At 46.4% G+C, this 144,179-nt stretch overlaps 1 protein-coding gene across 1 annotated transcript; it reads left to right on the forward strand.

The window, feature by feature from the left end:
* Nucleotides 1-6,432: 6,432 nt before the first annotated feature.
* LOC144163768 (uncharacterized) lies at nt 6,433-119,313 on the forward strand. Its single transcript, XM_077694492.1, has 5 exons — nt 6,433-6,752; nt 100,931-100,997; nt 108,483-108,867; nt 109,522-109,709; nt 111,083-119,313. Exons 1-5 carry the CDS (start codon nt 6,433-6,435, stop codon nt 111,230-111,232), a joined length of 1,110 nt encoding a protein of 369 aa, XP_077550618.1. The 3' UTR covers nt 111,233-119,313.
* Nucleotides 119,314-144,179: the final 24,866 nt, after the last annotated feature.

Raw genomic sequence — 144,179 nt, forward strand, 5'->3', positions numbered from 1 at the left:
AAAGGAGCCCGCCGTTTGGGCGGCGTGCCGTCGCGGCGGAGTTGTAGGAACCGGTTCTTACGGCTTGTGTTCTTGCCGTAGCGAGAACCTCCTTGGTAGTGAGTGTCCGTTTCAATTTGTATGTCCCTAGTTGTTCTAAACACAATTCTAGACGATGTTTTGTAGCGTAAGCTACACAACGTTACCGCGGGCGGTATTCGCGAGGGATCCACTTTTGATCATGAGTGCTAGAGGTCTACCCACACCCTATTCCGCAGGCGTGGGCATGGAGCACCGTCCGGATGGCGGGGAGAAATAGTCGAGGAAGTAAAGGAGATATGCGCGGGGCCGCCGCCGCCGCGATGAGCGCACACCATTAAGGAAGGACGCGAGACCACCTGCGGATCAGATCAGTGTTCGGTAGAGGAAGGCGAACATCCAGCTTTGGTCTCTCGTAGAGCGGCGAGGCTTAAACAACGCCGTGAGGCGAAACATTAAAAAAAACACGCTGCTGTTACATACAGCTTCGCTAAATTCAAGTCTTACGCATTATTGTGAGCTACCTTTATATTTCTGTTAATAATAGTGATTGAATATGCTTTAGATCACTTTTTTGGAGGCGCAGCCAATCGCCACGTTAAAGTAACGTTCTAAATCGCACGAAGAGATATGTCACGTGTAGCGATGTGCAGCGAAGCGTTAGAAATACGCGCATGGGATCAAACTACTGTCCTTGGGATCAACAGCACAGCCCCACAGCCAAGGAGCCACCGCGACGGTTCGGAGAAACATATATGAAAGGCTGTAGCTCAAGTCTATGAATTCATCTTTGCCGTTCATGCTATAAGTTTTGTGGCATTATAGATTTTAAGTACTTAGAAAAATTTAGAAAATCCGCTGTAAAAAACCGTAGAACCAGTACCGAAAAATGAAGATTTTATATAAAAGTTTCTAGTAAGGGACCCGCAGCTCCTGCAAGTTTTGAAGTTTAGAAATTTAAGGAACTTCAAATAAAGACAGTTAGTATTGTTTTAAAAGTATCGTCGGTGTATGTAGGAATTTTCAGGATGTTTTTTTTTTTGAACGCCAACACGTGTTTTGTGTGGGAAGGTAGGGAGGTAGGCCTTCTCTCCGTTTTTTTTTCTCCGCCACGATGGTGGTGACTTCCGGAGCCAACTTACCCTCTTCTGCTCTGCTGAACAAAAAAGCGAAAGAGCATTCTTGTTGTCCGATGAGGAAGCAATTTGTCACCAAATGCAAACGTGAGATATGTTTTCTTAGGCGAAGCAGTATACCACTAATCAGTCGAGGAAATGTTTGTGTCCGTGTCAGTAGACAACTCCTAGGCCACTACTGGCTACACAAACATACATCCGAGGATACTGCCGGCTACTGGATAAACCCTGGCTACAGACATAAGCTGATGGCCACGCCAGGGTTCGAACCTTGGCCGGCGTACAGAAGAGGAGCGAGAGCCCGTCGTCTTGCCGATTAAGCTGCGCCCAGATGTGTAGAGGGAGGAGATAGACTGCTGTTTGTATTCATCTTCTGGTAGGGGAAGGGCGCTCTTTGGCGATGAAGCATGAAGCAAGATTGAGGGGGATGCAGTGAGAGAGATGACGCCAAAGACTCGGTGTCGCCCTCCTCGCCACCCTTAGAAAGACGCTTTCGGCACGGTAAGATGGCGGCACGGGCGACATGAAAGCAAGCAGAAATAGAACAAAATTCCAGCTCGGTGCTGTTCAGGCAGGGTGAGCACGAGCACTGCGATGGCGGGAAATTAGAATTGCATTGGAGAAACCTCCGTTCAATTCACCAAGAATGGCGTGACACGGAGGCAAAGAGCATTGGTTAAAGTGTCAAAGATGCCTACCGGTACCATTTAAGTACAACCGGTTACAAAAAAAAAAGGAGAGACAGGAAGGAAAGAAGCAAAGGAATTAGGACTTAATAAAAAGAAAATTAACCGAAGCAGTTGCTACCCAAAAACTTAAAAAAGAAAAAAACAAACAGAAAAACGAATTAACGAGCGTCTTGCGAATTCTAGCCTAATAACCGAAGCGAGGAAATGGGAAGGGAGCATTCCACTCAAAGAAGAAAGAAGAAGAAAAAAAGTCTACTATCGCGAACCACAGCCCCAGGAAGGGTGCACGACAAAAAGCGGCATTTATTGAAAAGCCAATGGGGGTGTGTCGGTGCATTAATTAAACATTACTCGTCAATTACGTTTCTGCACTCCAATGTGTGGTGGGGAACTAGCGCATCCCCGGGGGGGTTGAAAAACGATGCCTCCCTCTCCTGGCTGGGCTAAAAAACACCCCCCGTGGTGATGAGTTTGGCCTCGTCCTCTCCTGACCAAGATTTAAAAGATGCCGATGCCTTCAAGCCTTGCTCCAATCCAGGAAATTGTTGAGAGGGCTTCTTGTTGCATTCACTGGTGGACGGGCATTCCGAAGGTGAAAGGAAAACTGGCAGCTTCCACCTCCTTTTCTGCCGTCTCTGCACCTGCACTGTTTCCTTAAAAAGACTGGATTATGAACCCCCGCCCCCCATATTTTCCCCCTAGCCCTTAAAGGGACAACCGCGCGAGCGCGGCAAGCCAAGCAAAGGTATTAAAAGGCAAGTATTGGGTGGCATCACGTTGGGGGGCCCTCCTTCTTCGCTAAGGCGCGCCTCGTCGGTAGTGGTTTCAGAGCTAGCCCACATGCCATGCGATTCAGTAGAGCAGCGCCTGGACCATCGTAGTCGGTGAGGCTGGCGCCCTTGAAGAGCCAGCAGAGCAGTCAACGAACGAATCCGTGGACTCCAGCAGGCGAAGTAGGTCTTCCTAAACCAGTCCCACTGTGGGCGGATTGCAGCATCCTTCTAAGCAGGTACCAGATTGAGGGGGGCCCGCCCTCGAGACTCCTTCCGAGCCTGGCGAGAAGGGAAACCCCAGCCAATGCGAGAAAAGCCCGTTCTACATGGAGCGAATTTCGCCAGCGAATCCGCTGGAACGAACATTCGCACTTGCGAAGTTCGCAATGCCTGGAATTGTCGTCTACATGGGGCCTGCGAACGCCGCGATTTTCGCATTTCAGATGCGCCTTGTTTGCAGACTGAATTAAGTTTGCCACCAGCAAATGTTGTTGTGATTTTAACAGGGTGGTTTTATTTTACTTTCTTGGCAAGTTGTTTCTGCCTGGTTTGCGGTAAATATAAGTTTATTTGCGGTTTTATATAAAAATCGCCAATTCTTCATCAATATACGCACACACAGCAGAAAAGACAAACGTTTTGGTGTGCCCGTGCTTTTGTCGCGCTCATACAAGCAACGCCATCTGGTTTCCAAGCGTGCAAGTGGTGCCCAGATGTGCTCCTATTGGCCGCAGGTCCGGCCCCTCTACGCCGCACACGCCGCACGAGCGGCGTTTGCTCGACCTCTTCAAATGTTTGTCACTTTGCCGCAGCAACGAAAAAAGGTGGTTTTGCCGCACGAGCGGCGCCGCATCAGCGAATTCGCAAGCGAAATCGCCCCATGTAGTACGCGCTTAAGTCGGCCTCTGCCCCCCCAACGCTGCGGCGACACCATCCCCTCGCCCGCCTTGAGCTAGTCTTAATTCCACGCTCTAACAACCATTTCGGCACTCCGTTTTGTTTTTTTCCTTTCCCTTTTTTTTTCCTTCTTTTATTCCCTTTTTTAAGCGTCATTACGAGTACATGGTATGACACTGGTTATGCCGGTGATGGGGATTATACTCCAATGTAGGCTAAAACTTGAAGCGTTACCAACCCACCTTGCCCATAATAATGTGCAGAAGCATGTGAGCCCGGTTATATTGCGAACCTGTTATTCCCCCCCCACACAAAAATGGGGGAAATGCGGTCCTCAGAGAGCGATTCTAAATTGACAGTGTGTTTGCAACTTTAATCATCTCATCTGGTGTCAGCATTGAGCCCTTGTGATTTACTATTTTGGTTTGGCCTGTACTACTTTCCCCTGGTGTCGCTTGACCAGGTCTTCTCTGAGCTGCTTTGACAAGTTACATTCTTTTAAGTAGTGATCAATATCTCCTGCAACATTCGCGCACTTACAATCATTATCCTGGCGTATCCCGAATCGTAAAAGGTAGAAAGGGAACTTACCATGGCCTGTTAATATCTGGGTTCTGAAATGATTTATTGGAAGGTTATCAGGAATACGTTTGACATTTCGTATCCATTGACACAGTGGTAACCCGCTGTTACCTGCTGACCACATTGCCTTCAATTTTTCATACACTGTCTTCGTAATTCATTATTTATAAAGTTTTTTTGAAATCAAAACTCCAAGATACGTTCCACTTTTGACTGCTTCTTTTGCAGTTCATCAGCAATTTCATTTCCATAAATATCACTCTCTGCATTACCATATGTAAAATAAACTGTGACTCGTTCTCTAACTATCCTGTATTTCTCCTTAATCAGGTTGATAAGCTCATTTTGATTCCCTGGGTTTCCCAGCGCCCTTAGCGAGGACAAACTCTCAGTCAGAATTTCTATCCATTGATCTTTTCGCAGAGTTTGTATATACTCCATTGCCTTAAAATTACCACTCCTTCTGCCTCAAAGTTGTTGCTATATTTTGGTAGCTTTATTTTCCTGGCCCTAATTTGAATTCCTGCCTTGTTGAAAACCGCAACTGCTGCCCCAACACCTTCCTCATTCTCAGACCCGTCTGTGTAGATGCTTAGGTCTATGTCTCTATCGCACTGCACATCAAAGGGTATGCTGATCACTTCGCTCGGATGCTGTTTGCAACAATCAAATTTTGTGTAGATGTTTTCCTTCTTGAAGTGCATCCCCTCGAAATTGAAATATTTTTCTTCCTGTGAAATTCCAAACAGTGCCACGTCTTTTTCTATAGTGAGGTGCACTGGCGCGACATCCGTTAGAACATTTAATGATTTTCCTATTGAAAATGTGAAGTTCATGGAATCCATCAAACATCAACATGCTGGATTATGGTAATGGAATTAATGATGGCATGACGGCAGATGACTGCATGCTGTCAGGATGATGGATGACGGCAGATGACTGCATGCTGGCAGGGTGATGGATGACGGCATGCGTCGGTAGCTGACGGCAATAGTAGCGTCGATGCTGGCAGGTTGAGTGACGGTATGACGGCAGATATGCGAAATTGCACAAAAATGATGACGACATGAAAAGGAAAGGTACTATGCAATGCTAATTAAAAACTGGTTTCATTTCTTGCGAATAAAATTATAAAATAAGATTTGCAGCAAATACGTAAGCTTGCGTATGCGTTTTGCTCTGTCCATTCATGTCGTGATCATTTTTCTGCTATCCTGCTACAATGCTCTGAAAACTTAACAATTTTATGAGAGCTTAGAGGTGTGTGCTGGGGTGCTTAAGAATATTACACAAAACAAACTTGGTTTTCACGTTGAATATATTATCATTAAATATCAAATATGGTGACTATCTTCGAACAGGTGGGCAGCTGAAAAGAAAAAAAAAACTGAGTTACACACTAAAGCTTATACAATCCAGATCAACTCAAAACAAATGTATTGTCGCGAAGAGGAGATCCCTTGATGTTTTCTGGTTGTTTTTTAAGTTCTGCCCACAGCCAGGGCTCTTCCTCCAAAATGTTGTGTGCGAAAGCGCTTCGGACGCGGCTGGGCGGTGGCCCCCTATTTTTCTGAGAAACGGCTCCGGCACGTGTGTCGGCCCGTCGGCCGACCGGGAGACGACGGCTGTTGGGGGAAGCGAACCCTCGCCTCGGCCTCTGTTACCGCACGCCCTGGCGTCTCCGACCCCCCGTTGCGCGCCTACGCGGGCCGCTGTGTACTTCCGACGACCTTCCCTTTTCCCCTGTTTACTTTAGTGCGTTTTGTCTAACTACTTGCTCTACGCCCGCAATTCTCCAAGCGCGCGTTTTCGACTCGAAACCTTGTGTCTGTGTTTTTGGTCCTTTTCACTTTGGCGGGGACATGTCTGATTGGAGCTTAGAAGCGTCTTCCTGATTGGCTGCGGGTGTGCCTTAGCCTTTTCCCACCCGGTCCGCACACGCTAGGATGCGCTTTTTCCCCCAATGCGTCCCCCCAAAGCAAATATAACGCGGCCCCTCTGGGGAGCGGGGGCGAGCAACACCAGGAGAGCCGCACTCTGCCGCTCGTCGTCGTGCCCTCCCGCCGGGAGCCATTCGCCCGCCAACTATGTCCCGTTAAGTACTCTGAATCTTTGACTGTCTTTTTCATCTATGTAATAAGTGTAATTGTTTCAAGTTCGTATGTGCCAAATTTCATCAATGTCATCTGTAAAGTAAAAAAGTTAACCTTAAAACTTCTTCGACGTCTCGACTTTTCCTTCCGATCTTCATGCTACAGTAGCGGCAGTATGTAACCAAAATACTACGTTACAAAAGTGGTGATAGGTGCGGGGTATCGACCACCCCGCTCTACCATCATGAGCTCCTCATCCCCCCCTTCATCGCTGATCCTCCTGCTGCTCATCGTCAAGCTTTCCATCCAGCCGACCGAGCAAGCTTCACCTGACTTCAAGTCCTTCGTCCGCACACCGTGGACGAAAAACGCAAGCGACGACATGTGCCCCGGCAGAAAAGACTTTCCGGCTTCACGGCCGTCACCGTGCTACCAGCCCGAGGCAAGCCGGGCCCGTCAGGCTCGCCACCGGCTCCTGCGAGGAAGACCCCCCAGCCCCGACGCGGACCGAGCCTCGCCGCGACCTCCACCCTCCATTGGGGCGGCGAGCTTCCCGCGCACGCAGTAAGGTGAGAGATTTTTGCCTCTCGGCGCACCGCATGACTGTAGGCCTGTAGGCTTTCCTTCTCCGTGCGTCCGGGGCGCCCACTGATTGGTTGTCTTTGGTTAATTTGCTTTGCCAGCACCAGCCTGCTTATGTAACTAGCCGCTGTCGATGCTGAGGCAAAAAATTTATGAGCGTGCAGCCGTTTTTCGTGGGGTATGTGGGCTCTTCGCGCGGGAGTTGGACAGCTTTGTAGTCAGAATCTTAACGGCACAAGCGTTCGGCTCTCCCGGCGAAGGAGCCCCGAAGAATAAGCCCCCACGCGCCTATGAATAGGCTGATTTTTGCGCAGATCTCGCTATATTAGAGACTGCTGATATCCGTTTCCTCGGCTCCTTTCCACCGGAGTTAGGTTTTGTCTTGAATCAAATACGGCAGCCACTTCGGGGTTGGGGGTCTGAGGGAAACGAGGAGTTGAGAGATGTTTCCGCTGCACGACGCTACTCGAAGTTTAAACAAAGACACCAGCAGGGGTGCCCGGGATGCCGCGGACGGGGAGAGCTAGCGGGCGTGCAGTTCTGCGAATGCGTCGGGTTGGCGGAAGTTTCTCACCGCTGCTTAGATTCGACAATCTTTTCTTCATTTGTAAGCATGAACACTAATTGTAATGTAGCTTTAACGTCTTCTTTGTTATTTTATCATGTTCTACCTATATCGTTTCCGCTCGTGTTCATGAAAAAGTATGTATGAATGTTGTTTTCGGTTTTATTGTTTGTGTCTGAGTATTCAGCGGGAAGGAGCGTCTGAACTGTTCTTAAAGGCCTCGTCGGGGGCGAACCTTTATTTTGTATCATACTTCATATGCGCGACCGCGAAGTTTTGACTTTTGTAGCTTTTATGTTTAGATGGTTGACAGTTTTTCTCGGAAGTCGTTTTCTTAGCCGTTTTTGTTGTGTTGGTTTCTAGTAGTTTCTTTGTCACTCGTTTTCGTAAGAGTTGCTTCGAGTTGTTTAGAGTGTTTGGACGATCGCGTGGATCGATCTTTGAGTGCGTGTTTGTCATATCACGCGAGTAGAGCTGTTTAGAACGAGTTGGGCTGAATATAGAAATGTTGTTTCGAGTGAAGTGCCCAACAGTGGCTGAAGTGCGTCGGTTTCCACTTATGCGTGAGTTTCATACAGTGAGCCCTTGAGTATAATTTTATTTCAGTTTTCTAGTGCCTTCTTATAAACTATTTGTACTCCTATCTTTAAGGCACTGAGTATTTTCTTGAGTGACGATGGCCGAGAATGCGCCTGCTTTTATTTTTATTTGCGGGTTACTTGAAGTTGGCTAGAGGATAGCTTCAGTGTTATGTTTATGCGACCTGTTGTCCAAGGACACATTTAGTTTCGCGTCGAGTTCCCCCGAACTGAGTGTGCGGACCGGCTAGCGGAGCTGGTTTTTCGATCTTTTTTAGTGTATGAGTTTTAGAATGCGCATGTTATTTTGATGTTATTCATGGTGTCCTTGTTATTTTCTTGTTGTGTCGTGTAAAAGAAGTGTTTCGCCTGTGTTTGACAAGAGACTATGCGTGTGTGAAGTGAAGAGCGGAACTCCACTAAGTGATCGCGTGTGCATTGACTGATTCAGCGGAGACAGTTTGTCGACTCCTGTGTTTGAGTCTGTGTTTCTTCTTCTTGAGTTCGTATGCCATGTCATTTCAGTATCTCTGTGAATTGGCGAAAATGTTTTCTTATGTTTTAAACTTTGTGCAAGAGTGAGGGCACTCTTTTTTCCGTCGGGGAAGGTGTCGCGAAGAGGAGATACCTTGATGTTTTCTGGTTGTTTTTTAAGTTCTGCCCACAGCCAGGGCTCTTCCTCCAAAATGTTGTGTGCGAAAGCGCTTCGGACGCGGCTGGGCGGTGGCCCCCTATTTTTCTGAGAAACGGCTCCGGCACGTGTGTCGGCCCGTCGGCCGACCGGGAGACGACGGCTGTTGGGGGAAGCGAACCCTCGCCTCGGCCTCTGTTACCGCACGCCCTGGCGTCTCCGACCCCCCGTTGCGCGCCTACGCGGGCCGCTGTGTACTTCCGACGACCTTCCCTTTTCCCCTGTTTACTTTAGTGCGTTTTGTCTAACTACTTGCTCTACGCCCGCAATTCTCCAAGCGCGCGTTTTCGAGTCGAAACCTTGTGTCTGTGTTTTTGGTCCTTTTCACTTTGGCGGGGACATGTCTGATTGGAGCTTAGAAGCGTCTTCCTGATTGGCTGCGGGTGTGCCTTAGCCTTTTCCCACCCGGTCCGCACACGCTAGGATGCGCTTTTTCCCCCAATGCGTCCCCCCAAAGCAAATATAACGCGGCCCCTCTGGGGAGCGGGGGCGAGCAACACCAGGAGAGCCGCACTCTGCTGCTCGTCGTCGTGCCCTCCCGCCGGGAGCCATTCGCCCGCCAACTATGTCCCTTTAAGTACTCTGAATCTTGGACTGTCTTTTTCATCTATGTAATAAGTGTAATTGTTTCAAGTTCGTATGTGCCAAATTTCATCAATGTCATCTGTAAAGTAAAGAAGTTAACCTTAAAACTTCTTCGACGTCTCGACTTTTCCTTCCGATCTTCATGCTACAGTAGCGGCAGTATGTAACCAAAATACTACGTTACAGTATATTCACATTTCACATACCTCCTTAAACATTCTGAGATGGATACTCCGATGTGGTCCCTTGCTTCTGCCATTCCTCTTTGCCATAAAAACCGAAAGCCTGCAGAAAAAGAACATTTTCACCAAATTAAGTGGAAACCACCCTGCTAGGACTCCCTTCAGGTCATGGAAGGGTGCTCTTGACCGGCACTGCTCTAAAAGCCACCGCGTGGTGGCAATGCGTGGTGGCAAGATGCAAGCGTGCATGCATGCAAGCGAGAATTTCAAGAGAACATGCGTTAGCAGCAGGTGGGAAAGAAGCAAAACACCCTCGTCTAGAAGAATTGTACGCTCAAAGTGCAGCCAGCGAATACCAGGCGCAAGAAAATGTAGCTGCAGGCGAGTGTTTTGAAGGTTAGGAACACGTTAAATTGAAAGGTGAAGAATGCCAGATGACATTTAACCAGGCTGGATGCATTGAAGCGACAAAAAGAAACGCACACAGTCTTGAGATGAAAGTGCAGACTAAACGAACGCTTGCAAAAACTTCAGCAAACTTATGATGAATTTAGAGAAAGTTCAACACTATGAGGACAACCGAGCTGTGCGAGCACTAAAGACCTTTTCGGAAGCCGCACAAGAAGGAGAACGGGTGTGCCAAATTTGCCATGGAACAGATTATCAATAGCGATAAGGCGTGCTGACTAGGCAGGAACCCACGTTGCGGCAAAGTGTTGTGGAAGGTGACTTCTTGTAAAGGATACGAGCATGATGAGATACGAAAACTGCTGAAGCTGCCGTGTCAAAGCACACTAAAAATCTTGTCGGACCTTCTGCAAGAGACTCGAGTAACAAACCTAATAAAGGAACGGCTTCAAGTGGAGGGACAAAGCTTGCGGTCACTAAAAGAACCATACTGCAGCCTGATTACTGACGAAATGTCAATGCAGGAAAAAGTAATTTATGGCTGCCAAGTCGACAAATTTTCGGCCTTGATATAAGCTGTGAACCTTGAACCGGTGGTGCCACTGAAATAGCCTGCAGGCTCCTTTGGTTTGTCATGCGGGGGTTTTTCCACGGCTGACGTTATCCCCTTAGGGTATTTTTTTACCGGGAACATGAAGCATGACCTGCTCCGTAACCTGAATTTTAGTGTGCTCAACTCTGTGTAGGAGGTGGGGTTCTTCATTATCCACATCACCGATAGCGTGGACCACAGGCGACGCGGCGGAGGGAAAGAGAGCTATCGTTCTCACAGGCGGAGAGGAGCATTCGGCGGGCTGCACCAAAAGGGGGATATCAAGCGGCTGTGTCACTTCTAAATGTTGCATCATGTGCATCCTAGTTCTCTTTTTTACTAAGAACTCTCACCTTCATGCTTGTGTTTCAGCAGTCCAATGTACAATGGCAGCAAAGGTTCATGTTAAACAATACATTAAGACGTTAAACACAATACATCCAAATTCACTGATTCCAAACTCGGAGAGCAATGGAGCCGACATGCATATATATACAGTGCTCTAGGCACCGGTCACTGCTCAGAGGGCGCGACGAATAAAGTACACCCAGCGCCGCCCCACAGAAGCATGAGCTAACTTTGGGTCGGTGAGAGGCAGACGGCGGCCGCGCGTTCATATATTCGGCACCTCTCGGTTTGTTTTTGCGATGCTGCAATTGTTTTTGAAAGGTGTCTAGACTTTGAAAACTGTTCTGGCATATAGTTTCCCCGTGTCTCAAGTGCATCTGTGCGATTTCCGGACAATTACGGGGCTGACCTAGTACTGTCGGCCTCGCGTGCGCGAAAAGTTAGAGATTGCACGTTCCCGCGCGCGTGTGCGCAGTCAAAGAAATTGACGGGACGGACATCGTTGCTTAGTCCCATTCTCAGCAAGTGTCAGCCGTCTCCGAAGCATCGGATAATTATCGCGCCGAGAGGCGAAAACGAAAGCAGACACCGGCGGCCTGCCGAGGGGACTGGGCTCGGATCACGAAGCACTCGAAACCACCACTGCCGCAGCGACCGCGGCCAGATGTTTACACCACCGAGCGTGTATGGTGCGAGCTTTGGACTCTCGCGTGGTGCGTGTGTGTGCTGTTCGCCCAAGGGAGTCGCCCCACGCCCTAGCAGCGCGTCAGACGTCTTCTTTGAGTGCTCCTCCGTCTATATATGTAATCCCAGTTTTTTCAGTTAATAAAACATCTTTTTAAATTCTCAAACCCCAGTGTTTTCCAACTCAATATGAGCCATGATCAAGATGACACAAGGGAAGGTTATTTACAGCGCCAATTCAGGTCAATAGCCAGCGTATACAACGGCGCTCCACGACAGAACCGTGTTTGTGTTATTGTTCCCTCTGTTCGCGCAACCACACTACGGTTACTTTTTCGGTTGCCCTTCTTCAGCTCGGTTGGTGTTTTCACTAATTAACAACGCATTTCAAACGTTATTAGCTGTTGACAAAAGTAAACGCAGTTCCACACAGTTCGAAATCTTCTGCGGAGTGGCGGTTGTCTTTACGAAGATTCCGTTTAATTTCGGCTTCTATCTCGTGAGTAATGTTAGAGTCGTCTTAGCGGCTAATTGGGATACAGTTTGTTCAGGCCGTTCGGAATTCTCCAAGAAAGCATTTCCTCCTCCTCCCTATCCTCTGCTTAAACAATAATAACCTCAACTTTCAGAGTACGAAAATCGCATTAAAGAATTCTCCTCCCTATCCTCTGCTTAAACAATTATAACCTCAGCTTTCAGAGTACGCAAAATGTATTAAGGAAGTCAGTGCGAGTGAATGTAACCTTGCTTTTAATAGCTTTCCACGCTCTCGCTTGGAATGCGTGGCCGAACTATGTACACTTCGGGGAACTAGGGCAGTAAGCGGGATGCGTATTGACCGTCTTGACATTGCTTTTGGCATCACCCGCGAAGTGCTGCGAATGCATATTCTTGTGTCGCCTTTTGGTATCCATTCGGTGCCGTGAATGTTGCTACAAAAAGGTTACTGCTGATAAAGCAATAGTGGCGGAAGTGGTAATACCTTGTGTTATGCAACTACTACGACGGCATGCGATTCATCGCAGCGCGTGATGTATATGAACACTGAAAGCAAACGTTTTAGTTTTACGGCCCTTCCTGTCTGCGCAAAAACGGTAATCGTACTCATAAGTTTACTCCTTCCACTGACAGAAAATGTCATGACTTTCTTACTTCCTTGACTTTTCTTACTGCTAAAATCATTTCTTGCGACGCTTATTCTCCCACGGCTGCCCAAGCACGAAACCTGTACAGAACGATGGCAGGCTGCCTTTCGCAATTGTGGCTGTCCTTCGCGCAGCAGTAGCGGTGCTACCACTACTTCTTTCCTGTAGCCTTTTGATCCTTTCGGACCCTGCAACTTGCAATTATACACAACGTCGAACCGCACGCAGCGCGTGTGTTTTTACTTGCGCTGAACGGCAGGTCGCGACATCCACCGACCCGGAGTTGCTATGCGGGGGCGAGAGGCGGCGCTGGAGTCGCGCGCAAACTGCAGTGTCCGGTGCCTATTGGAAGACCAGAGCACTGCACTCTCGGTCAAATTAGGCAAGTTCTGGTAACTGAATTTCACAGTGCACGTCATAGCATTGCATACAATTGTATAGAACTAGGCGCTAACCTATTGTAACCAACCTGAAAAACAGCCAGTGACATCTGATGAGAGGTCCATCCAGATCACCAAGTAGGGCATGCCAGCTGATCTCCACTGCAAGGTGTAACAGTCAGTAGCCTGCAAGGTAGAAGTGAGTGGCAAACAACAAGCAAGTTGCATTAGCCTTAATCCTTCAAAGTTCTAAATGCGATATTAAGGTGTCGAGCAAGGTGTTCTTCACACTCCAAGCGAGAATATAAGAACGTTAAAACACCACATTAACTGGATGTAAGGATGGCCGAAGTGACTATCACAGCATAGTGACAATGTCAACGATCAAGTTTCTAACTCAATTCTCTCTTTGGAAGTAGATGCCGTTCATTATGACCAGTTCATGTATGTGTAAAAAGGTGCCGAGATGAGCTGTCTCATTGCTACTACGGCAAATTGCCTCCACGATTCTGTGACAAAGCGCAGACCTAAATGATGATAACGTTGCCTTAACAAATATGGAGTGCCTAGCGTTCCTTCCAGACGAAATACTAAAAACTGCTAAAGTTCCGTCCAGACTGAACGCCAAATCAAAACCAGCCGATTAGCCGCCATTTCTCATTCTGGGATTTGGTGTTTTGGTGTAGTGGTTCCGCGGCTGACTACGGACGTTGTAGTCCCTGGTTCGATTCTCGCACCGTTTTTTTTGTGTGTGTGGCCGTGGTTAGCATTTTGTAATAGCAAAACTTCACGCCCGCTTTACAATTCACGCGATGAGAGCAGTCGGCCTTGGTTTTTTACTCAAGCGGCCGAGCCGCTCCCGCTCGCTGGAGCCAAGGCCGACGTAGCCATCGCCAGTTACGCCCGATCTCCTCAAATTATTACCAGTGATTAATAATTAACAGTGACTCTGGCTAGTCAGTGAGCGGAAGCGGCTTGGCCGGTTAGGTAAAAATCAAGACCGACCGTTTAGGCGGCTTGGAGATCCGTCCAGATTGAGCTAGAGTTAGTCCGATCATCTGTAATTATTAATAATTATTAGTGATTCTTGCTAGTCAGTGAGCGGTAGCGGTTTGGCCGGATGGGTAAAAATCAAGAGAGACTGCTCTCAACGCGAGTTGTGTTTCCTCTGGACAGAACTTTAATGACAGTTGCTGTTCCGTCTGGACGGAACGCTAGACACAGCCTAACAATGCTGCCAAAGGAGGCTGGAAAGGCTGTGATGAACTGCTGAACAAAAATACAAGTGAAGCAATTTTTTTTGTTTCCGAAGTCTCTTCTAGGTGATTGCAGCTTAAATCAGGTTCAATTCTCCTTCCCACGCAGTGCTCGAAGCCCACATGATGTGTCGGTGCATGTTTTCAACTGGTACCGTCAATATCATGACAACAATTTTTTTCCTTCAAAACATGAATCTAATTAGTCCTTAATAATGGCTGCGATGTCTTAGGGAAGCATAGGGAACGAGATTTAAGGTTGTGCTCACATTGACATCAAACCCATTGAAACGATTTTCAAAAATTTGAAACATGACAATAATGCATTACTGCCAGTAATGACAATAGCCAGTGCTTAAAAAATTATTGCGACGAGAAAGAGGTTATCCTCTTCTGAAAAATTAAAAAAAAATTTTTTCAGGGTGATATAACCATCTAGAAAAGGCTGTTCTCCCATCTATTCTCTAGCGGTATATTTTCTAGAACTATATTTATTTACATCAAGTAATGTGTTTTTAACAAAGAGTGTATTCTTTGCTGTGCAATTATGTACACAAGCTACTAGAAAGAGACTTTCGGCCTTAACCAGTCCAGAGGAGACCCACTTTTTTTTTAAGCATTTGCTCTTGTGCGGGGTGCACTCATCCACAGAATGAGAGCTCAATACAAAATTTAACTGAGCAACACGCGTGGCCGCGAATTATTCGGAGACGGTAGTGAATGTTGCAGTGCTTAAACGCTCCCCATGCGCGGCCAGCATTGCTTATGCCTCTGCACCAGAGGCACGATACGCATGTAGTTTCGACGTGGTAGCAAATTCGGGTTGAATGAACGTTTTTGGTGCTACTGATACACATGCACAATAATATATGCGATTATCGAACGATTGGAACACTCAAGCATTCACTGCACATGCGGGGCTTGCGAGTGTGACGCCAATTTCAGCCATCGTAACCTCAATCTGAACGCAGAGAGCCTTGTTTATACTAGTGCACTTTACTGAGTGACCGCTTTGAAAAATGACAATCCCTGCAGTGTAGTGTAGACTGCTATGTGCCTCGGCTAAAAGTTACCTGAAGCGTACCACTCCAGCCCAGGTGCGAAAAATGATGCGAAGAAGTAAAATATTGCAATTTCTTAAAAAGAACTACCCCCCCCCCCAAAAAAAAAAAAAAAAAACTTGCGAACTTAACCTGGAGTGGTCGACCGCGCGTATTGGCGATCGGTCGTTGCGAGCAACAAACCGTTTAGCCAACGTAGCAGTATGATCCTACTTCGCTCAACAAAAAGCCTACAAACTGCACAAACACAGGGCTCTTCCATTTACAGACTCGAATTCACCGCGGATATTCCGTGGGAGTCCGAGGATTCCCCGAAGCCATAAGGATACACAAGAAATCGAATGCCTGACTGCTTTCAGGGAATCGGCGGTGAGTTCGGGACTGTAAATCGAACAGCCCTACTGTTGCTACTCCCGCACGCAATATCCGCGGTCGAAAGACAGATCTACGTAACGACGTAACCCTCAAAATCCGTCGCTGTCAAAAAACATTAGGGCTAACCGACGACGCAGACGTCTAACACGGAACGGAAGAGCCCTGCCCTGTTAAATACACAAGCAAAGTGCGAAAAGTTGTCTAGTCACTTACCTTAAATCACAGGTAACATATCTTCGTCGAAACAGTAATCCAATGTCTTCAAAACAACCACAACAAAGCTTATGTGATCACTGGCAGTAGGTTGGTCAGGGACTGTTCGTTCCTGTTCCTCTCGTATCAGGTGCGGAGTTATTAATATGACACCTATCCAGCCACTACCGTTTACTGCCTCGAAGGTTGGGAGAGAATTCGCGTCATTTTGAATGTACAGATTTCTTGAGATTATACACTCTGATAGGCTTTTCCCTCGATCAACTTTCTTAGTGCCTCCCAAAACTGTGCTTATTGCATAAAAGCACCTATTATTAGTATTTTCTCGTGGCTGACCATTTCCAAAACCTCTTCGATTGCTCCTATTGTCGTTTATGTCATCTCGTGGAGGGGGGGGGGGTGCGTAGCAATTAATAATTAAAATTTCCTCTTTCCGCCACGTGATACCTATGGCTATCATGGTTTGTCGGACCCGAATGGGAAGTGCTTGTATCCTGGAATCATGAATTATGGTGGCCACTTTAGCCCCTGCCGAAGCAGAAATTATGCGACGTTTTATTGAGAATCCAATCTGTTTTGAAATAGGTATGGTTCTTGAATGAGTGTAATTTGATTGAAATTTTTCTGCTGAAAAACGTTAAGGTGTTCATTCCCTTTATAGAAGCGCACTAGGTTGGCCTGGATCAAGCTCAGCGATTCCATCTTTCAAGCCCAATACCTGGTGGCCTTTGCCACCATCTCCCTGTACACAGGGCATTACACTGACCACCTCGAATGTCGCAGCCGCCCTGAAGCCCATGGCTCCGGCAGGCGGGGCAGTTTGACCGTTCCGCTTTACACTGCTCTGTGGTATGCTGCCCCGAGCATTTCTTGCAAGTGAGAAATTTATCCCGACACTCTACTTTAGGATGCCCGTAGCGTGCGCAGTTGGCGCACCTCGCTAAGTTGGGGCTAACATACACCGCACACACTGACCAACCCAGGTGTACTTTCTTCTTTAGCAGCAGGTCCGGCTCACTTCTTATGGGACGGAGACGATCACTATTCGTTCCCCCTTTCTACCCACGTAGTCCTTCAGGATGCCGCATTCCTCACCTCACCCTGAAAGTCGTTTTGTTCAAGTATCTGTGAGATGAGGGCATCGGAACCCACCTCAGGGTCCACCCCCACCAGCTTGCAGGCCTCCCTCCTGCTGCTCCCCTTCCTTACTGTTAGTGCCTGTGATGCTGACGTCTCCTGGATAGCTGCCGCCAGCCTCTCCAGGCCAGCCGTGTCACGAGACATGACTGCCGTCTGTCAAGAGACATGACCGTCATGAGACCGTCATAAGACTTGACGGGACATGAGACATGACTTCGCGGTCGCTCGTAGCGTAACTTGTTTCAGACCAAGTTTTTCTGGCTGGAAGGACTTCTTGAGCAAAGCTCCCACCTTCCCCGGGTTTATCGCTTGCGGGTCGGTCGACTCAACCAAGAGTACCGCGGATTCCTTTTCCTTTTTTTCTTGGCAAATCCGCCGTCTTCTGGGGGAAGCTTGCTGCAGGCGCTGCTGCCTGGCTGTATGTCGCAGCCCCCCCCCGGCCGTCTGCATCGTGGGTTGCAGGCTACCACGCCCCCCCCCCCCCCCCCCACGCAACTCTCCCTCTAGGCGTGCCACCTCTAACGCCTGCCTCACTGCCAACTCCTTCATCTGCTGGAAGGCGGACAGAAGCACTTGTGCTGTGAGCGGACGCCACGTGTGTGAATTCCATTAGCGCCGCATGGGTAATCGTTGTGGCAGTTATTTAGAGCTTTGTAGCCCCACCGCCTGCGCAGCGGGGATTGGAGACATTTTTTATACTTAGACCTGTTTACGCACTGAGTTCGCAAGTGAAAGGGAAGAACAAACTGCTCTATTATCAAGATGCAAAGTGTTTCCCTCGCTTTGTCTGAAAGCCGGTATCATTTCTTGGGCTTAAGACTCAGGCTTCCAGACTTCCTCACAGCTAACACTAGTTCGAGCGCCGTGACTTGGGTGCAATGCTTGCGGCCGGTACATCTTCAGCCCTTACAATTGATGTTTAATCCCAACCGCAAAAATGTGGCCCTTTATGGGCAATCCTCCAAATCCAAAGAATAGTTTCTGTTTTTAAAGCATAGAGAGGTATCCAAATGTGCATTTGACGACACTCCATGCGTCACAAAATCGGCTGGCTTTTCATTCTAGAAGAAGCAGGAATATTGCTCTTACAATTCTGCAATCTCAGTAAAATCTCTCCGTTGCCTTACTTTACACAAACAAATAGATGGAATGTTTTTTACACCAGCCTGAAACCGTTGCTTTAACGTAGAATATTCTTAAAATGAAAGTAAATTTGACTACGAAAGTTCCGAGATTGGAAATGCACTCTGAAAGAAGCGGAATAAACTCACGGCCGTTTGTCTGGTGTTTATGGGACATGTAGGTGGGGCGCCTTCCTGGTTGTGCCGAGTACGTCCCGTTTAGCATCACGGGAACTAGATTGTGCACGAGTCCATTGATGGACATAATAGGTTCTTGTTTCTCTGTTATTTGGAATGATGCTTTCCACTGGGTGCACCGAGAGAATTTTAATTTGGTAGCAATCGGAATTATATTCATGTGGATAATGGTTTGGACATTTTTAAGCTGCGTAATGTAAGCAATATCACTGCTCACCGGAATAGCATTTTCACCGTAGACGACTTCTTGTTGTGTTTTTGTTTTCCAACAATAGGAAATAATAAGCGTCCTGGAACTAAGATTGGTGATGCAGAAATTGTTATGCGTCACATTGTCAACAAGGTGAACTTTGGCACGACTGCCTCGCTGATTTTAGAATCGCGGAGCCAGACAGAGTTGGACACGGCATCGACAGGGACATTCATCAAGGCCAAGCCTGGAAAAGCTCCGCTGTTAAAAAAAATTCTACAAATCTTGGAGATTGCGTGATTTTGTGTCCCAAATATCAAGATACGAAGGAATTTATTTCGACGTATATGACAGCCCTTTTGGTCCTAGATTCTTTATTCACCATTGCCTCTTTCTTGCTTCATTTTAAGGCCACGGCCACTTGGATCTGCACTAATTATTATTATTATCAGCTATTCGTGCGTCGAAGTAACTCATTGTCGGGAAGAATTAGGAGCACGTTAAAATACATTCGAATAGACGAAAAGAGGACAGCTGAGTTCATACTCGGTTCTCAGATATAACATTTTGGTGAGGACGCATTCGACAGCGTTATGGCCATCCGGAAAATGTATTGGTAACGTTTTCTGGCGTGTGGGATAGCAATCGCGGTGCTTCCTTGACGCCAATGGAGGAAGAAAAAAACTATAAAGTCAGAACACTGGGGCTTCCATTTATCGTAGCCGGTGGCTTCCGATATCACGAGGCCACTATGCACATGAACGACGGCTAAACAGTGAACCGTGTAATAAGGGATTGTGTTGGCGCTGTGATCATTGCATTTACGGCGACATAGCGTCCGGTTTTTGACGCCCCATCCAAAGCTTTTGCCGCAGCGAGTTCATCTGCTGAGCGAGCATATAATGAGATCGCGGGTCGATACTTCTCAACGATGACAGAGCCATCACAGAGACGTATCGATCCGCGTCCCGTGCGCTCCCCTTCAGAGGCGGCGAAGGGAGCCTGATTACGTCCTCGGTTGGTTCCACGGGGTGGCAAAGGTTCCGAGAAGGAACATGATGAGAACCAGGGGTTTCGAAGGAGAAGGAAACTGGTCAGAACAGAGCCCATAAGATAGCTGTGGCACTCGGGTGTAAACAACGGGAAAGCAATGGTTCTGCACGTTTTACGCTGTTTCGTGTGACCTTGTAAACTATTTGAGCGTCCTATATTTTTTTTCCATGTTAATTTGAATGATTTTTGCTAGTATCGTTGTTTATAGCTGCAAACAATAAAAGCGTAAGTATTGTGAGGGAATGAAGTCAACAGAACCATAATCACTGGGGCGTGTATCATCGCAGAAGAAAAAGTGGCTGCGGCTTTGGTGAGCGAACCATGGATATGCAAAGCGAAAGCTCGTCTTTGCCCGGTTACATGTTATTTATACTTGGTTAACCTTTGATTTAGCTGTATTTGTAATACATTTCGCTGTGGGCCTGCCTTTATTTACATTCGTGGTCCCACTTCCGGCATTTTTCGAGCCAAACGGCTCGCTTAAAGATAACCGCAGGGCGGTTAGCAGCCACTTGCCGCCGACGGCTCAAAGCCTTCAGCTCCCGTGCGGGGCTCAGTGAAGAGGACAGAGCCTAGCTCTCATACTCGGCCAGACTCGCATGCACGTGGCGAGTCACGTGCGCATGCGCAAACCAGCTGCGGAGAGCGCATACACTAAGCCGTCAGCGGACTCTTGCAGGGGCGGATGGGGCCATTGGCGGCTCTATGATTGGCGGAGACCGAGATCGGCATGGCGATTCACGTGATGTGTTGCCAGGGTTACGACGCAGCAGCGACCAAGTGAAGGTGACTATTACTGCGACGGTGAATCCGCTGGACGAGAATCGTAAAGCTTTACTTTAAAAGCTGCGGCTGGCGCGTAGCTTACCCAGGCTCTCGCTCACAACCAACACCGTGTAAATATTGTAAATATATCGCTTGTTATCCCCCACAGTTCCTGTAGCCTTTACGCTGCTGTGAAGTGACAAAATGTTTGTAGTGACATGAAGCGGCTATCACAATTTATTCCAGGGAAAATGCGTATGTGAACACGTGCGATCAACGCCCGCGCTGCACAGTATAAGTCACAAGCGATCCTCAAAATACATTATACTCAAACGCGCGCAAAGACCGTCTTCAAAAAACCATATCGTTGCACAAGCAGGTGCCCCCTCCAAAGGTACGTGCCCACTAAGGTCGAACCCGCCCTGCCGCCCTGCTTAAAGCCGCCAGGGGCGTCGCCTCGCGCTGTGGGTGAAGGCTGCGGCAAGACGATGCTGGCCGACCTTGGCCCGGTGGCACGGCAAGTTCGACGCTATTGTGCAAGTTGCTTAAAGAACTTAGAGTGGGAAGAACACAAACACAACGAAAAAGCGATAAGACAATCGCTTCTTCCGTCGCCTGTCCCTTTACGTTGAGTTCTTGGCTTGTAAATTTATTACCGTTTCCATACTTTCTCACTACCGGCGACTGTAGTTACTGTGCAATCGCAGACGGGAAGTACGAGTAATACAGTCCATAAATGACGTATTTAGGCGAAGTGCCTGGTGATTTTCAAAATCACTTACCTAAAATAATGAAAGACAGCGTTATCGTAATATATTTTATGTTGATGGGGGGAATTTCTGACCCCGTGCTACGGCCTAATTAGTCAAAGTGTGGACGTAGCAAATATGCACAACTAAACTTCAAGCTGTCGGTTTTACTTTTCGTTTGGAATAGATGACTTTAAAAACTTTTAAAGTGCATCCATGTGGCCTCGCGTTTTTCAGCTGATACCAAAGTCCTTTGTAAAGTATAACACGCTCAAATCAGAACCAGAGAATCCCGAGTCAAGAGATCTGTTCTCGAACGCACGGCTCGGAGTTCACTTGTGCGACGATCCTCGCAGGCCAATATACGAGCCGTAGAGTAGAAGGAGCAAAGAAACAACGTTTTCTGCGCTACAAGTTGAAAGCACCGCGTTTAAAAATGCTGCCGCTGGATCTTAGGCGTGCATTCGAGTTTTGCGAAGAAGTATTACTTTGTAGCTTAGGGGACAATGACGTGAAGCAAAATTCTTCTCTCGTGAAGCCGGCGGAGAGCGACTTGCTATACTTGCTAGGATTCGCATCATGGCTCCATTCGCAAATTTGGGTAAAGAGTGGTAAAAAAGTAATTCAAATAGCATTTTTCGAACCCTCCATACCTTTGCTTGAGCGATGTGAGCCTAGCAGGCTTTGAAGGCCAGAACACCGTAAAACCTTTCCTTATTTACAGCTGAGCGGATTTGGGTCAGTTTCTGTGGATGTTTATATACATGAATAAACGTTGGACTGGAAAGGCAACACCGGCATGAATGATGATTGGGAGATTAGATGCAACTCTCGATAGGAAAAAGCTTTTTTAAAGACTATTAGATGACCATAGGCCTCAAAGACGCCTCCATCAAAACAACGAGTTACATTCTCTTGTCATAATTAGTTCACAGCAGTTGCAAACGTTGAAGAACTGTAATCTTCTGACAATACTTGGGATTCTACGCGAGGGAGTCGAACAGCTTCTTATTTGTCTGTTAGGCTGAAGCACGAGCCCTTCAACTTTTCATTGTGCAATCCCGCTCCTTTAGGGCCTATAACTACCAATTGGTGAAAAAATGTTTCCCCCATTCTGTAACTATGCGTGGGATTTGAATGTTGTACAGTTTTGCTCTTTATTCACCTTAACATTCTCACACTCTAGGGAGCGATCTGAGGCTGCGAAGCTGCCGTGGTTTCGCCGCTAAAAATCACCCTGCCTTGTCACAGGTTCGTCACTGGCTGGCATTCCTGCTGCTCTTTCACCGCCCCCTGCGCACACGCCTGGAAATCTGCAACCAGCCGCTTCACCCCCTCCCCCTGGATGCCCTCACCGCAGTCCTAATCTGCCCGCTGTCGCTGCCATCGCATCAAGCTGCTGGGCGTTTAAAAGCGACGTAGTCTGCGTGCTGGCCACACTCTAGGGAGCGATCTGAGGCTGCGAAGCTGCCGTGGTTTCGCCGCTAAAAATCACCCTGCCTTGTCACAGGTAAAGACCAATTCCTTTGTTTATTGCCTGGATGGTCATTGCTAACGCTGCCTCGGATCGCTCCTGGTGTTATGGCGCCTACTGTTGCCTCCTTAGCTAAAGATTTTGAAGAGTTTAAGAATGCTATGGAAAAACAACTCCGTGGTCTTACTGATGAGTTGAAGGCTTTAAAAGCTGTCACTGTGTGCGATCCAGCTGATTTGAAAAAGCTACAAGGTGATTTTTCTGAACTCGAAAAATCAGTTCAATTCATGAGCGACGCACTTGATGCAGCTAAAGCCGAAAATTCGAGCCTGGTTGGGAAGAACCATGAACTAATCGCAAAAAATGAAGCTCTCGAACGCAAGGTTGCTCAACTCGAGCAGTACTCACGCGCGAACAACCTTGAAATCAGAGGTGTTCCAGTTACTAAAGATGAGGATTGCCACGGGATATTAGACCGGCTCGGCAACGAGATCGAGTGCCCGCTGAGGAAAGAGGACATTGACACTGCCCACAGAGTACCAACCCGAAAGCCGAATGAAATGAATATAGTTGTCAGATTCTGCTCCCGTGACAAGCGATCAGAATTCCTCGCCAAAGCACGGAAGACCCGCCCAACTACAACTTGTCTCGGATTCCCTGTAACACAGCAGAAGCCGGTTTATGTCAATGAGCATATAACGGTGGAAAACAAGCTTCTTTTTTCTAAGGCACTTGCTCTGAAAAGGCAGTATAACTGGCTTTATCTGTGGACCGAAAATGGCGTCATCAAGGCAAGGAAATCTACCGTGGGCCGCGTTTTTCGCATCATTCGCGAAAATGACCTCAATGTCTTTTCGTCATAATCTTTAATCAGTCAACTCTGTTGCCTCCTTCATGTCTTATCTTAGTCCTAAAGAAGCTGAATCAAATTTAACTTACGCTAACGGATTTTCTGCTGTCCACTTTAATGCTCGCAGCTTACGTAAAAACTATGAAGATATCGCGGCTTTTCTTCAATCCTTAAATCATTCCTTCTCGGCAGTTTGCTTCTCTGAAACGTGGCTCAGCCCGGCTGATAAGAATTTGTATGACATCCCAGGGTACTCATGCGAATACGGTTACCGGTCTGACGCCCCTTTTGGTGGCTCCGCTGTTTGTGTACGTAACGATATTAGTTACCGTAGACGTCACGATCTAACCATTAATGTCGCCAATTGTGAATGCGTATGGGTTGAACTTGATTCCATCTATTCATCTCGTAATGATAAGAAGACTGTTTTGGGGTGTATTTATCGGTCCCCTTCTTCTGACGTTTCACAATTCTGCGGTGCTTTCTCTATCATTCTTGATAAATTATCGTTCGAAAAAAAAGACGTAGTCATTTTAGGTGATTTAAACGTCAACCTTCTTGATTGTAGTAGTTCTAGCACTTTGGAATACATAAGCTCTTTTTGTAGTTACGGACTACAGTCATTGCTTTCTGTTCCCACCCGCTGTCCTAGTCACGGCCCCCATACGTTACTGGACCACATTCTTTCAAATGTACCAATTTCCCCTACTGTTGGTGTAATTCAAACGTCCCTTACAGATCATTACCCGATATTTCTGTTCTTCAAGCTGTCAAATCATTTCATATCAAACCATAAATCCAAACCCGTTTTTTCGAAGGAAACATTCATTGACATTATTTCTAGTAGGGACTGGTCTCGGATTCTTAGTTTATCTAATCCTGAAGACGCTCTGGATGAGTTATCGAACGTTGTGATTGCGGCAGTTAATGAAAGTACTACCCTCTGTTCTTCTAAAAGAAAATATAGCTTTTCCCGTTCCCCTTGGCTTACTGATTCTCTCCGGTGCTCATTACGTAAAAAAGACAACTTGTATAAGAAATCTAAACGCCAACCTTTCAATGAAAGACTAAAAAATCGATACAGAATATATTCTAATATACTTTCTTCAGTACTAAAAAAAGCAAAACGCATTTATTTTGAAAAACAACTGCAACAGGCTAACAACAACACGAAAAAAAAGTGGCAGCTGCTCAATGATTTTCTGAACGCGGGGAACCGTCCAAATAACGTATTGTCCTTGTATTATAACAACTCTGTTATTACAGACTCTGCTGACATCTCGAATGCATTTAGTGACCATTTTTCAAAAATTTCCTGCAACTCTGATCCATCTCATGATATCCCACGTTATGAGAGATGCGCACAATCATTCTTTCTTCGTCCAACCTGCGCCAGAGAAATCGAATCGATCATTTCCTCGTTAAAAACTACAGGTCCTGGCCTTGATGGCATTTATTGCAAGCACATTAAGTTGGTTAGCGCTATTTTGTCACCAGTCCTCAGTCATATTTTCAACCTGGTCTTTAAAACTTCCATTTTTCCTACGCAATTAAAGATTACTAAGGTTATCCCTATATTTAAAAAAGGTGACCCTTCACTCCCCGAAAATTACAGACCCATTGCAATTCTACCGTTTTTGGATAAAATTTTAGAAAAATTAATTGAAGTTCGACTGACTAATTATTTTAACAAATTTAGTATCTTGTCCCCTTGTCAATTTGGCTTCAGGCAAGGACTGTCTACTGACATTGCCATCGCTTGCTTCACTGATATGGTAAAGTCTGTGGTCGATCGCGGGGACATAGCTGGGGCTGTTTTCATCGACTTTAGCAAAGCCTTCGACACCATTGATCATAACATTTTGTTCTTGAAATTAGAATCTTATGGTATTTCGGGACCCCCTTTATCACTCCTAAAGAGTTTCTTGAGTAATAGATCCCAAGTCGTATATGTCAATGACTCGAATTCTGACCCTTTTATTGTTAATAAAGGTGTACCCCAAGGCTCCATCTTAGGCCCCTTGTTATTTTTAGTTTTTATTAATGATCTCCCTTCTTGCCTTCATCACTCCAGTTGCTTTCTCTATGCAGATGATACCACTATTGTGTCATCCCATCGTAATCAACATACTTTGATGTGCAATTTGCAGAATGACCTGTTAGCCATCCAACAATGGTGCTTTTGTAACCGGCTCGTTATTAATGTTAAGAAAACTGTTTTTGTTCCGTTTCACTCCCCTCAAAAACACCTATTTCCCGTCCCTAATTTATACATCAACGCAGATTGTATTCCGTCTACTGATCGCGTGTGTTTTCTTGGTGTTATTGTGGATAGCCATCTCAAATTTCATTACCATATAAATTCAATTTGTACAAAGCTTTCATATGGAATACGTGCCCTGCTCAGGGCTCGATCCTACTTTGATATAAAAACATTAGTAACTTTGTAATATGCCTTTATACATAGCCATTTGAATTATTGCATATCGTCTTGGGGCAGCGCATATTGTAATCATCTCTGGCCTCTTCAAAAACTCCAAAAACAAGCTTTAAGAATCATTACTTTTTCTTCCCGTCTATCTTCTTCTACTCCTCTGTTCATTGAACTTGCGATTTTGCCCCTTCCATGTCTTTACCAGCTAAATATTGGCACTTTGTTCTTCAAAGTATTGCGTTGTGGACTCCTGATATCTATTTTCCCTCCTAGCACTATCTCTAACCCAAACTCTACTCGGTTCTCCTCTCGCAACAACTTTCTACTTCCGAAAGTAAGAACTAACTTCGGCAAACAAACTATTCTGTTCTCTTGCTTGCACTTGTGGAATACCTTAAACCAGGACATTAAATCTTCTCATTCTGTCATACCCTTCAAAAAAAAACTGAAACTCTACCTATTGTCTTCATTACAGTGATGTGACGCGTCTTATTGTAGTTTTCTTCCTATTGTCAAAGCTGATTTTTTGAATATTTGTTCAGTACTCTTTTCTATTATGTTTACTAGTGTTGTCATTATAATTTTATAGTCATTTTGTTAATTTGTATAGGAGGTCCCGCTTGCGGTTTTTATAACCATGGGACCTCCTCCTGTATATACTGTGTACCCATATCATGTTTGTTTAATAAAACTTATTTTCAATTCAATTCAATTCAACATTGTGGAGTGCCTTCAAATATTTTCTTAATATATTCTTACGCGGCGGCAGGACAAAAAAAACCAACCATGGGTTATGGTGACGCGATGTATTTCTAAGGTGTCGCTGAAAAGAGCTCCCAAGCTGGCTAGACCCCCCCCCCCCTGCAGCTTTTTCTCAATGAACCTTCGGATAATAGCACTATGTGTTAATCCCGAAATCATGTTTTTTTGGAGAAAAGCTAGGAATTAAAACAGCCAAATTAAAGATGTGGTATATGTAGGTTTTTACTCTGCAGTTTCTTGCTAATAACTTTCGAGCTTCGAAAGAAGGCTTCCTTCCTTATGCCGGATAAATTTTAGAATTGTGTGTTTGCAAACATGTCCATGGCCTCACAGCTTCCAAAACCAGGGTATGATGAAGGGAGTAGTCCATGCCTTAGGTCTACCCATAAGGCACTCAGAGGAAAAGAGGGCTGTGTATCTAAACGTACTGAAGCCATGAGAGCACGCGGGTCAAAGGGGTGGTTCTCATTGGGAAGGCAGCGGTCAGCGGAAGGCTTGAGAGAGAATACCGTAGCGAAGCCCAAACTTACTTTGCGATGTTCCCCTTTTATTGACAAACAACCTAAGTTGGCACGACCACTTCCGTGTATTATACTTCGATATTTCTTGAAGTTAAAACGCTGGTCGCATTTAAAGCTAGTCGGTTCAATCCGAGGTACCCACAAAAGTGGATGGTGATCTCCTTTCCACGAAATACACGAGGATTCAGTCATCGGCATTGGGAAGGAGGAGGGTGGGCATGTTCGCCCTCTTTGGCACTCTTTTAGCGAAGTTGCATATCTTCTATCTATAAGAAGGCTGTTTGAGGTTGTCTATATGTTAAAGTTATCCCTTCTCGGCAGTCGGAGGTTTTTAAGTCGTTTTACGAATCTCGGCTCTATGTCCTCCTCGCCGTAGCGCAAGATTACGTTTCCCGGCTTTGTATGAATTATTATTGCCAACTAAAAAAAAATTCAAGAGGTGTCCACCAGTGGCCACGTCTCCCTTCTTTTTCGTTGAATCTTTCCGCTCTCCAAACATAACCAGCGCATATCCATTGTTCGCGCCGATGAGGACGCGCCGAAGCTTCGCATGCTCCTTGTCTGTAAAATTACATCGCTAAGGGAAGAAAGCCGCACTCCGCTGGTCCCACTGAAGATGGAGGCGAAAAAAAAGCGTCTTTCCCACGAAACTGGCTCCTAACGCATTCTTTGTCTCTCCGACCCTTCTTTTTTCGCTCACAGCGTACCGACTGGGAAAAGCAGTGAACAGTGAAAAGATTTCCATGGGCAGGCAGTTTTAGGCACTGAATATACAATCGCAATGACTACGTAACCAAACTGATGATAATCCATGGCATAAATGCTATAGGATTATAGAGAAAGTCCTGTCGCCTATAGGCCTAGGACATAATTACTGAACAATAAAATAACCAATACGCAATCTATACACAACTCACGCGCCCTATTAGGTATACAAATCCGCTTTCAAGTAGGAAAACTCATCACACACGTCACCGGTATTTGAAACCCTTTCTGGTAGGAATAATATTTTAGAGGTTTCATTTTTCTTGCTAAGTTCTGAAGAATTTAATTTATCATCCGATATCGCCCTGTACCGTGCGGAAACATTTACGGCTAGGTTTAAATGAAGTGCCACTGGAAAAGCTCAGGTGTTCTTGGATGCATTCGCGGCTCCTTGGGTAGCACTTTCGTCCTTTTTGTAAGCCTTGATGTTTCGGTAAATCCATGTGCGTCTCTGTTTATGCCTTATATTGCATTATTAGAAGAAATTGCAGTTCGTATTGGAGGCTTGTGTTGAGTTGTACTATGTGCGTTTTGTGCAATTCGTGCTTTTGTGCCAATTTATAGTACAATAATCAATAAATATATTATTCCTCAATAGCTAGACATTTTCGTCATAACTTTGTCGTCATTGATCACTCAATCTAGCAGATTGTGCTATAAGCACTAGAGCTTTGAAATCTCGCGATGCTTGCAACAACGTCGAAACAATGCATGTGATAATAATATAAAGGAATACACGGGTGAGGAATCGTGATAACTAAACCACAGTATGCTGGTGCAATATGCCTTGTAGATGACGATAATTTGCCATTGACTGAAAACTTCCCGCTGTGGTCAAATATAATTACATTTGTCGTGGAAACCCCTAAAGCAGTAAAGAAATCCGAAGGAATGTTTTCAATGTTTTAACACAATTCGGCATGTTATATTAGGACATACCGAATTGAGGGGAGTTCAGAGACTTTGCGGCAGATTTCGAAAATTCTTTTGATTGGATGTTTTATTACTTTCTGACCGTACTCTGTAGCTAATTAAAAGATTCAAAATAATTTTTCCGGCTAAATGCAGATAGCATGCGGTAACGGTGCAGGTATAAATAAACCAAATTGTGCAGTAAGAAAACTGAAGAAACATTTGATGAAGAACGGCTTGGCCTGGCATCGACTTCATTATTGAACCAAGGTTAACCCTAATCTTGAATTCATAAGGAAAAAATGCAAAGTAGGCAAGCTTAGCGTAAGAGGCATAGGGCTTTCGGTTGTAAGAAGGGCACCCTATGAGAACGGGGATTGGGATTATAATGCACCAACTGCCTTCGCCTTACTCGTCCGCGTACCTTGCATGGGAAAAAGTTGGACAAAAAGGTTCCATGCCAATGGCGTGAAAGTTGCATCGCATAATCGAATTCCCTGTTGAACGGCCTCCGCTGGCTAACCGACCAGTCCCCCTCTTTCGGTCTTCTTACAGCTCTAATAAAGAAGAGACACTTGGCGTAGGAGCTCAAACCCTGTGGCATGCCACGACGACGTGGACAGAGCTGTAGAAAGAACGAGCCTCAGATGATTACTCAGAGGATTACAGGGACGTAAAGGTAAACAGTGGCGCTGTGGACCACAACGACACCCTGCACCTAGCGCGGCGGGCACATCAATCGCGCCCTGCAAAAAGTGAGAATTCGGGGTGATAACGGTAGTAATATTTCTTCAAATATCTTTATTTCCTCTTTTGAAGGTCAACTTGAAGGTCACATACTTGCGACAACGTAAAAATATTGCCATGTTATGGTACACATAAAAGTGAGCTAAATCCTTAGTTTCAAATATGAACGCTGGCGACGCAAACCACTGGTGAAGATTGACGTATTCGGAAACGAAACTGAAAAAAGAGGGCCGCAGTTACCGGCGACCGCACGTAACGTCCTTGATGAAAGTCAAGCAGACAAGCCAGCACAGGTTGCCGCTAACATCAGAATGCAAGTGCGCGTTGTAGCGTCGCGTTTCGCATTGTTATTCAACAGAAGAATTTCCACCAAAGTTTTTCAGGCTCTTCAAGGTACGCGCAATTCCAGCATTGCGTTACTATCAATTCAGATGAAGTAGATGCCACGGCAGGAATTTAGCATTTTAATAACTGCAAGACTTGCAATCGTTGCCGTTGCGAACAAAAAGCGTGCCAAAATTACAACAGTACGGTATTTTCCTCGCATGATATCGAAATCCAGCTTTGGCTAGCCGCCGCCTCCTCTCTCATATCGCTCTCTTTGAAGGAAAAAACCACGCACACAAGATCAAGCACTAACATCTATAATATGTCATTACGTGCAAACAGCTTGGTCAATACCGCCCAAGCGAATGTTGTTTATTCGCTGCACATGGACAATCGCATTGTGAAATTCGTATGAAACCGTATGTTAGCTTACGCAGCCAGATGATGTACTAAAACACAAAAACGTTACGCATCTACCGCGGTTTTGAGCACTGACTGCAGCGACAATCCCCCTTCTCTTATACACCTAAATTATTAAAACGGGAAAATTACACGCCCTCATGCATCCCTGTTATCACAAAAACATTGCCGCAATGTAAGACAACATAATTGAGCATTATAACAGAGAGGAGTACCAATATCGGTACGGTACCCGGTAGGCAACCGGCCCTACGGCGAGTGTGGATATGTTGAAAAAAAAAATGTTGTGTCCATGTGCACGTGTACTGGGTGCCGTACCGGGACCGGTTGTACGCTCTTCTATAAATGTGTGATCATGACGGCCTTACCAATTAAACGCAGACTATTGCACAGCCTAAAATAACATGTAATTCGTTTGCATTGTTACGCGTAAGAAGTCTTGGTGTCGGAAGTTTTATTTCCTTTTTGTTTGCTTCCCCCCAAAAATGTGACATGATGACGGCAGATCTACCACGTTAGTATGGAAGATCGGCCAGCTTAAAATATAATATTCTTCAGCGCATCCTCACAACTAACCAGTGTACACCTTCGCTTGTTGTGCTACCATTCGCACACACAAAACAAATTCTAAGCGTACGTTTTGAAAATACACACCATTGCCGCCATTTTTCAACGATGTCCAACCGTCTCCAGAGGGTGTTGTAGCTTAGAATGTATTTGCCTGTGTACGAACAATAGCACAACAAGCGAAACTGTACACAGGTTAGTGGTGAGGATGCGCTGAAGAATAATATAACACCCTCTGGAGAAGGTTGACCACCTACGCTGAAAAATGGTGGCAATTGTGTGCATCTTGAAAACGTAAGCTAGTCACCCTTCTCGACATGCATACCCGGGTCCACCTCACTTAGGTATAATAGCTGCCGCCGTATAGCGCATGCTTCAAACAGCCAAGGGCTTAACGGCGCGTTCGTAGGGAACGGAACGCTGAGAAAAAAACGAAACAAAAGCAATGCAGGAGCAAAGAACAAGGACCAGCGGTGGGTGAACAATGCAAATGCACGTTACGTAGTCTTTCAGCTTTCGTCACCCTATACCTGAAATGTTTTGCGCATAGGCGGTAGGCCCCGAAAGAATCGCATTAACTCTTTTTTCATGTCGAGCGATACACGCCGTCGTGGCTCAGCGGGTAAGGCGTTGCGCTGCTGAGCACGAGGTCGCGGGTTCGATTCCTGGCCGCGGCGACTGCTTTCCTGATGGAGGCGAAAAGCAAAAACGCCCTTGTGTACGAGATTTCTGCGCACGGTAAATTTCCCGATGTGGTCAAAATGAATCCGGAGCCCTCCACTACGGCGCGCCTCATCGCCTGCGTTGCGCGGCGCGTTAAACCCTACAATCAATCAATCAATCATGTCGAATGACCTTTGACCTCTAGCGTTTAAGTCGATCGTGCAAGTGCTTGCTACAATTCCTTTCGATTCAACGGTCACTCAGAAGAAAAGACCGACAATGTCGAGTTATACTGGCTGAAAACGTCTGTGCACGCACCTCAAGGAAGCGGTATTTCTCCACAGAGCACATAAGCTCCTTTTCGCGGACTGAAAGCTGCGCGGATGTTCAGAATGGCAGGGCCGCATGCTGGCCCCGTGGTGAACTTTTCGTTTGTGTTCATATTGCGAGAACAGTTTGCTATGTCTAAGGAGACGTCTAAGGAGATTCGCATGTCAAAGGAGATCTGCAATCTAAACTTGGATATCCCAGTACGCTTTTCTGTACGCATACACGTACGTTGTATCATTCGGTTATACATGTAGTTTCCTATTTGATGCTTTCTGGTGTGGTGGATATTATCAGGGTAATAATGTTGTGATCGTTGTTAAGGTACTCTTGCGTATGTTGCCATGGTATGTGGACGTGCTTGGAGCAGAACGTGAGGTTCTGGGATTGTATACCTTCCCACAGAGTTTCTATTCTTTCAGGTAAGTATAGAGAATATACTGCGAGTCTCGAATCACCGTCAGAACTTGGGGACCTTTTCTGCTGTTCTTTGTGTACCACCAAGCGGTTTTGGGCACACTAAATTTGCGTTTTTGTTTCGAGTTGAAGAGGTGAAGGCAGACAAATCAGTCTCAGGTATTCTACCGGGTGACTATAGAGATTAGTAATGAATAAACGCCTGTCCTTTTCCTACCTTTATGGTAATTGTGAGGATTGGCCATATTTCTTGGAAAAAAGTGGACCACGCGCTCGCGCACGAAGACTGGAAGGAGGAAGAAAAGGGCTGGAGGTGGAACGCGGTTCGGACGGCAGCGGAGACTCGAAGCTGACGAGCGGGCAAGGACCGGGGGCGGACCCGCAGTTCCTGTGATCCCGCTCGAGTAGTTCGAGGCGTGTGAGTCGGGGCCCGCCAACCCGTGTGGGACCAGCAGACGACCGGGGCGTGATCGTGCGACTGGCCGAGGCTCGGGATCACGGCCCAGGGCGGAACCAGCGCTGCACCCGCCACGTAGGACGTGGTGCATCTTCTTCCGTCTTGCTTGGGCAGAGCTGGCGACAGACGGCCAGCGCTCGACCGTGTCTCGAACCGGCGACGACCCGCCATCGACGTCGCCGAACATCCACCGTCGAGGCGGCTGTGAGAACGTTTTTTTACCTCTATTGAACGCTGGTTAGGGGTACCGGACTCGTGTGTTTTTGCTGTTGTGCTTCGCAACTGTACCGCTTTTCCGCTGTCTCGTTTTCTGGTGGCGCTGTTAATATACTTTCTTTTCTCTTACCCTCTCGGGTACCGTTCTTACGCGTCGTACACCCACAAGGCCAAACGAGTCCATCACAGTAATGTTGATATCCGTCAGGTTAGTTTGTGTCCCCAGGAGGTTTTTTCGGGTGAGAAAGGTGTGCTGTGGGGTTAACTTGATGTGTAATGTAGCTATACATGTTCGGGTTCTTGAGTGGTTCTTGAAGGCTGATTATGTCTGGCAAATAAAGAATAAGATAGAACGTAGCACACGATCTCTCTTCATTGTCATCAACATTGGTGCTGTAATATGTTTCGCAGTTGAGTATCAAGTTGCCAAACAACGTAATATTTTGCAAACAATAAATTCTATATTTTTATTTTGCTTTCATAAAACAATGTTTGACCCGAACAACATTTTTATAATATGTATGAAATTTGCAACAAAGAAAATACCTGTACCTGAAACAGACGCTATTAGGTTGGTATCTTTTAAGATATACAGCGGTTTCTCTCAAAGAAAACTTTTCGATATATGCTTTCGGGCAGGTTTCCGTCTAGCACAACAAGCGGACGCTTTAAAAAAAAGGTCTGCCATTTTATACAAAATATACTCGTCGAACAGCCTTACTTGTAAGATCCGTTGTCGACTTCTCTGCAAACCCGCACCGTGATTGTAGTAGAAAGCAAAGCCGTGAGGGGTTATTAATAACAGCAGTTGCCTGTCAAGGCGGCAGAACTGACAGAGCAAGCTACTGAAAGAAAAATGCACGTACCGATCCCGAACAATAGCAACAGATAGGCTGAGACGCCCCCCCCCCCCCCCCCCTCCTCGTCAAATCCGAAATCAATTACCAGAGAGCGTTGGGCCATGCGTGCGTCTTCCGTCGAGGATCCGCAAGGCCTCCCCATGTCCCTACCAGCAGTGGCACGAGTCGAGGAGGAAAACCTGATTTCCTGCATGGTTGTCCTCCTATTCATGCAACCTGGTAATTGTCCCCGCGTTCCGGAAGCCGACCTGAAAGAAGGTTCGGCTTCTTGTTGCGCCAAGTTTGCGATTGCTGATCTGCACTTTGTTACCATCCGTACATCATCGAAGCCATTAGTACCGCAAGGGCCAAGATCGCGAAGGGTGACGGATGCAGGTTTTCCCCTGTCGAAGCCAGGTCAAATACTTGCGCCTTCCCTGCATTGTGTTCTATGCAATATTTTTTCGCGAAAGCTAATAGAGTGGTTCTTGTCAGGCTGTACTGAACGAAAATGTTTGTAAGCTCGTGGACTGGTGCGATAAGAGGGGAATGGAAATTAATTTTTCAAAATCAGTTTCGATGGTATTTACAACAAAAAAGAATCCGTTTATTAACGCTTATGTTATTAAAAACCATGATCTCGAAGTTGTAACGTGAGTGAAATACTTGGGCTTAACAATTACTAATAATCTGAAATGGAATGCGCATATTGATAATATTTGCAACAAAGCCTTTCAAAAGCTATGCTTTTTGAGAAGAAAACTGAAAGAATGTCCTTCTAATATTAAATTAGAAGCTTATCGCACCTTGGTTCGCCCAGTCCTCGAGTACTCATCAATAGTTTGGGATCCGTTTCATGCCAAGAATATTACCAAGATTGAACGTATCCAGCGTCTTGCTGTACGGTTGATTTTGTGAGACTACAGAACATCGTCATCAGTAACAAATATGATAAGAAAACTCGCCTTGCCGCCACTTCAACTGCGCCGCCAGGTCGCCCGCCTCAAATTTTTTTATCTACTGTACGACAACAAAACCGGCCTGTTACGCGAAGATTATCTGCTTCCCGCACCACAAAGGTCATCGAGGATCAATCACAGCAAGACCATACGTCCGTACTTCGCCCGCACTAAAATATTTCAGAAGTCTTTTTTTCCTAACACCATAGAACAATGGAACTGTTTGTCCCTATCGATTGTGGAATGTACAAGTGTTGGTGCATTTGAACATGCATTGTATAATCACCTTTTGTAACCCTGCCCTGCTTGGGAAGCGATGCTGCCTGCAGTGTTTCTAAATAAATAAATAAATAAATAAATAAATAAATAAATAAATAAATAAATAAATAAATAAATAACAGTTTGATTATTTAGTGTCCATATTACAATCCCCGATTTACCAAACAAAACATTACCATCCCCAGGCTTCCAGCGAGCAACATCTGTCCTGAGAAAACAACTTACGAAATCCGAACCCTTCGAAGTTACGGACAAGCACAAAACTTCAAGCGAGTAAAATTACATAGCATTTAGGAGTAGAGCTGATAGCCTCACATTGGTGGGGATATTTCGTGCAACGATGTGTTAAAAAGCGGTGGAATCAATAGGAATATACGCGAAAATTAGCATCTTGCAGCCCAGGAGAAAAAAAAGCACCAAGAAAAAAGCAAAGCAAATGATGGATATCGCGAAACCTCACCTCACTCCTTCTAATTGGTCTGAACGGACAAGGCCTGTAAAACAGCCTGTAGAAAGCAAGGGCGGCTGGATAATGCTTTCTCTTTACCGAATCCTAGTGTAAGCGATGGGAAAAAAAAAGATGATGGCGTGCTTTGTGAAAAGGCGCAGGTATCAAGTGGCAAAGATGGAAAATGTAATCGAGCCAACGCATAAATCAAGCGTATATTTATGGGCAAAAGTTTTGACAAATGTAATCATTTGTAGTTAGCGAGTGGTTTCTTCTAAATCTCTGGTTCATAAGCACGCTAACAAATGAGGCTGCGTTGCGAGAAGTTCGGGACGGTTTCCAGAGGAGGATATTGCAAACACGTGAGTGTACAGTGCATGCCGAGATTCTGTGCTCATTTGTTCGTTCCAACCTCATTTCAAGATCTTTAAGGCCTTGTGTGGTCTTGTAAGGTATCTCGAGAGGCCGACTCACCTGCAGAAATTCAATATCATAAAACAGCGGCTGGTCGCCCGTTGACGTAATTTTATGAAGAGGTGCCCCTTCATGCACGCTTTTGTTAGAATCGAAGGGCAAAAATTAACCCGCCAGTGAACTTTAAACGCACGGAGAAGATGTTTTCAGTTCTGATTGGTCATGACACCGCACTTGAAGTGGTATATGTGAACCAACGTCAGGGCTTGGCCTTGGGAAAAAAAAGTCACTCGGCATTACTTCACTGTGTTAAGAGAGGACCAGCGAAGCCTTCTGGCCCACCACATTGAGGTGACACTAAATTAGGAGGCAGAAAAAATAAGGAGTACACTTCCTTAAATAGGTTTTCTCTCCTTAACATGCAACGTGTCCGCTGCAAGTTGGAAGTTAATAGAATGCCATTATCACCAAAGTGCTCGTCATCAACTGAAACACTCTTGCAATCACAGTTATAACAATCAGCTTCCAACCAGTTCAGTGTCCTTTCCACTTCTTACTATGCTCAGCGCCTGTCAGCAGACAAAAATGCTATTCCCTTTCATTTGTGCTTCTGCTCCTGGAATGGCTGCTCGACGACACCCGATCTAGGCATTGTCGAGCTCATGACGCCTGCCGGTTACTTTGTACACAAGGCACAAGCACATGGCTTTAGACTAATGCAACAGGGATGGTGTTGTGGAAGAACCACGCAAAGCGGACCGATGCCATGACGGACCAAAATGGAGCTGAAAGCTTTAATTGCGCAGCAGCAACCTGTGTGGGGATAGTGATGGTAAATAAAAAGCTTTAGGGAATAGTAAAGACGTTAGCCCCACAAATTGTGTTGCTTGCTTTGTCACATGGGGGTGAGCACAGTGAGTTAAGAAAAAAAACGTGGAATGAGTACGTAGAAACAATTATTGAGAGGGAGAATAAAATAAATCAGGAAAATCGAAAAAATGGCAGTAGCGGGGGAAAAAATCTGAGGATCTCAAAGCTATAGAACCTCGACCAATACAAAGTGAGACAAACAAAGACAAAGGAGCCTTTGTCTATGGCGCCGTAGCAGCGTGACTCTGCCACAGTTCAGGAAAGTGATTCACTTCAGAGAAGTTTTTTTCGTAGCAATCGCTTGAGTTTTTTCCCCTGTTTCGTGTTGGCTTGCATGCTACACGCAGTAGCACAAAGGTGACACATGTTCTCTATTCATGGAGTATTGGTGGACTGTATTATGCAGTCCGCCCAGCCGCTGCGCAGCGTTTTGTAAGAAGCTGTTTGTTTTGTGGAGTGATTTTTTTAGTTTATTTTCTAATGTTTCCGTATTAAACGAGCCTAGAGCCTCAAAGAGGTGGACAAAAGACGGAAACATGGTACACGTAAAATATGAGTGGAAGATAAATGGGAATTTGGCAAATGGTGTGCCTGGAAAACCTTGATGGCCTTAGCGATCGTCTTAAGCCCCACAGCTTTTGACACTGATGAAGCCTCTACTACGGTTGGTATACACTTGTTCATTTATTTTTGAGTATGATAGTATGACCACGTGTGCAGCTTTTTTGCACACCTTCGAAGTCATGCAAAAAGTCAGCCAAAGGCGCCATGCCATGCAGCGAGCCGAAAAAGTTTGAAGGTCATGCAGTAGAGCGAACTTTTACTACTTTATTGTTTCCTAATTGTACGAAAACCTTGAGCACTTTGAATGATATAATTGCCCTGCAAATCGAATAGCAAATAGTATTCGCAAAGTGCTAAACATTCCAAAAATTTCCACACCTCTATTTTATTTTCCTGTGTGTTGTGGGCAGATGAACAATATCTCTAACACCCAGCCAAAGACTTCGGTCAGCTTTCAATAAAATGAAAGTACAGAAAAAATGTTTGGCCAGAGTACGTATCATCTACACAGTGGGGGGGCAGAAATGTTCTTCCAAGGTAACCGAACCTAGGCCGTTTTTTTAGCCCGCCACCGTTGAATTTCATGGCGAGTTAAAAGCGTTCATTGGACGACTTTATTGAGAGCTGCGTGGCATCAACTGGGCTCATGCAGCTTGGGAAATGAACTATCATTAACATGCTTTCACGTGAACCCTACACCCGTTATGATAGTAGCAGTCATGTAGAGTCCGCACAGGTGAGTCCAAAGTTTGTCAACACTAGTGTTGTTAGATACTAAACGGGATGATTGGTTAACGGAAGGAATGTGGTTAGAGGAAACAGGTTTTAAGTTCAGTGATGTACAACAACCAGGTTATGCAGAATAGTATGTCATATTTCTCTGGACCTCCAGGCTAATGTTGAAATCAATGTGGCGTTCCTATGGTGCATGCAGTGCAAGAAATATTTTATTTAGGACTGCTCCAACTGGCAGAGAGCAGTAGCATTGGCATTGAGAGGACTAGCCTTGTCTAGGGGAAGTGCTGCCAAAATGCTTACGCTGTTGATAATGGACGGAACTCGCAAGGCGTCCTACCCTTCTGCGTTAGGAATGAGAGCAGCAAGTTTGCGTTGCAGGTCGTGGTGCATTACAGTGCATGAGACCCTCTATATGAGTGACACTACCTTGCATGCAACACGGCATTCTAGGCAGCCTCACACAATGAATCGAGAGCGCTGCATGCACGATTGACATCTATACGGACGGAACTGAACGTTTTCAACAGCCAGATTGAGCACCCCATTTGCGAGGATAACTTGGAGGAAGAGTATACCAAAGTACTGCAGTACATTGACCGCATCATGGAATGCTTGCACGGCTGCAGCAGTAGATGGATGGTGACCGAGATCAAGACTCTCCAGATTATACAGCAGCCATTAAAGTAATTGAACGAACGAACGGTGATGGACCTCAAACGATGACGTAAAAATGAATGAATGTAAAATTACCAAGAATTGAGCTGTGGAGAATCAGCGCACTACGCTATCAGTGGAACCCCTTCTGGGAAATGCGCATTGCACGAAAACGCTCGTGCTGCAAACGTCTGTGATGGAAAGAAATGCGGATGAAATGCTGACGAAGTTCTGGACTCTGGAATCAACTGGAGTGAAGGACATCGAGAAAACAAACAGCCCAAATTGCACCCTTAGATTGTTCTAGAAAATACGTTAAAAAAAGGAATAGGGATTAGGAAGTGGCGCTTCCTTGGAAGCCAATGTCCCCACACCACAATAAGGTGACTGCTGTGAGCGCCTACACCGCCTGATGAGGCAATTTTTACTATCCCCAGGCTTGTGTCAGGACTACCAACGCTGTGATCAGAAACTGTGATCGGAATGCAGACCTTATTATGGAGAGTACGAGCGAAGCCGATGCCATTTAATATACGCTGGACTAGGCTATTGAACGCGACTCGCACAAGCTTCGGGTGGTTCCTGACGCCTCATCGCACATTAACTCACCAAAATTATTAAACAACTTTGCAAGGGCACTGAACGTGACTTGCGATTTAGTCAGTCTATAGGAGGGGTTTTCGAACGTGCGGCGCCGCTATTTGCTTGGCTGCACTGATGCCATCTCTGCGGTTGCATTCTGCCACACGATCACTGACGTGAAACGCCGTTTCTAGTGTGGTGTTGGTAAGAACGTTCGTGTGGAGTGTTTTTTCTGCGTGACTCATGTGTTTGCGAATGCCTTGTCACAAATAGTAGTTAGCATTGTTTTCGCATAGAAATTCCGGACTGTGCTGTACATGCTTTCTACGACCGCAGACCCGAAACAGGCCACACGACGATAGCAAACTTTTAGCTTTTTTGGTGTTTCAACGAAAAGGGTACAGCAGTGCTTGATGACGGTCTGACTTCTTGCGACGAATTCGAAAAAAATTCCCCGCATTTCCCCGAGGGGAAGAATGTGAAAGTGCGAATGCACGAGTTGAATTTGCGCGGTTCGTTAATGTTCGCGAAAGAGAGATCACACACACACACACACACAACTACAAAGAAAGAAAGATGCATTTATTCACAGACCCCTATTTGTGTTGTCGTTGTACTTGATTGCTAGAGCGGATCTCAGTTTTGAAATTTCGTGTCAGTACTCCTTTAAGCGGGTGCATTGGCCCTTCTCACGCCCGATTCCTGGCCAATCCCCCACGTGGGTATGTGCCATGTCAGCGGCCAGGCAGCGCGCGCCCATCTCCCGCCGTTGCTAGGGAAGACGAGGAGCGCGCGCACCCGCAGCTGTTGCTATGCGGACTACAGCGGCGGACGATTCAGGCTCGCTTAAGAAGTGCATTCGCACTTAAAAACAACTTGTTTATAATGGACTCATCAGTGCTAATTCTGTTGCACCCGTTTTGTTTCAGGTGGGAACGACGGGCCTCCAAGCTTTCACCTAACACTCGTTCACATGCTTGAAACATTATGCAGTGGTCTCTGCGCCGCTGCATGTGCATGTCCAACCGTAGGATTGGCGCAGATAACGCAGTCTGCTTTCTCCGTGCGCTGATTTCTTTATTTTCGGGTTGCTTCAAACGACCTTAACTCGAGTTAGGAAAATTTCTCCACCCAAGGCTGCGACGATATTTGATGTGGTCGAAGCGTGTGAGACGAGGCACTGGCATTAGGGAGCCACCAAAGCATGCTTCCCGCTTCTGGGGGAGTATGAGAGACGGTGAGGTGCTCTGGTAACAGTGTTCTGGTGTGGTGAACGCATGACTACCCTCTATCTAAGCTCCGAACCAAGGTGAGTAATAATGCAAAAGTTTTTGGTAGAAGCGATCGCGAGATATGTATATAAATGAGGTGCGGCCGCGTCGACAAAGATTCTACTGACAATTTTCAAGTGCTTTTTTGCACAGCAGACGAGGTGGAAATTATAAGCAGAACAAAATAATGGAACATGGTTTGAATACTTCAAATACAGCACAGATAAAAGCGATAAACAAGGCAGGCCTAGTTTGCCCATAAATACGTCTTCATCTCAGCGCTGTTTTTGGAGTAGCCAAAGTTAATTGCCAACACCAAGCTTTACTGCATTATCAAATAACTCGCTTGGTCAATATAGAGTATTCGAGCGTGACAAAGGAGTAGGATGCCCACAATTACCTAACAAATGGCATTTCATGTACACGTTTTCACCTCAAAGCACTCGAAGTAGACCAGGCTGCAGCTGGGTTCCCAATCGGGTTTACTTCATTGATAACATACGCTGGGTACCTTAACACATCCTGTTACAAGCACGTGCAAGGTATGAGGTGAAAGCTTTGGCGCCCATCGTCTCCTCCTGAAATAAAATAGGTGTGCCAGATTTTGCACTGATTATCCCAACCATCGATAGCTTTGACAGTTCGTTGTATGAAATCAGACCATCTTCAAGCATTGCTATAGCTTCTGCTTCAAATGTGAAAGAAAAAGCGACACGATTGCTTTTATGTGCGGCCTGCTTCGGGTCTGTGGTTGTGGATGGGTTAACAGCACCGTCCGAAATTTCGAAACAAAAATAGGCTGAATACTCTTTATGACAAGGCATTTGCAAACCCATAAATCACGCAGAAAAAAACACTGCCCACTTGATCTTTCTTTCCGACACCATTACACAAACCACGTTTTGCATCGGGAAACGGGCTCCTTGCACAGCAGAATGCAACCGTCGATATGATGTCGGTGCCATCGTGTAGGTAGCATGACGCAGGGTCAAAATTCCAGTGCATACACCCTATTGCTAAACTTCCGAAGACACCAACTGGCCCTGGTGGCGGATATCAAACAAACATTTTAAATGTTGGCATAAGACTGGTGGACAGAGATGCATTGCATTGGCTGTGGTTTCAAGCAACACCATAAACGGGTGTACCAATTCCGCCAGATTCGACTACCTGCATAACGCAGATCCCTTTCCGAACGACGGCTAATTCATTTCCACATTCCGCAATGCTTCGACACCACATGAAGAAACATGAAGAGCACTACCCTCAAACTGTGAGACATACACGAATGACGTGCTCACAAGAGCTGGAAGTGAGAAAGCTGCTGTGCAGCTCTACAACAATGCAACCAAATGTTTGAAGCAGTAAAAATGAAACTGGACAAATTGTCATCCAGCAGAAAAATGCCAAGTCAGCGACTTCAGCGTGACTCCCGGGCTACCATACATTTCGGTTATTTCATGGGAGTGCTGAAGGTCTTCTGACTTACGTGGGACTCTTGTGCTGACCAGCTAAAATTCTCTTGCCTTGGATTGCCTTCATGGCAGTAAACATTTTTTCTTGGATTGCCTTCATGGCATATAACCATTCACATGTTGGCCGATGAAACAAAAAACGGCGTGGATATGTGACCCACTAGTGTGCAAGGTGAAAACTTGGGTGAATTCGTGATGTATGTTGAACCATACCGCAAACGGCAAGACACAGCAGCGCTGGTATGTCCTGCTTGCACTGTGGTTCACCATGAACCACTGGGGTGGCTTTCTCCCTTCATCGTCCATGCCAAGGTCCTGTTCCACGAACTGTGGCGCAAAAAAATCGACTTGGGCAGGCTACCTTATATCACGGTGTCCTAGAAGGTGTGAATCACAATATCTCTAAGAGGTTCAAGTACAGCGGTACTACAGGTCGCAGACAAATGGAGGCAAGGCTGCCCTCACATTTTTGCCGATGCCGGTACACTGGCATGTGGAGCAGTTGCCTACCTTACCCTGGGAGGTGGAAACGGTACAAGTTCGACAATTCTGGTAAGCAAATAAAGGGTGGCACCCATACCTCGGCATAGTTGGGGCGGCTCACTGAAACTCACTCCCAATTTTTTTTTCGTATCACCACTCACTCAAACTCAGACTCAGTGCTGAGGAGCAGCACATCTGCGCTCACTCAAACTCCAACTCACATTGAGCGCGAAACTCAGAACTCACTGGGACTCAAAACTCAAACGGTACTCAGAACTCAAAATGTACTCAAACTCAAAATGTACTCAAAACTCAAAATGTACTCAAACTCAAAATGTACTCAAAACTCAAAATGTACTCAAACTCAAATTGAACTTAAAACTTAAAATGTACTAAAAACTCAAAATGTACTCAAACTCAAAATGTACTCAAAACTCAAAATGTACTCAAAACTCAAAATGTACTCAAACTCAAAATGGACTCAAAACTCAAAATGTACTGAAAACTCAAAATGAACTCAGAACTCAAAATGGCTGAGAACTCAAAATGATTTCAGAACTCAAATGGCCTGACAACTCTCTCAGTAGCAGTCAGTGTTTTCAAATTCACGCGTGGTAAAAATATTACGGGTGCAAATTCATGAGCTCAAACTCTTGCATTCGCCACGACATGACACCGTAGCTCCTTGAGGTCGGAAACAATTTTCGTTGCAGATTTAATACAGCTATACCTGCTGCCCATGAAGAGTAGCGCTGGCAACGTTTTTAGATACTTTTTCAGTTCCGCATCTCCCCGCCGCGGCCATGGAGAGAAGGCGGCCGGCCGCGACTCTCGCCACCGCGGCGCTGCGGTTGCGAGTTGCGCTAGGAGAGCGAGCGTCGTCTGCTAGCGGGGAGCGTTCCGCTCGGCGTCTCCGGTCCTCGCCGCTTCTGGCTGCGTACTGCAAAAGAAATAACTGTTCTTGGACGTTGCTCATCATTTTGCTTTGGCCGTTGCAGTTCGAGATCTATTTGAAACGGACGGTATTATGCAAGGAGTCGTGTACGTATGCCCAGGGATTTGAAGCGGTGGCTCAGCTGCAACAATATCAAGAACGACAGCGTTTTACATGAACGTTCGCGTAGCAGTGGCTGTCAAGCGTGCGCACAAATTCTCTTGCCATGCCAATTGCGCAAATTTATTGCATCCCGAATGATATTTTTTCACACGACTGTTGGAGCAGCTTCCCGTTTCGTAGACAACATATGTGATATCGTGTCAAGCAACAACGCTCTTCAGGATTGTATAGCGTGCGCATGCTCCGCGCGCGCTTTCTTTCGGGCCGAGTAAAAAAGTTTGCCGACGCTGCTCCGGTTCTTCTTTGAGTGCTGCCGTTCTCCAGTTGGCTGGGAGCCGTATTGCCGCACTATTCTCGACTATCTGCGCAAAATCGGTGCATTGCTAGGGAACAGGCGCCTTGGAGAGCTCCTCTTGTCGCTCCTTGGGAAAGTGCTCTCCTTTCGTAATCACCTAGCTCGTGCGCAGACCCTACTTTTCTCTTTTTCGGAGACCGCCGCCGAGTCTGCTTGCTCAACAAGTTGCTGGGAAGGTTGGGAAAGTTAACGGGAACTGCACTTTCCTTCAGTGCCCAGTAAGCCCGGCCGATCTCGACGACTTTACGTTAATGATCGCAATATCCTCTTCGAGAAAATGAAGCCCACATACCTTGCGCGTTTTGCTTATCTCTTTGTCCGCGCGGGGAATCGCTCTCTTCTATTGAGTGAGAAGCTATGGATCCGATGACGGCGCTAAAAAGTGACACTTCTGAGTGTTGCTTCTGTATCTGCTCGTACAGCCAGGTGCGGAGTACGTTGGCATTGCGGTGAGCCAGGCTCATCAAAGAAAACAGCGTCTTGACGGAGTCACAAAATCCTCGATGAAATCGGCACTGTTCAATAGTGTCACAAACTGAACGCACTGAAGGGGCAAGGTTCGCGCACAAGGGTCAAAAACAAACGCAAACGAAAGGAAGAAACTTGTAGAGACACGCAACTACGCCGAAACTTTGAGCATGCATATACGCATGCGCGTATATCCATGCTCTTTTGCAAAAGTGACCTCGGAAGAACCACACAAGTGGCAAACAATTTCGTTGTCTTCTTTTTATTTTAGCTGTTTGCTTTCAAGAATGTACACAATTACCGGATGTGTGCGCCCACCCACGCGCGCACACCAAACATGTGGAGCGCTTAACTAAGTGGTTTTCGCCTTCCTGCTCCAGTCGGAAGGAAACCATAACGTTAACCGCATGTGAGCGCTGGGATGTCAGCGCGCAAGAAAAGCTCTGTGCGCTTGAACCTAGAACAGGCACAGAGAAGAATAATCGGCACCACATGAGAACGTCGACTTGCCGGAGAGCTCGTGCAACGCCTTGCAAACGCAGCGCGCGCGCGAAAAAAAAAAAAAAAAAAGAATGGCAGAAAAATATAACATACCCCCAGGGAAAAAAAACTACGTGGCGTAACACGTTACGTAGGGTTGCTGGTCACGTGATTTTTTATCGCTCTTGGATTCCTTCGCCCTCGCGCAAATGCCGGCCCATCCGTAGCGTTCCGCTTCGGCATCTCGGGTTGTGATCTGGCTGCGTACTCGAAAAGAAATAACTGTTCTCGGAAGTTGATGAACATTTTCTTGCCGCGCGCGCGCTATTCCAGTTCGCGATTTATTTGAAACGGGTCGATTATGCAAGGAGATGTATACGTAGGCCCACTGATTTTTAGCGGGGGCTAAAATACCAAGAACGAAAGCCTTTTAAAAATTTTAGCGTAGCAGTAGCTGTCAAGTGCGCACACAATTTCGCTTGGCATGCCAATCGCGCAAGTTCGTTGCAGCACGAATGATATTTACCATGCGCAGCAACTGCATGCTTTCTTTATGAAAGGCATCCGCGTATCCTTCGTAGTTTCAAAGAAATCAAATTGCGCGGGTAAAGCTAACCCAAAATCCTTGACATTTAGATTGTATGTTTTCTAGTTATATTGTGTAAGCATTAAGAATTTTTATTTTTGTTCATTTGTCTGTTTTGTTTCACTATTTTTTTTAGCATGAGACTATATTCCGTCCTCCTCTTGTACATTTTGTAAAGATCATAAGCATGTGCCTCATGCACGACGCATGTGCCCAGTCTCCTCACACGCATCACTGCTAAAGTGGGCTGGAAAATCCCGTACAGCCGACTGCGAGTTAAATTAGTCGGCATTGCACCAAGCCCAGCACAAGAAGGAAAACACAGCACGTTGACGGAGTCACGAAATGCTTTCACCCGCGGCCGCACTGTTCAATAGCATCCCAAACCGACTACACTGAAAACGGCAAGTTTCTCGCACAAGGGCAAAGACAAACGCAAGCGAGAAGAAGAAACTCGTAGAGCAGACACGCAACTAACCGCGGCCGCAACTTTGAGCCCAGCGGACCGGCCGCGCACGCCGTCAACGCTGCCGCCGGAGCCGCCGCCGCAGCCGCCGACACAGCGCAACTCGCGACCGGAGCGCCCTCTCAGCGCCTAGGGTAAAGTCGCGCCCGCTGTGGGAGGCGCAGTTCCGAAACTGAAAAAGTATCTATAAACGTTGGCGCTGGTTGGCAGCAATTGTACGTATATATTGGATACCAAACTCTTGATGTAGGCTCCGTGTTCGTGTTCATGACAGAGGCGGTCCAGGCTCGATGGTGTGCTCGGTCCCCAGGTCGAAACAAGCAATATTGGGTGAGGGGACGTGCGCTCACTGCTCCGTTCATTTATGTCAAAGCTGTTTAGCGTTACGGTTACGTGCATTGTTGGTCTGCATCCTGAAAAAACGCCTTGTGTCAAAGCGAACTGTCCCCGCGAATCTCTGAAGCGCGAGGCGTTCATGGATATACCTTTGCTGTTTTATTGCGTAGCATTCTTTGCCGAGTACGCCCCTCCCCCTTTCCCCGCCATGACATTGTAACGCCCTGCATATACACAAAAATGCAGATATCACAGAAGTTCAACCTGTAATCATTATAAAAGCGTAAATGTAGAGAATGAATAAATCTAAATGTTAAAAATCTAAAAAGAAACAAGAAAAATATCGAAAATGGCGAACCGTGTAACACGGGAGTCATAGATCGTCTCAGATTGGGTGAAAATGCAGAGAGGTGTGGCGCTAAACAATGTGGGGTATCAAATTGAGGGTCTCGAGGAGGGAAATCACGTGGGACAAATAAAAAAGTGCCTCGTTGTTTCCTGAGGCACTTGTATTAGTTTTTATTAGCATTTGCTATGTGGGATGAGCTCTCGTAGCTCGGAAAAACACCACGCTGTCGTTGTAAGCAATGACCGCCACCGTACCCAGCTGTTAACTTCCAGCATGCAGGCGTGTGTGAGTGTGTGTGTGTTTGAGAGGGTGTGTGAGTGAGAGAGTGTGTAATAAGGAGAAAGTGAGTGAGAGAGAGTGAGAGAGTGAGAGAGGGCGAGAGTGAGAGAGTGTGAGAGTGAGAGAGAGAGTGAGAGTGAGCGTGATAGAGTGAGTGAGAGACTGAGAGTGAGTGAGAGAGTAAGAGTGAGGCTGAGAGTGAGAGAGAGTGTGAGAGTGGGAGTGTGAGAGTGAGAATGTGAGAGTATCAGAGTGAGAGTGTGAGTGTGATAGTGTGAGAGTGTGAGATTCAGAGAGGGAGAGAGTGAGAGTGTGAGTGAGAGATTGAGACAGTGAGAGAGTGAGAGTGAGAGTGTGAGAGTGAGAGTGAGAGTGAGTGTGAGTGTGAGTGTGAGAGCGTGAGTGAGAGTGAGAGTGTGAGGGAAAGTGAGTGTGAGTGTGAGAGAGTGAGAGTGAGAGTGTGAGTGAGAGTGAGAGTGTGAGTGTGAGTGACAGCGAGAGTGAGAATGTGAGTGACAGTGAGAGTGACAGTGAGAGTGAGAGTGTGAGTGTGAGTGAGAGTGAGAGTGGCAGTGGGAGTGGGAGTGAGAGTGATAGTGAGAGTGAGAGTGAGAGTGAGAGTCTGGGTGTGAGTGTGACGGAGAGTGAGAGTGAGAGGTAGAGTGTGAGTGAGAATGAGAGTGAGAGTGTGAGTGTGAGTGAGAGTGAGTGTGAGTGTGAGTTTGAGAGTGTGAGAGTGAGAGTGAGAGTGAGAGTGAGATTGAGAGTGTGAGTGTAAGTTTGAGTGTGAGGTTGAGTGTGAATGTGAGTGAGAGTGAGAGTGTGAGTGCGAGTGTGAGTGAAAGTGTGAATGTGAGAGTGAGTGAGAGTGAGAGTGAGAGTGTGAGTCAGAGTGTGAGTGTGAGTGTGAGAGTGTGAGAGTGTGAGTGTGAGAGTGAGAGTGAGAGTGTGAGTGTGAGTGTGAGTGTGAGAGTGAGAGTAAGAGTGTGAGTGAGAGTGAGAGTGTGAGTGAGAGTGAGAGTGTGAGTGTGAGTGAGAGTGAGAGTGTGAGTGTGAGTGTGAGTGAGAGTGAGAGTGCGAGTGTGAGTGTGAGTATATGAGAGTGTGAGGGTGTGCGACTAAGAGTGTGAGAGTGTGAGTGAGTGTGAGAGTGAGACTGTGAGTGGGAGTGTGAGTGTGAGTGTGAGTGAGAGTGAGAGTGTGAGTTTCAGTGTGAGTGTGAGTGAGTGAGTGTGAGTGAGTGAGCGAGTGTGAGTGTGTACCTTTTGCTGTGTACCTTTTGATATATCCTCATAATTATAACAAGTAGGATTTTTGTATTTGTCCCACGTGATCCCCCTCGACGAGACCTTTAATTTGATACCCCAAACACCCTAGCAGGGTCATATGGAATTCATAAAATTCAAACTAACCATGACTCTTATGACTGAAACCAGGGCGCATTATTTAAGTGTCTGACATGATTCCCCTAACTGGAACCTTCAATTTGACGCCCCACATGCTTCAGCGGCCTCACCTTGAATTTAACCCAATCTATGACTCGTAATGACTATCTCATGATTCGAACTACGAAGCCTTTTTTATTTGTACCACGTGATTCCCCTCATCAAGACCCTAAATTTGATACAATACACGCCCTAGCGGGGTCACGTCGAATTTTAGCCCAATATAAGACTCGCCACGACAATCTGATGGTTATAACCAGGAAGAATTTTTGTATTTCACCCACGTGATTCCGCCCATCAAGGCCATTATTTGATACCCATCACATCCTAGCGGAATCAATTTGGATGTTAAACAATCAATGACTAACCATGGCTATCTCATGATATAGCCCTACCACATTTTTGTATCAGGTGATTTCCCTTATTTTAACCTTCAATTTGATGCCCCGGACACCCAGTGGCATCATTGTGAATTTTAACCTAATTTATGACCCATTTTGACTATGTCATGGTAATAATTAGGAAGCACGTGATTACCCTTATCGAGACCTTTAATTTGATACCCCACACGCCCTAGCGTCATGAACTTGAATTTTAACCGAATCTATGACTTACCATGGCTACGTCATGATATATCGATAACGCATTTTCGTCATGAATGATTTCCCACATCGAGACCTTGAAGTTGATTCCCCACATGCCCTCGCAGCGTCATTTTGAATTTTAACCCAATTTATGACTCATTATGACTGCCTAATGACTACAATAAGAAAGCATTTTTTTTATTTCGCGTGATTCCGTTAATCCGGACGTTTCATTTGATAACTTACACGCCTAAGCCTCATCAGTTCACTTTTCACCGAATCTAATGTGGTCATTATTCTCTCTTAAGGGGCGCCGCCCAGTCAATTCAGCTAATTCATTTGGAACAGCAGAAAGGACAGACCCCGCCTCCATTTCCCCCCTGCTCTCACCTCTACCTTTCTGACCCCTATAATATCAAGCCGTTAACAGTGGCAGGCGAACAACCGGCACGCCAGCGCCGCCGTGTGCTTTCCCACCACCCTTTCCCACGCTCTTAGTGGATCCGTCACGACGAAACGTTAAGACAACCTTTTTTTATGACCTCACCAGTCAATTATCACTCACGCGCCCAGCCGCGAAAATTATGTATACAGCAAGTGCTTATGGCCATGAAAATCAACAAGAAACTAACAAAAATCAGACACCCCTCCCTCCCAACCGATCATGCCGATCGCGATCGGTGCCGTAGACGCAGGTAACTTGAATTCCGAGCCCACAGGGACGCATGAAACTTAACAGCCAACCATAGCTGCCTGCTAGCTACTCATATGTACTAAAACTCAAAATGGACTCAAAACTCTTATGTACTCAGAACTCAAAATGTACTCAAAACTTAATATGTACGCAAACTGAAAATGTACTCAAACTCAAAATGGACTCAAACTCAAAATATACTCAGAACTCAAAATGGACTCAAACTCAAAATCCACTCAGAACTCAAAATGGACTCAACTCAAAATGTACTCAGAACTCAAAATGCACTCAAACTCAAAATGGACTCAGAACTAAAAATGGACTCAGAATTCAGTAGGTCTCAGGCGTACTCAAACTCAATCGGACTCAAACTCAGTCGGGATCACTCGGCTCAAACTCACTCAATCTCAAACTCACCATGCCACACTAGCCTTGCGCTCACTCAAAACTCACGCGTGAGTTTGAGTCCAAATTAGTCTGAGTGAGTGGACTCATGAGTGAGTTCGCCGACCTCTGGTGGCACCAGGCAGGAAAATCACAGGTCAGAGACTCGAACTGATGGCATGCCTGCTTGCTGGTCGATTGTGCAGGTATATTTAAAAAAAAAACCTCAAGCAACAGCCTTCAATAATCTATCTATGGACAGGTTGAACAACAGCACTCTATAGGATTTATGAAAAGAGTGACCGCTAGCAGCAGTTCGTGCGCAACTGAGTCACTGAAATTGAACTCCTCACGTAAAAGTTCGCATGCCGACATTGTCCGGGAAAAGGAAATGCAGCACGTAGAATATCAGCCACGCAGCTGGAGAAAAACGTGCTGTAGTGGAGCAGAACGCTGTGGATTTGCCCTGCAGACATGTACTGAACTCTTGTGGTTCCGAAGGCGACATACGGTTAAATCAAACTACGGAAATGAAAGAAAGCAAAATAATTGCCAGTGGCGGCCTCACCAACTGCTGAGTCCGGCATGATCAATCGGGAACACTACGGCAAATACCCAAAGCCAATCAGGGTCAGCATTAGGGTTTTTTGGTTCATCCCAAGAACCAAATGAGAAAGCAACGAATTGATACCGCTCATATCCGACGAGCCCAATAAATCTAAACACAACTGGATAGGTTGGGAGCAAAAAGAGGGATTCTCAAAAGACGTCACGCCCACTGAAGAATGCCCACTGATGATTGACAGCGCTGGAATTTTAAGAGCTCAAGTGAGGCCACAGCATAGCTTACTTCGGTGTGGCTCATAGAAAATAATAACAAAACTGCCAATGTACATTTGAAAATGTTTATGGTAGAAACCCTTTTCTGAACATGCTGTATAAACACTACACACAGGCATCTGTCATATTTGAACGATTACAGTAACAATAACCATGTGCTTTATAAGTGAAGGAACTTTTTCAAATAATAGTGCATGGCTGCATTACCTAGTGCCTATACGCGGCATACGTAAACAAGCAACGGCTACTAGTGAAATGGCATCTCGCATGAAGCACTCGTCTCGTAATCAGACAGTACTGAACGCGAAAAAAACAGCCTGTACACCCCGCAGTTGCTGCTCAAAGCACAGTTGCCACCACGTCATGCAGGCACTAGAATAGGCGAACAAGCGGAGCACTCGCGTCGCTGGTTTGGGAACGATGCAGTCCACCAGCTTTATCAAAGCACTAGAAACACCCGCAAATATTAAAAGGGCGAAATACTACCAGACATCACTACCGAATGCGCATATATACAGAGCGAAAACATTGTAAAAGGTGAAACTCTAGGAGGCGATGTTTTCCTTACACTATCGGAGATTGCGGTGCCGTAGCTTCACACAAACAACCAAATCCGGTAGAACCGCGACGTAGCCCAGATGTCAGTTGCATTTTGGAGGATTTTGATGCACACGGCTCATTTTGAGAACTGAGCTTCTATGCATCAAACGTAAACAACAGCATGGCACACACACCGGATATGAAACACTGTACTATACACAAGCGCTGAACAGCACAGCGGATTGCTTCCACTCACAGTGACCGTATTTTGAACGATGAATTCGACTTGTAGGTCGTCTAGCGCCAGCGACCGTGTGGCGTTAAACCTATATAACTTATTTGTAGGTGAGCACCACGAGCGTATCTTTAAACACTCGATAGAAAACAAAAACACAGCGCACCACACTGCAGACGCTGGTCCTTTCCTGTCTCGGCTCCACAGAAAGCAGAACATTTGAAATAGACCAACAATGAACGCGTATCGCAGTGGCGACTCGCGACCCACAAGATCTGTCATAACTTCTGCAAGCGCTTCCCTTTTTGATATCACAATCAAGTTGAGCGACGCCCACTAGCCCCGAAGCTCGCCGCCGCCATATGGCCGAAGGCTGATGGGCGGAGCCAAGTCTTTTTGGGTGACAGAGTCGGACGACTCAGCCGGATGAATTCGCTCGCTGAACGAATTTGGCCTCGGTGTCCCACATGGTCCGACACCGGCCACCCGACAGGGCTTGACAGGCCGTGGAGGACAATGTCGTGCTCAGTCGGACGAAGAAGAAAAGAAAAGCCCCTTTAGGCTCGGAGAGATAACGTTTGATGAGGTACGGAAACACGTTTGGATCTCATCCTAGAAATAACTGCCGTGTTGCAGTCTAAGAAAACGTTCCGGTAGACTTTAACACCAGTTGTACCTGCTAGTCGCCTTCTAAACACCAGTTGTGCATGGGTTCTCGGCGCCCAGAGGCGTGTCGTAGTTCGGCTGTACACCGCATACCGACAGAATGACGGATAACCTGAGAACTTACTTCGGCTGATCTCCTGCTGAACACCGGTTGCCAAATATTCTGTCGCCGTTCGCTTGCCGTAATTCGGCTGAAGATAACCCACCAAAGAGAAAGTACACCCAAGACCAAATGTTGACGGACCACGAAAGCAGCAGTTTTGAATTGTTTCTCTGCTGCATGATAGCCTGGAGTACTATGTGCGGTAGCTTTCATTAGTTAAGTACTTATACGACATCTAGCATGCACTGGGAAGTTTTTCGGGCTGCTATGCGAGAAATAATAACCAAATATTGCTGTTTCTCTGGTACGTAAATGTTTGATCGTGGCTGTACATTATGGGGCCGTGCGTGCCCCGGTCTCCTTTAAAACAGCGGTTCCCCGAAGAAAACGAATATTGTGCCGCCGGTCGCGCGGTTCACCGAAGAAAGAGGGAAGGCACGGCAGCCGCAATCCGCATGTTCTTCTTCGAACTCCAAATGCCACAAGAAAACAAATATTCTGTGGCCGGTCGCTTGGCGTGCTTCGTCTGAGCACCGGTTCCCGAAGGAAAAACGGATGCCCTAATCCCGTACGTCGGCCGTTTTTTGTTCTGATCATCGACAGCCGCAAGTAACTTGTATATCTGGTAGCCGGGTACCTGCCGCTGTGCGTCTCAACACGGGCGGCTGGAGAAATACCAAAGCGCTGGTTGCCGAATGGTGGCTGTTCAGCGTATGGTCAGTGCCTGCAAGATCCTGGATGCTGACTACACATACCAGAAAGCAGCCATACACTGTAAACGCAAACTAGCTGGAAATGGAGTTTTAATCAAGTAATGTGCCCTGAAAAGTACTTATAGCAAAAAATGTACTCCCTAGGCATGGTCTAAAAATGTGGACGAACCTCCATGGTAGTACCGTTGCCCATCCGTGTAGCAAAAGGGAGGATTTAGAACCACTTAACACCATTTGTGAGATGGTGTTCGGTTCCTTGTTTAGTACCACGTCCAAAATAAATTCCCCATCTGGGATAATCACCTCAAGCGGGCGGTCGCCATGTTAGTCTTGTGTTATTTCCGTGTATCACCACTTCAACCGTGGCCTAATGCTAATTAGAACGAGTAAGCAGGACGCGACGGCAGCATGCAGCTACAAACCCCATACCGTACGTATACCCGTATAGATGCTTCAGCCAGAGTGATCACAGGCAGACAGCGCGGCCGTGTTGTTTCAATCTGTTTATTTTGGCGATAGGTGTTGTTAAACTCTGCTGATAACAAAGACACAGTTCTCGCTGCTGCAAACAATTGCAGTGCTCATCTGCTTCGCTTGCTTGCGCATATATATAAAGACGATTGAAATTCTCGTGCCAGCGCGCCAACGCACCCGACTGCAGCGACTCAACTTGCCCTGGCGGCACCACTTGCTTCCAGGATGTAAACAACCTCCGTGCTATCAATGCAGCGCTGCCGGTGCCTCGGTGCGGCCGGAGCTTCAAGCCTCGCCTTGGGCCATCGTTTTTTCTTAATTGTGAAGGACAAGTAGTGCCATTTGGTGGAAAGATTTTAAGTGCATAGCATTTTAGTAACTCACAATGTCACGCGGCGTTGGCGTGCCTTGTCGTAGTCCGCAGCCAGGCCACTACACTATAAAAGAAACAACAGTTTCCGGCGCCCGGTTTCGAACCCATGACGCCGCGGGCTGAACGCAAGGTGCCCGGCGCACTGCCGACTGAGCCACGAAACCGACACAGATTTCGATGCACCGAACGTGCCTTATATCCTTCACTTATTTCTGGTTTGTTTCGAAAGCGCCACAAGTTTTCCCGCGCCTCCGAAAGATGGCCACACGGGTCCCGCGATCGAGAGATACGACTTGCTGGCGCACTCCCTCGGAAATGCTGTGCATTTGATCGTGCCCCTCGCGAGGGGGATGTCTTTTTAAAACACGTCTTCAAAGGATTAACATCATTTTCTTTTTTATGTGCCCCTGTCACACGAGGAACGGCCGCTAACAGCATTTGGATACGGCGACAGCTGTGGACAGCTCGCTGGTAAGTGGTCTGTTATCAGTCGATGGGTTTGTCAAACGTTTGGATAGGGTTAACTGCGAAGTACCTGTGCCGCACACAGCACGTACACGCACGGATAAAGAAAAAAGCGCACACTCGTTTTATTGTACTTGTTTGTGGCTTTTGGGGTATGCATTCGCATTCGTTTGTTGGCCGGTTTGTAACAGGGCATTCGAGATGAAATCGTTTGTCGCGCGCGGAGTCGTTTCAAAGCTACGTGACGGTTACTGAGGTAGCCGAATCGCCTCCGACAGCGCTGCATCGTCGGGCCCGGTCGGTGAATATTGTGGGACTCGGTCTCTTATATGCATCGAACTGCTCGTGTTCTTTTTAGTTAACTGCTCTACTTTGTAATATCTATTTGTTAACGCTCCTGATGGCTTGCCTGTCCAAATATAGGTCTTTGTGTTGTTTTCGTTCAAGGCTCTGACTCATTCTTAGCGCTCTGGTCGGCGAAAGCCGCAGATCAGACGGCCACCCCCTTCGAAAACTGTGCCCTGTAGATTCGGTGGGGTTGTTTGCTCGCTTGAGTCGACTCTTCACATCTAACAGCGTACCCTATTAAGGAAACGGTGGCATGCGTAAAAGATGCTATGAGCCTATCGAACGATTAAATGCATATAGTGTGGACCACGACGGCGACGTGGTTCGAAACCGAAATGTTTTTATTCCCGTTCGGATGATAATGAGGGGTCTGTATACAATCGGGGCCCGCCAGTCGCCAGCTAAGGCCACGTAATTAAAAACACAAATTCATGCCCTTATTGAAGAGAACCGAGTTTGCCGTAGCATGACACAAGTCTGCCGGGCATAAAAAAGGATATCATTTTTTAGAAGAACAATGCACACACTCTTCTTTTGTTGGTAATAACTTTGTCATAATCGATAGTAAGACCATACACAAAAATTACTCGATTCATCTGACACTCGATTTTGACGCGGAGCTCTCAGCTCCAAAAAGTGCACTGTGGTTTTGCGTGACGGAAACTTCTACAATCACGGTAAATTAACTAAGGCAGGTGTGTGTGGCATGCAGCGTTGGTAAGTTTGCGAGAATAGCGTTTCCATTTCAGCAGTTTTTTTTTGGTTGCCATGCAATCACAAGTAATTTGGTACCATGAACGAGGTTTACGTTAGCTAACAAGGCTGTAGTAACTGTTACGGCTACAAATGACCTCATGCACCATTGATGCTTGTCAGCTCGGTAACACAAAATATTATGTTGTCAGAATACGGATGACTGAGTCGCCTAGTTTATCACTACTGTAAAAAAAGAAAGTGTTTTCTGACCCAGTGAAGGACTTTCCTGTATGACTAGCTGTGTTATGACAGATTACCATACTTGATGAGACAAGCCGTAACAAATTAGCTTTGAATGTAACACCAGGAGGGAAATAGGTGGAGGTATCTGCAAGTATAACTGAAACAGTGGGTGCCTGTCCGGCATGAATTCATTATTTGCTGACACGATTTTCTTCTGCAGATCCTGATACATGATCCAGTTGAATGACTTCATAGACCTTAAGGCAGGATAGGCTGTGCTGTACAAGGGAAGGCTGCATTCGGAAACCAAGTTGGCCCCTCCAGCAGAAGTGAGTATTGCCACGGCTTGCAACAGCCGTCCAGCTCGAAAAAGCTGCACTTTTTCTATGAAAGTGAGCCACCATGATAGGGGAGAGGCAGTGTAAGGGTTTGCATCTTTAACTGTGTGCCCATTCACTTGAATAGATGCAAGCTGGCATCTTAAAGCAAGAGACAGCAGTTAACAAAATCATGCAATACCAAAGTGTTTTTCAGTCAAAAACAAAAACTAATCTATCCACCTACAGAGACTTGCATTTTATCTTCACTGTCATTTAAAGTTGTGCTAGAGTACATTGTGCGGAAGTAATATCTTTTTTATTGCTGCCAAGCCACGACTGGCACTTGGTTTTATGAAGCCTTTGCATCCTAATTTCGGTACTGGAATTCGCAGGGAACCTGGCCTTACAATTTTATTACTGTACCGAATTATTAAGTTCATTTAACCATAGTGTCTGTTTTGAATTTTACGTGTGGGGCATTTTTTTTCTTTTTTGCTTTTTCAGGCAGGTGTTCCTCTGACTCCCTGCCTGCATTCCGTGAACGGGGAAGTTAGCCTCCACATCGATGGCCACCGTGTCTTGACTGCATCATCTTTACTGGGAGGACTGTGTAGTCTGTTTGCATCGTTCTGGGTTTTCAACATTCAATATCCCAAGAAGGCATACAGAGCTCTAACGCTTGTGGAACATGCCTTTTTGGACCTTGCCAGCACCAAACCACGTGTGAAGGATTTAGAACTAATTAACTTTTATCGCATCAATATCGCTCACTAATATTTGTTTTCAATCCTGTAATCATTAGATAGTAGTGAAAAAGAATTCCGTATTATATTTCTCACTTTCTCTTTTTTCTTTTTTTACTGAAAAGGGGATATTTGATAGGCCGTTCTTTATGCTGATAATACAGCTATCTTTCAGTGAAGCAATAATATTAACAAACTAATTTAACTTGAAACAATTATCTAAATAATATTGGCAACTGGTTCGAAATGAATCAACTAAACATTATCCGAAAAACACGAATTTCATGGCTTTTTGTTCTCACTCTAAAGAAGCTGTCGCGATACCACCCATTCTGTTCTATATAATTGTAATTAACCCGTCAGACTCGGTCACTTTTCTTGGCGCATTTGTGTCTATATCAAAACGCACTGGTATTTTCCACAGCACATTTTTTGTTCTTTATATTACTCATTTATCCATAGCCATCTCACTGCAGTCTGTCTCCTACATCATTTATCTCTTGGGCCTTTACCACCTACAAAATACTTGTTACCTTTCAATATCAAATCGTTGCACAGCTCTCGCTCATTTCACCACAAATTGAAAAATTGTTTTGTTGTTGTAAACCACTGCAACCATTTTTTCTTCACTTTGTGTACTTAGCACTAATGCGTACTGATAAGTTCTGATAAATACTGACGTGTTCTCGATCCTCTAGTATTATATAATGATTTCACTTACCATGCGGTTGTGTTTGTGCCTATCTGTTTTTCAAGTATTTCCAGTTCTTGTATTATTATTGTTTCTACAATTTGTTCAACTTGCACACAGCTCTCGCTCATTTCACCACCTACTGAATTTTGTTGTTGTTGTTGTAAACCACTGCAACCATTTTTTTCACTGTGTACGACCGCTGATGCGTACTGATAAGTTCTGATAAGTACTGACGCGTTCTCGATCCGCTAATATTCTATAATGATTTCATTTACCATGCGGTTGTGTTTCTGCCTATCTTTGTTTTTCGCGTATTTCCAGTTCTTGTAGTAATATTGTTTCTACGGTTTGTTCAACTAGCATCGTATTGCTGTCTTCAATTCCTAACTGGCGTGTTATTTAGCAATGTACCATTTGTGATTTCCAATATGAGGTCGCCATAAGTATTTATTTCGGAACCTCCTTGTGTATACCATGTACCATGTAAACTTGTCTGCGAAAGTTCGTTTGAAATAAACCTGAAATCGAGAAAAACCGTGTGAAATCAGTACTCTCGCAGGGAGCTAGAAATTCTCCCTTGTGGCCTTGAAAACCTCCTTTCGGAAGGCCTACAAAACTCCCCAAGCTTTTGCCAAACTCCATCTGAAAAGAAGTAAATGCTTCCCTCGAACCGCCTAAAAACGTCCCTAAACTAACATAAGTACTTCCAAAGGGAGCCATAATAGGCTCCTATTCAACCGCCTAAAAATTCCATAAACATCACTTAAAAACGCCCTTCAGGAAGTAAAGAATACTCCATTTTGACCTCCTTAAATTCTCCCGAACATTTTTTAACACTCCCTAAATACCTCCTTTCTATAACCTAAAAACGCCCTGTTTTGAGGAGGTAAACAAAACCTCCCTGTTCCATGTAGTAAAAAAACTCCTACAAGGAGGACCACTAGAGGACAGGCGAAAAAGAACCTCTAGGGAGTGTATGGGAGGGAAAAAAGTTTAGAGTGTAGAGGGGCCGGTCTCGGGACAGACTTTCTGTGCCGCCTGTGCAGGCAGCACAGCATCCTGGCCAGCATCCAGGATCTGGCAGCCACAGATCATACGTTGAACGGCCAACATTCGGCAACCAGCGCTTTGGTATCTCCCTTTTGTGTCCCCCCCTTACCCGTTTATTACAGGTAAGAAGCCCCATACAGGATATTACACCCTGCACAATACGACTATTCCAGCTCTGCAAAGAAATTAATATTTTCTGAATCCGACTCTAGAAGAAGCACATCAACTAAAGGAACGACCATTTGTGAGCAGTGTTTAATACTGACTTTTTTGTGAACTGACGCTGAGAATTGAGCAACGCTGCGCTGAAGGCTAGACGGCTGATGGTGGCGCGCGGGCTCACTTTGATGCGGGTGCAGTGGACCAAAATGGTTAGTTTGATAACAGCGCTTGGACAGGACACAGAGAAGGCGACACGAGACTGGGCGCTGGTACCAGCGTCCAGTCTCGTGTCGCCTTCTCTGTGTCCTGTCCTAGCGCTGTTGTCAAACTAAGTATGCACCAACAAGCTCGAATTAACACAGTTTTTCAGACCAAAATGGTGTATTTTTTCTGCTGCACAACGCAGCAGCACAGCGCGACTGAGGCATCTGCTTGCGCTGCATGCAGTGGTCGTCCACCGGTCTTAGTACAGTTAACGTACTCTGGCTAAACTTCAATGCCCGTAGAATGGCAGAACTTCCGTCAGCTTTAGTCCGGCTGCAGTCGGCCAACCGCATCTCGGCTGTCCTCCTGTGGCTGTACTTCGGCCGCACACGGGTGGCTTCGGAATGGCCGAAGCCCTACGGCTGGAATGTAGCCGTACGAACGTAAGCCGGTCGAATGGACGGCGGACACTGGCCGTTGGATAGCCATGGGTCATACAAATTGGCCTTTTAAGATAAGATAGCGAAGCAATGGCTTTTTTGTTAACAAATCCTACTTGTTTATCACACTTTAATTCGTCGGATAAGATTCTGCCGAGGTATTTAAAGTCCTGAACTATTGCTAATTGTATTTGCTGAATGTCACAGGGAAAGATTAGTGGTACTTTTTTCTTACAACTGTCACGGTAACGGTTTTTTGTGCATTAACAGACATTTTCCATTCTTGCACCAGCATGCTATTTTGGAGAGGGCCTGGTTAAGTGCAATCTGATCGTCTTTGTTGTTAATTACTTTATAAATATTACAATCATCAGTGAACAGGCGGACGGTAACATCAATATCGTAAAAAACATCATCGATATAGAGAAGAAACAAAATAAGCGCAATGACCGAGCATTGAAAAACTCCTGAGGTGACTTCTAATATGTCTGATGATTGATTGGCACACTGAACAATCTGTTGTCAATGTTAGAGATATGAAGGAAGCCATTTAAAAACTATTCCGTCCCCCAAGAATTTGTGTAATTTATAAAGTATTTAGTATGAGATATGCGATCGAACGCTTTCGAAAAGTCGAGAAATAATATGTCCGTTTGTCCTTGGTCATCAAGAGTCAAAGCTAGATCGTGTACTGTTGCTGTGAGTTGAGTTACTGTGAATAAGCTTTCTCGAAAGACATGTTAGTTTGCTTTGATTAGTCCATGTTCGTCAGAGTAGGCAATCATGTGCTTGAGGACTATGTGCCCTAGATATTTCCAGCTTACAAATTAGAGAACCGGGTGGGTAGTTTGAGGGATCAGAGCTTTTACCAGACTTAGGTTGCCGCGCAACTTTCGCTATTTTCCTATCCTTATGGAGCGCGCCCAAATCTAGTAGCCTTTTGTATATTGAGAACAAATACTTTGAAACCCATTCCGCGTACTTTAGCAAAAAAGCATTAGGTGTATTGTCAGAGCCACAAGATGTATTAGGATTGAGGTTAAGTAATCAAGGAAATATTCCTTATTAAGTTAAGCTAATTTCAGCTATTTGGCAGTTCGAAGCATGTACTGGCCGTCTTATTTCCCGGCGGTTTCCATCGTCTACGGTAAATACTTAATGGAAGAATTTTTTAAACGAGTTAGCTTTATCTAATGCTTCACCGGGGGGCATCCTATGCTGATTATTGTTCTTAGCATTGCGATAACGCCAGGACTTCTGGGGACAGGACATTATAAAGTTTTTTTTTTTAAATTGCATTACAGTTAAACCTGGATGTAACGAACCTCTATGTAACGAATTCCTGGACATAACGAAGTTTTCCAATTCCCCATTTCATCTTCATTGAAGCCTATGTGTTTGCGACCTCTCTGTAACGAAGGAGTTGCGACGGTTAACCTGGATGTAACGAATTTGCTACGCTCATGAGTCAAAGTTTCTTGTTCTTTTTCTGAAAAATCGGCTGGCGAAATGCACTAATTTAGCGGATTTCGCCCGCACCGCAATCTCTCGTGCGCTTCCATGTGTGAGTGCGAGGTGTCGGTTAGGTGCTAGGCCTGCCTGTCGGCGTGTAGTCGCGTGTGTCCCCTGATATCTGTGGTGTGGGTTCGTGGATGATTTCTGCTGCCTGACTACGGAAATATTTGCCTTTTCAAGACAAGCTCACAATTTTAAATGCTGTTTCCGCCGGCGAGAAAGAAGAACGTCTCCGCCCGGTACAGAGTCCCAGCTAGCGTCCCTTCAACAATTTTGACGGCAGAAAAGAGCATGAAGTTCGCGAAAAGGGGGCACCCTTTCAGCACAAGATTGGTTCTTGAAACGCGTTAACGCACCGAAAGGTATCAAAAAGCAGAAGTGATACTTAGTTACGTTTGTGAATTCGGTGGCCGTGTAGTAGCAGCAAGCGCAAGTTACGCAGTTTTTCAGTGTGAAATATAACGCCGAACAAGGATGAGTTCAGCGTCACTGATGCCTAGCATATTAGTTTCAGTTCTGCTTAATTCCCGCGAGCTTTAACTCGAAACCTGCATGTAACGAAAACCCGGATGTAACGAAAAAATGCGATTTTTTGTCAACTTCGTTATATCCAGGTTTAACTGTAGTATATTTGCGCTTCGCTTCTGTTGTGACGGCTTTTAAATATATTGAAAGTAGATTTATTTTTGCACATAGAAGGGAAAGGACATTTATTTTTCAAGTTCCGCAGTCGACAGAGTTTACGTTTTAAATAGATGATGTCTCGTGTGATCTAAGGGTTATTTTTTCTCAATCGTATTACTTTTCTCAATCGTGTGAAGGAATTCAAAAATTACAGGCCGATCAGCTTACTGTCAGTCGTCTACAAGGTATTTACTAAGGTAATCGCTAACCGAATCTCTGCAACCTTAGATTTCAGTCAACCTAAAGAACAACCAGGGTTCCGTAAAGGTTATTCAACAATGGACCATATTCACACGATCAATCAGGTGATAGAGAAGTGCGCTGAGTATACTGAACCAGTATATATAATCTTTATAGATTATGAGAAAGTATTTGACTCGGTCGAAACCCTAGCAGTCATTCAGGCATTAAGGAACCAGGGGGTAGATGAGCATTATGTAAGGATACTAGAGGATATCTACAATGGGTCTACAGCTACCATCATCCTCCTTAGGGAGAGCAGTAAAATACCTATAAGGAAGGGTGTCAGACAAGGAGACACAATCTCTCCAATGTTATCCCAAGCTTGCTTACAAGAAGTATTCAGAACGTTGGATTGGGAACAGGTGGGAGTAAGGGTTAATGGAGAATACCTCAGTAACCTCATATTTGCTGATGACGTTGCCTTGCTAAGCAACTCGGGGGACGAATTGCAAAGCATGCTTTCCGCACTGGGCGAGCAGAGTAGAACCGTGGGCCTTAAAATTAATATGCAGAAAACTAAAGTAATGATCAATAACCTCGGGACAGCACAGCAGTTTGAGATAGGTGGCGAGGCAGTGGAAGTGGTAAGCGAATATATCTACTTCGGCCAAGTTGTGACCCCAGGTCCCAACCATGAGGCAGATATAATTAGAAGGATCAGAATGGGGTGGGGTGCATATGGCAGCCATTCTCAGATAATGAATACCAGCCTACCATTGTCGCTGAAGAAGAAAGTGTATGACAGCAGCATCTTACCGGTACTCACCTACGAGGTAGAAACTTGGAGGCTCACTAAGAGGGTTCAACTTAAATTGAGAACGACTCAGCGGGCAATGGAGCGGAAAATGGTAGGTGTAACGTTAAGGGGCAAGAAGAGAGCGGAGTGCGTCAGGGAGCAAACTGGTGTTAAAGACATATTAGTAGAAATTAAGAAGAAGAAATGGACGTGGGCAGGACGTGTAATGCGAAGGCAAGATAACCTCTGGTCATTAAGGGTAACAGACTGGATCCCTAGAGAAGGCAAGCGTTGCAGGGGATGGCAGAAAGTTAGATGGGCAGATGAGATCAAGAAGTTTGCGGGGATAAATTGGTCACAGTTGGCACAGGACCGAGGTAATTGGAGAATAATGGGAGAGGCCTTTGCCCTGCAGTGGGCGTAGATAGGCTGGTAATGGGGATGATGATGATGATTACTTTTTTGGGAACATACGTCGATAAGCAGCGTTCAATAGTGCTTTTAAAGTATTCCCAAAGCTCATCCGGTGATACAGAACGTTCACAAAATTAGCTGGTTAAAGTGGAATGAGCTAAGGCTAAAGCATCTATTATACTGACATCGTTTGCATTTTCCCAGTCGTATAACCATTTATTAGGTTCAGGCCCCTCACTTATTATTTAAAACCGCCCGGCAATTAGACATCTTTTGGTGGGGTAGCTTGTTTACCTGCAATATATTTGTTTCCCCGCCAGCCGATCTGAGTTGGAGTGAGGAGCGTAGGGAGAAATCACGGAGACTTTTGTTCTTCGCCGTGCTTTTGTGCCCACCTGGCGAGCGGGCCCGGAGACGACGCATACAAATGCGTCGGTCTGAAAGCGATGTAAGCTTTCGAGGAAGGATTTCCTTACGAGAATCCCCGAAGCGGACAGGAGCTGAAGGGCAGTCAAGGGGTGAAATTTTGCGTCATGGATAGGAAGGGTCACCAGACCTTCAGTCTGTGACAGTTGCACTGCTCAAAGTTACTTGGCGAAGTTGCCGTTCGTCACGCGTCTGAGCCTGGCGACTTAGCGGCTGGATGCGCCTATAGGGAGGACAACCAGGCTTTGTTAGGCAATCCACGTGCTAGCAAAGGAAAGGAATTCTGGCGATGCGGAGCACAAACATAGGCGTGCAGGTATGACAGTATTTTGAGACGTGTAGTCCGAGATCCAATACCCGTAGTGGAGTCTGCTTTCAGTTGTTGGTTTTAATTTCTGTTGGATTTGTGTTTTCCCGAATACCTTTGGGTTTCTGTATGAGAGGGAGAGGTAGGTCACGTGACTATTTTGAACCCACCTAGCTTTTTTTTTCATGGTGGCCAATCAGTGGCCAAACGTGGGCTTATAATGAGCCAGCCTCACTCTCAAGTTGTGACGTCCCTTGTGTGGGCGGGGTTTTGTTGGTAAAACCGAGGTGTTTGATGTTGGAGAGGGGTAGAGAGAGGGGGTCGAGAGCAGCGAGCCCCGCTCGACGCGGGCCTTGCCCGACCTCTTGTTTGCGATTACGGGCCATGAGTTGTAAATAAGTAATGTGAATTATGTGTACAGATTGTACGTTTTAAGTTTATTTCGAGTAGATGGTCGTCGGCTATGTGTCGTCGGCCAACGAGCCACCGAGTCGTCGTTCATCGGATCATTTCATCGATCATTGACTTCGGCAACCGATCCACACGCTTTTGAAGTTTAAATCCATTCTACCTCTTTTTCTGTGCGGAATGCCTCATTCAAGACTAGAGAACATTTGGTTGCGTTGTGCTCTGATATACCATTATCGCTCACGAACGTTAAATCTACGATCTTCTGCGAGTGGGGCGTTACTCGTGTTGGTTCAAGAAGGACTTGTTTTTAGTTTAAAATAAACGCCGTGTCTAACAAAGCCTGTCCAAGGCATGATCTGACGATTCTCAATTTGTGGCCTCCCATGTTATTCCATAGAGATAAAATCACCAGTCAGTATAGTGTTATCAAATGGGCGAAAATGGCGCTGCATATAATCTGACATTTTATTGAGGCAGTCAATGCTCGAATTCGGTGGTCGCTACATAGTGCCCACATCAAGTGCGGAATTACTAAGTTTAATTTTGCACTAGTGTGCTTCTGCGCCACTTTCACCAGTGAGAGGGGTGGTGAGTATATAGTTTCATATGGGTAAAATATATTATAAATCTATTAGACTGAATTCTCCCCTTTCCTCGGGCATCTCAATCTTCTGTTTATTTCGATGACAGGCTGTGCACTTCACATTCTTTATTGATATCTTTAACGCCACAAATGCCTCCCAGAACAACGGAGTGTTCTTGGTTGCTTGCGGTTGAATATCTGTGCTACCTTCCACACTAAAGTGGAATATGCCCACGTTTGCATGCAATTTCATGCAGTTGACTTGCTTTATAAAATCATCTCCAGCTGAAACAAAGAATCGTCTGTTGCGGCTGCATTATCGTTTTCATAGTTGGTTTCTAAATAGGGGCCTTTATTGAGTAATAGCGTATATTTAACAGAACACAAACAAACGGAAACTCGCATGGCGGATATGCATGATACATGTCGTTAGGCCACTGGCTGGCCATGCAGAAGACAAAAAAATCACGCACCCAAAGAAAGAAAGAAGTCGGTGGCTTATTTTTAATACAACGAACATGCAAAATAAGCGCGCTGTATACGTTCTTTCTTGTGTATATATTTTGGGAACATGGAGGGAAGAAGCAGTTAGTTCAGTTAGGAAAAGCCTAACCGGGGAAGTGAATGTTCAATGCTTTACTCACGCAAATTATCATATTCGACCATGAATGTTGATGAAGACTCGTGGTCTTCATAAGACAAGCACACTCTTAATCTTCAACATTCACCATGTAATACCTTCCACAACTAACTTCCATCTTCTTAAACAACATATTATTCTGCACTCAAAAAGCACAGTGCACTTACGACGCACTGTGCTTTAGGAAACCTATTTTGACCATCCAAAGTTCTTACAGCGTATTTATTGAATTTATAAAAAAAACTGAAACAATACCTACAAAATTGCAATGCTTTAAAATAAACGGCGGTTTCTCCAAAAGAAAACTCTCCTATATGTGTTTATTGCAAATTTTTTTTTGAAATACTACCAAGAAGTCATTTTCCAAAGAGGTTCGTAATTCCAAATGAAAAATCCCCGTCAAACCGCTTTATTTATTAAAACCGGTCAGACCACTTTTAGGCGCTTGAAAAACCCGAATATTGTGAGTGGCAGGAAGCAAAGTTGTGACAGCTCAACAATAGCGGCAGCTTCTTTTCAAGGCGACCATAATGAGGGAGGAAGCTGCCGAAGAAAAAATGTGTGGAAACAGCCGACCCAGAACAGCAACAAAAAGAAGAGGTGAGGCACGCCTCCGGTTCCTTCGCGTAATCTGAAATCTATTACCAGCGAGCATCGGAGATGAGTCTTCCGTCGAGGATTCGCCTGCCGCTCCGTGTCACGAACAGCAGTGGCGTCAGTCGCGGAGGAGAATCTCATTTGCCTCGTGGGTGTGGCGGTCGCTACTTTCACTCGTCCTCACAATTGTCTGCCACTTACTGAGGTCAACCAGGAAGGAAGCTCTGCTTCTTGTTGCTCCAGGCTTGGGATGGGGAGGTTGTACTTCGTTATTATTCCCCCATCTTCGAAGGCTTCACCCCGAGGGCAAAGGGCTCAAAGGATAAGGAATTTTGCTTTTCCCAGGTGAACCCAGGTCAAATAATAAGGCCTTCACCTAATGTTTCCTAAGCGAAATCTTTTTTTGAGCGTTCAAAACATAAACCCAGCTGTTGGAATATTGAGGGTTGGTCAGAGAATTGATAAAAAACGAAGCAATATATTGCCATCTTCATAATTTCCGAAGAGAAAAAGTTGGCGCATGAAAACAATTTCAGATTGTCCTTCCTTTCGATGTGGTCGATGGCTAAGAAACCTGTTGCAAGTATTGTTACATAGCATTCTCGAGTGATACCCTGAGCCTTATGTTGGTAAGGATTTTTGTTACCTTCACGTGCATAAAGGTATTGGAGTGAACGAGAATGAACGCGGCACAGCAGCGTGTGCATTCAGGGCAAAAAGATACCATAACATGGCAGCGGCTTCGGTCAGCTAACACTGTGAATGCAAAGCCGAAATTTTAGTGCAATTAATTCTTGGTTTTACTAGGTTCACCTGAGAGTTAGCAAAAATTATTATAATGCTCGTCTATAGCCTGCCGTTGTCTACGGTTATGGTCCCATTTCCTGCGTTTTCCTAGCCGAGCGGCTCGCCCGGCGATGTCTGCAGGGTGATCAGACGCCGCTGGCATACGACGGCACAAAGCCACCATCTCCTGTGCCACTCTCAGATAGGCAGGCCCGGCCTCGCTCTCATTCATGGCCATGCTCCAATGCACATGGCGAGTCGCATGGTCAGGAGCGAACGAGCTGCGGTGGGCGATTTCGTCAAGCTGGCAGCGAGGTCGGCGGAGCTCGTCCTGGTCGGTCACGTGATGGGCTTCTAAGGATACAGCGCAGCTGTGGTAAATAAAGGTGAAATTTACCGCGACAGGGAAACTCCTCGAGGAGATAAGTAAAGCGTTGATTTAAAAAATTACACCATCTTTCCGTGGGGAACCCTGATGAGGATGCGAAGCATCGTGGCGGTTCCGTGTGGTTCCATTGTGTTGCCGTTATGTTGAGTGATCTGGTTTTTACTAGCGCCAGAGGGAATTCCGCGTCCGGGTCCACACCGGTGGCAAAGGCACGCAAGTGCTGTTGTGTTACGGTGAGTAGGCGGTGGTTCTCGAGGCGCGGAAACTCGTCCATCATGTTCTTGTCGATGTTGCCTCTGTGGTAGAATTGGTAGTCTCCGTCAGCTTTGGTGAGGTAAAGGTTGTTGACATTAGTGCACCGGCTGAGAGCAATGTACACGCCCTCCTCTTCGCAGCTTTGTCTTCTCGTTCTTCCTGAATCATTCAGGAGGCCAAAGCCCAGGCGGACTTCAAAAGACCCCTTACACACCAAGGACACGCCTTAGTAGCGTGGGACGCCAGAAGACCACCAGTATTGTCAGATTACCCAGTCCCCATAGCACCCTGGCAGCGACCAGCAATTGATACTTCTACGCACAGCAGACCTATAGAGCGTACTAATACTGTATTGCGACAGCGACGAATCCGACGCCTCTAAAGGGATCGCCTTCAGAACGAACTGGACATTTTCACGTACGCAAGCGTAAAGCAGTACGCGCGGGCCTTGCTTGGACATGCCCTGAGGCACCGGTTCTCTCAGGGTACACTACCATACTTGGCAAAGAACTTGCCAGCCTCGATGCGGAGCTGTACGCTATTAACAACGCAGTGTCAGCTATTGCCTTCGACTGTTACCCACCTCTACCGCCCTCCATACGCATACTCACAGATTCGTACGAGGCCCTCACAGCTTTGCGATCGTATGATTCGACCCACCCTGTCGTCCACGAAATTCTGTTTCAAATTCAACTCCTCAAACGGAACAACACCAACATCCTCGTCGACTGGGTACCTGGCAACGAACCATTTTCTTCAGGCAACCAAGCGGCTCATGTGGCCGCTCAGGAGAGTTCCTCCTCTTATCCTCCACTGGTGCCTGGGGTAAGGCCGTCGCGGTCCCCCTCTCCCTCCCCAGCGATGCGTAAAACAGCGACCTTCAGACTGTGCCCCGCCAGCCCCTCAAGAAAGCCTTGTTTGTGTCCCGTCTTCACCCCGACACCTCAGTTCCAACCGTGCTGAAACTCGTCACGGATGTTTGTAAAGATGGCAGCGTCGTTTGCACGCGTCTAAAAACCAAGCACCCGAGCTACGCCTCCTTTCATGTTGCGGTAAGCGATGCGTGTTTTGATCTTGTGAATAAGTCGTCAGTGTGGCCGAGCGGGTGCTTATTCCGACAATTTGATGGCTCCCTGCGGGAAGACCGTGCTCTGAAGCCCTCCGAAGTAAACGCCCCATGAGTATTTCTTTTTACTACCAAAACACACGAGGCCTACGGACAAAAGCGCAACAGTTCTTTGATAATGTGGTTCTTTTCGATCACGGCGTATACTGCATTACTGAGACGTGGCTCTCAGACCAAATTGCTTCTACAGATTACTTCCCGGATGAGTACGCTGTCTTTCGCCATGACAGAGACTACGAAAGCACCGGTCAAAAGTACGGTGGAGGAGCTTTAATCGCCCTGCGAAAGTCCATGGTTGCGTTTCGCCGAGCTGATCTCGAATTGGGAAATGAATGCGTTTGGGTCGAAACAAAGACAAACCGCGGAAAAAACCTGCTCATTGGCGTGTATTATATGCATCCAACTCTAGACTTCCCCGCATTCGCGTCCGTTTTTCAGCACCTCTCAGAAAGTATAGACCCTGGAAAGTACAACATTCTTTTATTCGGTGATTTCAACGTGCCCGGCCGGTGGTGGAATCCCGGGGAAAATGTTGGCAATTCCACCAAAGCCGCTCACTTGTTTAACTTTTTCTCATTCGCTGGATAGGCATATGCTGCACTTCCTCCTAACCCCCCAGGAAATGTCCTTGACGCCGTCTTCTCCAACGTGACCTCCTTAGACCTTAAACACGCTCGAGAAGCCCTTGTTCCGGTCGACCCGTGGCATGAACCATTCACTATCACGGCTTTACTACCGGTTGCCTATGAGCGGCGCATGGAGACCCCATTCTTTGATTTTCCCCGTGGCGATTACAATGCCCTCTACATAACGCTCCAGGAGACGAATTGGGAGCCAGTCTACACATCGCATAATGCAGACGCAGCGGTGCAGCTGCTCACAAAAATTGTCCAAAAAGCAATGGACGAGCACATACCAAAAAAGTCTAAGCGCCCTCATCAATTCCCTTTCTGGTTCAGCAAAGAACTCCGCAGCGCGCTGCGCAGTAAACCTCGATTCCACAAACTAAGGAAAGCTAAAAACGACACGTCCGCCGACACTAACTTCAAAGAACAGCGCTCACTTGTGAAAGTGCTGCTCGCTCGCGACAAAAAACATTTTTCGGACTTCACAGAATCTTCGCTTACCCGATCCCCGAGCGACTTCTGGCGGATCTTTAGCACGCGCACAAGAAAGGCCCCTGAGCGGATTACTCTGCAGGATGGCGACACCATCGTTTCCGACCCAGCCAGCATTGTTGAAATATTCACAAAACACTTCTCGTCCGCGTACTCCTCGTCCCGCGACAGCGGCTTCCCGCTTCGGCTCGCGCAGATAGGTGATGTCATACACACGCCCAACATAACCGTTGAGGATGTCACGGCTGCTATCCGCAGGCTACCTTCGAAGAAATCCTCAGGCCATGATAACATCCCATGCTTCATTGTAAAAGGCTGCTCTGCCATTTTCGCGCCGTTGCTCTGCCACATTTTTTGTCTCTCGCTTGAAGAGCGGCACTTTCCGACAAATTAGAAACCCGGCGTTGTTTTTCCTCTCCATAAGTCCGGAAATGCGTCGGTGCCTGGGAACTACCGACCAATATCTCTCCTTTGTTCTTTCTCAAAAGTTTTCGAAAAAGTAGTACACCGGTATCTCTTGTCCAAAATCCGGCCCCTCATTCATAGTAATCAGCACGGTTTTATACCTGCCCGGTCCGTCGAATCAAACCTTGCCTGCTTTCTGAGTGACGCCAGCAAGTACATACTTTCACGTCAACAAATGGATGCCATCTACTTCGACTGCAGCAAGGCCTTCGACCGCGTAAACCATGATTTGCTCCTTCGCAAACTGTCTTCTTATGGCTTGGCTCCTGCTTTCTGCGAGTGGTTTGCAACCTACCTCAAACAGAGAACAAACTTTGTTCAGTACGCTGGTGCTAAGTCTCGCAGCTTCACTCTACCGTCCGGGGTTCCCCAGGGCTCTATTCTCGGTCCTTTATTGTTTAACTTATTTGTGAATGATGTGCAGTTAATTATAAAGCATTCATCTCTATTGCAGTTTGCAGACGACATGAAACTCTATCGCGCAGTGGGATCACAGGCGGACTGCGCCCAGCTTCAACGCGACGTACAAGCAATCTCCCTCTGGTGCAAAACTAACTACTTAGATTTGAATCCATTGAAGACCGTTACAATTTCATACACTCGAAAAACCTCTCCTTTAACCTTCCCATACCACCTCGACTCTCTGACGATAAGAAGAGTAAGCGAAACACGTGATTTGGGCGTTCTGATGGATTCGAAACTACGATTCACACCGCATGTAAACTACCTCGCACGCTCATCTCTTCGGACTTTGGGCGCTATCTCTCGTGCAACAAGGGACTTCTCAGGAGGTTCGTGTTTCCTTGCTCTGTACAAAGCCCTTGTACTCCCAAAGCTGGAGTTTGCATCGGCAGTCTGGAACTGCATGAGTGCGTCGTCGTCTTTCCGCTTGGAAAGGGTTCAGAAAAGGTTCACGCGCATCTTCTCTCGCCGCTACACCCTACACGAGAAATACGCTTACAAGGGTGTCATCAAGCGGCTGAAGCTCGAAGAACTGCAATCTAGACGCACAAACCGCGATTTAGTGTTTTTGTTCAAGTGTATCCACTCCAGATTCGACAGCCCGAAATTAGTGAGCTCTGTTCGGCTAAGGGCACCAATTCGAGCTCTCCGCCCCCACCTTTGCTTTGATGTGACCACCTCAGAGATGCTGTCTCCAGTGTGCCGTGTGCAACGTGTGTACAATGATGACTTTCGTGCATCTTTGGACGTCTTTTCCGGCAATGTTAACTCTTTTAAACGCGCCCTGAAAAATGCATGCATTTGAAGCCGCTGTTTCCCATTCAGTATGGTATAGAAGTTATCTCGTGTTCGTGTTTTCCGTTCCCTTCCCATTTTCTACACTTGCACCGTTTGCCGTACACATACTCCCGTGCACCTATGTATGTGTGTCCGCAGGTGTGTGTGCATGCATGCACGTGCGCATTTGCCTGCACTTGTTCACCTTCACATGCACCCGCGTGGGCATGCGAGTATGTATGTTTTGTTTGCACTCACGAGCGTATGTGCCGTGCATACATATAAATTTTGCTTTATATATACTTATTACCAGTATCCACGTTCCCCAGTAAGTTACGACGGTGGATTGTACTGAACTTGCGTGTATGCCAATGTACTTTGTAGTATACCTTGTCACAAGCCCTGTCTCAGCGCGTGCTAATGTACCTGACTGTAATCTCAATTCCTTAAATGTATAAATTGAGTGTGTGTGTGTGTGTGCGTGTGCGTGTGTGTGTGTGTGTGTGTGTGTGTGCGCGCGCTTGCGTGCGTGCTTACGTGTGTGTGAGTGCGTGTGCGTGCCTGCGAGCACGCGCGTGTGCGGTGGTACTATGTACTTTGTGATCCCTGCACTTCATAACCAGTCTCCATGTTTTACCGTTTGTTTATCTGTGTGTCGCCCTGTCCTTTTTGTGTGCACCACCCAAGAAGGCCTAGTGCTGTTGGTGGGCACCACCCAATAAACAATAAACAATAAACAAGAAGGACCGACGCACACGTCTAAAAGCCCTAACTCCAGCTGGCTACCTCAGCCGCCTACCTCCTATTCCCCGCTCAGGCGAAATTTTTATTAACAAATATATTGCAAATTCAGTGTACACACCTGAAACACTTCGCAAGTGGTACACCCCTCACCTGCCCCCTCGATGTCCTTACTGCCGTACCACCACTCCATCAGACGTCACACACCTAGTTTGGTGGTGCCCAGCTTTCGCCACGCACCGTACATTTAAATCTCCCCAACACCATCCCGATCCACAACAAACTGATGCACAACTATTATATGAAATTGCGGTTTATTCATTTAAAAGCGGTCTGGCACGGGTTGTTTGAGCGGGTCCTCCCCCGAACGAACTGGTGTATGTGCTCTTACCCTATTGCGATCACCATGAACTGGCCCATGAATTGCAGGTTCTAAGAAGTGGCCCAGTGATTGAGTCTACTGAGAACGACCAGCATTTATTTGTTTTTTTTCTCTTACCCTCCCTCCCCATTCCTTTCCCCCATCGTAACCAGTGGTCATCCTTTTCTATTAAAAGTTGTCTCTCTCTCTCTCTCTCTCTCTCGTTCTTCTTCTTCTTCGGCGGTTCCCCTACGGGAAGATGACGACGCTGGTTGAACGCGAACCTATCTCGTGACGGATTCTTTGGTTGGCCAATCCCTAGGGACATCCTGCCACAATCAGCATCAGAGGCGCTGCGGACGCAGCTGGTTGAGCTGCAAGGCGCGTGGCGCTTCCCGCCACAGCTTTCCCACGGGAAATTCGGCATCCCCCTCTAAAGTTTTCAGTTTGTCGTTTCCGTTGATGTTCAGCTTCGCGTGCCTTCGCTGTATTAGTAGCTTCTTGACGTAGTTTGAATGAGTCAAGGACATAAGGCGCGTTCGTAGCACTTGCTCCTGTCCCGGAGTTGTAGCGTAGTGGGAAGAGCACCGCGTACCTCCCTTTGCGGCCATAGAGTCGTGGGATCGAAACCGGGCGCCGCTAACTATTTCTTTTTTTATAGTGTAGTATCGCGGAGCTATGGGTGTAATGAGGAGAGTTGCGCATGCGCAGTGAGCGTGTGGACGGCGCCGCCATCAACGACGCAGGCAAGGCGAGCCTAAGAAATGCTCCGCATTTAAACTAACCAAGAAGCTGATCAGCGCTCTCTACAAACGTCACCGTTCGTGTTCCAATTGACCTCGAAGAAAAATACCTCGGGAAACGGACGGATGCTAGCAAGGACTGCTAAATATTCATCTGGCGTAGCACAAACCCAGCGTATACGACGTGGAACAAAAGACATGCTCCAGGTAGTTCTAGGAAAACGCGCCGGTAATAGGTTGTGAACGCGGAAAGTTTAATCGAGCCACGGTAATATTCAAGCTTATATTTCGACGTCATATAGCCGGGTACATTTGCAAAGGAATGAATTAATTGGTGTAATACGGTGATTGCTGCACGTTTGGACATTGCAAACGCGGAAACGAAAATTGTGCGTTGCGAGTAGCGCCACGCGCATCCCAGAGGAAGATAATGCAGACGTGTGAGTGTAGAGTGTATGCCGAGACCTTATATACTAATTTCAGACCTCTTCATATCACGTTCGGCTGCTAGTACTGAGAGAGGTAAATGTCATCGAAAAGCGCCAAGTCACACATAGACGTCTGTTCATGAACAGTTCGTCAAATAAATATTCATGCCTGTAAGTGAACAAATAGTTGTGTGATGCGGATTCGACGATGCGGATAGTTGTGTGATGCGGAACAGATAGTTGTGTGATGCGGATTTGGCGATGCGGATTCGACAGTTCTACGGTAGCTCTGCTCTGTGATATCCCCCGACGGTCACGTGGTCAGCATTGTTTACACAAAATCCATCGTTTCGCGGCACCCGCTGAAACAGAAACTGCGACTGGCCGCATTGAAAATGCCTCTAATTAAACAACCGTCGCAGGCTGTAGCCAATGAGGTTTTTATAGGTCATAAGGAGGTCACTAGCTGCTTATCGCAACAAAAAAAAAACAAGATGCAAAATCTTTGTGTTAGTGCCCCTTTAAGACCCCGCGTGCGACCTATTGGATATTCAGATTTCAGCACTCCGTAAACAAGACTGTGTGAAAGTAAAACCGAAAGAGTCTCTCAAAGCTAGAGTATAGACGGGTGCTGCAATCTGTCTGTGTTTCATGCAACTGTAGGTGCGAGATTGCGCTCATACTAACAAACCAAAATGGCGGGTTTCAGTCCCGATGTTTTCTATCCAGGCCGCCAAAGTAAATCCTTTTCGTGTGCTTAAAAATGATGTCCCACTTTTTATTTTCGTTTTACGAGGTAATGAGAGATTAGGGTATCATTGACAATTGTTATTTCTGCCTTGGCTTTTCTGTTTTCTTCTTCATTTCACGGGTAAATACGAAGTGGAATGAGTTACACTTCAGGAATATGTTGAATATTTGTAACTACATTCGGCAGAACCCATTACTTTATTTTGCTATTTCTTTCTATTGAAATTAGGACTCTATAGGGGTGAAGCCCCCTAAAGGCTGGAGCTGTTGACGTCTCCTGTCATCATCGTTGTAATCTTCTTCTGATGTAGTCATTGTACTATTTTAATTAAACACCGGGAAACTCGTTTAAGTTCCGCGCAATAACGTAACGCGTACTAAAATCTATAGGACACTCGTTTGCCTCGCGCTGGAGCGCTTCGTAACACGTACTAAAAACCACCAGGACACTCGTTTACTCCTCGCGCTACAACAGAGCTTCGTGCTTCAATGACAAGAGACTTTAAAGCAAAGCTGTATTCCTCTACCTCCCAACGGTTTCATCTCCATAGGAAAAAACGCCAAGCCACCAAGAATACACTTCTACATTGCATGCTTCACCCCTCCACAGGTTTCAGGTTAGTAGATATGGCCTGGGATTTTTCTCTTGAAAAGAAATAATAGAAAACCTCTTGACATGCCGCGGATGTCTCTGCCCTCGGAATTCTTTATAGGATTGAGGCAAATGGGGACAAGCAGCACCGATGACATGTTGTTTTAGTTGTGCTACGCTTCGTTTCCCCTGGAAAATTTCAGAATGTAACCCAATGCCTTAAGGGCTTGTCAAGATAAAGTTCTTCAAGCCTTTCCTGTTGGACTACCGGGAAACGAACTTCTTAAGTGGACACTTACGGGTGAAGGGAAAAATTTTCTCGTCAACGCAGATGTTTGCTGAGCATGGCAGAGTGAGGCAAGTGTTTCTAGTGATGTCAAGAAGACGACTGAACTTTCATATCCGATCAACTTGTCTATCTTCATTGGGAACACCGATACACCCACACACACACGCACACGGAGACGCACACAACCCACACAACAAAGCACACACACACACACACAACACACGCAACACAACACACACCATACACACAAAACACAACACACACCGGCCCACTGTATATGACATCATGTTTCATGTTTTTTTTTGACAACTTAGTCCCAGTGTGCAATATATTGCACATCTGATAACTTTTGAAAGACTGTGACATAGCAAATAAAGAATGACATTAGAATTATCTCTTCACTTCACTGTGTGAAGTGGTTTTCACTGGTTTTTACTGCGTCACGTCTCGGGTCTCAAAAGGCCATAAGGATAATCAGACATATAAACCTGAGGGTCATAACTTTTTACGGGTGCGACTTTGTCGGTGGCCGCGTTCTAAGAGCACCCAAACTGGGTGGTTTGTTTTCCAACGCCGCTGCATTTGTCGCCTCATCATGTGCTCACTACGTCATCCACATTGCTTCGGCGATATGCCTTTGCTCTTGGGGTTGGCGGTTTTGCACTGCCTTCGGTCTTTCACCCGTACTTTTAAAGGAGGGTCTGAGCACCGCCCCGATACACGGAGACACGCACGCACCACACGCTGTGTGTATATATATATATATATATATATATATATATATATATATATATATATATATATATATATATATATATATATATATATATATATCTATATATATATATATATATACACATATATATATATATATCCAGACCAGCGCGGTAAGCCGACCGAACGGGCGCCGTTTAATTCAGCTCTTCACTTTCGCCTTTCGTAGAAATATGCCAACTCAGGAACCGCCCACCACCGGATGACAGCGCTTTCCTGGGTTCATCTGCACCTGGCAACAGCGACGTGAAAACTGCGCAAGCTCCGATGACCGGCTGATCAGGCGACCAGCTGGGTGAGTACCGGCACGGCGGAGGCTATATAAGCACCTCTACGGGCGCCAGGCTTCGCAGACCGGCGGGGCAAGCCGACCGAAGGGGCGCCGTTTATTTCGGCTGTTCACTTTCGCCTTTCGTAGGTGGGTGGCTGTTTAGTTAACTGCTTCGTGGCCGCTTCATTGTAGCTACTTAGGTGTTTTTGCTATTTCTGTTTTGCCCCGCTGGTCTGCGCTGCCTTAATCCCACATGTCTGATGATGAGACCGTGTTTTGCCTTGCGTGTCATAAGAATGTTGCGGAAGGAACTAGTTCGATGAAATGTGGGGAATGGGACAATGTTTACCATTGTGGCAAGTGTTCCGGCGTTACGAAGAATAAGCTAAAGCCTATGAGTGCTGAGGACTGTGAAGCATGGAGATGTACAACTTGTCATGCGTCCGCGGGGCGACAGTCGCGTGGAGAGAATGATGATAGCTGGACACCTCAGGCCACTCAGATGGATGCGAATGACACGCTGAAGTTGCTCGTGCAACAGGGGGGGGGGAATTTCTTGAGAGAATAACACAGATGTTGGAAAGAATAGTAGCGATTGAAACGCAGCTCAGCGGTCAAAGCACGAAGCAGGAAAATATCCAGCAAACTCTGGAAGAACAAAACAAAACTCTAGGAGGCTTTGAAGCGTCTGTCAAATTTTTGTCAGAAAAATTTTATGCGGTCTCAATAACACTCGCTGCACAAGAAAAGGCAATCACTGAGCTAAGTTCGCAAGTGAGCAGTCTTCAGGCACAAATAAAAATTAAGGAGAAAGAGATCAAACAGTTTAGGACAGCTCTCAGCGACGTGAAGCAGTACTCCAGACGGAAACACATTGAGGTGCATGGAGTCGCGGTCACAGACAAGAAAGGTCTTATGAGTGTTCTAGGAGAAATTCCTTAAAAAACTAGAGGTGCCCACACCCACTGTCGATAGCGTTGAAGCTGTGCACAGGATCAGGTGTAGAGAGGGTAAGATACTCGCAATCCTTGTCAGATTTTGGGACAGGACAGTCTGCGACACTTGGGCAGCGAAGAGAACCAAACTCAGGAAAGAAGGCATTTTTGTGAATGAAAACCTAACGCAGTACGTTAGACAGTTGATGTGGGCTACGAAACTGAAAGCACGTGAAATATCTTACAAGTTTGCATGGACATGAAATGGCAAGGTCTTCCTGAAGGAGAAGGAAGGAAAGCCTGCCATTAACTGTAATAACTACACGAACATTCCAAAATTTGCATGAATGGCACTGCTTTACTGAAGTTGTGATGGTAGAACAAATCGTTGCAAGCATCTTTAATTACTTCATGTAAACATTAGAAGCCTTAGAAAACACTTGAACGAACTAATTGTTCATCTAGCCGAAAAAAAGCAAACGCAGGTTGACATACTTGTATTAACTGAGACTAACATTAATGAAACGTCATGTAAAACATATAAAATACCTGGTTATGACTCATACCAGTATTGCCACGAGGGTAGAGGGGGTGGTGGAATATTATTATTTGTGATACAATAACTTATTTCTGACCAACTAAGCATTCAACTAACAGAAGCAGAAATAATAGCAATCAAAATATCATCGAAAGACAATATGTTTGTACTCTGCGCGATATATCGACCACTTTCAAGTGAAGCTCGCAAATTTTTAAATGAGCTGGAATCATTACTAAAAAAACCCGCCCGCATCTTCCCACAACGGGAACTCGAGTAAATACGTCGCATCTACTCGAGTCAAGCAAAGCGTCACGTCAAGCAAAAGCCAAGCAGAGACACCCTTGACTGAATTCCGCACGCGCGCTCCGCCGCTTATATACGATGAGGGTACTGGGTAAGCCGGTCCCAGTCGATGACGACGTTGGTGTACTTGTAAAGCGGGGTGGACTCTAGGGGTTTGAGCCAAGCGCAGATGTTGCTTCGCCGGAGAACGGCACACCGGTTATATGCGCAGCGCGCCCGAAGGAGGGGAAACCGCGGAACAGAAAGTACTGCACATGCGCCGGCCCCAGCGCGTCGGCCGCGGCTATGACGCAACACAATCCAACACAATCCACTTTAATCCAATCCAATCCAAATTCAATCCAATCCAATCTAAGCCAAGCCAAGTCAAGCCAAGCCAATCCAAGCCAATCCAATCGAATCCAATCCAATACCCCTCGGGAGAGAGTGTTCGCTATCACCTCCACGCGACGCGCATGCGCAGTGAGCGTGTGGACGGACCCGACGCCGACGCCGGACATCGTGCGACTAACAAATGCTCTGCATTTAAAAAGTTGGATTATGCAATAAACCTTATAACTACTGGAGACATTAACATTGATACCTTAAAGATATCCAGGCCTATTACAGAGGAGTATCTTGATATCGTATTGCAGTTCTCATTAAATATTGTAATTTCGAAAGTTACTAGAGAAGAGCACTTGAAACATGCGCTAACAAGGTCCTGTATTGATCATATTATATGATCAATACAGGATGTATAGATCATATCGGAACCCACGACCTCCAGAATACAAGTCTGGTGCGATGACCACTACGCTTCAGGCGGGGCTGTTTCCACACCACTTTCTTGCGTATTTATGTTAAGGTATTTTTGTATCCTGCACTTCGGGGTGGCCGCCACCGCCACTCGGTCTACTCGGGGTGAAGGGGACCTTCTTTTTGACTGCCATGCCGTGACTCGAGTGTCGAAGAACATATCGAGAGTGGTCGACAAGAGTGGTCGACTATGTCGAGAGTGATCGACTCGGTCGATCGATCGAGCGAGTGGATCATTGATTTTTATTTTGTGTGTGTGTGTGTGTTTGTGTGTGTGTGCGTGTGTGTGGTTTTTCCTCCATTTTTTTCAGTGACCTAGTTATTCTCCCGCTTCGGTACTTTTTACTTTGACCTCAGGCTTGCAGATAGCTTCTGATACAGTCTCCTCTCACCGCTTGTTCTGCTTCCGGCGTTTTTCAGAACCTTTCTGTAGGCTGCGCGGCGGGAAAAAAACACACTCTAATCCTTTATCTCTAAGAATTTCGCTGAATATCAACCCCCGGCTGACTTCCCTCTTGGAGACTTGGCGGCTCAAACTATACAACCCCTTTCCCTCTCAATATCTCCCATACATACTCCCAAACCAATCCACTTTCTCAAATTCACTTCCTTCTCGCCTCTCACCTGGGGACCTACCCCTATACAAAGCGTGTTAGCTACACGGGGGTTGCCCTAACGAAGGCAAGTCTCTTTGTTGACACGTTGGCAACAATCGTGGTTTCTACCTTGTTGGCGGTTTTCTTATATATATATATATATATATATATATATATTGAGGGAGGGAGAGAGAAAGCAATGAATTACGAAGATAGTGGTGCAACACGAAAACAAGAAACATTTGCATCAGGTAGCGAAAAAGAACACTTGTCTCTGTAAGGGCAAGCACTCTCATTCATTTCACGCTGTATGTTGGGGCAGGTCTAGTTTCGGAGAAAGCGAGTGAAGTAGGATGCGTCGGTGAGAAACCGATGGTGTGCCCGAGCAAAGTTGGTGTGCAAGTGCGAGGAGTGAGGTTGCGAAAGGTAAACAAGAATGCTGGAATGAAGGGACGTTTTGACAAGTTCCTGCGAAAATTAGACTTGTAAAGGGGGCGAAGATGCCACCATTCCTCGTGACCTTTTGGGAACGCCAGAAGTGAGGTTGGTGGAGCCAGAAATTCCTTCTCAGGAGGTGATTGTAAGGTGTGGGTATAAAAAACATAAAGCTCCTGCACAAACTTAGGCTTCATCGCAAAAAAAAAAAACTGTGTCAGGACAAACTTAGGCTTCATCGCACGAAAAAAAAAACTGTGTCAGGAAAGGCAACGACAAGCGCTTTTCTTTTTTTCGTTGTGCGTGTTTTTTTTCGTGCACTTATGCTGTGAGTTATGAAATAGCAACTAGCTCGAACTCAAGCCCTTTTACAAGCACTTGGATGTCTGACAAGAAACATTGATGAAGAAGACCTTTTCTGAAAACGCAGATGAAATAAAAGAAATATACGGGGCCGAGGAAAAAGTGTGAAAGTGAAAAGCTATCTAAAATAATAATAATAATAACAATACAGAATGTTAAAAATAATTTAAATGGCAACGGCAGACGGGGAACTATGCGTTAGAAAGTGGGCGCGAAAAAAAGGAAAAGAAAAAAGTCTTTGATCAGTTTTGAATTTTGGAGAGGGTTTGTTGGGCTTATCTATCATGCACGAGAATAACCGACAGGGCAAAATAACAAGGAGAAATGGGATGAACGGAACGCCAGCGCTGAGTTTTCAATTCGGCAGTGAAAGTGCGCTGCAAAACATGCGTTCTTGTGGCTCCGTTTTTTACGGCGCTGGAAATTTTGGTTGGCCTGCTTTCGCAGTGTTTTCAACGCCCCATGTGTGAAAAACAGAACTCAATCTATGGTCGCACGTACGAAAGTGCCCTCGGATTGCCTTTTCCAGAATCTCAAGGCGTTAAAAATTGCAGCTATCTCCTGGATCTGTCACCTTGAATCTATATTTGTCGTACAAGCTCTATCAATTGGTCCTATCTAAGAAAAAATCTCGGAAGGATCCTCGTGTTGATATAAAGTGTGAGGCGTACGCTGAAACTGTGAGACTGGCGGCAATGAAGAAGTAAGAAAGGAATTGTAGTTTGTGGTTTGTGTTGTGAATGGTAAATCGGTATTGCAGAAGCGTGATACGTCGTCCATATTTCGGTAGCGTCAAGGGATATACTCTTATAGCATGTGTTTCTGGCCTACAAGATTCTTGTTTAGCGCATAGACTCATTGGACGAGGACCGGCATTGAAAATCGCCTTAAAGCCTCGGTGGAGGCTCTGGGTTTCTCCGGAGCAATGAACAGCTACGGTTGTGCATTTTATTCCTGAAACCTGGGATATTTTAGAACCTTAACAAGTCGCCATTTATACAAGGTAGTTTGGCAAACATCATGCCCTAGAGTAACCAAAAAGAGTGCGTTCTTTTGCAGTTTATTAAGCCCAGCAAGGGCGTGTATTGAACAATTCTAAAACTACACGATAATTCTTTGTGCCCTTATATTCATTCCTTATTCGGTGTGAACGTGATGCACGCTTGGCTCTTTCGAGATTTAGATATTATTCGTAAGGTGGCCTCCAACCGCTGCAAAATTTAAACTTTTATAAGCATTGCGGTGATGCTCTGATCACGCACGCTCTCAGAAATAAAGTACAACGCGAAGTAGCCTAATTGAGCCGCTGTTTTTGCATGTTTGGGACCGGTGTAATGAGCGAAAGGAGTTCATCGCACTTTCAATGTTTTCAATGGGCTCGGCGATACGGGCGACATAAAATGCGAAAAAGGAAAGCCACTAAATAGTGAAAATAAGCCGACTTTCGCCACTCGGTTTTCAAAGTCGACCGAGGGCGTTTATTCGCGCTTTAGAAAAGTGGGGAATTTGAAGGGGGGCCGTTACAGCCGTCGTAAAGAAAAGGGAGGATATTGTAAACGGTGATCCCTTCGACATTTCGATCTAGCTCGATGCCACATTGTCACGCGAACGCCGTGGACGTCACGTAGGGGACGTTCGCTGCACGCCCGAGATGAACAGCACGGCGCACACGCCAGCTTCTTGCTTTAGCTGCCTCGTACCCATTTGGCACGCTCTCCTGAGTATTGCACATATAAAGAGAGGGCCTTAAAACGAGAAAGCAACCCAACGCTGTTCAGGCTTGCCGCCTCCGGAGTTTTGTTTTTGATTTCACCTGAATCTCTTGGAGGCAGCCATACCTTTCTTTCTGCAGGGGCTGTGTACGGTAGTTGAGGGTCGTGAGCTGAAAGAGCAAATTTCTTACAGCGGGTTTTCCTGCGGAAGCTTCACTGGCCGCATGACAGACACTTCTGCCTATACAGTTATTGGGGGAGGGGGGCAATGTTATATGCCGCATTTCCCTTGAACTGATCACAGAACACTCTCAAAATGTGAAATTCCGGCAATTTAACGTACCGATGCTGCACCCGGGTTACAAGACGCGAAGTAGTGGATGGCTGCGGATTAATTTTGAACACCTGGGAATGTTCAGCATTCACCGAAATCTTTACCCACGGACGTTTCCGCTTTCCGTCTCCAAATTATCGGTTTAGACCTTCCACAGTCGAGTATTCTAGAGACGGGGAAGTCAGTCAGAGAATGCGTGAAATTGGCGGAGTATTGAGTGTAGGCAGTCAAGATGACAGTGTATTGGCGTTTAGTGATATTACCCTCATTGTTAAAGTTTACAGCGCAAAAGACGAAGGGTATTATAGTAGCCGATTGTTTTTTCGGACTTCGAAAATTCGGACTTGCTAGATAGATCAGTCTTTCCCTAGGAAGCGGCAGTTGTCCCACAGTTGTCCCAATTTTTCGGACGGCGGTTTTATTCGAATATTGTAACGTTCCCTCAATGTCCCAACGATCGGTCGGCTACTGTATTAGGACGAGACGCACAGGTATCATTGTGCCTAGTCGTAGTGGTTAGCGCAGTGATCATCAAGGATGTGTATTACCAATTTTCCCGAGCCATCAACGTTGACTATCTTAACCCTGGAGTCCGTTTATCGATGAAATGAGTTGACGGAGTTTCGCTTAGCACATGTGTTATCAGAATATTTTGAGGCGTTTTTTATCGAAGTGAGCCAAAGATACAAATCAATCCTAAGTCAGATAAAACTGTAGCAACGGGAGAAACCAGGCAAACGTCGCCTAGAAAGACCATTCTGACGAAATAGGTGAGATAGCACCCGGCGAACGTGTAATCAAAAATGAGTCATATCCTGCTGTGGCATGGATCAAAATGAGCCAAAACCTTTCGTTCAGAGTAAATGTGCTTTTAGCGACAATGTTCGGAATGTTCTGCATATGCTTTCGCAAGTTTTTTTTTGTGCTTGATGATCTCCTTTATCATCGATTCCGACGGCAATTAGGAGATAGACGGGAGATGTGCCCCAGACGTCGATGACGAAGTGAACAGAAGAAGTGAACGACATGCAATCGAAAGAAGTGAACCAATTATTTCGTCCCGTCTCCTCCGCCCCTTACGAATTGAATGTGATTTTTAATGTTTTACTCGTATATCTACCATTTCGTTACATCACTAAATATTCGCCGCTGACAAGCCTTGCAAAATCCCCCCCCCCCCACACTCACACACTGAGGGTACGAGCCACCTTATTGATGTAACAGAAATAACCCAATTTGATCAGCCTTCTGCTGAATCGCTTTGGAACTTCATGGCAAGACAATGAAGCGCGTGCTAACTTCGCCAGTGTAATCAGGCGTGCTGAAGAAAAAAATTCTACTGATGAATTCGGAGGGAGCTACTTAGGCAGCCAAGACAACTGACCTGCTTTCTATGCATAATTATACCGTTTTGAAGCCTCTATACATATGGGCATGCCTTTCACACCAAAACCCCATTGTAGCCTTTTTCAAACACAATTTCAACAACTTTTGCATTAAAGCGCCCCATCAAATCTAATGTTTCAGTTCAGTGCAAGCCAAATGCAAATTAATCAACTGGTCAAATCCGCCGCATAATTTTAAACACTTCTGGCCCTAACCCTTCCTTGCCTGACATGTAAAACATATTATGTAAAAGCTTTAGCGGCGTTACATTTAGGTCCGGTAAAAACATTCGTTCGTTTGCGAAATTTTGTTAGGTGGAGCAGACACATTTCGAAAAAAACCCTCCTCATTTTTTCCAGCTGGAATTATCGGAATATTTTTTGTTCGATCCGACAAATTATTGCACTGATGGAGCGAAAAAAGGGTATTTTGGGCATTTATTATTTCGTGTTAATACCCATTATTAGGCACCGCTCCATTCCACAGACGACCGGTAATCCCTGTCATGCAAGAGGGTAGAGAATGTTTTTACATTGGGGGAGTTCTAAACAGTGTACAGGTCCGTTTTCGTATATTCTCTATAATGGAGCCTGCTAAGCCATCGTTGGAGCAGAGTAGGCGATGCGAGATTTTTAACGGCGGTTTGCTTTTTCACTCAAGTTATTTTTTGGGGAATAAATGGTCTCTTTCGATATCTCTTTTTCTTCGTGCCTAGGTGTCCCATTAAAATATTTCAGGGCCGAGTGTTTGCAAATTCTGGCCCTTTTAAACTAATCACTATCGAAAATTTCAAGCCAAGTGCTCTGCCTTTCAATACTTTATGTTATCAACCACATTACGTAAATTTACATTTTTGGAGGGTAAATCAGAATGGCAAAGGACAAGCCATTTACTAGAACAGAATGGGCATAGGTTATAATACCTTTCTTTCGCCAATGCTGATAGCCCCGCTGTGAAGTATGTGAAAAATTATTGCGCCATTCAACTCGTTTAAATCGGAAGACCGGCATAGCACGGTCCTGGCTACAATCGGCCTCGTAATGACATTGGCGTGAGAGAAGCGAAATTCAAAATGAAGAACCCAACAGAAATTTTGGGGATCCGGGGACAACTAGACACGCAAGCGCTTAGAACACCGATAAAGCGAAGGCTGTGCTACCGCAGAGAATGATCAGACGTTAAAAATTTCTCGACGCGCTAATCATGTTTTGAACAGCATGCGTACTTTAATGGTAACCTCGTGCTGCTAGCACACACATCGGGACGTTAATTTTCCGATGCCTCGCTGATTGATTGATTGATTGATTGATTGATTGATCGATCGATCCAACGATTGATTGATTGATTGATTGATTAATTTATTGATTGATTGATTGATTGATTGATCGATTGATCGATTCATTGATTGATTGATTGATTGATTGATCGATTGATTGATTGATTGATTGATCGATTGATTGATTGATTGATTGATTGATCAATCGAATCGATCGATCGATTGATTGATTGATTGATTGATTGATTGATTGATTGATTGATTGATTGATTGATTGATCGATCGATCGATCGATTGATTGATTGATTCATTGATTGATTGATTGATTGATTGATCGATCGATTGATCGATTGATTGATTGATTGATTGATTGATCGATCGATTGATCGATTGATTGATTGATTGATTGATTGATTGATTGATTGATTGGTTGATTGATCGATCGATTGATTGATTGATTGATTGATTGATTGATTGATTGATTGATTGATTGATTGATTGATTGATTGATTGATTGATTGATTGATTGATTGATTGTAGGGTTTAATGCACCGACGCAACACAGGCGATGAGGCGCACAGTAGTGGAAGGCTCCGGAATAATATTGAACACCTGGGGATCTTTAACGTGCGTCGACATCTCGTATACACGGGTATCCAAGGCCTCGCTCTTCAAAGACAACTGAAGTTTCGACAGTTCACGTTCACGCCCATAAAAATGCCTGAAACCATATAAAGCACTGCTTTAAAATTCACCATTCGCAAGGCACAACCAAAATTAACAGTTTGGTGATATTACCCAAAGTGCGCGTAAATACGCGGTGTTCGTCCCCTGCTACATAGCCTATTAAGTTACTATAGTAAACAGAAATGCCAATTGGTCCGGTGGTGCGTGCAATGCTAGCGCAGTTTCGGATTGCCCTGATAATTCTTGCGAAGAAACTGAATTTACTTCGCACCTTTTCTTCTCCCATCCCTCCATCGTCCTCTTCAATCTTTCCTCCTAAACGCATGTCCTGCACTCAATTCAATCATCTTGTCCGCAGCCGTGCCTCCTTTTGCAGGTTTGCCTTGGATTTACGCAGCTTACACAGACGCCGCTGGAGAGATGACTTTCGCAAAGTAACAGCCCTGCTATCTTCTTGGTAAGAATGTCGAGAAAGCGCTTGAAAAGACATCGTTGCAGTTACTTTCAATACCGGGGTACGTTTTCGCGAGTCTGCGTTGCGCAATGCGCTGCTTGGAACATACCGATAATGATATCGTGACACCTCTTTCCCACCCTGGCATGAGCGCAAATTAAAGATTCCAGGACATGCGCCGTGAAAAGTTCTCGTTGCAGGAGCATCCGCCCTTCTCGCCTGCGCGTACAACGCAGAAACATGCTTGAGATTTTTTATGGCGTGTAGGAGGCAAACACAAGTGGCACCGAAAGGTTAGTGCGTAAGCGACGAGTGCAATGAAAGCAAACAGATAGGGGTCTTGTAGTTTGCCCAGAGAAAACATTTTGCTATAGGGTAGGCCATTATTAAATATCTGAGCCTTCTTTCTCTCTAAAACTGCCGCCACTGCGTCGGAGACCATGAAAAATATAAAAAAAAACATGCAGTGAGAGCGACAAAAAAAGCTTGATATTGGTCAGTAAAAAAGAAGAACAAATCTCAAGATGGTACTTGGTTTTTTTTCTTTTCTGTATTTTTCTGCCAGAACGATTTTATTTTTTTGATTTCCGCGGTTGAACCGAATAGCGTCCAGAAATAGCGCAAGGCCAATTAAAAGGGGCTTTGCAGGAGGTCGTTAATCAGAGCTGGTTTCTTTAAGGTTATAATATTGCGGCTTGTTGCGTGTCCTGCCTTTCTTGTTGTTCGGTATTCGTCGGTGCTCTTCAACCGCTTCGCATCCAGAATAGACATTTTGTGTTTGCTGATTTTAGTAAAATATCGTTTAAGGCAAAAACATTTCCCAATAAAAGACGGTAGTTTTTTGCTTCGTTAGATCTCCTAGTGTATGATTCTTTACAATGTGATAATACCCCTGCCTATGTTCCAAAAAGGAGAAAAAAATGCTGAGCATAGAAAGAAACGCGGTAGCGCCAAAGTTCCGGTAAGAATGTTAACAGTGACAGGTTCTTCTATTTACGGAAAAACATGTCCCGGATACGGAAACATCACATTTTGCATATATCCCGGATAATACATAATATGCAGGCGTACCTCTCGTTGCGTACAGCGCCTTTTTTTTTGGCCAGGATTGTATCTCTGTGTACTGCACTTTGTCCCTGCCTAAGACCCTGTCAACGATGGAAACGGCAGCCCGTAGCCCTGGTGGTCTTCATCCGACGCTTCGCATGGCGTCTCCTGTTTTCTGTAGCGTGCAAATAGATCTCCTCGCTCCTTTTCCGGCTTCCACATCCACACAGGCGGTTCATTATGCAACACAGTTCGTAATTACTAGCGCGATGCCAAACGGCTGTGCAACGGAGGTGGCGGAGTTCTCGTCCAGAACGAAATGCTGAACTGCGGTGCTCTTTGGCAAGTCATCACAGACAAAGTACGCTACTTTTTAGATGCGACTGCATCTCATTTACTCGCCTTGTCCCTCCATCCGTCCGTCCACACCCCTCCCCCATTCTCATCGCCGCGCGAGTTGCGCTCTCCGCCGTTCACCCCCTATCCTCTCCGATAGCGAACACTCTCTCGCGAGGGTCATTGGATTGGATTCCATTGGAGGGGCTTGGCTTGGATTGAATTGGATTGGATTCGATTTGGAGTGGATTGGATTAAAGTGGATTGTGTTGGTTGGGGTTGCGTCATAGCGGCGCCACGTTGCGTCATAGCCGCGGCAGGGGGTTCACGGCATGTTTCGCGCGATGGGACAATCAACCTAACGGAAGCAACAACAGAACCCCCTATGCGTCGCATCTACACGAGGGTTCCCGGGACGGGAGGTGGGAGTAATTTTCTCAGAAGCTCCCTGCGAGCTTCTTCTCTCCTGGTCACACTAAACGTTTTGATGTCTTTTTTGTCCAAGAAGATGTAACGCAAGTAGACAAAGGGCATTGGGATGCCATTACACCCTTTTTTTATGAATCTCAACAGCCTCATTCGTAGCTTTGCACCCTTTTTGGGAGAAAAAATGGGTGCTGATTAGCTTTAACACCCTTGGTTTTCCGTAGTGTTTTGAAAGGGTGTGGGAAACGTGTTCTGCTGTTGATTTATTAAGGCCTTGTATGCATGTATAATCTATGAAGTACAAGATATCCCCTCATACGCTCCTCTTCTCCTCATAGGAAATGTCCAAAAGGATAAACAATACTCGTGTGCAAGTATCGCTCGTTTTCTTTTGTCTCGCACGTGAACCGTGCGCACGTGAACCGTGAACCGTGAATTTGAACTATTAAAATTAGAAAGACTATCTGTATGTGTCCCTCCCCCTGACAGCGGATCCAAGGGGGAAACAAGCTAGGGCGACCTCCAGCTCTGCTATTTCTACGGCCTTGCACCACCAGTGCAAGCTGCACCATTTTTTTGCGTTTTAAAATTTCGAACGGCTAGCACAATTAAAATGGTATAGTAAGAGGTGCGCATACGCGTGGACCCCTTGTACTAACACTCGAACAGGCTCGAAAGCCGGGCTCAGTGATATAATACCCTATCTGCAGTACCGAACCGGTTACGGGGGGCGCATTTCTTTTTCTTGGTATTTTTTGCTGGTTCACACTTAAACAGCTCCGCTGGTAATAAATTATCCCACTTTATATTGTTCAAACATACCGAGGTACAAAACATCTCTCTGCTTGCAGAGATGTTGAGTCCACTCTAGTAGGCATGAATACCATACCTCCGAAGTTGGAAGTCTTTTACACCTTTTTCTTCACGATGCGGTGTTTTCTTAACCATTTTTCTTTTCATCCCTTTTTCTTATTGTCCTGATCTCCAATTTGTAGCCTTACAGCCTTGTGGGAAAAAGGGGTTAAAGCAATGAACACCTTTTTTGCGGGTGTTGCAAAGCTCGGGAACATTTGTTTGGTATAGCATTGCATGACTTGTTGAACATAACGACTACTTCACGATAACAATGTTAGGGCATATCCTCGTGCAGACTTGTATCTGCTAATATTAAAATGTGTAATTGCCAAATTAGTTCTAAAATATCTGCATTTCGCGACAAGCCCATAGACTTTATCACAGGACTACCCTCTGATGGCTATAAAAGCAAGAAGAGCAGATATAAACCTAAGTAAGTATTCTATACCTGCTCCCCCGATGCATCCGGTTGGTTTTCTTGCTCAATTCGTACGTGATCCGGGTGTGACTTGTCCACTGTTGGATGTGTCCGTACGTCATCCTGTGCCCTCAGCAGACGCACACTGTCACCCGTAGGTGCGTGGCCCACAACCTGTTCTGAGGATGTCCAACAATCGTACACCTTTTTTCTGGGTTTTCCCTCCAACACCCCATTTTTCATACTTAGGTCTTTTTTAGCGAAAACACCCTTCAAAGCTGTGTGCCGTGGGACAAGGCTTTTCACGCTTTCCGCAGTCCGATCATTAAGTAAACTCGTAACCAGGCTTTGGTCCTATAATATTCTGTGCAGAAGTGATTCCGACTTGCCGATGGACCACAAGTAGCGATCACTCAGATCGCCGACCGTATGCGCCAGGGAGGGTATCGCTCATGGTGATAATGCCGGCCAGGGTACCCGCACCCGCCTCACCACTTTGCAATTCTCTGCTTTGCATTAATGTGCAGTGCACTCCGAAAAGCGAAACATTGTAATCAATGACTTAACAAAGAAGGCCAAACGCACGAGGTCACGGTCGGATAATTTCTTGCTTCATTGTAGCATTTAACGCTCCGGTGCAACGCAGGCGATGAGGCACACCGTAGTTGAGGGCTCAGGTTTAATTTTGACCGCCTAGATATCTTTAACGTGCGCCGAAATCTCATACACACGAGAGTTTTTGCTTTTCGCCTCGATTAGAAAAGTGGCCGCCGTGACCGAGATTAGAAATCGCGACCTAGCAATAAAACCACCCCGACAAAAAAAATAATTACTGCGCAAACATGAAGACGAAGGTCAGAGGAAGAAAGGAGACATGCACTCATCTTGTCCCCTTCTGGTCTTCATACTCGTCTTTAGCACAGTAGTTTTTTCTTCGTTTGTCATAAACCAACTAGGAGGTAAGCAAATCCGGATACTTGCTATTAGTTCTCTGGCACACAAAAGTCGACGCTGAACTCACCGAATATAAAAATAGTGGGTACCATGCTGGGCACGTTGGTACTCCATTACATCAAAAAACTGCAGGCGAAAGGGACGCCGATCGAAGTGTTTAAGCTTGGTGTATATGTCTTTACTTTGTCAGTGTTGCCTTTTTGCGCAATATTTCGGATTAACATTTTTTTCGATTGGAATTGTTCGAACACGCAATACCCAGGCCAGAAAAATTTTGGATGCCGGCAGAAATTTTCCAAAATTAGTTTTGTTGCAGGAGGGCGCATTTTTGATGGACGACATAAGTTCTCAGGTGTCTGTAAACATGGTTGAGAATTCACACACGTCGCCCAAACTTGATCATGTTTTGGCAATATACGTTACTCGAAACGGTTTCAAAACTGTTCCAGTGAAATCAGGCAGTTCTTTTACATTGCCATGCCACTGGTCTTTTTTCTTTTGGTAGAAAAAGCGCGAAACCTTGCCTTTGGTAATCGGCTCTTCTGGCCGTTTTTTAAAACGGGTGAAAACGTTTGTCTTCGATGCATCGAGTCACTTTCGCTTTTTTCGGTGTGAAAGGTAGTGAACCTCTTGTGCCAACAGAGGGCGCTCGAGATCGAATAAAACCACTTCCTTTGCCGAGGGCTTCATCATACCAGTGGATAACTTTTGGTGAAAGCGCCTTGCTCAAATAACGACCGCTTTTAATTTTTTCTCAAAAATAATCATGCAGAAGGTGAGTGACATATCGATCCGTAAATGAGTGACCGTTCTTGCATATACATTTTTATGGGCCCTGTCACACGTGTAACGGCCGCTAACAGCGTTTAGACACGCCGACAGCTGTGTGCGGCTCGCTGGTAAGTCGCCTATTAGCAGTCCATGTGTTTGTCACGCGTTTTGAATAGTGATAACTGCGAAGTCCCCATGCCGCGCTCAGCACGTACACGCACAAGCTAAGAAAAACGCACGCACAATGCCGTTTTATTTTACTTGTTTGTGAGCTTGGGGAGAATGCATTCGCATTCTGTAGTAGGTCGGTTCAAAACATACATTTGAGATAAGATCGTTTGTCTTGCGTGGTGTCATTTCAAAGCAACTTCAGGGTTACTTGGTGCTGGCGAAAATTACCGCAGTCAGAGGGAAGGTGCAAGGGAGGTAGAGGAGATCAAGAAGAGTGTGCTAATAATAATAAGACGAGAAAAGGAATGCCACCCACCAGCGTTTCTCCGCACTTCTGGACAGAGCCGCACACGAGTGAATCTATGAGCCCACCTAACAATTAAATGCGTTAAAGTGGACCACGACGAAAACGAGGTACGAACCCGAAATGTTTTTATTCCCTTTCGGATGACTTTGATGGGTGGGTAAGCAATAAGGGCCTGCCAACGGCAAACTAGGGCCATGTAATGCTAAGCAAAAAAAAAAAAATGTTATGCCTCGATGGGTGATAACCGAGTTTGTCTGAGAATGACACAATTCTGCCGGAAATGAAAAGGGAAATCATTCTCTAGAAATGCACACATTGTTTTGTTGGTAGTAACCTTATCTCATGTCAAGAGTAAGATCATACACAAAAATTACTTGAATAATCTTACTCCAAATATCGGCATGGAGCCTGCAGCTACAAATATGTACTGTGGTTTCACGTGACGGATACTTTTAACTAAGACATGTGTGTGTGGCCTGCAGCACTGGTAAGTTTTAAGGAACAACAATTCAATTTCAACTATTTTTTTGACGTACAATCATAACTAATTTGGTGCCATGAGCGAGGTTTACGCTAGCGAAGAACACTGTAGTAGCGGTTTCTTGTAAAAATTACCTTATGGTAAAATCACGCTCGTCAGCACGGTGACAGAGAATAAAAAAGTGTGGGATTGCGGATATCACTAATGCAAAAAAGTGTTTTCTGACCGAGTGAAAGACTTTTCTGTATGACGAGCTATCTTAGAACCGAGGACCATACTTGACGCAGCCTGTTACAAATTAGCTTTGGATGTAACACCATGAGGGAAACGGATCGAGGTATCTGCAAGTTCAATTAATACAACGTGTGCCTGCTCGGCATAAATTCATCAATTTCTAACGCCATTCTCTTCGGCAGATCTGGATAAATGATACAGAGTTGAACGACTTCATATATCTTTAGGCAGGGCAGGCTGTACTGTACAAGGCAAAACTGCAACTGGCAAGCCAGTTAACCTTAAAAGAGCCATAAAGACAAAGCACAAGTTTGGTTCACTCGAAATATTACCTCTTTAGAATCATACTGAGACCACTTTTAACGCGCACTTCGCAGAAATGAGCTAGATAATTCAGAAAAAAAAGGAACGGCCATGCGAATCCCCAGCTGATTTCCCGCAACAGAACCTATGATATCATACCAGCCTGCTCTGAAATTGGCGGAGGCCGGCAAAAAAAAAAAAAAAAACGCAAATTAGGCACAGCTTATAGCCTCGGCTAACAAGCTATGCGCGCATGAATGTAATGCATATCCATTTTACAGCGGTTAGGACGGTGGGGTACACAACAAAAGTTATGAAAATACACGTAAACATTGAAGAACCGATACGCACTGCTGTGGGCACTCGGTGCACTACGCTTGTTATAGCTGCACAGGCGTTCGACGCTTTGGAGTTGTCTCATACGACCCTGGTCGATTGGCGTAGGCTGCGTTGCCTTGCGTGAACCTGTTTGTCAAGCATGCCCCATGTTTCACGAAGCGATTACTTTATACCGTAACAAAAAGAATCCAGGTGCAAATTCTGTGAAAATCACAGCAACGGTGCAGTGCTGAGGATGCTAGCGCCATCTGGGAGGTTTGATGGCAAGCAATACTACAGAGCCGCATGGCGCACTAGAAGTTTGTTTGTATACGCGTCGTTATGACTTAACTGTAGACGTCACCAAAAACACACGATTTGGTGGGAGAATCAAAAGTTTGCCCTAAATTGATTAATTTCTCAGTGAAAACGGCCAAATTTGCTGCCGCGCAGGCGCTGCGGTGACTATAAAACCCGAAATATTTCGAATAAAACAAGCATATTTTGTGGTTATGGCTCGTTTAGGCATAAGTGAGTATTTCCATGGCTAATTAGCTGCACGTTTTTTATGAAAATGGGCCACCAAGGAATGGCAGACGCATTGTAATGCTTTGCATCGTTATTGTGTGCCGTCTCGCTTGAATAGGTGCAAGCTTGCGCCTTAAAGCAAAAAACAGCAGTTAACGAAATCATGCAATACCAATATACTTTATAGTTTAAAACAGAAAAACGTGCACGTGTTTTCAAAGAACCTCATCCAACATCGAAAATGATCAGGCACGTTTCTCTGAAAGAAGCCTCGCAGGACCTGGTAGGCCAAAATGGACATCAATAACGGTATCATTTCCGAGCATATATAAAACGGTACAATTGTTTTTGCGTCCAAACGTGGAACGAAATCATAGAATAAATGTTTTTGCAGGCACCGTCAGGGGCTGTGCATTTGCCTTCCATTTTTTGCCTTTCCTAATTGAAAATTACAGTGGGGTGTCTCGGATCTTGGTCATGTTTTCTCCTACTACGGGGTCGATACCAATTTCGATAATCACATGGTGCAGTCAATGCCTGAATGGTGAATGGCGCAGGAAAATTTAGTTGATGTGTGTGTGTGTGTGTGTGTGTGTGTGTGTGTGTGTGTGTGTGTGTGTGTGTGTGTGTGTGTGTGTGTGTGTGTGTGTGTGTGTGTGTGTGTGTGTGTGTGTGTGTGTGTGTGTGTGTGTGTGTGTGGTGTGTGTGTGACGTATAATGCGCTTGAGTATCTCAGCATTGTTTGACCATAGTCATGTGTAAATGCAGCTTGCTGAACGATTGTTAGAATAATTGAGGAATTGGGAGTGAAAAAAACGAGGGCCGGGATAATAAAAGTGTGGAATTGTGTTCAATACATTGTACACAGGCATAAATATGCCTCGTGCATGTGCGTGTGTGTGTGTGTGCACACGCGCACGTACGTGGTGTGTGCATGGGCACGTACATAGATACATAATTGGAATAATCCCATCGCTTTGTTGGTATGCTGACATGTTGATAACCAGCTTTCTTGAAAGAATTGATGAAATATGATGTTTAACAAACCGACACTTGCAGGCAATAAGGCAAGCCGTAGTGGAGGACTCCCGATTAGTTTTGACCACCTGGGGATACTTTATCTGCACTGAACATTCGAAGCACAAGCAGGTAGGAAGTAGGAAGCACAAGCAGGTGTGCACTTATGGCAAAGTTCACTTGACTTACTAAGCCAGCGCGCAATCTCTCCATTGCGTGGTGTAGCATGCTCTGAATTCCACAGTAGGCGCTGCCATTGGTCGGCTCAAGCTTTTACAGTTGTTCGTTGTGCCTGATCGTTGGGCTTGCAATTAGCTACAATTGCAGAATAGGCAGGGAAAAGCTGAAGTCTAATTTTTATATACCGGCTTCTAATTCTAATAGCACTTAACTTGAACTAGTCTTTTGTAATATTCAAATTCGAATTAACGAGCTTCTACTGTATTTAATCGCCATCATCATCAGCGTAACTTTGTCAACTGCAGGACAAAGGAAATCAAGGACCTCCAGCCCCATATTTACGCTTGATTTAATACAGCACTGTTGTATTCTTGAGTCAGCCTAAATTTAATAGCAAACCTGGTACGTAAGCTCTAGTTACTACACCAAATTGTTTCAGTTATTTTAGGCTGAGTTAACCATGTCGTCTGTCTTGTGTTTTATTTGCGTGACTCTTAAAAGTTTGAGTACCTTTATACCTGAACTGTTTTAGGATGTGACTGATTTTTATGTTTTCGCTGCTTTTTCAGAGGAAAAGTTCTATTGCACCCTGCCTGCAGTTGTGCAATGATGGTGTTGGCATGGAAAGGATTCAAGGAAACAGAAAGGGTGCAAAGGAACAAAGCTGGCCATATGGGGCCAGCTTTGATTCCTTGCACCCTTTCTGTGTACAGGGCTGTGGTGCTTTTTATGGGTACTGTTTGGATGGATAAGGTAAAATGCCCCTAGACGAGCCGCAGTTTTCAGAATTTTAAGGATGCTTTAAAACCTGCAAGTTGCAAGACATGTGGCAACACCTTAGATCTAATAATTATTTGTCTGCATCAATTGTGCAGTTTCTTTTTTATACAAACTTGAACGCGTACAGAACTTGGCTTTGCGTTTTATCTTTTGCCACTACTCCCGCTTTACTAGCGTTTCCGATCTACGAAAGCGGGCGGACCTCCGAACTCTCTCAGACTGCAGAATGATATCTGGAAAAAAGTTCCTCTATCTTTTGTTCCACGATCATTATAAAATAACCCGAACCAACTAACTCCAAGCTCCCTTCAGGCACTCTTCGCGCACAAATCATGATAGGACTATCAGGCAACCTCATACCAACATAAACACACATAAGTACTCGCTATTTCCATCAGCCATCGGACTGTGGAACAGATCACCGGCGGACGCCGTCAACAGCACATCTGTAGAGTGTTTTCGAAGAGCCATAAATGATCTAGAATTTTAACGCTTGATAAAAAGAAAAATTGCATATTTAGTGTTTATATACCTTCTGTAATGGACCTCGAGGTCCACCGGCTGCCAAGCCGTCGAGAGAGAGCGGAGAGCGCACGTCTGAATGAGAATGAGGGCTTTAATGGAACAGCGTCGCGTTGAGCGCGAGCGCGTGCCACCGCTCGGTCCGTGCTGGTGAAGATGATGATGATCAGCGTCGTCTGTTATGGCGCAGAAGAGGAAGAAGTTCCAACACTCTCCCCCGCCGACAGATGACGCAGGTGCGCTACATTTGAATGGTCTTTGCAGAGCGGGTGTAATTCTTGCTTGAGCCAATTTCGGCCGACGAAGCATCGCCAGTGTCGTCTCTTTTTTAGTCGGCGACTGGTACCCAGCACCTCTTGCGCACTTTGGTCAGAATGTCTCATACTCCCCCATGGAGGACCTGTGCGTGGGTGTGGTGGATCACGAGAGATGTTCAGTTCTTTCTTGGTTCCTTTTTTCAGGTGATCTCGAGTCGTTGCGTCATACCTTCTCACAAGCTTGACACCTTTTTCTAGCTTTTCCGTTGAGCTGGGGATCTGCATCGTCGCAATAGCAAGGCTATTTCTTGGGTCGAAGCTTGGTTTCCACGGGGAAACAACCTCTTGTCGCTCATTCGTCGCTTCGACGGCCTTTTTTACTCGTGCCATAGACAGTTTGGTGGTGCCCCAGCTTTGTTCTTGCATTTGGCGCCTATGCCTCCAACTTGCGACGAACGGTTCAGAACCTTCGACACCTCGTTGGCTCCCACGCACGCACGGAGCACGATAACGTTGGCACAGTGCGTGACATTTGCTCCTACTGCCAACGTGCCCTGTACAGTCCACCCCAGCAACGTTTCCACTGCTTTGAGCGTAGTGGTCAGTGGTTTTACATTGCCGGTTACTAGATCCCAGTAGTGGTCAGCACCAATCAGGATCGATATTTTGATTACACCGAATCGCTGTGCTCTGAGTGCCCTTGTGTCCAAGTGCATTTCTTTCATCTTCGTGATGACTTCGTCGTCCGGAACGGGAATGTGCTCGTTGCATATTGTGTCGATTTCGAGCACCTCAATCTGTACGGGCCTCTCTGTCTTTCCGCTATCTATGGACAGACGTACTTTACGGAAGGTTTTTGTCTCCTTTGGACCTCCAAAGACACCAACAGTCAAGGTCTCCTCTTCTAACAACTCGCATCCTAGTCTCTTGGACACATCTGCAGTGATAAAACGGCGTTGGCTTCCGCCGTCGAAAAGAATTCGGTGGCGTCCCGAGGATGCGGAGCCTGCTACTGTTGCGGTCAAAGTTTGGAGGAGGACCTTGGGTCCAGTAGAGGCCACGTTGCTGTTGCTCGGGGTGTCTGCCGTGCACCTGGTGGTTGCATGCTTTCGAGCATGCGAGCATGCTTTCGACTTAGACGCGTGGAAAATTTAAAGGTCCCTGGTTCGTTCCCGGGTTTCGGCACCATGTGTTGGACCTCTGGGTCCTCCAGCTGCGACGCGATGCTCAGAAAGCGGAGCGACACGTCGTGATGCGATGAGGCTTTTATGGAATCTAGAAGAAGTGGAGCGAGCCGACGCAGCCATGAGAGCATGCGGCAGCTCGTGAAAAGCAGCATGAAATGATGATGATAAGTGTCTTCTGCTAGGAGCGAGGAAGTCACAACACCTTCCTTTTGTGAACTAAACGTTTACACTGTATAGCATGCTTCTGTCCATGTATATTCTATATTGTTCGTGTTTCTTGCCTTTTGAATACCTATGTTATCCTTACGATGAAAACTTGAATTCATTGTAACCACTCCTGCATGGGCCCTGAAGGGCCTGCAGTATGTTGAAATAAATAAATAAATAAATCCACGGCAATGAATGGGCTAATGCCGCTGCCCGCGTTTTCATACACCGACCCATTTCGGTCGGTGGCCAATGTCGACCCCTCAAGAACAACCCCACCCACGGGGTGGCTACAGAGAGATTCTCTCTTATTACAACAAAACTCGTCGCAGCCTCCAACCGCCACAGTGCGCCTCTCCAGACAGGAAGCCACAACTTTTCGCTGGCTCCACACAAACCCCTACCGACATCCTATCCACCTCAACCTCATTTCCCCACCCCACAACCTTACCTCTGCGCCTACTATCCCCAGCCTGGCACCCTCTACCACATCATATGGGAGTGCCAACGTACTCAAGACTTGCCCCACTTCCCAACCCCACCTTCGAACAGTGAAGGGCTTCCCTAGCCAGCACAGACACGGATATCCAGCACAAACTGGTGAGCCGGGTGTAGTAGCCCGGAATGTCGGCTCCCGAAGGAGGCGAGAGAGCAGCCTTGGAACTGGTTTGCACTTTCAAGACAAGACTGTTTTTTTTTTCAAAAGATGCGGTCTCTGAAAGCATCTCTCGACGAGGGAAAGAAGGGAAACACCCGCGTCCTTCAAAAGAGAAATAAAAAAAAGGGCCCCCAAGACAGCAGACGGCAACGGCGCCAGGAATAATGCCAGGAGTCGTCCGGACGACACGTTATGCCTCCCCCGACAGCGACCGTTCAAAAGGGCGGGGAATGATCCCCGAAGTAAGAGGGCGGCGCCATCGCCAATACGAGTCTTATACAAAGGCGCACTGTCGTCAAGTTAGCGGCAGAGCGTAGAGAAAGGAAAAGTCCCATCTCGCGGGAGCCGCTTGCGATGGGGTGCCGAGCGGCTTCCGCTACAGAGGCCCCCCTAGATTGCGGAGCTTTTAAAGGATCCATGAAGACCACATAAAAGATTTGTTGATTAAAGAGACGGCTTACTACCGATAACAATGATTCCAATATCGTCGCAATCTTCAAACAAATAACGGAGATATTAAAGAAAACGTGCGAAGCAGTCGCGAACCACTAGCCAATTTCACGCACCTTTTCTATGGCCTCACGGAACCTAGTTTGTGTGATTGGCGGCCGCCTAACTGACCGGTCACGACGACACATGAATGGACGTCTGTAATGGGGCCTCTAGTTCCAGTTGACCGCATCACTTGAATGCTAACATGAAGTTAATACACTGAAAATTATGTTTTATTGTTGGCCCGTATGGCGTCATTTGGGCTCATTACACGTCACGGAGGCGCAAAATTTGAAAGTTTTTAATGACATTTTGTTTTTTTTTTGTTAAAACATCTTTTGTGGCTGTAATGGAGCTGAAAGATACTGAATTCTAGTTCTTTCAAATTAAACAAAGCTGTATTTTCTTTTCACGGCTCCTTTAAAGAACGGCAGCACTTCCTTGCTGAATGGAGAAAATTCAGAGTCCACTGGCTTTCAATGAAAACGTACGTGAAAGGCTGCATGAACAGAAACCTCAATATGAGCAGGCTTGGCGAAGTCAACGGCGACGACTTCTCGCTTGCCCCGAACGTCGATTTTGATGGTCTTATTACGTCCAAAAACTTTGAAAAATCCTTCGTTAGGCGGAGAGAGGAGCGGCTTCATTGCGTCTTGTTGCACGAACCCATGTGTAACTTAGTCTATGTCGGGAAAAGTGAAAACCTTTCGGTTGCGTGCGATCCAAGGTGCTTTTAGCCTGAGTTGTGCAATTTGTGCGCACGGCGTTTCGAAGTGGTCGGAAGCTGCTGGGGCGGAAATGTCTGGTCGGAGAAGAATTCTGCCGTTAAATGCACTGTTGAACCGTACACCATTTCTGCTGGGCTGAAGCTGAGGTCTTCCTTCACCGTTGAGCGTAGGCCGAGACGAACGAGCCGGAGCTTTTTATCCCAGTGGTGGCGTTCGAGTTTTGCTGTAAGTGCAGCTTTTAGTTGCCTGTGTAATCGCTCAATCATTCCGTTGCTTGCAGCGTGGTAGGTGGTTGTATGTAGGTGGTCTAAGAGTTTAAGTTTAAGAGCCCGAGGAACTCTCTCAGCCAGCGGAAAGATGTTGGAGCAGGAAACGTAGTGACGGATTCCACCGTCTATTACAAAGGCATAATGCCTTCAGCAGTGATGTGGTTGCAGAGGAAGTTGAGAGCCTCGACACGCAAACACGCACTTTTGTGTTTCAACACCAGACGGCGCTCATACACCTGTCAGTCTCGTCCACTCAGCGTCCTCCCGCTGAGCCGTGACAATCGCCTCGAAGTCCAGCACTTTTTTGCCAGAAGCGTTGACGCGAGAAAAGGCTTCGGCGGCTTCGTTTTCGACCCCGGGAACGTGGCGGATGCCTGCAGAAAACTCAGATAAATGAGAGCTGAACAAGTTCCCGTTCTGAGTAGGAGGAACTGTTCTTGGATCCGTAGGTGAGGGGCTTGTGGAATGTCAAGATGTAGAACTCACAACCTTCGAGGAAGTAGCAGAAATGCTTAACAGAAAAATAGCTTGCGAGCAACTCCCTTCCAATTTGCTGTACCATACTTCTGAGAATCCCAGTGGCTTCCACTGTGCATGCTCCTGTTGCTGCAGCACTGCTCCCATCGATGTGGATGAGGCGTCCACCATGAGGCGTGTAGGAGCGTCAGGCAGTGGATGAATGAGAAGTGTAGCCGCGCCAGCTCGTTTTGAGCCTTCTGGAAAGCGTTCTGGTGTTTTTCAGATCAATAACATTCAGGCACCTTTTGGCCGTCTCGGCGCAGCAGATCGGTCAATGGCTGGAGAACTCAAGCACAAGACGGAATGAACTGCCAGTAGAAGTTTAGGAGCCCGAGGAACTCTCTCAGATTGCGGAAAGGTGTTGGAGCAGGAAACGTAGTGACAGATTCCACCCTCTATTACAAAGGCATAATGCCTTCAGCAGTGATGTGGTGGCCGAGGAAGTTGAGAGCCTCGACACCCAAACACGCACTTTTGTGTTTCAACACCAGACCGCGCTCATCCAGACGATGAAAGAGCTGGCGGAGATGCCGCTCGTGCTAGTTAGAAGTTCTTCTGGCAACCAAAATGTCATCCAGGTAGACAAAGACGAAAGGAAGACCCCGGGTGACCTCATCCATGAACCTTTGAAAGGTCTGTGCTGCATTTTTCAAGCCGTAGGGCAAACGCACAAACCCAAACATGCCGAATGGAGTTGTTGTGGCTATTTTGGTATGTCCTCCGGTTCGACGGGGATTTCGTGGTATGCAGCGACAAAGTCGATCTTGCTGTGTATTTTTGTACCTGCCATCCGCGCACTAAAATTGTGAATGTGTAGCAGAGGATACTGGTCCAGCATTGTCAATGCGTTCAAGGCTCTGCAGTCACCGCACGCACGCCAGTCGTCGCCGTCGTCTTTAGGCACTATGTGCAGCGGCGATGAATAGTTGCTAAACAAAGAGCGAATAATTCCCAGCTGCACCGTATGCTGGAACTCACTGCGTGCAGTTTAAAGCCTGTTGCTGGGCAACCATCGTGGCCGGGTGGTGACTGGCGGCCCGGTGGTGACGATGGGGTGAGTCGCGTTATGTTTCACCGGCTGTTCCGTGCTGCGGGGCTTGGAGAGAGAAAGAAATTCGGCAATGACGTGGTGGTAGGTTAATACTGCCTTGAATGCGCAGATGCCAGATGAGCAGATGTTTGACTCCAAACCACGTACTTTGAGGGATGTGTTGTTATCCATGAGGCAAACGTTACGTACGCACACATTCAGGTTGAAGTGGCTGAGAAGGTCTGCTCCGAGTAAGGCGAAATTAGCATCCGCTACCACGAAGACCCAGCGTAACAGGCGCCTGAGTCCAACGTCTATTGTCAGCGAGGGGAAGCCGTACGTAGCGATGGCAGTGTGGTTCACCGCCTGCAGCGACGATACGTTCCTCCTACGTCGGCGATCCTCGGGGGTTGCCGGGACAATAAAGATTTCGGCTCCTGTGTCGACTAGGAGGAGCGAGTTGCCTACCCGGTCGACTACGAAGAACGGGCAGCTGGGTGCTTGGCCGGTGTCTTGAACCGCCGTTAACAACTGGCCGGAGCGTTTCCCAGAAACGAGCAAGGTTGCGTTCAGCGGCTAGCACCCGTTCTGAAGTGACGGTGGCACCAGCAAACGCCGCCCTGTCTATCTTGTGACAGGCTTCTCTCGGAAGACTTGCCTGTCTTGAAGGGGATCGATTGCGTCGTGTCTCGTGCTGTTGGGGAGCGGCAGACAGCAAAATTGTTGCATGGTCCCGGTAAGTTGTGGCACTTTGTGCTCAATTCGCGACATTCGATCTTGTTGTTTGTGTGTTCTTTCAGCAGCTATGGGCGTGAAGTTTGGAGAAAAATATTCCGTGATGCGATCGGCATGTTGCGCCAGTCGATCAAGAGACGTCTCATCTGAACCCGCGAGTACCCCGCGCACCGAATGGGACAGCCATTGCACAAAACGTTACCAAGAAGTGTGAGCTGGCCGTCCTGACTAGCGTACACACCAATTAGTTGCCGCATCCGGTGCAGCAATTGCGAAGGTCGTTGGTCGCCCAGCTTTTCCCGACATAAGAGCTGCTGAAGTCTGCTTTCTTCAGGTGCCTCGAGGTTGTCCACCACCGTCTTTGTGAGGATGTCGTATTCCCTTTTTGTGGGGGCTAAAACTGAAATATCGTCCACAGCGTCGGCGATTTTTGGGGGCAGGGCTGCGACGACGTGAAGGTACTTCGTCGACTGCGAGGTGATGTGCCGGAGCTGAAAAGGGGCCTCCACTTCACTCAGCCAAATCAATGAATTCTTAGGGCAAACATTTCGTAGCTTCAGTTCTGTGGCGAAGACTGCAGGCGTGCAGACAGCAGTGTTGTCGTCGGAGCTCATCGCAGCGTGTTCGTTGAAGCGTTGTTCGGGTCACCCATTTTGTAGCAGCCCGCGATGTCGGCTGTTGAAGGAGGCGAGAAAGTAGACGTGGAGATGGTTATCAGTTTCAAGACGCGACTGTTTATTTTCAAACGATGCGTACGCTGAAAGCGTACCCTGAAGAGGGAAAGAAGGAGAACGCCGTGTCCTTGCAAAGAGAGAGAGAAAAAAATGCCACCGAGCGAGTAGATGGCAACGGCGCCAGGGCTAATGCCAGGAGCCGGCCGGACAAGTCATGCTTCCCCCAACGGCGACCGTTGAAGATGGAAGGGGAATGACACCCGAAATAAGCGGGCGGCGCCGTTGCCAATACGCGTCTTCCAGAAAGGCGCACTGTCGTCAAGACGGCGGCAGACCGGAGAGAACAAAAAGCGCCGTCACGCGGGAGCCGCTTGCGCTATTGTGCCGAGCGGCTTCCGCTTCACCAGCATAGACGGCCAGCCAAAGTCAAGGCATCCCGGACGCGTGAAATAAATTGCCCGGACGCTCAGACGCGAAAGAGAGAAAAGGAGGAGTGCGAGTGGGAAAGGCGAAGGGCGCTTGGCTTTTCCGCCGTTGTGCACACTCCCCGCGCTCTGGGACCGCCCTGCCGGCGTTGAATATCGCCGGAGAAGTGTGCGCTCTGCGCTAGCCTCTGCTCGGGCACTTTCGTGAAGCGACAAGTGTATCAATCGGCGTGTTTTATTTCGCTCTCTGCGACGGCCGCGCTTTGGATTTAACGCTTAATCCTTCGTATTCTAGCGAAGTTACGAGTGCTTCAACCGTGCCTGTGTTGGATATTTCGCGTTCTCTTAGGTGAAGCGGCAACTGTTTGGATACGCAGTGTGCACTCTACTGTATCCTCTCCTCATGCTCTTACGTGAAGTGCTTCAACCGTGTTGTGTGCGTGATTTCGCGTTCTCGGGTGTTGGCCGGCGCTGTAGATTTCGAAGTGCCTCAACCGTTCGCCAGTCGATCCTCTCCTCATGCTCTTACGTGAAGTGCTTCAACCGTGCCTCTGTGCGTGATTTCGCGTTCTCGGGTGTTGGCCGGCGCTGTAGATTTCGAAGTGCCTCAACCGTTCGCCAGTCGCCGCGTAGTTGGAGCGGCTGTTTCTCAAACGTAGATCTACCGTTCACCCTACATGTGATCGGCTCAACCTTTGGCCCGGAAATTGCATTTTGTGCCCCGATGTTTTTCTGTGATAGCGCAAACGACCATGTTGCTTTCGTTCTTTTTTTTCTTCACTAGCGTTCCGTGCTGACGAAACGGCAGTTGTAACTCGCTAAAGTTTCGGCAGGCGCAATGATAACTGGCCTGAGTCCTTCAATGATTTACTACTGCTCGGACGATTTCCTCAGTCAGACAGGATGACCCTTTGGTGTGCGCTTCCGTTGCTAAATGTGTTGTTCCAGGGTTCAAATCTCTTGTGAGCCCCCACCCTTTTTCTTTGTCGCTGGCGACCGCTTAGGAAAGTGTCTGGTGTGCAAATTCAGTGTACAGCTGACCAATTGCAAAGCGTGGGTGTTATTAAGCTTGTCACAGAGCCTTTGAAGTGATGACTATTGCATTCCTAATGACCAGTTTCCCAAAAGACGCTTCCAGAAGGAGCATATTTAAGCAGTTCTGCTCTCACTGTGTGAATTGCAAAACAGGTGAAAACAATGTGCTATGGTGGCTGTATTTGGCTTAAGAGTTAAGTGTACATTGCATGTGTTGCTGCGGACCAGCTTATTTATTTATTTATTTATTTATGACATACTGCAGGCCCCACACAGGACCCAAGCAGGAATCACTCAAATATAAACAAACCGACAACACAGGGTAAAATACAGTAACTTGTAAAAACATACTGTCTCAATTTTCAATATGTTCAATCCCATCAATGCTGCAGACAACAGATACAGGCAGATTATTCCAGTCGGATATGGTGTGTGGGAAGAAGGAAAATTTGAAGACGTTTGTCTGGCGCTGCAGCACTGAGGCATATATTGACACGGCTAAGACAGCAAAGATATTTAGATATGTCGATGATTACATGATTGTTACTAGGTCGGTGAAGCCAGAAGAAGTAAACCTTTTAGTCAAGACAGTTAAGAAAACATTTCTGGAGTGCTCTGACGGCTTGGAATTCACTCATGAATTACCAAATGATGGGTCCTTGCAGTTCCTCGATGTGTGTTTTAATTTCTGGGGAACACACGTGTGTTGGGCGTATCGGCCGTGGTCAAAAAAGGCAATTTTGGATTATCGTTCAGCGCATTCGAAGATAGTGAAAAGGGGTATTGGCGTTAGCTGTCTTCGCGGTGCCCTCGAGAAGTCTTGTCAGCACCAAGTCGCCGATAGTGTTCAGCACCAAGTTGCACGTTTGAAAGATGCCGGCTTCCCTCGGGAAGTGATAGCAGCAGTGGTTGAAAGCCTATTGCGTGACGTCAAGTCAAGGGCAAGATGAACCTCGCAAAGAAAGGAGGCCTGTAGTCGTCCCTTACGTGCACAATTTCTCCAACCGCCTTAAAAAGGTGGCGGGGAAATGTGGTGCCGGCGTTGTGTTCTCCGCCCCAGAAAAACTAGCACGAATGTGCCCTGCTGTGAATGGCGAGAGGAAGGGTAACCGAAGAAGAGGCATGCCACGCTGTTTGTTGGTTGCAAACAAGGTGTTGTATACGAAGTGCCTCTATCTGGTGGAAAATGCTATATTGGGCAGACTGGTAGGTGCATAAATGACAGGCTCTGGGAGCACCGTACAGCTGTTCAAGCGCTCGCTGCGGGGGGCCATTTAGCTGACCATTGCCGCCGCGGCCGGTGCGTTCCACACTGTGTTCCAATTTACGAGAAGACAGTAACATTGTGCTGTTTTAAGTACCAAGCCAGCCGTGAATTGTTTGAAGCGTGGTGCATCATGAAAGCCGGTGAAAAGTGTGTAAGCACGGCATCAATTAGTTCATCAAAAAAAGAAATAGATTACCTGGATGCGAACTTGCCACGTGCGTAACAAAATGCACCACTTGACCTTGTCTTTTTTCTTTGTGCTTTAAGCATGTTCACGCATGCGCCCTTCCTGTATATCTTTTGATGTGTGTAGTAAAAATTTCAGTTGATGTCTAGCGCTAGTCCTGTGTGGTCTCTACTTTTGTCCCGTCTTTACCGCGCTACTTGACCATGTTTCCCCAGAAACTCCTGCAGGCGCTACTCACCTAGGAAAAGCTGCTGAATATGCATGCGCCATTGCTCAAAGCATTTGAAAGCCGTCCTGCTTCGTGTTGATTGTGCTAATTTTCCTGTTTCCACTGGCTGCTTTATCTGTATGTCACTAGCTAGGTACAGTACTACAGTCTCTAGTGCACCCACATGCATGTATTTTTTGGCTGTGTTTCTAGGCGAGGCAAAACATTCCCACGAAATCGACATTGCAAGAAAGCCTGGGATGAGGCATCATATTTTATGTTTACTGGCTGATGTTTGTGTCTTTTAAAATGCTCATAACCAGGAAAAGTTCTTGCACACACTCATTTTAAACTTGCATAACCCTGCATCAGTGTTTGCTTAGAACACTTCGACTAGTTCCACCAGTCTTGTCTTGCCATTCGCAATCGGTGATGCCACAAGTTGTCTGCAGAACAATGTACAGGGCAGCCGTGCCTGTTTTCACGACGCTTTGCGAATTTTCATGCACTAATAAAGTACTGCTGCTGCAAGTCGCATTTTATTTGTATTCACAACACTGCAATTACCGATGCTGGCCAACTTGCTTTTGCACTTTAGTGTCTCTTTAGGCGTCTATAGTGTACCGTAAAACCATTAGGTCCCTCCTGGGCAGATGTACTGAACTATGCTCCTGTGCTATGTCGCTTGTGCATCCGAGTAGATTTACTTCCTCATTCTCTTTTTAAGCATAGCAGCAATTTTTGAGGTGCAAAAAGTGTCGAAACATGAAAAAGTTCAGTGTAGTTTTTTGTGCTTAAAATGAGAGCTACTGTATTGACTCTCATAATGAACCCTCCCCCCACTTTTCTTGTTGAGAATTTACTTTTTTGTCACTGAATAAAAAATGCAGCGGGAATATGTCTTATTTTAAGCATGGTTGCTGATGCTGTAGGCGATCACAGTAACGTGATATCGTGCTACAGTACGCGCAGAAATGCTAAAAATGCATTCCAAGAAAAAGAAATCTCATCCGTAGCCGGAGACGTGAGCGCGAATGCCGCGGCTTACAATTTAAAAATTGCGCGTTTGCGGTGCGCCACCTGTTGAATGCAAAACAAACCTTGCGCCATAAAAACGTTGCGGTGTGCGAAGTTCGAACAAAGCACCAAACGTACTCCGCACTCCTTCCCTGCTATTTGATAGGCTGGTTCTGCCCAACGTTACTAGATTATCTATCTAGTAACGTTGGGTTCTGCCGGCGTGCGAACAAAGCAGTAAACGTACTCCGCACTCCTCTGCTCTTGTTTAGGGCTCGTTCGGCACCAGCAGCATCAGTGGCGTAGAGTTTGCTGCAATTTTACGGTTTTTTTCTAGTTCGACGGCGAAGTAGCAGTTAATTTCTTCAGCCGTTGTGACATGCGCGGGCGCGACCAACCTTTCGAGTTAGACTGCAAAGCCAGCGTCGATAACGTGGACGTGCTTCGTGCGGGGATGCGTACGCATGGCTGACTACTACGGCGAGGCAACCGTGCGTCGTGGATCGTCGACTGGGAGCCCCCAACCCAACGAGGTACCATAGATGCTCTTCGGCAGTGTCTTTATTTATTTTGGCAAGGTCCTCGGAGGCGTTGCCAAATCACCCCTCTACCCGACCTAGTAAAATCAAGACAGACTGATCAGTTGCAGTTGCGAAGCTACACCAGCGAGTTTTTTGTTTTTGTTTTTGGCTACGCATTTATTACAGTAGCGGTGGCTTAAAAAATCTGGTTACTACTGATCACACTTGCTTCCGTCACGCTGAACAACGCCACTGGTCAATCATCGATGCCGCCGTCTTTCACGCTCAATTTCAAAGGGAAGAACAGCTGAACTTCGTCGTTGTATGTTCTCTTGGCCGAGGTGAAAGAACATATAGCTTAAATTACATTACATTGAGTTGGGCTGGGATTTTTTTGCCACGATTTGAAGCACCCGTGCAAAAACAATCCGCATTTCACTTCATGTTCAAATTAATTTATTTTTCCTTACGTAAGATTAAACAATATCAGAATAATGTGTGATGTAATTCTATTTCATAAACAAATAACGCTTCATAGTATGGTCCGAGCAAAAAGAGTCAAGCATGTGTGTCATGCTTTTAACATTTTCACAGATGAATGATTTTTAGCCAATTATCTCCTGCCCCCTTCGGTCTATAAAGGGGCACCCCTTGCTGAGGAGGAAAAAAAGACCAACTGAAAATGCTTTAAAGAGGCATTAAAAGAGGCATTAAAAAGACCAACTGAAAAGAGGCATTAAAGGTGTCGTGTAATTACGTGTTGAGTAGATTTAAATGTAACCGAAATGTAGGAAGCATATAACTGTCCTATTTTGGAGAGAATTGTGTTATATGCAAGAGCATAACATGCAACTGTTCCGCTTCGATTTCGTGAGCAATTGAGCAAGTTTTTTTTTTTTTTTTTTTTTTGCTTGGTGCCAACACAAATTTTTCTAAAACGCCATTTTTCATACATGGGAAAATTAAGTGAAAGGCGAGTGCTAAACCTGTACAATTTCTTATTCCGCGAAGTAGATCAGAACATGACTTGGAGGCACATCTTTAATACAGTATGCGCATCACCTTGGAACTTCAGCATTTCTTAGTTGTCTGATTGTGAAACTTGTCAGATGAAGTGGGTAATTGAAGTAAAAAAAACATTTGCAGGTTACAGATTGCATATCTGGTTCTCAATAATATTCTCACAACTAAAATAATTCATAATATTACCGTTTAACACGTTTGTGTTTCATAAAATTGTAATTTAAGTAAAAAAATATATTGCAGGTTAGTCATTGTATATCAAGCTTTAAATAATATTTTGAGAATTGAGATCATTTGTGATATTCTCTTTTTACAGGTTTGTGTTCCACAAGGAGTGAAGGTGTCAGCACAGAAGCTTGAACGAAACTGCCGGAAAGCATTCTACTACTGCTAAGCATTTGTAGATGTCAAAATTAGGAAGTCACAAAAGCAACTCAGCAGAACGACCCATTCCTCAACTGGCCAGTCTCGCCGACTGCTGTCATCAAGCTGCATGAGGTGCTCAACCACGGGCTCGACTGCGCCGATGGGCTTCGCCTTCTAAAACCCACATCGGACAAAAGTGACGCATTCTTCCGCTACTTTCAAGATGATACGACCCCAGCAGCCGCACTAGCTCCTCATAAAACGAAGCTGGCAAGGCAGGAGGACGGTGAAAGCCTGCTCGCTAGCAGCGCTGTAAATCCCCCAGTCAGCACCGTCTACCACTGGTTCTGCGGGTGGCGGAGAGGGCAGTATGGCGACGAAGGAGTGAGCCCCCTCACTAAGCTGGACAGAAGAGCACCAAATCACGTTGAACATTGTAAGTAGCTATGTACCCCAGCACACTCCATATATTGCTACTTTTATGTGACCTGTGCCAACGTTTATGCAAACATGGTATCTCTCTCAGTTTAATTTTCAGCTTCAAGCAAGCTATCATGCAGTGTAGACGGAAAGGTATCGCAGAAACTCTGTTTTGCAGTGTTGAATTCTCTAATTCGGGAGAAAGGCAGCAATGAGCACATGCACAGCCACGGCGCACTTAACTAGACTTGTCTGATGCACCTGTCCTAATGAAGATGGCACAGCCTGACTGAAAGTCTGTGCTTGTAAAACTACTTTTAAATTATGGCCCAGACGTTCATATGTCTCAGTACATACCTTCGCTCTACTATTTTTGTTCCACTTAGAAGGAATAAATGGGCGTGTGGTATTCGCCACAACAGTGCAGCTCATAATACATCTTTATACGTGGCACAGCTAACAGCAGCCTGGCGTGGGAGCAATGCGCAATTTGAATCAAATTCAATGTGAAGTGAATTTTCACTATTCACATTTGAAAATAATTCATTTGCAGTAATCTTTTGCCATTTACATTCGAATATATGTAATTTGCGGTTGGTTTCTACTATTTGTATTTGAGAATATTCGATCTGATTCACAGTCAGTTTTCACTATTCCTAACTGTTTACAGCATGTCTGGAGGGGGCATTTAGGAAGCTCGACTGGGAAAGCAAACACAGGACAACTCCCAAGAAGCCAGCACCAGCACACCCACAGGGCAAGGCCAACCGGTGGCAGCAGAGCCTGAACAGCAGCAGCTGCCTATGGATACCGAGCCACAGCTGGAGGCCCAGGGCTCAACTGGAAGCAGTCACCAACGTGAAGTGTTGAGGTGTGGCTTGTGCTCGTGCATTTATTTTAGCAAAGCCTAATAATTGTGACCCTTACTCCAGTTACTGGACACCTAGGTAGCAACTAGACACCTGAACAAGATCTGTTTCTCAGCAACACACTCCACTTTTGGAAAGAGCTACCTATTTTATAACCACGTGCATGCATTTTTTCAGGGGTCTCTTGTAGTAAAATTTATTTTTACGAAGGTACAATTGCAGGAGCAAAGTAGAAGAAAGCTACAGGATGCCAAAAAAGACACTCCAAAAATTAAGGCAATCCAACATGACTGCGTAGCATCATAGCAGAAGCAAGACGAACAAGTTTTTCCAATGCATGTAAAGGGGAGCAAGAATGAAGTAGTATTCATATGTCACAGCTAGTGTGAAATTTTGTATGCTGGCTGTCGTATGTCTTCCGAGGCCCTTTCTGACATAGGGAGGGTGCTAAGAGGAGGAGGAATAAACTTTCATTGAACAGCACTGTGCTGGTGTTAGGGGCCCCCACCAGGTGGGACAGTCTTCAGCCCAGCTTAAAAGAAGTGGTGTTAAACAGACTCTGCCAGGATCCAATCTCATACCATTAGATACATAGTCAGTTGCACAGTGAAAGTTTTTGAGATGTAAAATTTTACATTCTGGTCTTAATGTTTTTCTGTGTGTTTCGCTGAATAGTCCTTGTATGCCACTAAGGCCCTGTGAATAAAAAGGTGCCTTGCGAAAGCGCTAGGTCAGGGGCTCTCAAGTAAGGCTTTGAGGAACCCTGGGATTTTGAAGAGGCGTTGCTTGGGTTCTGTGAGACTAAAGTGGCTATGGTGTTGTGCTGCTGAGCCCAAGGACATGGGTTCGATACCGGCTGCGGTAGCAATTTTCCTGATAGAAGTGAAAAGCGAAAGCGTCTGCGTGTTGAGATTTCGGCGCACGTTAACTCTTCCTAGCTGTTCCTAGGTGACCAAAATTAAACCCCAGCTGTCTCCACTACAGCGCGCCTCATAAGCAAGGTGTAGTTTCGGTACTTTAAACCTCGCAGTCAATCAGTCATTATTATGTAACTGAACATGGCACTAAACAAAGCTTTTTCTTGTGTTTTATTTTAGTTCAATGAATGCATTAATGTTTGTGAAACTAATCTGTAAATACCTGCGTAGTATTCTCTGGTCCAAACTGGTTATCTAAGCTTGGCAGGGGAAGGTGAGTTCTGTGAACATTTTTCTGCCCTAATGGGTTTCCCGGTAGGCCCATAGTTGAATACCTACGAAACACCCTTATTACTTCAGCAGTGCAAAGAAGACAATAGTAAAGATAGGAGATGCAACAAATTTTGAGTAAATCTGTGGTATATCCTGAACAAATTTTTCGTAGGACACTGCGGAGCTGCAGAAGATCTACGAGGAGTGGTGGCGCCAGCCTTCCCTAGCTGCTGGCAACCCATATTATGCCACTGCCCTTCAGCAGCTGCTGCGGCAGATGCACAAGATCAGAAAGGAGCCCCAGGAAGGAGCCTGCCCATGAAGGCAGGCTTCACCAGCGCCCGGAGGTGCGGCTGTACCGTCAAGGTCCAGCCCACAAGCATTGCCAGGCGTCGCCCTGGGGTCAACCGGGGACCAGGTAGAGTGCCTGCTGGCCAAGAGCTCGGCTAGCAAGAAGGTCAAGCGGTCCTCACGCCCTGAACCTCAGCGTCAGAGATGGGATGCCGCACGCCAAAGCTCTCGGACTACAGAAGGGACAGAAGGCACCTAATAGGGTGCCCCTTGTGTGGGCCTCTTCATTTAGGGTTATGTTTTCTCCGGAGGTGTGTGAATGGCACTACAAGTCGTAAATGAATAGTGAAAACTCACGGGAAATCAACTCCAATATTTTTAAATGCACATGTCTCGGCATTAAAGGCCAACTGCACTCAAATTTTTCTTTGTCCAAATAAGCAGTCTAAGCTCTTAAAATCACCTTGGCGAAATCCTGAGCTTCGCAAGCACACTGCACACTAGGTACCATCGTTCAAAGTAGCTCCATGCAGACGACGTTTGCACCTGGTGGAGAGTTGCCAAAACAAGTTCCGAGCTGCCTGTGACGGAGGTTGGGGAACCTGTCCCGTGAAGCTCGCAATTCTCCGGCGAATTGCAGGGCGCTCCGCCAGGTGCAGGGATGTGCTCGCCCGGGGTTTCTCTGCTACACCAGCGCCGTCGCCATCACATGTTTAAACTAACCGCATAGGCAGGCGTATCCGCCATTTTTTTTTTTTCAATGTAAAAAAAAAAAGAAAGAAAGATGAGAAGCCTACAAACTATTCACGCGCTTGCGAATGTCTTGGTGTTAGCAAACCTCTTTTTACTTAAAAATAAAATTTTTACTCAAAGATAAAAATAGCGCGAAATGAGCACATGCCTTACATTTGTCATTCCTATTGCATTTACCACAGAAAAAAAACGATATTTTATAACTTTTTGTCCGCTTGCATCCCGCGTCCAATATGGGCCATATTTGGGCTGGCCCAACGCCACCTCTATCCTTTAGACCTTTTCAAAAGTTTGACGACCTTAATAGAGTTGTTGTACACGCGGCTATAAACGCTTGTGTGACTTTTGCCTCACTCGCTAAGTGAGCCAAAATCAGCCTTTCTCTAAGTAACAAATACATCAGCACAAATATCGGCCGTCGTCTTCGTCAAGTGCGAAAACTAACGAAACTTCTCTCCTAAATAATAGACTAGATTTTTAAAAGTTCAATTCCCAAGTGAAGTATTTACTTTGAGCGTTAGATTTAGTTTATTTGAAAGTAAAATGTTTTCAGCAGCACCTGTCTCTGGTTAAAGTAGAAAACAGTGGCAGATAGGAAATGTTTTCGTGCTTTAGTGCATCATTTAGCTGTGGAAGCTGGCTTATCGTTTTAGATCCGTTTTATAATTCGTTTCCCGATGGGCAGCAAGGCAAAATATACTGGGTTGATATTCACGAAGCTGTTTGCAGATAATGTATGGTAAAAATAGTGATCGATCGCAGCCCGCGTGCGGTTTGTTCCCTTCAAAGAGAGAGACGTGATAGCTGAAGAGTCGGCTATAACAAAAGCTCCTTTTCGAAATCGTACGGGCAAGTAGCGTTGTAAATCAGGGTCCGCTTTTTTAGTAAAATATGCTGTTGGGCTAGTTGCTTCATTGCTTAAGGAAAATCGAGCGCTACAAACGAGGACAGAAAAAACGAAGAACGACGAGACAGATGCACTACTAACAACTGATTTATTCCAAGGAAAGACAGCGATATAAGTAGCTTGTCTACAAATGCACAAACATACAGAAAGGATAATAGATCTGAAAAAGATACTATAAAAACAAAATAGCCACAGCTGAAGACAACAATCACACCTTTTTATCGCATGTTGTCTAGGATTCGGTACTCCTTCGAAAACAGGGATAGCGATGCTTCACTGATACAGCCTGCGCTGTTTTTTTTTTTTTGATAAAATACGCTTCGCGCAGTTCTTGCGCCACGGTGTCACGACTCTTTCCGATAATGATTGTCTCTGTCAGTCTCGGAAGGCATCCTTTGCCACACTCGCGGTAGTGATGAGGCAAATTGCGACCCGGTGCCATTATTCATGGAAAGATCATGTTCCCTGAGTCGGTCATTTACGCATCGGCTGGTTTGTCTGATGTACACCTTACCGCAGAAGCAGTCATCGAAGTATCTCGGGAACACCTTGGGTATCGGCTAAAATAATTCCAATGCCTTGTTTTAAATTGCTTCCATTGTAATATTTGCAGTCGTGACTGAAATAGATGCTCCCATAGCGGTACCGAAAACTTGCCTGTAGAATTCGCTTTTGTGCGAGAAGCAAGTGTTAGACAGGCAAAACCCTAGCAAGGTGCAGAGCTCAGTGACATCGAACGGCGTGCGATACACTAATGTCATGTCCTTGTGGAGGAACTGCCTGGAAGTGGAGCCCTTGCTCGTGTCTTCAGAAAACGTGGTGTGCAGATCGCGCATGTGCAAGCAAGCAAGCTCAAGGGTGACTTGCTTAGCATAAAGGATCCTCCCTCGGCAACGTTTCCCTGGTGTGGTCTACAAAATCCCATGCGCCGACTGCGAATCGGTATACATTGGTGAAAGCGGAAATTTCTGCCGGCGTCTTAAACAGCACAAAAATGGCGTCATCAAGGGCCACACCGTGACGAATGCACTTGCAGAGCATGCCGAGAAGATGGGCCACAAGATAGAGTGGGACCACGCGCGCATCATAGCCACGGAGTGGAGTGGATAAACTTTATGAGACGAGCTTCAGGTGCCCGCCAGGTGGGGGGCCTCCTGTAGTCCGGGAAGCCCTGGTCCGCGCTGGCTGCCCTAGCCCTCTCCACCAGGATACGCTGGACTGAGAGGTCGGAGCTGGCCAGCTGGTCCGCCCACTGCTCGTACATTGGGTGAGGATTTGGGGTAAGAGATGGGGTTTTCTGACACTCCCATACCATGTGGTACAGGGTGCCTGGTTGGTGACAGAAATTACACGTTGAGTAGTAGAGGGTGGGGTACATGGCATGGAGGAAAGGCAGTCACCTGTGCTCTGGATAAATGGGGATGTGGTGGCGGGAAGCTTCGTCGTTCGTGGCAATAATGGGCGAGGATGTCCGCGTATGAATTCAGAGTAGCGGGCTTGGGAGAGCGAAGGGGCTGCGTGACTTCGCCTTCTTGAGAAACGGCCCGGTGTGTATGAACGCGGGCGGCGTGTGCCGCCTCGTTCCCCTCGAAGGACTCATGTCCGGGGGTCCAGATGATGTGCATTTCCGGGAGCTGGTGCACACTTTGCAGAATTTTTAAGGCCGTGGGTGTTATTCGACCTAGCAGGAAGTTGCGGCAGGCAGATTATAGTGAAGTAGTCGTTTCCAGTGGTGGCGGCTAGAGCGATGGCAAGTCCTTCTGCTGCCTCAATAGATGTCGTGTGTACTGTAGCGGCCGTCGGTTCTGCACTGTTGGCTCCGGTGACACTCACGGCATGTCCCGGTTGTTGGTGGTATGGAGAGGCATCCGTGTAACGAGTACAGGGAGAGTTGGGGAAGCGTTTTCTAAGGGCTCGTATCCGGGCTTCTCGGCGTGCCTTGTTATAGATGGGGTGCATATTTCTGGGAATGGGTGCGATTGTGATGTACTGTCGGATGGTTAGAGGGATGCATTGCCTCTGTTCGCATTTTGGGGGAGGCCTGTAGCCGAGCCGGGTAAGTGTAGCCCTGCCGGTTGGCGTGAGCTTAAAGGGACACTGAAGTGATATGTAAACATTGCGGGATTACTAGCGCAAATTGTAGTCCGGAGTCCCCAGGCCATGTTTCGACCACTCTAGGCGCGTTTACGCGATTTTATTTAGTAGAAAAACTAATTCGAAAATGCTGTCCTCCTCTCTTTACGCTCGCCCATTTTCTGTGGCGTTTTCGTGTGACGTCAGGAGGGGATGAGCTGGCAATTGGCTGCGCTACTGCACGGCTCCCCGGCCTTCAGACAGAGTCAGTCGGCCCAGCGTTTCATCCGCCGGCCGCCGGCGGGTCGTCGCAATCAAGGAGGTTAAAAAAATTGCTTGGTCGCAATTCGTTCGCTTAGTTGAAACGAAGCCAGGACACGTTTGTGAATGGAAGAATGTGCCTTTCTTTACTTGGTTTGTTTGTACACTGTATCTAGCTCCAAGTCAAGGTCGCTTCACACAAGCGCTGCACAAGCGCACATGTGACGCTTCGCTGACTGGTACGCCAGTAGGAAAATATAAGGCCTCTTGAAGGCGGGAGAAGAGTCAGCGAAGTCAATATAGGTACTAAGGAAATAAAATCAACTGATATTTTTACCGTACAGCGTAAAACTAGGGCGCGGGAAGCACTTTTTTGCACTGGGCGAACAAGCACAGCGGTCAGCAGCACGACTACACATCTGCGAACGCTTTTCCGTCTACGAAATGCAATTACTAGACGTGAGCTACTGTGGAAACTCGGGCGACGCTTACTGCACGAGCGCAGTACAACAAATAGTCACCTAAGCTGCTTGAAATGCCAAAACTAAATAAAAGTGTGAACCGGATGTGCAATATATACCCTATATTAGCAAGGCCTTCGCATCCCGCTCCGTGGCTCGGTGGTCTGGGGCGCTAGGTGTGTCACCGCGAGTGTTTTGCAAGTCCAGAGTTCAAATCCCCGCGGGTACGTGCTTTTTTTTTTTTTTTTTTTGTAAGTTAACTTTTTTGTTTTCCGCCAATGTTTTCTATATTGAGTTACCTTTTTTTGGGCCGCAACGTTCATGGCTACACGAACTAGTTCACAAAACGCGCGCAGGCTGGCACTGGCGCGCTAGCGAGTTCTCGTTGGCGTGCTGTTGCCATAAGCACCGACTGCTTGCAGGCAGTGGGCACAGGCCAGAATGAACAGACCCTTGGCCTGGTGCGAACACGCTTTTTACGATACAGGCATGAGGGAGGCAAGCTCCAAATATGGGGGAAATGCGCATGACATTTGGGCGTCTGCGGGTACGCGGAGGGCGTTCATGCACTGCGTAGGTCTCGGCTAGTGAATGCTACGACTACAAGCCGTCCTGGGAGGCTTATCTTGTGCATTTTACAGCCGACAACATGGCAGAAGCGCGGTACGATGATTACTGAGATATCGAGAATGCCCATCCAACAACGCCATTGGTTATGTTTTACAGAACCGAAACTGAAACTTGTCTGATTGCTAACCTTGGGCATCGTCCAATCACGGCGCCCCTCCTCCCAACGTCACAGCCTTAGTTGGTGCGGCCGCCGCAAACCGCGCATGGTAGTTTTTCTTCTTTCGCGCTTTGTAAAATAATTACCGATTTGTCAACCGGATAAACGATGAAAAGTGTGCTAATTTGAGCCAGTCTACGCAGTGCAAGCAAAAACGGGAGCTTGACAAATTCACTTCAATGTCCCTTTAAGTCGCGTGAATTGGGAGATGCGATGAACTTCTTCCAGTTCCTCCCATGTATTATGGATGCCGAGCTGTAGAAGTTTTCTTGTTGCTAATTTTGGAGGCAGTCCAAGGGCGGCCTCGTAGGCCTGGCGTATGGCGATGTTTAGCTTTTCTTTCTCTGCGGGTTTCAGGGCCAAATACGGTGGCGTAACCTGGCTAATAAGGAGGGCGTGAATGATGCGCAGGGTGTCAGCTTCTTGTAGCCCAAGTCACTGATGGGAGATCCTGCGGATGAGGTGAATGAGCTGGTCAAGAGTCCGTTGCAAGGGAAGGATAGTCTGAGCGCCTGAGCCATCTTTTGGTATGGTGAGGCCTAATATGCGTAGGAGTGGGACATTGGGGACGTGTTGCTCATTAATGGTAAGTTCTGGATCTGGTATGGGATCTGGACGCTTCTTATATGTCCTTTTGCACAGGGTTAGAAGGGCAGATTTTTCGGGGGCACAATCGAGTCCTCGGGCTTTCAGGTATTGTTGGGTGACCTGAATGGCTGCTTGAAGTGCATCTTGCTGGTCGCCCGGAGATCCAGTGGGGACCCAGAGCATTAGGTCGTCCACGTATATTGCGTGGCGAAGATTCGGGATGGCTTTTAGTAGGGGTGGCAAGTCTTTCATTATGAGGTTGAATAGTATTTGGGATACTACCAACCCCTGCGGAGTGCCCTTTGGCAAGGTTTTAAATGCGTCGGATCGACGGTGCCCGATGCCCACTGTTGCTGTGTGCTGGGTTAGAAAGGAGACAAAGTATTGGAATGTGCGCTCGCCACAGTTTGTAGATGCGAGGCCTTGAAGGATGGCTTGGTGAGAAACGTTGTCGAATGCCCCCTTAATGTCAAGGGCCAAGATGGACCGCTTGCTGTGGCTATTAAAGTCGTCCAGCACTTCCTCCTTAAGCTGAAGTAGTATGTCTTGGGTTGACAGATGTGGGCGGAAGCCGTACATCGTGTCAGGGAAGTAGCCGTTGTCTTCAACGTGGGGCGAGAGCCGGTTGTAAACCAGGTGTTCAAACAATTTGCCGACACATGAGGTCAGAGAAATAGGCCTCAGATTCTTGGAGTTCAAGGGTTTGCCGGGCTTGGGGATGAAAGTGACGTCTGCGTGTTTCCACTGTGGGGGCAAGGAACCCGCCAGCCAGCACTCATTGATGTAGACTAGAAGATTTTCTAGGACGGCATGGTCGAGGTTTCGCAATAATTTGTTAGGGATTTTGTCTCGACCCGGAGTGGTGTTTCGGGTGAGGTTGTACGCTGCCGCCTTGATTTCAGCAATGGAGAACGGCTCGTCCATTTTGGGATTCGGATCGCCTGTGTAGTCAGGTGCCTAGGTGGGTTGGACGTGAGGTGGGGGCGCCAAGGCTTGCTTAATAAGTTCGTCCAACAAGTCTTCTTCTGTGCCCGGGTAATTGTGGATTAATCGGCGAAGCTGGTCTGCTGCGACCGCCTTATATTCACCGGGGCCCATAAGGGAACGGAGCAGGTACCATGTGCGGCGGGTTCCCAGCGTTCCTTGCAGCTTGTTGCAGAACTGCGTCCAGTTGTGCTGGCTCAGCTCACGGGCGTACACTTCAGCTTCTGCCGTAATTTCCGCAATGCGGATCTTCAGCTTGCGGTTCGTCTTGTTCTTTTTCTACCGCCTGATTAGCCCTCTACGGGCGTCCCAGAGGTGGAGGAGATGGGCATCGATGGCTGGGTTATCCTGCGTAAGGGAAAGTTCCTTGGCGTGCTTTCTTGCCTCTTGAATGAGCTTGGTAGTCCATTCCTCGAGACTGTTATCCGATCAGCGGGGGTGGTTTCTCGGAAGTTCTTCCAATTTGTTATGCACGCAGTGCCAATTTTTTGGCTGCTCGCTCTTTGATGGGAGATTTGTGACTGAATTATGTAGTGGTCGCCGGGAAAGAATTTCGCAACGAGGCTCAATCTTGAATCGCTAATAATTCAGACAAGCAACACAATCAACAGATCATCTGGCACTCTAAACCATGTGTACTCCCGTACATTACGTCATGCGCTCAACGCTACTTAGAAGCCTGCTGCTAAGCCATCAATCCATTATGAACAAGGGATCCATACGGATCCCGAAACGTCAATTTTGTTGCAACATTTATACAAATGCCTTTACCTGACCAGATGGCATTCCGTCGAACTCTCGACAAAGACAGAGATTGGCTTATAGGTTTATAGATGACGCAGCTACACTCTCACACCTACCGACAGTGCTACTTGGGAATGCCACATCAAAGGGAACATTAAGGCGTCTCTCGCAGCAGAGCGCACATGCAGCAAGCTACTCTGTGAAGCACAGCTCAATGGGTAGGCCACGCATCACACATAAAACAGCAATTGTATGTCACAGCTTTGCTTGTTAATCATCTGTACAGACTGTGTAGGTGAATTTTTTTGCCAATGCACTTAGTGAGAGATGTTGCTGTGCTTTGTTTGTGTGGGTGCTGCTACAATTGCTGAAGTTGTTAATGTGAATGTACTGAGTGATAGGAGTATGCATATGACTGAAGTTGTGTTTTTATGGTTCGCATAATGCCACCTTTTTAAGGCTAGGACGCAGGCCCCTGCTTGTGATTCTTGCTTTTGATGTTTTGTACTTGCATATCTTTGTGGTGCAAACAAATAAACTTTGTTGCAAGTAAAGCACTTGTCGTGTCCTTCTTTCAGGCCTGTGGGCAGCAGGAATGCCACAAGGTGTAATATGCGCAGAATGTAGCTCACTCGTTTCAAGCACGAAGAACTACACTGAACTTTTTCATGTTTCAACACTTTTTGCACCTCAAAGGTTGCTGCTATGCTTAAAAAGAGAGAAAGAGGAAGTAAATATATTGGGATGCAAAAGCGACATAGCACAGGAGCATAGTTCAGCACATCTGCCCAGGAGGGACCTAATGGATTTACGGTACAATGCAGACGCCTAAAGAGACACTAAAGTGCAAGAGCAAGTTGGCCAGCATCAGTAATTACAGTGTTGTGAATACAAATAATATGCCACTTGCAGCAGCAGTACTTTATTAGTGCATGGAAATTCCCAAAGTGGCGTGAAAACAGGCATGGCTGCCCCATATATTGTTCTGCACGACAACTTGTGACATTACTAATTGCGGATGTCAAGACATGACTGGTGGAACTAATCGAAGCGTTCTTCTGAAGCAAACACTGATGCAGGGATATGAATGTGTGCAAGAACTTTTCCTGGTCTTGTGCTTCTTAAAAGACAAAAACCTCATCTAGCAAACATAAAATATGATGCCTCATCCCACACTTTGTTGCAGTGTCGATTTCATCAGAATGTTTTGCCTTGCCTACAAGCACAGCCACAAAAATGCATGCATGTGGGTGCACTAGAGACTGTAGTACTGTACCTAGATAGTGACTTAGCGCATACAGATAAAGCAGCTAGTGACAGCAGGGGATTATGAGCACAATCAGCAGGAAACAAGACGGCTGTGAAATGCTTTGATCAATGGCGCAGGCAAGTTCGCGTAGCAGCTTTTCCTAGGTGGTGCCACTGCGGGCATTCCTAGGGAAGCTTTGCCGATGTCATAATGCCCTGCCAGCAAAGAGATGGGGCTGGGTGGCCTATTTTGCTGTACGCCGCCACACCAAGGTAGCATTAGGTAGAATGTAACAGAATGACAGAACGTAACTTTGAAAAGTGAAGGGCAATTAGAAAAGTTTTTAAGAAGGCGGTAACTGAATTGGCGGGCTTGGCTTGCTCTGGGCGCTTTGTGACGTGCCATGATATGTTTCCAAAAAGCGAAAGAGAAAAAGCCAGTTCGATGAATAAAAGAAAAGGCTTTGAAAAATTGTGGTTTTTCTGGCAGACCAACTTTTACAGCCAGTTCAGCACTGTTAGCTGGCCTGCAGCAACACATGCATGTACACTTCACTCTTAAAAGAGTGTCTCATGCGCAAATTCAGCGTACAGCAGACCGATTGCAAAGCGTGGGTGTTAGCAAGTTTGTCACATAGCCTTTGATGTGATGACTATTGCATTATAATGACCAGTTTCCCAAATATGCTTCCAGAAGTGAGCATTTTTAAGCAATTCTGCTCTCACCATGTGAACTGCACGACAGGTGAAAACAATGGGTACCGTGGCTGTAGCCAAAGAAAACGGGGGGCGAAATTTGATTAAGCACCGGACAACACATTTAGCAACGGAAGCACACACCAAAGGCCACAATGAAGACACGAGGAAACGTAGAGCGCTGAAGTTTACAAGACGACCACAGAATAAAGAGACAAACGAAACGCTTGGTGTGATTCGTTTGCTCCTTTATTCTGTGGTCGTCTTTTAAACTTCAGCGCTCTGCTTTTCCTCATGTCTTCATACCAACTAGCCCAACACCCAAGCTTTACTGAATAACACAATTAAAGGTCATCCTGCCTGATGGAGGCAACGCATGTGAGCAATAGTAAATCACTGAAGGACTCTGGCCAGTTATCATTCCGCCTGACGAAACTTTAGGGAGTTCAAATTGCCGTCTCGTCAGCACGGAACGCTAGAAAAAAAATATATCTGAAGCAACACGGTTGTCTGCGCTATCGCAGAAACAATCAGGGCAATTTTCGGGCCAAAGGTTAAGCTGATTCCATGTAGGGATGTAGGGTAAACGGTGCAGATCCACGTTTGACAAACAGCCGTTCCAACCACGCGGCGATTTGCGAACGGCTGAGGAGGCACTTCGAAATCCACAGCGGCGGGCAACACCTGGCAATTAAAGGTTGACTTTATAACTTTTACAGCGGCGGTCGATCACCACAGGGTGAATGGTGTAGATCTAGATACACGCTCGAGCAACAACCGGTTCATATACACGGCGATTGGCGAACGGTTGAGGCACTTCGAAATCTACAGCAGCGGGCAACGCCTGAGAACGCGTAATCGCGCACAGAGGCACGGTTGAAGCACTTCACGTAAGAGCATCAGGAGCGGATGCGGTAGCGCACACTGTGTATCCAAACCACGACCGGCTGTCGTGACCCAAACCACGACCGGCTTGATCCAAACACTTGCCGCTTCACGTAAGTGCATAAACGGCGGGAAACACCTGTTGAGAACGCGAAATCCAACACAGGCACGGTTGAAGCACTCGTAACTCGTTAGAATATGAATGATTAGGCGTTCAATCCACAGCGCGGCCGTCGCAGAAAGCGAAATACAACATGCCGATTGAAACACTTCACGTAACATGAGCACAGGCTAGCGCAGAGGGCACAGCTCCGGCGGCTCCGGCGCGTCCCAGAGCGCAGGGAGTGTGTACAACGGCGGAAAAGCCAAGCGCCCTTCGCCTTTCCCACTCGCACTCCTCCTTTTCTCTCTTTCGCGTCTGAGCGTCCGGGCAATTTATTTCACGCATCCCGGACTGGGGATGCCTCCTACGCGGTGAGGCCCGCACTTCAGCCTTTGCTCCGTGAATAAAATAATGTATACTCTCTCTCTATTGCATTATATTGCAATATAATTTCTAGCTTTGATAAAGTATGGAAGCAGAAGGGTAGCAATCGAGATTGTATTTGTTTTTTTCTTTAAACCTCATTTATTTTGCAGGCCAACATAGCTCGTGCGCACTATGTGCATTCTGAGCGGGGGCTTGACCAAGACAGTTTTTCGGCTGTCCCAGTACGCACTCATCCTGGCACAACTCAGACCTCAGGCCTGTGACACACGGCCAGGTCACAGAAGTAATGGCCGCAACCGACACTAAAGCTAGGAAGCTCTATCTCAGACACCGGTTTCACGAGATCTCCGATTGCATCTCGTTCCTCTGTTTCAACGGTAGCTTCCTCCTCACATGGTATTTCCCTCTCCTTCGCAACCTCCTCTGGACCTCTCATTCTTAGGTTCGCAGTCTCCGCGTATGAGTTTTGTGTTCTCCATCAGCCTCCTCGGTTACACTCTCACCATCAAGACTACCCAAACCATGCGACATCCCCGTATCGTTTGTACCCTCTTCAAACGCTCTCAGCTCCTTGTCGTCTGCCTTTTCGCGTTCTCTCTCATTTTCTCCTCCGTTTTCTGCATGTTCAACCCAGTCAACCTTCTCAGCTCTCTTATTTGCCCTTAACTTGTGCTTTCCCTTAGTCTGATCGTGAACTCCGGCTCTTTTCACCCCGTCTCGTCACATGCTTCCTCGTCTTCTCTCTTCGTGCGCTTCTGGGCGAGCTCTAAACACCCGTCGCAGAGTTTCCTTTCTCGTGCGACTTTTGATTGGAGTATGGAACGCGGCGGGCCCCAGGACTTTCCGGTGCGACGCCAATCTCCTCCGGTCCACCGATTACAGTATGGGTGCTGCTCATGCCAGCAAGTTCAGCATGCATTAGCTCAGTGTCTGGTGCAAAGGTAACTGGCGGCCCTACACTCGCGACAACGGGGCTACCCCTTGAATCTGCCCTTATAACGGACGCGCACGCTGGAACACTCCGTGCGCTCGCTTCCCTTTCCATGCAGCAGTTCCCGCCTGAGCCGACCGCCGCCTCCTGTGCGCAGCCACGGCCGCTAATCTCGTTGTCGCGCGGCTTCAAAGTGAAAAACAGGCTGCCCCCATTCAACTTTGCTGTCAGTGCATAACTTGACCTGCTCGAAGGGCTCTGGCTTATGCGCTGCAGCTCCATCGCCGAACTTTGCCTGCGAGGCTGCTCGTCATGTTCAAGCTTCGCCTGATTACACCGCTCTACGATATCGCCGGACACGCTTACCTCGTCGCTCCTCATCCCAATGTCCGTCTCCACGCGTTCGACACCGGCGTAAATGCTAGCCTCGTGCAGGGAGTCACGGCTGCTTACTTTGTAATCGCAATGTTCAACCTCCAAACACTGGCCGGAACCACTCAACTTCGCTGTCGCTATACAACTAGCTGTGTCTGTGCTCCATTATTTCTGCTCGCGGGTTTCCGAGCGCAAGCGCATGCGACTTCTCCGCTCCAGCTCCAACTCATACCCTCGCAACCGCTCTTCAGATTCGAGCCGAAGTTTTTGTATACGCTCTTTGATTCTCGCGCTGTCTTCTCTCGCGCTCCGCCGCCTCCCGCGCTCTTTCCTCCTGGGGCTCCACCGCCTCGCGCGCTTCTTTTCTCTCCCGTTCTTGAAACTCCAACTCCATTCGTCTGAGAATTACGGTTTCAGACACCGCTTGGACCACCCCTCGTGCGGCCGTTCCTCCTTGAGGTGGCGCCTTGTGTGTCTGACCATTTCCGTCTCCTACCGCCATGTTCGGCATGATGCTCCGAGTGAGTACCATGCAACCCGACACTCAGCCTACACCGCCACAACGAAGGGCAAGAAATCCCACTCACCCGCACCTGCGGTGGTCGGCTGCCGCGTCGTTGGCCCCGTGCGCTGGCTTGGCTCTGCTGCTCCACTCCCCGCGGAGCTCGGCTGCTGCCGATGAAGGCGGGCTTGCCTCCGCTTGCTGCCCCTAGTTGTGGCCCAGTGATATCTTCGGCCAAATCCTGTCGGCTGCGCCAGTAAAGATCGTTGTGGTTCGTTTCCCCGAAGTCCGGTGTCGATCAGGAACCCAATCACCCGTGCTCCGGTTGATTTGACAGGGGGCTGGCAGGGCGATAATGTTGAAGTTCTTTGAGACGGCAGTCTAATTGACGAACTCGAGGCGTTGAAGTGGATTGAGTGAAACGAAAGTTTATATACAGCTATTTATAGTAGGATTACTGGATTCATGAGTAAAAAAAGAAAAACTTCAAAATTCAGCTCGACGCTAGCTCCAAGTGCGCACAAATCACTTGAGCTTCTGAATTTCATCTCACTCTCCTATCCTCGGAGCGCACACAAACCGCTCGAGAAACGACGGCCGTAACTCTGTCTCGCCGCAAGATCCGTCTAGTTGCCCGTTCCGGCGCTCTACCCTTAACTTCCGACGCTATCTTAACCTCTTAATATCCTAATAGCCTACGGGGCTCACAAATCAAAACCTAGCTTTAACGGTCGAGACTCCTTCTCCCGCCGGCAACTGCCCAGCTCAGCGCTCAGACAAGAACGATTTCTAACGGCCAAGTTCGGCCTTATAACTCCTCGAAATCACACTCTATAGCGAACGCCCCGTTAGCGTTCGTACACGCGTAAGGGAGTGCCCAAATTCACGTAGACAGCTGCCACTCAGCACGGTACGGAATATTCAATGAGGCTCCGCCATCTTTGGGTCAACGGCATTCTCGCGGACGAGCAAGTGCGCGCGACCCCGCGGGGTGAGAGCGAAAGGCGGCGACAGTGCACTGAGCCGGCCGGGGTGCGTGAACAATGGTGTCTCGCGCGGCGCGTGCTTCGACGCCGGTATTTGCACCTCCTCCGCGCGTCACGTCGACTATTCTCGGATCCCGGCGGCGCTGGCTGCGTTTTCAATTGGGGATTATCCCCGTGGTATTCGGTGGGTCAGACAATCCATCTCCCGTGCGCGCCGTGACGAATTGGCGACTGCTGTGGCATAGAGTACACAGTGTTGAGCCCCCAGACAGTGTGGCGGGTTCTCGCGCGCAGTCCGGGCGCCTGGCCCCTGATCTCATAAGTAGACCTCACAGCGCTCGTGCAGTAAGCGTCCCCCAATCTTCCACAATATCTCACGCCTAGCAATTGCTTTTCTTAGACGAAAAAGCATTCGCAGAGGTGTGGTCCTCCTGCTGACCGCTGTACTCGTTTCCTACTTTCTAGTTTTGCGCTGTAGGGTAAAACGTTTAGTTGATTTTATTTCCTTAGTACCTAGATTGATTTCGCGGACTCTTCTCCAGCATTCAACTGGCCTTAGATTTGCGTAACGTCCGCGAAGCGTCGCACGTGAACTTGTGTAGCGTTTGTGGGGAGCGACCCGGACTCGGAGCTTGATACAGTGTACAAACTAACAAAGCAAAAAACGGCACACTTTTCTATTCAAAAACGTGTTTTGGCTTCGTTTCAACTGAGCGAGTGAATTGCGACGACCCGTCGGCGGCCGCCGGACTAAACGCTGGGCTGACTGACTGGGTCGGACGGTCGTCGAGCCGTGCAGTAGCGCAGCCAATTGCCAGATCATCTCTTCTTGACGTCACTCGAAAACGCCACAGAAAATGGGCGAGGGTGCAAAGAGGAGGACAGTATTTTGGAATTGATTTTTCTACTAAATAATTTCGCGTAAACGCGCTCAGAGGGGTCGAAACACTGCCTATGGACTCCGGACTACAATTTGCGTTAGTAATCCCCCAATGTTTACAAATCAGTTGGGCGTCCCTTTAAAAGGCTTGAAAATGTCACCCTTCTATAACTTTCTGTTTCTGCGGCGGACTTTGTGACTTGATCAGACCACAGTGTAGTTCCATCTTCAGTTGGGCATCTGTCGATAATTTTGCCTGTTCACTCCCACTGTCTTGTTTAGATATTCTCAACATCGGATCATGTTTGTATTATATACGATATAACTGTAAGGTGGATTGCATTAATTGAATCACGTGAATTAAGTTTGTTTGGGTAGTGAGTATTTTGAGAATAGATTTTCTATTTGCATCGATGTTGCCTCTTGTTTGAAAAATAATCTGTATGAACGTTGACGTTCTCATAGAGATCGCCTCTGTGTTTTGCCTTTTCGTCGTCCCTGCCTAACGTTGAGCTGAACTCCACGACACAACGATTGCCAAGAAGGCACATTTGTTGTCTTACCAGACTACTTTTGAATCAACACAGTCTTGTGCTGTGAGTGCGACTTTTTATCGAGCATTATTCAACATTGTTTTCGTGTTGTTTATTTGCCTGTAGATTCACGTCGGGTTTATGTGACGGATCAGAGTCAGGGTTACGACCTTTTGCGTCTTTGTATTGCGGATAATAAAGGCCCGGGTATTAACGCGTTGAACGCCCCAAACTTGCTTGTTTACTGATGTACGGCGTACGTTAGTCAGCACTCCTAATACCCAGATATATCAAGTGCATTGTAATGTCTATAATATTACCTCTAAGGAGCGGGATATTTTTTAGTTTTATGAAATGACGTGCAGCTTCCTTTCGAGCTCTCCACCAGCACTGAACGGCAACCAATAGGCCTTGCCCGTGTTTTCTTTCTTTTTTATCGTTTATACCTTGCTATATATGTTCTGCTTACTTGCTGTGTTACCTCGGCAGTCTCTGCCCACTGTTAACCATGTTGTAGCAGAGTTATGACGGTCACTATTCGCAGGCTATAAGCCATTAGAGGTTCCTAAATCACAAGACTAACGGCAATTCAGGCAGCAGCCGGCACACAAACGAGCCTTCTTTTGTTAATCTTCCCCGAGCAGGAACACGTCCACATAGTTTACGAGAACCTTGGCGGAATTGATGGCATGGACAGTGCTATCACTTTATAGCCCGGAGTCTTAGAACGTCGTTCAGGTGCAGCTGAATAGAAGGGCTGTGACAATATGTTTACCCTGCTGGCATCCTTGCAACCTCAAGATGTTCTACTTTGGCATATCTCGGTACAACCATTTATATTGCTCCTTTCAATATAAGCGTGTATATAGCTGTTATTATATATGCGATTTTCATGTCGCTGTATATATGTACGGGTGCCTTAATAGGGATTCATATTGACGGCATCAACATCTGGCAGTAGGCAGTTCACTTGTGTGTGACAGTGTGCATGTGCGTATGTGTGTTAGCACACGTGCGTGTGGGAGTTTTCCTTCTCAGTAACTTGATTTTTTTCCTTTTTTGCCTACTCTAAGAATGCATCATAGTTCGCTTATCTACGCGTGGCTTTTATTATGCTTCTCAATGGTCTCCATTGCTTTGTCGTTCAGAACAAAAACTATTAGGGCTTCGCCTGGCCTTTTTAATAGCGAGTCATTGGTCGATTTATTTAAGCAACCATTAATAGCGACCAGTTTAAAGCATTCGGGCTCCTACGACAAACCATTAAGCCGTTCCGAGCTACTCAGAGCTTGCAGGGTGTGAACATGGTCTGTCAAAGTTTTCATGTTTCACCGCACCTGATTATTTAGACATCTAGGGAGTATAATCTCGTTCCTAATTCCAAAGGTAACACCTGGTAATAAATTTTCAGCAATTACTTTTGTGCCGTAGTACCGAGCTTGTACCACTTACACTTCATGTCGCGTCGTATCACCACTACCTCATGCCCTTCAATTTTATCGTATGCCTGCGGCAAAGTCGTGTTGTCGGTGACTTGTAAAACTAAATATCTGTTTATTTCGGGTCATCAAGGTTGGATAAGATACTTTGTGTGTGTTTACGTGCTAATTGCCGAAGGTGTTTATCAAAATACATTGTTTTAATTTTTTAAGAGTTACCAGAACTACCTCTTGGCTGTGTCTCGGTGTGTCAGTTCAAGGACAGATAAATTAGTTTTATTAGAATGCATGAAAAAACACATGCGGTGTGGTTGGTGATTTCTTATGCACTCAAGTCGGATATCAAGCTTATGAGAGCTGTCTGCCCTTGAGGCATGTTTCGCAAGGCAGAACTTTACCACCCAGAGGTAATGATGACAATGACCACGATGTTGATGATGATGGCGGGGGCGTATGGGAAGGGGTGAAAAATTGATTTTATTTATCGAGCTTAGGTGTTGGTGTTAAGACACCCACTAGGGAGACGTGTGTTTAGTCTAGGATACCAGGGGCGTGAATGGCCGTCCAGGACCTCGTTTCCAGTGCACGCTGATTTCTGTAGTTCGGGATTGTCAGGTGGTTCAACCATTGCTCGTAGGAGAGGTCATAGTCCGAGGTCCTATCTCACCCCCATCTGCGATGGCGCATTGTGACAGTTGTGATAAGCGTATTTCATAAACTGCAAGTACAAGGGTGTTTCACAGATGTGAAGTTGGCTTCAATGCATTATGTCTGGCGTCAATGCATTATGAACACGAAATTCTCTGCATCCGTATATCTCTCCCTACATGAACGAACATCCTGATCGCTTGCTACCGGGCCCCCGATTGCGACCGTTCTTTCATTGAAGATATTTCCTCCGTCGTCCTCGATTTGGTTACTCGCTTCCCACGGGCAAACTTAATACTTTGTGGAGATCTTAATTTCCCTGATATTGACTGGACTAATTTGCCGGCCCACACACAGCAGTCTAGGGACTTCTTAGAATTCGCGCTTCTTTATAATTTTACACAATCAGTCAATGAACCAACTACAGGTTTGAATACGCTTGACCTTATCCTCACTTCAAACCCGGAACCTATCCAATCTGTGTCGTGTGCTAACGGCCTAAGCGATCATAGCATTGTACTGTTCAACATTTCGAGTCACATACCAAGGCGCCAACCTCTTAATAAGTACATCCGTGACTACAATAAAGCTGACTTCTCTCTTATTAACGAAGAACTTGAACAATTCTACCTCGCATTCAACCAGAGTGTGCTTACCAGATCGGTGAATGAAAACTGGCTGTTGTTTAAAAAATAAAATCTTAACCCTAGTTGACCGCCACGTCCCCCTCGTCTGCATTCGCGGTGATGCGGATAGGCCCTGGTACTCCAATACCATAAGGAAATTATCACGTAAGAAAAAACGCCTCTTCCGGGCGGCAAAGAAATCTCCCTCTCCCTCTAAATGGGAAAAATATCTTCACAGGTTACACGAATACACTGCAATGCTTAGGCGCTCTAAAAAGAAATACTTCCACAATGACCTCTGGGATATCCTACGCACAAAACCGAAGAAGTTTTGGAGATTACTTGGCACGAAAAACGCCCACTCCAACAGCATCCCTCTCGTTGACTCGGACGGCTCGCCAACCCCGAAGGATCAGTGTCCTAATGTCATTAACTCCTATTTCACATCTGTATTCACTTGTGAACCTAGCCACGATATCCCCACTTTGCGACGCTCGGACTATAGCGAGATGCCTCCCATTGAAATAACTACAGAGGCTATCATAAAACTCATCAACAACCGGCAGTCCTCTAGTGCTTCCGGTGCGGACAATATTCCAGCAAAGATATTAAAGGCTACCAACACAGCATCGAGCCGCTTTCTCCAAATTATTTTCACCCAGTCCATTTCTGAAGGCACCATTCCGGACGATTGGAAACTGAGCAAAGTTACACTAGTCTTCAAATCCGGCCAAAAATCGGACCCATCCAACTATCGCCCTATCGCGCTAATCTGCATCGCACGCAAGCTACTAGAGCACATAATTTATTCCCATACCACTGCTCACATGGACAATAACAATTTCTTCTTTCACAACCAGCACGGGTTCCGCCGGGGTTTTTCATGGGAAACCCAGCTTTTCCAGCTCACTACAGACCTCAACCTCAACCTAGATTCTTCTTTTCAAACAGATGTCATCTTTATTGACTTTTCCAAAGCTTTCGACCGTGTCCCTCACCAAAGACTCATTAGTAAACTCTCTTGCCTTTGCCAGCACCCGCTGATATTATCGTGGATTAGATGCTTTTTAACAGATCGCTCCCAGTTCACCACAGTCGCCGGACGTCAGTCGCGCACAACCACGGTAACGTCTGGGGTACCGCAAGGCTCAGTCTTCGGCCCCATTTTATTTTTAATCTACATTAATGATTTACCGTCAGGCATCTCCTCCTCCATCCGGCTTTTCGCAGACGACTGTTTTCTGTACAGGCAAATTTCTAGTAAAAATGATCAGCTCCTTCTCCTAAACGACCTAATCCACCTAGAAAACTGGTGCTCGCTATGGATCATGCAACTAAACGTTTCGAAGTGTAAATTCATGCACGTCACCCGCAAACACTCTCCCGATCGCTTTACATACTCGGTTACCTCAACTGACTTATCACGGGTGGAGACCTACTGGTACCTTGGTGTCTTTTTAAACAGCAAACTAACCTGGTCTGACCACATCCAAAAACTTGCAGCCGATGCCTCTAAGATCCTCGGGTACATCCGGAGATCGCTGTCATGCTCACCTGCTCGAGTCCGCCAATTGGCATACACTACCTTTGTACGCGCAAAGCGTGATTATGCTTCAGCAATTTGGAACCCCCATCAAACCTATTTGATAAATTCTCTTGAGTCTATTCAAAATCGTGCAGCCCGTTTTATTTCTTCTACGTACGGCTTTCCTTCGAGCATCTCAGCTATAAAGTCGTCCCTCGGTCTCGCCACATTGTTTCTAAGCGGAAAATAGCAAGGCTCTGTGTTTTTCATAAACTATATTATACATTTCCCGACATGCACACTTCATTATTGCTAGCCCCACTGCGCACCTCACGCCGCCTATATAACTCAATGAGCATGCAGCGCCTGTAGCTCCACAAATTCGTTAAACAAATCTTTTCTTCCTATCGCCATAGAGGAGTGGAATAACCTGCCTGAATCTATAGCAACTGAACGCGACCCTATCAAATTCAAGATGTCATCAACAGTACACGTATACAATTAGACCCCATGTCCGAACAGCATGTAGTACGACCACGCCCAGATGTTAGTGTATAGTTTCCATGTATGGTGTTCTCCTTGCTCTTTTTTTTATCGCTGTTACCTCATGCGCTAATCTAATTCTTGTTGACACATCCTCCTCCTATTGGCGCCCCATGTGTCGTGTCCTCCTTATTTCCTCTTGTGACTACATGTGCTCAAACTACTGAAGGGATCACTACAAGCCTGTTGTGCGCCACTTTTGCTTGTGTGCCCTCCATACTTCTGGCTCACCTTTTCATGAATGATGTTGAATCTGTTGTATTTTCTCCCTCGTTTATTTTTCTTAAGCCATTGTTATCCCATTGTTACCTCGTTTTATTTTTTATAAGCCATTGTTACCCCATGCAGTCAAACGGCTGCTGGGATGAGTCCCTTCTTGTTTCTCCCCCCAAACGGCTTCCCTGCTTTACATGTTGCCCGATCTTTCTTTTTGGTGTTCCATTTGTTTTTCCTCCTGTCTTGTTTTTTCTTTTGTTTTCTCCGATCATGTAACGCTTTCATGTTTTTCGCTTCCCCCCATTTGTGCAATACTCCTGTTATTGCTGTTGTCATGTTTATGTAGTCTTATTGTTCTTGCTGTTGTCGTGTTTACGGGGCTTTGATATTGCCCCTGTGTTTTCCCCTTGTTTTATCATGCCCATCTGAAGCTCTCGTTTCTGCCCCCCCCCCTTAATTAATGCCCAAAACTGGGTAAATAAATTAAATGATTTATTAAATTACCCTTTGATTTATTAAAATAAATTACCCTTTTAAATTAATTAAAATGGTAATTAAATGATGATGATCTGGAGTCTTCCAAGGGTGGCGGTTCTTGCTCTTGTCAATTGGGGATGAAGAGTCTAGAATTTACCGGTGTCTGGATGGTGGTAAATGGGAAGAGCAGCAGCATACCTAACAAGCATTTCTGCGTAGCATCCGTAAACCATGTTTCCTGCCGTGGCGTAGTAACCAGATGTATAAGTGTGCTGGAGCAGCTCGAGGGGCGGAATGCTGCCTGAGATTTCAAGTGAATTGCCAAGGAATCTTTTCCTGTTGTATTTGCCGCTGCATTACTGACTTCTCGAACCTTTCACTGAGTTGACGATGGTGAGGGAGGTTTTTTTGTCTCCTGCTGAGGTTGCGACGCACGCAACGTTGTACGGCGTGCGAATGCGGACATATGTTTCCGTGTGTATCGTGGTAGGTTTATAATTTTTCAAATTATAAACATCCAAATCAGCCGATGTTCGGTGTGTGACTGAAGTTAAGCAATTGGAACGCTTTATTTGTTGATTCATGGTATTAGGGAATGGAAAATGTCGTTGTCCCGTGTAATTTACTGGTCATGACGAAGACCAAACATTTTCTTGCCGTAGTGTACACCGAAAATACATGTCTATGAGGCAGGCTCGATATTGTGATAGCCCCATTTATCCTAAGAAATGTAGGAAAGAAACAACAGGGACACCTTACATAAAAAGTGCCCATTGCCGAAAGAAAATTGCCGACTGTCTGGCAGCGTCTCTCTGTACATAAAAAAATGGTTTGTTAGTTAGTGTCCGTGTTACTTCCAGCCAACCGCTGGAAGGGTTAGTGCTACATAGGCACAGTATTACACAGGATTATACAAAGAGAAACTTATAAGGGCCAGAGAAAACACTTGACTTGCAACAAAACCAATTTGTGTTGCCTCAGTATTTTTCGGCATTTCAGCTTCATTGTGTTTTAGGAACCATTTTTTTTTTCACATATGTGCTGGTTTCTGCACATTCAGAACAACGTGGCCGAGCGAGCTAGGACGCAGTTAGAAGAACTTTTAAAAGGCAGTTCAAATTCTCTTTATATTTTTTTTTCGTGTCCAACGTGAAGCAGTCATTCACGATATTGTTTTTGGCGAAGTTCGCATAGAACTCAAGAGGTGAACATTGATAAACACACGAGATAAAGGTAACGCAATTATAATTTTTTAATGCTCCAAACTTTCTTACTGATAAAGAGTTTTCCACAATATGCACTCCTAAAGGTAGACCATTCTATATTGCCAATGTGAACTTAAGCTCCCAGGTGCTTTGCAGAGACTAACTGCTCGTCCTCGAAGCTCCACCCGGGCCTTACAGTTGTATAGTTCGCATGCAACTTTATAAACTTCTGTCCCAATTCATCGACCGCTCGAGACGGGCATTTGCTAATTCAACACAATGCCATGAACAAAACGCAACTGAAAAAGCAACTCCGCATTTCACTTTGTTTACTCCATCTCGCAAACGCTTTGGTATTGGGAGGATAAATGCCTTCTCCCAGTAACGACATATTTTGGCCGTCAAGAGGCGTGTCAAATCGTTGTCATATAAATAAGCTGCATTCGATCCTTCCAGGCGGATATCGTAAATGCGTCCCCAGGTCACGCAGGCTGGTCTCATCTGCGACAGGACGTACGCGGGCGAACATCCTTCTGTAATTACATTGGCGCGATACGACGCCTGTCACCCCAGTGCTTACGCTCATCAACAATCCCGTCACTGTTGATCTCCAAGCGCTTCAGTGACGTTAGGGCGGGGCAGCCTTTCGATTAGAAGCCAGGATTAGAGGCGCACTGAAGGCGTGTGTGAGGGAGAAAGCCTTATCGTATGCTCGCTCTGTTCTGGCGTGTTTTTGAACGCGTGAGATCTTGACCATGCTCCTTCTGACTCCTGACCAAAGTGTGCACAGGGGAGAAGAGGGGCCGCCTTTCATTCAAGTGGTGGAAGGTGGTGAGCAGCTTCGAGGCCTACTGCCTTCCAGCGAAAAACGTCGAGAAAGTGCCCAGTGATGCTCTGCACTGACTGCGGGCAATTGTCGCGTTTTCAAGATAACATGGCTGTGGCGCAAAAGAAACCTGGTGCCAGAAGGCGACGGATATTGGGCGCATTTTCTAGGAAAATGTGGATTACCTTTGTAACGACGATCCCAACTTACGCAAGCGGGGATGACGTGATAGTTAACTGTAGGGAAAGTCTAAAGCACCAAAGCACCTTGTGAAGGCCGATACAGCGCGGTGAGACATTCTGGGACCGGCCTGGAACACAACACGGTTTCAGGCTGTATGTAGTAAACATATAGCCGTCACTTTGACACGATGCGGATGGGGCGTGTAAAAACATGTATTTCTCCGTGATGGCGGCCCAGGAACCAGTTAAAACACACAGTACGTTCCCATGAGTACCAGGGCTTGGTGCTGAGCCTACAACGAGGCGCAAAATGACGGTCACTGTGGGCATCGTTTTGCGCCTCAGGTTCTACTCCCCAACAGAAGAATACATGCGCTTGCGAACCAATGCCACGCAGTTTCGAAGTGACGGCCATCGGTGGGGATAACTCGGCCCAAAGACTTCGCCACCGATTTGAAAATAAACACCCCTGGGGAAGACGGCACAGTGGAGTTTGTGAACTGGTTTATTGGCTTAAGTGCACCTGAGAGTAATCAAGCCGCAATGGCCGACAATTGGCACAAACTGTAAAAGCGCGGTGCAAAGGTGAAGCCGGAGCGCCGAAGAAGCAGGTACTGAGGGCGTGCACAGGGTGACAGCAGAAAAAAGGTAGATCGTTTTTATCGAGTACAGTTAAACGTGGATGCAACTACGCTGACAAATGTTCGCAATTTTTTTCACCTGTAAGTTTTTTGTTACATGCAGATTTCGAGTTAAGTCTCGCGGGAATGATGCAGACACGAAGCCAAAATGCGAGACATCCGTCAAGGTGAGCTCCCCCATCATGAATTTATTTCTTAGCGAGAAACAGCGTGAGTTGTGCCTGGTGCTTTCACACGAGATTAAGCACTACACGCTGCCCCTCTCTCTTCTTCGGAGAAGCCGCCAAAATTTGGTTCGCGGAGCTAGGACCCTGCGCAGCTTCAAAATATATGTTTTTGATTGGCACCGAAGCCGATAATTTAAAAAAAAATGTCCCCTCCGACGTCCCTGCGCAAACAGTGGGTTCTTTTACTCCACATGAGCACATGATGAAGAACTGCACAAAAAAAGGTTTGCAGGAGAATCCTAATATCTGGTACCCACGGAAAAAAATATTGGCTGTAGCACTTGCGGGGCTAAAACCCGAAATCACTTTCGGGGAAGAACATGCACATCGGGGTAACACATTATTAAAGACAGAATCAAACCTGCTTCCCAAATATTCGTTTGTATTGCAAAGCCAGGTTTAGTTATTATATGCTACCAAATGACCGCTTTAATTTGAATAATAAGAAACTTTCCAGGAGTGTAAATCTTCGTTATTGATATATTTGATTTGCATCGAGGAGGACAGGGCAAACTCCGAGTTGCAACTATGACGTGCTTGTGTAGAAAATAATACTTACATGTATGACAACAAACAACGGCTTACGACAACCGTGCTGAAGTCGAGTCAGTGGTCTCCGAGACTCCTTCTCACGACCAAGACAAACGTGGACTACAAAAAGACCCACCTCGACTCATCGTGCCGATCACGTATACCCTCGGTGAGGGAAAGAGAAAAAAGGTGGCTGCAATTCACGCTGTGAAGGTGGTTGGGCATCGAGGCTGTAAATGATATCCAAAACGATTACACATGTGGCGTCACTTGAATTGACAGACGTGGCTCTACAAAGGGTGAAACCATAGACTCTGCCTGGGCGAGATTCGCCGGAGCGACATCCCGAACGTAGCAGCGGAGCCGAAAGGAAACGGAGAGGAGCGTCTTTAGAAGGGCGAGAGGAGCGCGGCACTTGGGGCTACCGCGGCATCTCTCTCACTGCCTCCCCCTTATTCTTGTTTTTTAAACAACAACCAAAATGCACCCGCTCCTCCTACCCAGACTATTGAATGAGAACCACTGCGTGTCTTCCCGTCCCCATGTGTGGGTGTAGCTTAGTCGGCAAGACGACGGGCTTTTGCTCAACTTCTTTTTGGGCAAAGGTTCGAACCGTGGCAGCGCCAGTAGTTTGTGCGGCCTGTGTGTAGCCAGTAATACCCTGGGATGTTTTTGTAGCCAGCTGTAACCTGGGAGTTTTCTACTGATGTGTACACGAAAACTTCCTTCGCTGTTCAGAGGTATACTGCTTCGCAGTAAAATTTGCCGTGTATCTGCTTGCTTCCTCGCATATCTTTTCCAAAGACAACTGTCTTCGACCGCCCCTGCCACGTAGCAGTCTCTTCTCTCATCCCAGCCCAGTCCTTTTAAACTGTTCACCTCCAAAATCGGTCCTCCGATTAGGCTTGCTGAGTGGTGGTGGTGGTGGTGGCAAAACGTTTATTGAGCCGAAGGGAAGGGGTATAAGGGCGTGGTTAGCCTCCTAAGTCCAGGACGCCTCTTGTCCGGGCTGCCTCGAGTGCGCGCCGCACCTGGGCGACCAGGCGCTCCGTTGCGAAGCTGGTCAGCTCGGACTCCTCCTGCTCAGGGGTGGAGGAGGGGTGGGGATGTGGGTGCTGGGGGCCGGAGAAGACAAGGTGGTAGATGTTGAGAGGGATCTGACAATGCGGGCAGTCCTGTGGAAAGTGAAGTGGAAATGTGGGATATAATGATGTGGTTAAAGTATGTTTGGTTTATAGTCGGCGGAGGATGTAGGCCTATTGGCCGGGGAGGGAAGGTTTAGGGGGGGGGGGGCGCGTATCGCCGTCGGGAGTTAGTGTGGTGGAAGAGCATGGAGTTGCACGTGGGGTCGAGAGGTGTCAGGGCTGCTGGGTCGGGGGGTGGATAGTTATTTGGTCGAGGCTAGGCGAGGGGAGTGCCCGGGTAATGAGTGCGCGGGCTATGGCGTGGGCCACCTCATTCCCTGCCAGGCCGGAGTGGCCAGGGGTCCAACAATGGAGATGTCAATGTCATCAGGGAGGCGTTGAAGGAGGTGAATGGCTGCTGTCGGGGCGAGGTCGGCTTGGTAGAGGCGACTAGCTTGCTGCGAATCGGTTATTATGGTCAGGTATGGTTGTTCTGTGCAGCGGGGCCGATGGCGAGAACTCGGCAGTGAGCGTGGGGATGTGGCGGTAGGAGCCCGCGGTGGGGAGGTGGCCCTCGTTGTTGAGGACTGCAATGGTGGTGCTGGGGCGGGTGGAGGACTGCGTTATGTCGGTATAGCGGTTGTTGGGATCCGAGCCGTAGCGTTTTTCGAGGAATCGGACGCGGGCTTTGCGGCCGCCTTGGTTGTAGAACGGGTGCATATGTTTGGGGACAGGAGGGACGTGGATTCGTTGACGAATGGAGAGGGTAATACGGGGGGTGCGCGTGGGGTGGCAGGGGCCGTGCGTCCGATGACCTGAAGTACCAGTCGACCAACCTGTTTGAGGGAGAGAAGGTGCAGGTGGGAAGTGCGTTGGGCTTCCAAGATTTCTGTGAGGGTGTTGTCGAGGCGAAGCTGGAGGAGCCATGTGTTGAGGTGTAGGCAGGGAGGCCTAAGGCTGCTTTGTAGGTCTTGCGGATCAGAGCGTCCAGCTTGTTAGCTTCCTGTGTCTTGAGGTTTACGAAAGGGCAGGTGTATGTAAGGCGACTGAACTAGGAGGGCTTGAACGAGTTTGCAGGTGTCGGATTCTTTGAGGCCGTAGGTGGAGCCGCAGAGGCGCCGAATGAGTTGCGTAAGTTGGGTGATTGTTTTGTGGAGCTGTGGGAGAAGAATGGCGCCGGAGCCGTTGTAGTGAAAAGGAACTTCGAGTACCCGAAGGGTGGTTACTCGGAGAATGGGAGTGCCGTGGATGGTCACTTGTGGGTCCGGGGTAAAAATTATTCTCGTATTCGCACTGCTGGCACAATAAATGTACAACATTGAGTGAGCGATTCGACGACTCTCGAGGGAGCATGATTTATTCGAGTAACCGCGGAATCAGGAATACCCAGCGAAACAGCGATTATACTGATAATAAGATCAAGTTCGTGCAATGTTGGTCGACACTGTCTTATCGGAAAAGGGGGATTATGGAGATAATAAAACATGTCGCTTGTGCATGCGCAAGAATTAGCATTTTGCACAGGTCAAGGAACAGCAGCACTCGAAGTTTACTTGCCCAGCCCGTCTAGGCGGGAACTGGCAATTTTCGAATGTACGCTTACTGCATGTGGTAGGATAGGCACCATGCACCGATTCGAAGTGAGACGCGAAAGCCTAATTTTCATATTCAGCACACTAGGCAGCTATGATTTGATATCTGTAACGCCTGAGAAAAGCAAATTAAAGGAAACGACTGATTTTTAGAGGTAGAATAGACAGTGAGGATGAAACTTGCAAAATACACAAAACAAGTCTAACTCATTTTGTTGCGACAGGTGGATGCAATGTTTATGGTCAGAAAAATATTACTAAGCGCCCAATGCTTTTTTGCTATTGCTTTTGTGAGAACAAATGAGGTTTAACCGTCAAATAAACCGCAAAAGTCGAGAAGCTGAAAATAAACAGATTGATCACATTGGAAAAATGCCATTTTGAGACCAATAGTTTACGTCGGCCCAACGGACTGAACAATGCATTCGATGCATAGGTGCGCACTGCCTCCTGGCGGTGCGCGGGAGAACCGGTGCGCTTACAAAATTTGGCTCCGGCGCGCGGCGATTGGGACGGCGGCCAAACGCGCCCTGGGGGGAATCTCGGAGGCCATGTCCCCGGTGCCTGTGTTTCATAGAGGCCGTACAGGGGCGCTACGTGTAAAAAGCCAGAGAGAGAAACTTCCTGGGCTGGGGGAGAAAATTCGAATTTGTCTCCGTTTTTTTACCCTTTTTTTCCTTAGAGTGCTGATCAGCAGAGTTGGCTGCCAGCTAGAGCAAATCGTAAAAGTAACCAGATGGCGTACAAATCCCGGAGTTTTCATTCCGCACGGGCGTCAGAACTGTTTGATTGGGCATATAGAGTTGCAAGGACACGGGTGTTTTGATGATGTTGTGATTGTCGAATTTAGGGGTTCTAATTTGATGCCCAATTTCCTTCTAATTTCCTTTAAGTTTCCTCTAATGCATGCACAGTTACCAAATACACGCAAAAAAGACCAGAACTGATTTCTACCACATACAGTATTTCAAGTACATAAAGGGGCAACAGAAAGTTGCAGAATTGGCTTGACGGTGCCATTGGCCCGCTCCAGCATTGGACTGTTTTTCCTGTGAGAAACAATGTGTATGTAATACGTTTTGTTTAAACGCAAGAGCAGTCTCGAATGTAAAATCACCGCGTAATAAAATCAGATTACAGGCGGCACGACGAATCATAACAAAAGTACATAACCTGACAAAGTAGAAAGGCGTGCATAGAAGCCCCTGCGACAGTCAATGCGAGGAGAACAGAATTGTTTTGTGGAGCTCGTATTTTATACAACTGTGACCAACCTTACCATATAAAACCAGAAATACCCACTTTCTGTTTGCAGAAGTATGAACGCAATGTATCACATTGAAATATATTTGAAATATATTTGAAAATACGTTCATTATTTATTATTAAAAATTGACTGCACGCTAAATTTGTTGATTGTAACATTTAAGAAGCAATTCGTTTGCGCCCGTTGTCAGTAAACGAAAATAAGACTTGCCGCGGCAGTTGGTAGAGAAAAGAATAGCGGGGGTCAGTATTGAAGAAATAAGGTACTGTAACCATAGAGTTTTGTATAATAACACCTAGAGGGGAATCTCGAGTTGCGATAATCCGGAACAATGGGCGTGTTGGGTAGTTCTGGATTCGGATTGGCGGTCGATGGCTTGTCGAAGGTACAATATCTTGAATCGTGCAGGCAGTTTTGTTTTCGTTTTCGACTTGCAAGAACGCATTTGCTTTCCTACGTGGGGTGTTGGAACAAGCGTTCGGAAATACGTTTCTCCTTGAACTGCATGCCGCGCGCGCACTGACGCGGGCCTGAATAGAGTTTGTTATAACCAGAGTTGTGAATTGGGTGGGTTTCTATTCGTTTCCTCCTCAGCGAGCACGAAAAGACAAATCGCGGCGCTGTGTGCGGCGAACTTGTCTGGAAATTGGGAGTTGCGGCGCTCCTCATTCGCCAGAGCAATGTATTTTCGAAGCTGATGACGGTTGCGAATAGCTTGGAACAGCTACCCTTTCTTATTAACGCCGGCTCCTACGTAGTAGACCAGGAGTACCGGCGGCAGATAGGAACAGTGCTTGAAGAACGTCACTAATTAAGGCTAAAGTAACTTCTCCAACAAGTAGTCGGTTTATTTTTTCAGGAGCACAAAGCTTTTCTTAATATTATAAATTAGAAACGTCCAAACTTTTACAAAGAGTTTTTGGAGAAGCCCGCGTACCGCAACAGTTGGCGCGGCAAATGGCAAACCACCTGCCCTAACCACCTCGGCTCCGCGTCTGCTTTTTATTTAAACGCACAGTTTAATTTCGCACGAAACCTGTTTTTGGTAGCTAACTTTCTTGTTTGCCAATTAATTTATAAACAACAAACCGCGCAATAAGTGTTCCGTTGATAAAAACACAATTTGCGCAGCCTTAGGCACGTTTCTATCCTACGCCATCCGGTTCCAGAACTACCGATTATTCCCATAGAAGCGTAAGCCCTGTTTGGGGTTCGCGTTGACACTAGAGCCAGTTTCCCCTTTAGTTATTACCGTATGAAACTGTATGACTGTAACCAAGCAACTCAATTTTTATTCCGATGCTTTTTGTAGCTCCGTAGTACAGTCAGACCCTGTTAGTACGTAGTCGACCAGGAAGGAGTTTTAGGTACGCAAAAAACAAGGTACGAATTAATGGATGGTGGCACTTCAGCGGCCACTTACCGAACCAAAAAAACCTGCGACACGTTGGTCTCAAACACACACTAAGAAATGCTATATTTGTGGGTAAGCAGAAAAAAAATGGTTCTGCGCTGTTATTACTTCAAAAAATTGGATAGGATTCGGCAGTGGCAGCGAATTGGCACCCATAGAAACAGTTCCTTCGCGTTACCGGCCGCTTATCTCGCGAGCCATGCATTTGTGTGCTACGATCGGCTACACCTGTATGAGCAAGTAACACGCCATGGTGGCCTTTTTTGTTACGTCGCCGCTCGGGCATCGAACCTCTGCGCACAGGTGAGTTAACCCATGTGCGTGTAGAGCAAGAATGAAAATAGTACGAACTATCCGCTTTATGGGCGGTGAGCGGAGTAGTTGAGTGTTGTCTAATATGCCCCATTAACTGTAGCTCCAACCGCCTTTTTTGTATTTATATCTTGTTGCATGTACTATGTCTTTTATGAATTTGTAATGGGAGCATTGAGCAACATTACTCAAGCTATAGGGAACAGGTTTCTCAAATGCGTTTGCCAACCGGTTCATTGCCAAATGATGCATGAATGCCCTGAGTTCACATTGTGGTTCACAAAGCTCAGCCTTCCCCTTGTGTCTCTTTCGCGTTTGTATGGAGTTCCGTTTATTCACGGAACTCCATACCATCCTTTTTCTCCTTGAGGATTTTATGACACGCTTTTTGTGTTCTGCAGTTCTGTCCGTTCCTTTCACTCCAAGTACTCAACGCTTTGGAGTATCCCCAGTATTCCGTATTCGGAGCTCTTAATGACCCGCTGCTGGATGACTCGAAGCATGTTAGGCATGCAAGAGAACTGCGCGAACTACTGACACTACACAGGAAGATGTATGCATCGGCAGACTCCAGCGCTTGCTTTCTTCTCTCTGTCTGGTTTCAGTAGTCCGCGCAGTTAACTCGTGTGCTTAAAATCCCGTTTAGAGGATCAAGACAGCAAATTTTCGGCATTAGAATTTAGCATTAGCATAAGCGTAAGCATAAGCATTTAGTAACGGCCTCCGCTGCACTCTGAAGTTGTAGGTAAGGCCTGCGACATTGCGCTCATTTAAGTTGTTTTGATTTATTTCCGATTCTAGCCGACTAAAACACTTCGAAGCCTTTCGGAATTTATTGGCAGCAATGCTCACACAGCAGCATCTTTCACAGCCAGTCCTTGAAGGCTTTCAAGAAGAAAGCCTTGAAGAGTTGACTGAAAGATGCTGCTGTGCGGAACATTTTTGGGCCATACCCTCCCTTCCCTGGCCCAGCTGTCTTCTCGCACACATTCTAAAGCGCCGGCATTTGAATCCTGCATTGATAGCTATTTCAGGTGCTTTTTTTTTCACAATGATTCTAATGCAATTTAATGCAATGAGCGGGTGTGTTTCGCGCCTGCGTACACTGGCCTCTGACAGCTGACCACATCGGGGGATCATCCTGCGACTGCGTCGACTTATCGCTGCCTTCTCCGAAGCATAAAAGGGCTCCTCGCACTACCGGACGGCATTTTGGAGCAGTGGTTGCGGCGAAAATTTCGACCACTAAAAGCTGTACTGACTCGTGCAGGTTGGTTTTGGCATCTTTTGCGATTTTCCTTGGACCCTGAGTTACCGCAACTACTGCTCAATTTCCTGCTGTTGTTTCTGCCTGTTTTCGGTATGCGCAATGGTTTCGTGTGCTGAGCTTTCTAAAAGAATTGATGCCCTTGTGTCCCAGCTGAAAAGTAGAATTGAAACTCTAGTCGAGGATGCTATCACTAAGTTAAATCAAAAGATGGACGCCATACGTGCTGGTGATCACGTAGAACTAGCAAAATCTGTCGAGTTTGTTAGTGATGATTATGACTCCTTGAAAGTGACATTTGCTGAGGTACTTGAAACGAACAAGATATTAACGGCACGCCACCTAGCTCTTGAACAACGAATGGCTGACCTTGAACAGTACTCTCGTCTAAACAATATTGAAATCAAAGGTTTACCGGTCACCAAAGGTGAAGACTGTGTGGCTGTTTTGAAATCAGTGGGTGAGGCACTTGAATGCCCTCTAGAAGCATCTGGCATTGATACAATCCACCGTGTCCCTACCTTCTCTGGAGAAAACAACATTATAGCTCGTTTCTGTTCACGATACAAGAAAAACGAATTCATACGAAAGGCCGCAAAGCTCGCCTGCGTGCTAATCAGATCGGCTTCCCCGAAGGATGTCACAGTTCCGTTTACATTAACGACCATCTGACGATTGCCAACAAGCAACTTTGTGCGAATCCACTTGTGCTGAAGAAAGAAAAAAAGTGGCAGTTCTTGTGGACAGAAAACTGTCACATCAAGGCACGCTGGAACGAAGAGAGCAAAGTCTTTCGTATAACCACTGAGTCTGACCTGAAAATATTTTCTTAAAGGCCCTCTCTAGTTCGTCGCGCATGATTCCGCGCCCTCCGCCGGTCTGGCTCTGTTTTCTCCAGATCGACTAAAACTTGCTCTTCAGTGCAAGCATAGTTCACTCATTCACTTTAACGCACGAAGTATTCGTAAAAACTATGACAATATAAGCTCATTTCTTACGGCGCTCGAACATTCGTTCTCTTTTATTTGCCTATCAGAAACTTGGCTGAGTAATGATGACTGTAACTTATATGGCTTTCCACAGGATCAATCAGAATTTTGCCATCCTGAAACTAGTACCCATGGGGGTGCCGCTATCTTTATCTCTCCAGTAATCTCGTATTCACGCAGGTTTGACATCGCGTTAAACGTTACACATTGTGAATCAGTATTTCTTGAATTAGACAAACCTTTTTTCGATGGTGCTGATGAAAATGTTGTGCTCCGTTGTATTTATCGCTCACCGTCATCATCCGTTTCGAATTTTTGGCTAACCTTGATGCAGTATTTTGTAAACTGTCATTGGAGAACAAGAATGTGGTAATAGTAGGGGACATTAATATCAACCTTCTTGATACAGATTCTAAATCAACCGCTGACTATATTGGCTTGTTTAGTGAATTTGCCTACGAATCATAATAGAACATCCTACCAGATGTACGCGCCTTGGCTCTGAAAGTTTACTGGATCATGCCTTATCAACATATCACCCGTACCAGAATCTGGGGTTATATGCGCAGACATCAGTGACCATTATCCTGTATTTTTTAGATTTAACCCTGCAGTAGCAACCCCCCCCCCTTGCTTTTCCACTTCGGTATTCAACAAAAAAAACTTTGTTGAAACCATTTCCACAACTGACTGGTCTTGCATCGACACCTTACAGGATGGGGAAGAAGCTATAGAAGTATTTTGTAATTTAATAAACAAAACATTATTCGCTAGCACTTCAACAGCAAAATGTAAAAAAAGTACAATTACCCCCCCAACAATCCTTGGGTTACGAAAGGGCTA

Source organism: Haemaphysalis longicornis, unplaced genomic scaffold (genome assembly GCF_048455015.1).
Source record: "Haemaphysalis longicornis isolate Haplotype H1 unplaced genomic scaffold, Haemaphysalis longicornis Haplotype H1 scaffold_13, whole genome shotgun sequence".
NCBI classification, from domain to species: Eukaryota; Metazoa; Arthropoda; class Arachnida; order Ixodida; family Ixodidae; genus Haemaphysalis; species Haemaphysalis longicornis.

Coding starts and splice junctions, on each gene's coding strand:
- LOC144163768 (XM_077694492.1), top strand. CDS start 6,433: ATGAGCTCCTCATCCCCCCCTTCATCGCTGATCCTCCTGCTGCTCATC. Junction 6,753..100,930: donor GCGAGCTTCCCGCGCACGCA/GTAAGGTGAGAG, acceptor CACTGCGTGCAG/TTTAAAGCCTGTTGCTGGGC. Junction 100,998..108,482: donor GGCCCGGTGGTGACGATGGG/GTGAGTCGCGTT, acceptor TGTCAAAATTAG/GAAGTCACAAAAGCAACTCA.